The sequence below is a fragment of the Aptenodytes patagonicus genome, chromosome 7 (assembly GCF_965638725.1).
Source record: "Aptenodytes patagonicus chromosome 7, bAptPat1.pri.cur, whole genome shotgun sequence".
In the NCBI taxonomy this organism is placed as follows: domain Eukaryota; kingdom Metazoa; phylum Chordata; class Aves; order Sphenisciformes; family Spheniscidae; genus Aptenodytes; species Aptenodytes patagonicus.
The window spans coordinates 67,770,629-67,883,578 of NC_134955.1; the positions used below are offsets into that span (position 1 = coordinate 67,770,629).

A 112,950-nucleotide genomic window follows, 5' to 3' on the forward strand; every position below is an offset into this window, starting at 1 on the left:
TGGGAAGTCCATCCCCTTGCTCAGCTACACTAGGTTGAGGCTGGTTATGGTGGTTTATACCACCCGTAGCATGCTCTGATGCCAGTTAAAGGGAGTTTTCAGGGTGGTTTAGTGCCTGAATGGGCAGAAATGTGAAGCTCGTACCCACAGCCCAGCACAGCCATCATCCACAGGAGCCCTTCTGGCTGATGGGAGACGCGAGCTCACGTGGCACAGACCTTGCAGCAGCAGCAAGCGGTGACATGGACCAAATGACACCAGCTCTGCCACAAGCCAGAGGCCCCCAGACTGAACTACAGTGGCACAGCTGACCTGCAGCAACCCCCGGACCCCAGCTGTGCCGGCGCACGGGGGCAAAGGGTCGGCGTCCTGGGGGAGACAGACCTGATGCAACTGGTCTGCGCTGTTGCCCGAAAAGGGATTGCTCCCGCAAACCCCATTGCATCACCTGGCAGGGAGGGAGCGGGGAGAGGGCGGCATCTGGCAGCTGCGAAGGATGGAGAAATCGTGGCAGAGCATTAAAGGCAGCACCTGTTGGCCCGGGGGCTGTTTACAGGTATCTCACTGCTGGCCCTGTCCCCAGGGACACACAGCCGGGCAGGGCTGCTTGGGGAAAACACCCTGTGGAGGAGATTTTAAGGAAAGGCTTCAGCATTTTGGGAACCGGAGTGGGCCGGGGGTGCTGCAGAGGCACCAGCTCACCCTGGGGCGGGAACCTGGAGCTGAGATGACTTTTGTCATTTTGGTATGAAAGCGCTTGGGATAAGCGTGGTCGGGACCCAGATCTCACCTCCAGCAGCGTAAATCAGGAGTGCATCCACTGCCATCCGCAGGGGCGCGGGAGCAGAGCAAGGCCATGACGCTTGTCCAGAGCTGATGAGAGGCAGGGAAGATGTTTTTCTGTACATCGGTTTGACGAACATGGTGTTGTGGTTAGGAGATGCCTAGGAGAGCCCTGCGAGGGGAAGGAAGAGAACACGCAGGATTTCCCGTTTATCAGCTGTAACCACCTCCTCCATCTCCGTTGTCAGACAAGAAAGAGTTTGCAGGAAGGCGCTGTGGTCTGGACAGGAAAGGGATTTCGTCCCTATCACACCACACTGCGGCTCATCAGGCCCCGCTGATGGTCTGCCTGGATCAGACATGCTTTGCCCGGATCAGGCTTGCAGCCATGTGCGTTTAATTGCAGCAGCGTCGCAGCTGTGCAGGTTACCCAACACGCTCACCAGCTGGATATCGAACCTGTAGTCAAAACCAAAAAGTCCACAAATACAGAGCCTCTCGCCACACTCCGGCTTGGCTCCGCTCCCCAACTGGGTTCATTCCTCCAGAGACAAAAGGCTCAAGCCCTGTGGCCATTTACTTTATAGAAATAGGATCAAGACCTAAAAGTAGCCATTAACCCCCCCCCCAAAAGTCCCCACGGATTAATTTTTGTTGCTAAATGCTCTCTCCCCCTGCTCCCCTTTCCTCCCAGCATCCTGCTGCATGGAGAGCTCTAGCACAAAAAAATGCACAGCTGAAAATGAAGCGTCCCCCAGAGAAAACAAGGAAACCAACCCAGTAGTGAGCCCTCCCCTTCACTGCCCCATGTGCTAAATCCATTGGAGATGAGCAGTGCAGACCAAGAAACCCCAGGACATCCCACTCTCTCACTCTTTCATGATTACACGTCCCCGCTACAAGAAGGTAATAAAATCCTGCAGCCGCATCAACAAAATTAGATCAATTCCATGGCTACACATCCACATTTAAACCTGATCAAATAACTCCTCATAAGGAACCTGGGGAATAGCTCGTTATAGGAAAAGCATGAAAGGAGACAGAATCGAATTAAAGATTCATTCAAATTAAAAGGTTCAATTTTAAAAGAGGCAGGGCCAAGCGAGAAGGAGCCGGGGAACATATTTCTTAATGAGCTCGGTGGCAGGAGTGTCTTTAATAATAGATCCGATGGGGGAACCATGTAACCCAGCAGTGCACGAGGCATTTCCCTCTGCACTGCAATAAAACAAACGGCATGTGTCCCCCGCGCACAGGTGGTTGGTTGTTAACGCTCCGTCTGAGCCTGAGATTAAATTTTGGTGACCAGAACAAAAATGTGGCGTTGGTATTATGGACAGGCCTGATGATGCTGAGCCAATAGCACGGGGGAGAAAGTGCCCTAAAAAAAGGGAAGATAATGAATAGTTATGAAAGAAAACTAATAATTCTACAGTAGGATGAGACCCCCGGTAACTCGGCTGTGCCCCTGCCTGGTCCTGATTTGAAAACAAACACAGCGGGAGAAATGCTGCCTTCTTCAAAGTACGGATGAGGATTAAAAAAAGGGAAGGTTTTTCCCCAGGCTCTGGCCTTAACTGCTGGGGCAACCTGAAGGCAGCCACTTACAGCATGGACAGCACTTCTCCGTATAAATAGTACAAGATACAAAGGTGCTTGTTGTGATGAATCCCCAGAGCATTAAAAACACATCTGTACCGCTTAGACACATCATTTCCCCAAAGTTTCATTTTCAAAATGGGATTTCTCTAACTTTTTCTAGGTGGGGGAGCAGAAAATAAAAGGTAGTTGGCAGCTATTAGCCTTTTTTTTTTACGCAAAAAATGCTTCCATTGCAAGGAAAACACAAGTTTTGAATAAAAAATTTAGTTTAAGCCCCTGGTGAGGGGGCTCTGAGCTGGCAGCCTGGGCTGGGGGGAGATACCTCTCCCTTTCCCATTTTGGGAACCAGCACCCCAGCAGCCTGGCGGCCCCTCTGCCGGCTGCGAGCCCTCGCACGCATCAATACCCCTCCTTGTCCGGCTGTCGAGAGCAGGCGACGCCGTGTCACACAGAAAGGCAAGGCAGGCAAATAGCTCCTGAGGAGGGGGGGGGGGGGGGGGGGAAATCAAACCACTTGTTTCTAACCCACGCAGGAAGCAGGGTCCAGTTTTAAAGAGCTTCGGAGTATTTCTCCGTGGCCCCAAGCCTGCCCAGAGGATGCTTCCCAGCACCCAGCATCTCTGCTGGGGCCCTTTGCCGAAGGCAGTCCCTGCTGCGGATGGGGCAGGGGGGTTGCAGGTGCTCACAGTTTTATTATGGTTATTACAGGCAACTTCACCTCCATCATTGCAGCTCAGTCCTGCAGCTCTCCGGGCTTTTTTCAGTCAATAGCATCAAAACTTACTGTCCGATATTGCATCCCGAAACAGCGAGAGCTGCAGCCCGGCTGATTGCCGTCTCCCTTTCCGGGCCGGTGGGGGAGCACGGGAGGGGGCAGCGAGAGGAGACAGGCGCTCTCTGTGAGCAGGAGGCGAGATTTATGTGAACAGTTGTGGGAGGGAGGAAAGGGAGGGCTTTGGGGCTCAAGAAAATCTGCAACTGTTTTTTTTCCACGGCCGGCTCCCTCGCCGGCGGCGCTGCTTTGCGGGCAGCCGGCTGCCAGCAGCATCGTCAAACTCATCACTCTCCTGCCGCGGCCGCGCAGAGGCTTTGCAGGAGGTTCCCGGGCACCGGAGAAGTGCAACAGGCTGTGGGAAAGCAAATTGGCAGCAAGAATGGGCAAGAGCTTGGCCAGGCAGACAAACAGGTAGGGAAGCAGGAGAAAAACAAAGAGAAAAACAATTTGTGCCCCAACATCTCCAGCTGCAGATCAGCCCTTTTTTTTTTCCTCTTTAATTTTCTTAGTTGACTTCAGTATCCTTCTCTCTTTTCTCAGCAGAGTCTGGCTCGTTCTTCCCTCCCAGGGGAGAGATGGACTGCCCATGTCAGCAGCTGCCTGCAGGCAGACTGATTGCAATGTATAACACACACACATACATATATGTATATATGCATTTATATGTGTATCTATATATAGGTGGTGCCCTGAGACTCCCTAAGACATGGGTATCCAAGGGCATGGTCCCACATCACCCCCCACTTCAAACTTCTCCCTCCCTTGCCCCGAATTGGAAGGCATTTCAAAGTCAGGTTTAAGGTCTTAAATTGCTCCGCTGCCTTGGAAGACTTCCCCGCTTGCTGGAAGCGGGGTCTCTGCTGCGGCACCGCAGACCCGGCGTTCGCAAGCCCCACTCACCCCAACAGAGGATTTTGGTACAAGCGTTTTACAGCGAACAATGTGGCAACCCATTTATGAATGGGCGGGGTTTGGAAAGAGGCCCGGCCTGGAGCACTGGGGTTTTGACGTTACTTTATGAATAGTAGCAAAATTGGAGCCCAGCATCTCTGTCCTGGGAATGGGGAAGTTCTGCCATGGATATGGATAGGTGAATTAAGCTAAGAAAAACCTTAGAGAGAGACTGCACCATGCTAAACCCCGATATTTTAAAATTTTAAAACCTGGGATAGCATTGGAGTAAAGGGCTCAGGACATACACAAAACCCTTCAAAACTAAGTGGCTTAGGTGCCACCATGCCCTAATGAAGTGCCCCGACCTGGGACCATATCGTCACCGCGTCCCACCAGCCGCTGGCCACAAAGAACATCCTGAGTTAGTTGGTGCCGTCAAAAATGTCACGGTATTTAGTCACTGTATTTAGCACAGCTCTAAAGCATCGCCTGCAGGTCTCAGATCACACCACACCAGCTCCCGTTAACAAAATAGAGCAAGTCTTTGGCTCATGATTGTGGGGTGAAAACCACTGGAAGCACGTTAGCCCCTAGACCTGCAGTGCCAGAAACAAACGAGAAGCACAAGCAATCCCATCCTTACATAGGGATTTTCTTATCCCGGCCTTCCACATTTTTTTCAGTTGTTGTTTCTGGGGTGGTGATACCCTATTTCTTGCTTGTTTTACGACATATGAGACCTAGAAGGTCACCAAGGAGCAAGTGTTGCAATGTCTTTAGGATCCGCCAGGATGGGGACTGAGCGCACGGGAAGAATCCCGCAGGATGGCTGGGTCTCCAAAATGCCGACGTCCAACTAAAACATCAAGGAGCAACTTTCCCCACTGACGCTTCACTTTCCCAGCATGACCATCCACTGAGTCCTTGAGCTAAAGGGGATTTTTGCACTTAAGACTTTTTTGTCCTCAGCAAAGCACCATTCAGGGCTCCCTGGCAGGGAATAGGCAATTCCCATGAGCTGGAATAGCCCATTCCCATGTGCTGAAATTGTTGCACTCTAAAACAAACATTTTTAAAAGTTTTGGCTGCTGTACGGCAAATGCCCTCGATCCCCACTCGGGGTAGGTCCCTTGGAAAGCAATTTCTGATGAGATTTGTTTTTTAATTAGAATGTGGCTGCATAAAAAGTTATAAAGAGGCTGCTGTTAAACTATACTTTTTACAGCTGCGCCATGGGGAAAAAGCCCTTGCTTTAAACCACGGGGAGGAATCAAGCGGGTAAGAAAGGTGATAGCTTCCCCAGCACTCTCGTGATGAACTCAGAGCAGCTGAGCCTGGGGGAAGTGCCAAAACAGGCAGCTCGGCTCCATCATTCTTGCCTTCACCCGCCGCAAAACACCACCGTGCCCCCGCCACAGCCATGCAGCCCCCACCTTCCCTCTTGCAAAGGATCTGCTGCACGTTGACTTCCACTCAAGGATGGCTTCCAAAGGCTCAATTTAGCAACAGATGCAGGCACACGATCAATCGCGCCGTCACCTCCGGTTGTGCACCCAACGGTTTCGCTTTCTCTTGCCGGCCCGCGTTTGCCAAGAGCAAAGTGAAGAGTTACAAAGAAAAGTAATGGAAATCTTTTATTCCCATTCTGCAAAGGATCTGAGGGGGTTCAGGAACCTCCGTGCAGGTATGGCTGCACTGCCGCTGATACCAGCCTGACTGAAGATAGGCTTTGCCAGAAGTTAACCACTGGTGAAAGCTTCAGCAGAGCAGCCCAAGCGCATTTTTCCATCGCTGGTCACAGATGCATCATCGGAGGTTCTGTGAAATTTCTCCCAGCGTTTTTATTTTCTTTTTTTATAGCCTTATAACCACTTAAAAACACTTCTTTTGGAGGATCAGGGGTCTCTTTCTTTCAGAAAAGAGGAGTGGATTGGCAGAGGACAAGGTGAGGACAACCCATTTCAAATGTCTCCCCATGAACCAAGCAAAGTGCCTGGATCTACAGCACGACGGAGGCAGAAGTCTTTCTTTGCTGGCTCTCTTTGGAGAAATAAACACAATAAATATGATGTGTACGGCAGCTCACACGCTTAACAAAAGGCAGGCAACAGTTCAGCAGTTTCCCTGCTCCTGAAGGTGGGAAATCTGTTTGGTTACACTCGCCCCCTTCCCAAGTTGTTGGCATATCTCAAGGAGAGCGTGATATTCCCGTGTTTCATGGGAGCAGCATAATATGACAGAGAGACTTAGAAATCAAGGACCAGCACAAAAGCAATAAATACCAACCACAGCGCTGAGCCGATTAGCGAAACAAAAGAAAACCAGTTCAGCCTTGGGTTTTCACTTAAAGGTAGCGACGCCTCTGCTGCAGCCTGGGAAGTTCGGAGGCATTGGCAGCTCTGTAAATTCACCTCGTGTAAACTCAGCAGAAAGATGAAAAATACGTTCCTGCTCCAGGCAAAGCTGCCGAGAAGCTGCAAAGTGGCTGAAAGAGGAGTCTGCAGGCAGATTAATGTGGGGATCGAGGAAATAGCCAGAGCAGCCAAATGAACTCAGCTGGACATGTGAGCGGATCGATAGGGATACGTGAGCAGCCCCCAGCCCGGCCAGTTAGCGAGAGCTTTGGAAACGACGGACCGCCTGGGTGAAAAGCAGCACTTAGAAAACACGGCCAGAAAACGGGGCTGGAATCAAGGCTGATCTTATCTCCTTGCTGCACAAGGAGAAACCCAACACAAAAATCAAAGCACCCAAATCACCATGGTACATGGAGGGCACCTGCATGGCGGAGAGCAGAGAGAGCACCACAATATCCTACAAAAGACATACACGAAAGCACGAACAGAGGCTTTTGTGCCACCCCTGATGGAGGGATGTCTTCCAAATTGGGACTTTAGTTCAATTCCTGAGCTTCTACACAGGGAAGTCAATGTCTGATGCCCCAAGCAGCAGCTCTGTTTTGCCTTTATTAACTCGTAACCAAATAAAAGGTTTTAAATCAGCTTTTACACAAAGCTCCTGTATCACTGCTTTTTGGCTGCAGGAGCCATGGCTCTTCTGAAATCCTCTTTACAAAAAGAAGGCACCAGGAACAGGGTCTGCTCCTGCATGAAGCTCCCCTACTCCAGAAGCTCATGAGAAACCTCTCCTCTCAGTGGGAGCATCAAGCCCAGCTAGCAAAAAATAAGTTATTTTAATCCATATAGACATTTTGGCATCGCAGCCAGTCTTCATCAGTAAGAGCAAACGTAATACTGGTGACTTCAATGCACCTTGCTGAAGGACAGGCTTTGAAACTCCTCCTGATGCTGCTGTCCGTGTGCCCATCACCCTCGAAAACGGGGATATTTGAGATTTAAAGGAGGCTGTGCTGCACGGGGTAACTGCAGCCCCAGTCTGCGGAGGAAAGAGCAGCCCAACCTGACCTGAGGGGATGCAGAAGCACGAAACCCCGAGCCAGCGTGAAGGAAGGCTCAGGCCTTCCTTGGGGTCTGAGCACCCCAACGCTGGGCAAAGGGCCTGGGGAGCACCAGCACGGGAAGGCAGAGGCGACAGCGAGCGGCAGTAAAACGGGCTGAGCTGGTCACCTAACCACGGCCTTGTGAGAGCCAGTATTTATCACTCCACAGGTATCCGGGACAGCAGGTAATGGCAACACAGTGCTGGCTTCAGCACTCAATAAAGCACAGTCTGCAGGAGATGCCTAATTCTCCGGCTGGCGGGGAAATTTTCACATCTGGGGACCTGCTCTGTTTCAAGCTCTCCTAATGGTCCCCTCTGACCCTTTTCACAGCCAGCTGCCCTCTCACCTGCAGCAGGGAAAGGAGCAGGGCCTCGGGGCTGCCTCGCCTTTCCCACGCTGGCTCTGCCAGGCTGCCAGCATCAGCAGCCGCCTGCCTGTCCTTGGCCTCTCCCAGCTGAAATCAATAGAGCGGCTTCGCTTTTCAACCCCTCCTCTTGGAAACTCCGGGCCACACCCCAGCCGAGAGCTGGCGTCATCCCCAGATAGCCATCAGCTCCCGCAGCCGCGGTACCTCTCGACGGGATGCCGGTGGCTCATCCAGGAGCTGTTCTGCCGACCTGATCCATCACGTCTCCGGTATCTTCAATCAGGAGCTCTGAAATTTAGAATACTATTTTTAAAAGTTGTTTTCAAATGGAGGACAACATTCCCGCTGGGGCTCGGAGCCAGGCTGGCCACCGGCTCTGCCGTGCAGGGCGATACGTGGTAGCACGGACCCGTGCGGTGCTGGTCCAGGGGGCAACGGGGGAGCCATGGGTGCATTGGGCAGGAAATTAGATGGTTTGCTCCATCCTCTGACAAACCACAAACCCAGGGATTTTCAATCGTTCCCCATTACCTCCGGTGATGCCTGAAGGATGCAGGGAAGGACCAGACGATGCCGGCAGGGAGACGGGAGAAGGAGGTCCTTTCGCAGCCATTTCTCAGCCCGGCTGGAGCGGATGGTGGTGGGGCTTTGGCACGTTCATCCTCCGGACATCGCCCGTGAGGGGTGCACCGCAAATGGAGCACACCTCCCTCCTCATCCCCGAGCACAGAGCGCTCTCACCCGCCGCCGCCATCTGGAGCAAATCCCTCGGCCGGGACAGCAGCAGAGGACAGGGAGCAGCAGGAGAAATTATTTTATTTCATCTCCGCTGCGAGCATCAGGAATCCGTGCGTAAAGTGGCTTTGCAGAAACAGCACCTCTAAAGAAGTATTTCCTGGCTGAGCGAGAAAGCTCTCTCTTAAATAATAGACTTAATGAAAGACAGCTTAAAAACTGTCCATTTCTGATTGAACAACCCAAATTCCCAATTTCTGCATACGGTTACTGCCCTGAGACACAGCATGTAATACATCTACGCATACCGGCATGCGGTCTGAGAGCTGAAATACTATACCCATCAGTTTGTCTGAGGGAGGAAGAGTTATCAGATTAAAGATCAGCAAGATTTAAGATCTGGTAGAGGATTTATCACAGTGGTTTTTGCACTCATCTGCTTTATGTACTCAACTGGGATTTACTCAGAGTTGTCACTATTTGGGCTCTGAGGAGGAAGTACGCGGAGTCCTTCTACGTTTCTCATTCAGTGAGACATCTGAGCCTATGCCTAAATTTACCCAAGAGAAGAGTCTCACTGAAGCCGGTACAAGTATTCCTATGCTTAGATGTAGGCATATGTTTTAAATATCTTGTGAAACTGAGGCTTGGGTGCAGTAATCCAAAATACTTCCACGTTTCTAAGCTTGTCCCCGGCCCTGCTCCTTTCAGAGCTTCTGTCAAGTTGCTCAAAACCTTTGCACGTTAATATTTTCCATTTTGTGTGGATACTGTGTCAATTTTACTAGCAGCAGCCCAAACAATTCAAATACTCCCAGGGACAAAGTCACGGTAAAACAGCATTCGATCAGGTACTTGGGCTCCATCAGAAATGTATGCGTTACCTTCATTCTTATTTATTCCCTGCTGCAAGAGTTCAGCTTTGCACCCCTTAAACTATGCAATTTCTGGGCACTGTTTTCTTCAGATGTTTCATTTGCCATGCAAAAGTTAAGTATCACAGCTAAAAATTCCCATTACACCAAACACCTTTTGAAAAAACAACCCCACAACAACCTTTTCCCTAACAAAGATACCTAGCAAGATACAGAAATAGCTGTAAAAATAACAGATGAAGCGCAACGGCAGCAGTGCATCCATCTAATTTTGTGTTGTGTTTCTGGTGGCGGCCGCCAGCAGATGTTCACAGCGCAGGAAAAATAAAATCTGTGACAACTATCTCACATTTGCTGAAAACGATCTGAATTTCCAGCTAATTACCGCATGTGAGAACTGGCCGCCTTAGCCATCTCGCAGCTTACGAAATGCTCTTGCAGACAGGAACGGGAAGGAACATCTGAACGCCAGTAAAGCTTTTGCAAGAGGACCGTGCTTCCCCGCGACGCAGCACCCTGCCTAGAAACCCAGATCAGTTTTTCTCTGCTTCTGTTTAAGAGCAGCGTTCCCAGGCTACATTTCCAAGAGGTTTTTGGTTTTACAGCTGTCATGACAGTAATTTTCTCAGCTTTGCGAGGTTCCCTCATATCCTGTTTGAACCGGCTTATCTCTGTTTAGAAGCGATGTTCCTATACGGCCTTCTTCAGGAACAGATGTTCCAGCTGATCCCACATCGCAGCGCCCAACCTATTATACGGCCCCATTTTGAAACAATTAGCCTGTCACCGTTGAAAGAAACCTAATGGTTGGCTACTTGTTCACTTTTGAAATAACAAAAAAAAAAAGAAATCAGAAGTAACCTATGATTTATATACTTTTTCCAATTATGCTAAGATGCTCTAAATTTACAGTTCATTAAAACGGCAGCGTGTCCTGGTTCAGCTGCTCGTCCCAAGATTTGTTATCTGGAGAAACAAATCTCTGGGCAAAGCCGCCGGCAAAGAGCTTCCCCAGCCCCACAAGCGACAAAAAAAAGAAGTAATGAGAATCTTTATTTACACAAATTAAAAGCTAATGAACTAGTGAGGAATGTTTAGAGCAGTGGCGTCCGTAGCTTTTAGACCACAGACTGCTGTCAACACAAAATTTATTGTGGAATACAAGGCAGTCGAATTAGTAAGTTTTTAACGGAAGATGGTCTGGAGAAGATTGCAAACACCAACTGAGGGCCATGTACCCGTGGTTGTGACTCCAGTTGTCTGCAGACAACAGCTTGGGAACCGTCCGTGCAGGGTGCTAACGCAGACCCAGTAAATCACAAGACGCGGTAAATGGCTGTAGTGCCATAAAAGTCACTGGAGCTACATGCAGATTTGTATCAGCTAAGAATTTGATCCCCTACATTAAGCAGCAATAACGCCCACAAAAAAGGAACTTGCAGGCCGCTGTAATAAAATTACCTCCCTTTGATCTCATCAAGATTCCTCCAGCCTAGTTCCACTCGGAGAAATTGATCTCATGGTCATACAGATCCAGACCAAAACGAGTGAGCACCCAGCACAGAGCCCATCTGCTGCCAACACCCCCCCCCCACACTTGTCCCTATCTGCTTTGCACCTTCCTCGGTCTGATTTGTAACCCTGCTTCTTGCGGTCTCCCTTTTTCCCTGTGTCTCCCCTTCTCTTCAGGGTGCACGCATACAGCGACGCGGGCGATTGAACAAAGCCCGAGCTGGCAGCCCTGTGGCTGACGTTTCCTGGCCAGCACGGGGTGCAGTAACAAGGAAGAAGGCAACAACCGAGTTTCCAGCACGGAGCAGCTGCCAGGCCGCGTGTCCCTGCTGACACGCAGCCTGGCAAGGACAGGTCCAGTCTGCCAGGACCAGGCTGAGCAGGAACAGCATCTCCAGGAGCCGGCTAAGAGCCCAGGCAGGAACAGCAATCTCCAGTAACAGCTCCATAGCAGCAGACGGAGGTAGGAGACGCGCTGAGGGTCAGGAGAGAGCTTGCAACAACCACGAGCTTCAATTAACTGAAAACAGCAGAGGCTGCCTGAAATAAAGCTCCTTCTCATGTCAGCTGACACTCAAGGCAACTGCATATTTGACCATCAAAGCAAAACCGAAAAGCTTTGCTCTCTGCAATTGCTCACAGACCTTAGCTGGGAAGTAATCCTGCCACTCGAAATTTTAGCGAGAGAAATGCTTTCTCAGGCTCCTGGAAGGACCACACAGCACAGACGTGCCAGAGACATTCCCAGGTATTATACATGCGTTTCAGATGCGAAACTCTTTTCATAAGTACGTTTTATTCTCAAGCAGACAGCCCTTAAAATAAGAGTAGCTGAACTGAAGGGTGGGAGCGGAACAGTGAAACGTTTGCAGGGACCCATCCAGGTCACTGCGAACTCCAAATACACATTTAGCAGCCAGCGCTCCTCAAAGAAAGGTTAGAAGATGACGTCTGCTCACTTGGAGGCTCTCAGGCCAACGGTGCTATTGGAAAATGACCCTTAGGGTGGGTTCATCTCTACCACCCCCTGATCTCTGCCATCCAGGGACGCTGAAGGGAAAGACCCGCCTTATCCCAAAGGAGGTGTCTCCAAGAGCAGAGATGACTCGCCTCCTAGAGGGCCTGTTCCAAAAACCATAAGGAGGTGCAGAGGGCTAGCAGAGATGTGGACATCTTCATTGCCCAGCAAACTGAACCCCACCCTCAGCAGAGACACGGCGACGGGACCTCTGCATAGGCTTACCTTTTGCATACACAGAAATAGTTGTTTTGTAATGAAAGGCAAAGCACGGACCCAGCACTTATTCCCCCTGGAATATTCCTACGAGGTTCATCACTGATTAAAGTGATTTTGCCTCCCCACCCCCAGACTGGCCTTTCTGCCTCTGGGTCCTTGCACATACCCGGGAGTGCAGGACTCAGGGACTGAATCACCAGGGTTATAATTCTTGGCTGTGTACTTCTAACTATAGTGAGGCATTGGCAGAGCTCAGCGCACTAATTCACCTCCGTGTAAACATGATTATTTTAAATGAACTCCAGACGAGGTTTAACTGTAAAAACATCTCCAGTTTTTGTAGCATTTTTAAGTGTTCAGCTCGGAGTTGTTTTCGTTACAGCAAGAACTTACCCTTTCTTCAGTTTACAAAGAATATTTTCAGAACTAATGATGTCCCAACATCCCCCGAACTATAACACGACGCTTGAACGAAAGTCACAAGTCTGAAAATTAAGCTGCAGCAGGATTTCACGGTCAGGATTTTCCCTTTCTTAGCCGGCTGTTCCTTTCCTTACAAGCAGGAATGCTTTCTGGTTTCAAAGCCAATTTGAAGAAGAGAAGTGAAAACAGTAAGAGGTATTCACTTGGCCACATTTCTTTCAATGTTTTTGGCGTAGGGTTCCCATTATAGCTTGCAAGGAGAAGTGGCAGAAGAACATTGTGTATACATTGTAGTGGTTGTACTTTCTCTGAACAGACACGCTTCCAGGAGGCGGCAGATTAAAGAACTGGTGTTACTTCAGACAGAGAAAAATAACATCTTGCCAGTTGTGTTTATTTGTAGGGACCCATGATTTATGCTTTGCCATTTGTAGAGGGGTTGAGAGAAATGGATCACGTGGGCTCTGTTTAGATAATCCCTGAGGAAATTCAGACTCCATCAGGCGGGGAGAGATAGGGTTTGTTCTCGTGATGAGAGAGGCTGGGAAATGGTAGGGAGACGCGAGATTTCCTCAAGATCCTGGAATGAAGTTCAAGGCTCCGATTTTCTGAAAAGATTGAGTGTGGGTTGTGAGAATGAAGCAATTAAGATAACAACAAAAATAGTCCAGGTAGGCAGGGATGAGCAGTTCTTTGTTGTTATTTATTGGCCCAGCGCAGAGAAAAAACTGTTCCTCCCTAAAGGATCTTCACCTGCCAAACAGTACAAGAAGAAGATGCAAAGCTGTTCCTACAAGCACAAAAGAGGGATCTGTCACTCTCCGACCAACACTCCTGCTCTTTGTTTTCCATAAGGATGCCTCTTTGTGGTGTGGTCCCCATCTCATCCCTCTGCACCCTCCTGGTTCTAGCAGGACTTGCAGAAACCAGCCGCTATTGTCCCTATAAAGGTCTATAAGAACCTAAACAAAACCACTGGCATCCCCTGCCCTGAACAACTTCCTTATCGAAATTAGAGGAGGCAAGAGTGGGACTGCTTTTAAAAAGAAAACACTTATTGCAAAGATGGCTTTAGTTAATTGACCTGGGGAAACAAAACAAAGCGAAACAAAATCAGCTGTTCAAAGTTTGGCATCGAAAGAGGCAATGGCACAGCAGCCCAAGCACAGAATGGGAAATCCTCCGCAGTCTCGAGCTGCAAAGCTTATCGGCCAGAGGAATCCCTTACTCTACAGCACCTGGCACCGTACCGCATAGAAAGCTGCATTAAACAATCAGCATTAACAGACCTAAGTGCTATTTAAGCAGATGCTGGGTTTCACAGCAAGTACCAGGTTTGATCCGTGGCTAGGTGCCCGCTGCTTTGCCATAGGTGCCGATTAAGGAAACGCAGCAGGGGAGGAGCCACGACTCTGCAGCACGGAAAGGAAGACGGTATTTATGTGACAGATGCAGGATGCTGAATGCCCTTCTCCAAGGGCACATCACGCAGGAAGAGCGCAATTCCAAGACTGTCAGAATAAAAAGAAGGGGGAAAAAAATGACAGGATGCCACTCACCCAGGAAAATCCCCAGCCACTGCCAGAAGCGTCTCGCAGAACCCATTAGAAATAAGCTTTAAGTCATCATTTCAGTGGCAAGATTTTTACATGGTGATCAGTCAGCTATCCAGGTGGCAACAGGCTGCAGGGTAAGTACAACTGCACATATATGAAGGAACAGGGACCAACCAGGGGAGATTTTTTCAGCTGACAGTAAGAAATCGGTGTGCTGAGACAGTAGAGCAGGGAACGACCCCACCGATACAACCGCAGCATGTCCCTCCACAGGGGCCTCTGCCTGCAGCCAGTTCAAGGCAAAATGAGACGTTAGCAACCCTAATTTGCAGGGCTGGGCACTCCTGCCAGGAAAAGACAGAGCCGAGAGAGGGCCTGAAGAGTCAGAGCTGCTGCCTTGCCTGCCCCGGGGCGGGCAGGATGAAGACCGGCACTGCTGGGAGTGCCCTGCCTGCTGCCGGCAGTGGTCACTGCCTTCCTCCCGAACCTCCCTCCCGGCAGCCGCCCGGGCTTCCAGCTCATCGGCAAAGTAGACAGCAATAGCAGGATTGCTACTTTCAAGTTGGTTTTAGTTTTTTGAGTTTTAGTAAAGTTCTTTGCCGAGCACTCACTCAACTCTTCAGATGACTTTCGCATCTCTCTTTTTCCCAACTATTTTTCTGAGAACTGCCCTAGACCTGCAATGGGAACTACACGGGCAAGAACCCCATTGGCTTTTAGTTCAAGCCATTTCAGGGGCTTCATGTACCCCTTCAAGGGACTCAACAGCTTCAGTGCAGGACCCGTCAGCCTGGAAGACCTACGGGCCTTGGGGGTGAAGTCTGATCAGAACGACGATGCTTCTCTGCCCCAAGCAAGTTCTACAGAGGGGTGAAAAAGTACCTCTTCCCAAAACAGCCCTTTCTTGGACTGGAAATAGTGGGGGATGACCTCCTCCAAGAACAAGGTGCCTCACAGGCTCCTGATTACACTTCTGATTTGACTTTTCTCTTACCTTGTGGTTTCTAACCTAAATATGAAGCAATGTATAAGGAAGAAAAATAACCCCTGAACTATAAGAGTTCTCTTTCTGCACTCACCTCTCAAGGCAGAGAATGAGAGCAAAAGGCAAAAGCAGGTTTCACCTTCTACCCAAAATATAACAAAAGCTCTAGACCTGGGCACAGGATTGTGGGTCTGTATTATTGCCATCACAGGAGCAGGGCCCAGGGCATTATCTGCTCAGCTGGCCACATCACCACAGTGAGATTTCGATATTTTTTTTGAGATTTCTGGAAAAAGCTTCTGTTGCAGTTCCCTCACCTGGCTCAAGGACACCAAAACATCAAGATTTGGATAAATGATCTGGCCACATTTGCAGGATCAAAGAAGCAAAATCACATCCAAGTCCTGGAAGGCTGGGGGAGGCATCAACACACAATCACAATAATGAATATTTTAGAGACAACTTTTAAAGACAAGTATCTAAATCAGGAGTGCAGCAGCAGAAGGGGAGGAAAAAAAAAAGAGAGCTCCATAGGAACATGCCTGCCAACCAGTACAAATCTCACAATGCTTATACAATAGCTTTCAGTCCCACACACAAAACACTGTTGGACACCTACAGAAAGGATGAACTTCTCATGTCGTATCCATCCCGTAGGATGCAATCCTCTTGGCTTTCTGTCTTAAACTCTTCTGTTGAGTGTTAACAGCGAGCTGTTAAACAGCTGCAGGGTTCCAGCTCTTAAATGGCTACACTTCAGACTGGGATCCAGCAAATTTTTGCACACGTGTAATTTTAAACATCTGAGTACTCAATTCACAGGGAGGAGGTTGGCACATACATCTTTACCCAGTCAGGACAGAAACGTTATCCTGTAGTGATTTGTAAAGCACCTTGGAATGTTAGCGTATGTTTTTAGCAGCTAATTTTGACAACTTCCATCTCTGAGCTATGAAGGTGAAGAGGAATAACAAAAACCTCACTTTATCCAATTTCCCACAATTTAGATGAGATTAAGTGTGCACATGAAATTTTCCGCTTCCTGTACTGAAAACCAAGATAACTGAGCTCAACAGGGCAAGGGTGACACTGGCTTCAGACAAATTACCTACCAGCTTATGGCTGCAGTCCCGTCCCAAGAGCCTGTGCCAGGAGTTGCATGATGTCCCCACAGATTCACCCACTCTCTTTATTGCTACCACCCTCACCATACAGCATCTCTCTTTTTTCTTCAGGGAGGGGGAGAGGAGGAAAAAAAAAAACCCTGGATTTTGAGCACCTCACTTCCAAACGGCCAGATTTTACTTACCAAAGTCAGAGAAAGATGCTCTGCAAATATAAACACTTCTGACATTTCAGTTTTGCACTTTCATGTACTGCAAGTCCAATCCATGAACAAATACCCTCGTTCTAGTGCTTTCCTGATGTAAGACACGAGCAAGCTTCACCAGGAATTCACTCGAACCAAAAAATAAAGCCAGGGTTTTGGCTTCCACACTATAATCCTGAAATCCAGTAACACCCCTCTCCCCCCCCCACCTCTCTGCTGCTGAGAATTAACTGAAAAATATAGCTGTACAGGGGTGGTTTTTTAATACTTTTCCTGGATGGAATTCTATTTGATGCTGTTAAGCTTTGATGACATACCCCAATGACTTGCTTGGAAGAAATCCATTTAGCAAGCTTGCAAATCATGCTGTTTCAGTTCTGTGAGTGCCCATGAGAAATGTGCATTTTCAATCATAAAAGCTGTAGAAACAAAATGGAACTTGGAGACGCAGACAGACAAATTCCTTATCACGGCTTGGCTGTGTTCATAGAACATGTGCTTACCATTTCAAACTCCGGAAAACTATTTACAGGAATCTGAAATACAAGACTGAATCCAAAAGTAAGATAAATTTCTAGAAGATACTTTTTTTTTTTTTTTTCCCATTTCAAAGGAAAAATGGAGACTCTGATTAAAACCAAAGCAAAAAACCCCACCCAGCCTTTAGCTTTTCTTAGGAATATAAATACTTGTAATACGATCCATGCACCGGGTGCCAGATTTACAGAGGTCCCCTTATGTTTATGTGGCGGGATACTTTGTTTTGGGGGAGCTTTGGGCAAGGAAAAGCAAATAGCTTGCACTTTCTTCACCTCTCCAAAATTCTCTCTGAATAGGAACAGCGGAGGTTGCAGTGGGGATGAGCAATTAGCACATCCCACTGCCACAGTGTAATCCCCACCAGCAGCAGATCTCCGAAACGCAGTGCCAGGCATCCAGAAGCTTCCAAAAAGATCAGTCAGTCACGTCAAGTTGGGAGACAACATAACTCGGGGGGGGAATTTTCAAAACTGATTGAAAATGGTCTTCACTGGGCATTTTTGGACATATTTTCCTAAAAAACACAGCTCGTTTCTACCGGATTCAGTCAATGACAATGACAACACCTTTTATTTTTCTCTTCTTGGGAACAAATGCATTTAAATCAGAAAATCAGAGCAAAATGTGTGATGCTCAGCACTGCAGACAGTAAAACCCGACGCAGTTATTTTGCTGGTACGATGAGACGACTGCCTCTCCCACTGGCCAGGGCTGTCTCATCCGTTCCTGTGTACTCTCCTTGCCTGTGTATCCATCTGCTGTCTCCTGTCTCATCCGTAGTTTGTCAGCTGCCTGCATGTTCTCGATTCGATTGCTGTACTTTGTTTAGCAAAGCGCCCTCCTGATCCAGGCCTACAGCTCCGGGCGCAAGAACAGTACAGCTCGTTTGCTTTTTACACTGCAACAAAGGGGACCTAAATTATATATTAGCATCCTTATAAACCTAGCAGTTTGACAGAGCACCTGGAAAATAGTTTCATGACGGTTTTCTCTTGCAGGAAAGGTGGTTTAAGAAGCTCTTGCCCTCCCCACTGCATTCATTATCCTGCTGTCAGTTGTTCTGGTGCAACCACTCGATGCCCTGCTGTAGCAACCTGCTGCAGGGTAAAAGAACATCCCCACCTTCCCAAAAAAGGCTGCTGCTTTTTAAAGCACTGATCGTGTCAATAGTCTGATCTATAGCACAGTTCCACAGACAGCAGCATCAGCACAACCTCGCAGATGCTCTCCTCTGCTCCTGGTGGTTTGTCACAGTGTAAGAACGCCTCGAAGCAGCTTTACCACTGGAGACAATGTTCGTGGCACCGTGTGCTGAAAACCAGCTCCCGGTAAAGCTGTCTCATTTGTACCTTTTCTTTTTTTGAAGTGACGTTGCATTTTGCGTGAAGCCTGCCACGCTTTTACCCCTCACCCAAATCTGCTATTTACATGTCTGTCAAGACAGACAAGAAATCAACTCTGTAACATGCTAAAGAGACTCCCTTTAAAGTTGAATCCTCTGGAGATTACCGACCTTGAACGGTCGAAGCTCTCTCTTTTTCCATTTAACCTTGCAGATTCTGCAGCAAATCAACTGAACCTTGTGGTCAATGAGATCAACATAAAACCAAGAGGAACTTCTAGTCTTTCTCTATTATGGAGAGATGAAATCAGTGCAGGCTCCATAAAATAAGAGTAATGGGAACTGTTCACGGTGATGAGTATCTGCAACAACAAAGTGCCTTTCATTAACTGATGCAGTGAAGCTGTGCAGATGAAGTTATATGCTCCAGTGTCACAACAAGGTACAAGTCAACCCAAAAGGAGTATTTTTTTCCTAGCTTTTCAGAGACACCTTCGTGCCCCATGTCTTTGAGAGTCCTATAGTATCTCCTCTTTTCCACAGATATCCCACAAAAAGCTCAGACTGGATGAGGAACAGAGCAAAAGCTGTGTTTGCCCTGCTTGGAGAAGAGCTTCTTTCCTAGTTTTCCTACTGGCACGTGTCTGAATTCCTCTTTTTTATTTTGCTTGGATGCTGCTTGGGGCAGACAATCCTACCTTCCTCCCCAGTCACTGCTGGATTGACCACGTTGTCCTGACTGAGGCAATAAATAATGGAGCAGTCCCTGGGAGGGTGGCAAAACGTTCATGCACTCCTGCTGTTAGTCATTACTGTGGTATTTCTGACTAGAGATTATCAGGCTTCTGAAGGGCTGAGACAGCAGCAACTAGCTCTGTCTCATGAGAGGGAGAAATTTACATTAAAAATGTAAACAAATAACCTTACCCACACAACCTCTCATTCAGACATGTTTCAAGATGGGAAAAAATCTTTAGGGAAACAAACATCAAAATGCTGAAAAATTCTTGTAATTCTAAAAAAAGAAATTCCTTATAATAAGAATACAAACTCTAATGGTCTCTTTTACATACAATTTTGAATTACTGTCTTGTGATAGCAGTCTTCTAAGGATGAACAAGCTCTGAAGATATCTAAGAACACAATTTTCTTGCAAACTTTGGTTTCAAATATATTTTCCTCTGGCTCCACATTTCGACAGTAGTGATGTTATATTGAGCCAAGCATTTTTTTCCATCAGCGAGGCAGACTTTTGCCATGGATTTTAATACCAATCACTTCCACGTTCATCTGTACATACAGTAAATAGTTAAATGGCCTTCACCTTTATTGACTTAAACTCACAACGATTCTGAAAGAATTGCATTTTATTTGCTTAAAAATACTTGATATATTCACAGAGTCATTGCCTAAATTTATAATCATAACAAAATTCTAAGAAAAATAGTAGAAAATAAACAGTACTGAAAGACCGGTATTTTGATGAAACATGTGAAACATCCAGACTATCACATTAGGCAGACAAATGCACCAATGACAAAATCTTCAGACAGCTACTGTCATAAAAAGCCGTAAGTTTTAAAACGTATCTGTCCCTGAAGAATCTGAATCGCCACATACACTACTCATACTTTGTGTTTGCTTATCTATGTTCATGGAAGGCAGCTTCACTGACACCTTTGCTGCAGAAACATGTGGATTTAAACGTGGGGCAGCATCCTCTCCTAAAAAAAAAAATAAAAAAAGCAGAACAAAACACATTATTTGCTGTCTATGACAAACAACTAAACTGTACTGAAGTCATCTCCATATTGCATCACCCCATGGGAATACAAAGACACAGACACCCTTAGTGTCCACAGTTTTGAGGCATTTCAAAGAGTGCTGTTTTAGCCATCAGAGTTCTCTTTATCAGGTAACAAAGGGATGAATTTCTGTGCATATATAGACCGGGTTGTATTTACATACAGATACACCATACATACACACACACTCACTTACATATATAATCTCCAGTAGGCCCAGAATAATTTCAAATACGTATACAGGTGTTTTCCACAGAAATGAAATGAGGTACTAACAGTATTTCTAAATTCCACCTATATGTGTACGTCTGTCTGCATCAAACCCTTAGAAAATATTCAGGTTGTTCAAGACCACATATCTATATACAATCATAAAAAGCAAAGCAATCCAAGTTGAAGCCATTGGCTACAAGTCCTATGGAGAAAAACACCCTATCAATGCTTCAGCTGCCCAAAACCCAAGTGAGAAGTTGTTTTAGCTCTTCCCTATCTCCAACCCATTTCCCTGACTCATTAAGGGTCCTTCTTGCTATTCCTTTGTGGTTTATCTCCCTTCTTTCATCCTCTGACAGACTCCAGAGAAAATGTACACAGCCTCCCCCCTGGAGATGTGGCTTGCAGGACTTTACAAGCCACGTTCATCTTCCAGCAAGTCCGAGAGGGCACCTTGCCGCTTCCCATTCTTGTGATCTGACCCTGCAAAATGTGAGACATCCTGGGAGAGGGACGAGCCCCCGCGCAGCCCAGCCACCGCCGCACCAGCAGCCCCTGCAAGGGCAGGGGACACGTCCCACAGAGTTTCCAGCAGCACTGGCTGCTGAGCAGCTGTGAAAGATCACTGCAGTGCTGAAAAGTCCCCCCATCTGGGAACCAGTGGAAAGGTAGAAAACAACCTGTAGCCAGACACCAGAGATGGGAAGGGAGAAGGGTCATGGGCAAGAGTTACACTATTTAGCCAGAGGAAGGAGACAAGACGAATCAATTCACGGAGCAGGGGGAGGAAGACATGAATCAGGCTACAGACACAGAACGAAGGACAGGAGAAATGGCATTGGATGAATGGTACAACACTCACAAAACTACAGAAAGAGCATTTTGAGATTTCAGCTGTCCTTGGGACACTTATTTTAAGGGCAGCAGCTACAAGCAAAACAAACATGTATGAGTCTGCATACAACAGCAAAGGGTCTCTTGTAGTTTGTTCTTATTCCAATAAGCTATAACAATTCTCCCTTCCTCTGTGATAGACTAGGTAATTAAAACACTGTTTTCCCAATAAAACCAAGAAGTTAGGCTTTCTTTCACCCCAGTTAATTATCTGCTATGTCACTGTAGTAGTAATCCGCTTTCATCTGACTTGTAGCAAAGCACGCTTCAAATGGCTAATTAAAACAACAAAAATCCACTGCTAAAATAAAATTTCATCCGGTGTTTTTGATGCTAGAACAGCTGCCAACAGCCTAGGAAGTCAAACACGAACGAGGCCAAAGACAGTAAAGCCAGTACATGTAGCAACGTGTGCCAGCCAAGCCTCCTGCCCCTCAGGAAGGCAGGGCTCTGGAGAGGGAGCAAGAGCACAAGAGCGTTTTTTGTGTCCCCAGGGAATCAACACGTCACCCGCCTGCCACAGCCGCTTACGCACTTCGCAAGAAGCAATGTCCATAGTTTCACTAGACTGTCCCCACTAGTTGGGCAGCCTTCGCCACCCCCAGCCCGAATCCCTCGACAAAGCACAGCTGCCAAAGTTTGGGTTGGCATGGGCCTGAGCAAACCTAGCACACGAGCAGTAAGAAGACATGAGAAATGCTACGCCTTCTGAACAGGATTCAAAAGCACATTTATGGTAACACCACAAAGATGTGCAAGCAACATATGTGTTTTGCTTTTCCAGAAGTACGTCCACGAGCTTAGTCTGTAGCCATGTTTGCGTGATAAAAATAGGCTCTTCAGAAGGGGAACTGAAGAAAAGCAAAGTGTTTATTTGGTTAGATGTGAAGCTAACACACAGTAAATACGTGACTGTGTAATGCCCGAGGAAACTTTGTAAATCATCCTAGATGCTAAAGCAACTCTCCAATACTGTATGTAGTTTGATGCTTTCAAAGCTTGACTTTGTTAATAATTTCCACAGTCATGTCTCATTCCATTATGTCATTGTTTCAACAGCTGTTTTCAGGTTTGTTAAAAAAAAAAAAAAAGAGAAAATGGAGGTAAAAAAAAAGCATATTCCCTTATCCCAAGGCTCTGTAGTAACCGCCCAAGTATTTGATTCTGGGGTGCTGAAAGAAAGTATCATATCAGTCTACAGTCTTCCTAACACATACTCTAATATATTTTACAGATATACTATAGTTCAATTTTATGATAGATTTAAAAATGCTAGAAGGACAGAAAAATTAAAAGAATAATTCCATCTGCTTGCTCAACAGAAAAGTTACCAGGTCTTGAGTTATCTAAATATCCTTAAAGATAACCTTAAAAATACCCAAAGTAAACATTTCCCTTTTTTTAAAGACAGAAATCTGAAGTCTTTGACTTTGTTAGATGCACGCAGAAAATACAGAACCTGGATTTTCAGCATTTTAACTGTAAAAAACTATGGATATCCTATTTCAGCTACATGGGAGATTCTGCTCCATGACGGTAACTTTCCAGGATAGAAAGCTGCTGGTCCTGAAACTCTGTGTTGGCCCAAAGATAAAAATACTAAGGTACTCTCACATGTGCTTTATCATTATTACCTTTTGCTTAATCTAACCTCGTGCATAAAACACATTCATGTATACATATAGGGATGGGTGTGTGAATAAATACGCAAATACAAGCACACAGGTTTAGATGCTTGTATTCCTGCTCACATATATGTTATTTACTGATGTCTGCATCCGCCTTTTGCCGTACACCAGTGATAGGGCTTGTGTAGTCCCTGGCCAGCTCCTTCTTTAACAATGTGATATTCCATTTTATTTCTTCCCCCCCCATCAGAGAACAGCTCATAACCAATACTAAGATGGTTTCCTCTTAAACATTGAGCTCTCCACTGCCACAAACATGCAAATTGCGATGGTGCTTATAATCTTCTGATATGCCATAAAAATGGAATGGAAAATTCCTCCATTTACAAAGCAGCGCAGGGCAGGCAGGCAGGTAATCTTCACAGCTTTTTTCCCTCTTTAGAGGCTCTGGAAGTACTCAGTACAATTTTGTAATCATGTACTTAGATGTATTTATAAAATTTTTCCTTGTTAAAAATCCAATAAATGGAACGTGTGACCTGAGGTGACCTCCAGTTCTCCAAATTCATTGTCACCGTCTAATAGAATACATTCATATAAACTGTGAAAACTGACACTCTTAATAAGTGTGTAAGGGTCCTTGACTGGCAGAAACTCAACAGTGACCGAAAACATCTTGGTGACCCAGTGATGGAAAAGGTCAGATTTCAGATCAGAGATTTTTCCCGTTCTTGGCAATCTATAACGAATTCATGTACAGTACTAAATTTCCAGATCTTTGTTTAACAGAAACATAAAAATTAATGGTGTGTCAACCATCCGGTGACCTGTGAAGGGAGTTTTTCTCTAAGAGGTACTGTCACACACAGAGTATGCTATATACAAGTGTACCGTGAATGTATGCCAAATGGAAAAGGAATTAAACACACTGAGGGGAGGTTTGGTTACTAATACCATATGGCAACAATAAGAACAAAGAAAAATGTTTAAATCTTTCTTTTTAAATTTTTCTATTTGGCAAAATAAAAGGCTAAACAAGTCTGACTTTTAAGCCAAATAAAAACCATGTGCTTTAACTCCTTCAAGTCAGTGTCCATACATTAAATAAAACTTCTATTTTTAAGCTATCCGGAGGTAAACCAGACCCATATCTTACAAGTGAAAAGGGCGATCTTCAAGACAATAAATAGGGAGGGGTTTGAAGGATCAGGACCCAGGTTATTGTTTCAGTATAAAACCAGAACCATAATTACTGTAATTACCTACATATTACTTCCTAAAATTTAAAAATAACCATCAGCCCCCAGCAACCCTCCCTCTACTCTCTAACATAACACTGAAGAAGCTAACTTCTAGAGCAAGAATAAACTTCCAAGCATATGTAGAAACAACTCCAGTGCAGCGCTGTCATTCCTTTAGTAGCACGGGTTGATATGAATGGCTTGTTTCTTCTTCTGCCAGATTCCAGCTGCTTCACTTTGTTTATTACTGACTTCAAAGTTTAAAACACTGTCCTGTCCCAACAAATAACTTCCTCCAGATGGCATTATCTCAAGTGTTCAGAGCACTGGGGACAGCACAGCACCTGCAGATCTGTAACTCAGCATCTTAAAATCTTCAGTGAAAGTGCTTTTTTTTTTTTTCCTCTTCTTTCTGTGTCATTCCCCCATTTTGCTTTTTCCCTACAAAAAAGATTTACATCTGGGACACAGTTACAAAGGCTGTTAGCAGGGAAACAGAGTTGTCACAAATTCTTTACGGTAACGACTGTAAAGTAAAGAGGAAGAATACCTACAAGCCCGAAGATAACAGAACCACTATCAGTAGAAACACTTTATCTGTTCCTCTTACCTGTAAGTAAAGATCTGAGATATGTATTTGTGCCAATGTGTGTCCGATCCATGTCTCCATGGATATCTGTAGGATACCAAAGAAAAATTCAGTCATTTTCATACGTGGTTGTACAGGCAAGTTACCAAGTATAGCAACCCAAGAAGCAGCATTTTTGGCAAAATTAAAATTATTCCAGACTTGCTGGGCTAACATATACTGATAAGAAACATCCATATTTTGATGTAAGCAATTCTGAAGGCTACACTGAAAGGAGAAAATACACCGCAATGTCGGCCATGTTACTAATTATAATTACATACAGTATTTCCAGTTCAGACTCATGTCCAGCTACACCCTGCATATCGGCTACATAATTCAATGCTTCTGGAATTTAATGGCTTACACAGTTGAAAGTGGGTATGGTAAGGAACTAGTCACACGGCCTCAAGATGGTAAAGAATACAACATTCTCAGGAATAAGCAGAACCATCAACGGTTTCTCAAATAATCCAATCGTTTGGACAAAATTATTCTCCATTCATTAGAAATGATAGCTCGTCCACTTCTCTAGCCCTGGCCACCTTGAATCCATATGCATATTTATGTTATTGTGGAGGAGGTGTCCTTTCTCAGCTCTGCCAGAAATGAAGCAAAAATGCTTAAGCATGTGTGCTTATTAGGGCAAGGACTCTCTTCTCATTGTGTAAATGCTTTGCTAAGCATAGGGCCCCTGGCTGCAGGTCAGACCGCTGCCTTCCACTAGGACAGAAATACAGAAAGCAAGAACAAGATGCTTTGCAAATGCATGCAGTTTCGTAACTCAAAAACAGGCTGCCCCTAACTTGGCCGGTTTCGTGACAAACAGAAAAGACTCTACGCAAACTTAGGCCAAATTTCTAGGGCTGAGTCACATGAAAGGGACAGATTTACAATTAAAACACTTCAGTTGTTTTACAGAAATGGACTGACATCTGTAGGACTTGAGCCAAAAATGTCTGGATTTACAAGCGTGAGTCTACTGCTGGAGCTGAAAAAACACAGTTTCATTCTCAAAGGCTTCAGCCAACTCATAAACCTCCATAAGTGGGCCACAGACACCAGCGGAGACAGAAAACTATATAGTATGAGTTCAGTTCAAGTTTTGACCTAAACTTGGCAAATTCCACCTTCCCATGGTGTAATGTACTTACAGAAACTCTGCGTACAAGCACACAGAAAATAAACATGCATACACACACGCGCTTTTCTCTTTTTGTTTGTTTGTTTAATCCCGAATGTATATCCTAGCTATAAATATTTCTGAAAAGAAAATAAATTCAGATTCCGAGTCAGTAAAGGAGGGTGGGACACAGGCTAAGCAGCTAACAATTTTTTCAAAGCAGAATATTTGAAAACGATTTTTCTTCCTCTCAAGTCTGAGTTCAAGGTTCAGTGGTTTTCCAAAACATGCTATATTCCCACCAATAGCAACACTAAACAGAACAAAAACTAGAAATACATAAAATAAACTAGAACCAGATTTTTCAAGAACCGAACACAGAGACCGGTAGGGAAGGGCAGACAGAAAACGGCTCCAAAAACTTCTAGGAATGAGATTGCAGAGTTTACTAAATAAATATTTCCTTTTGGTGCCTAAAATCTACTCTTGTTCTTTAGATCTAGCATATTTTGCTCTGTAGAATATCTCATTGCTTAACAAGTTCGTTCCCTGGCCACAGCTCTTGCTGTTGTTTCCCAGCAAATCACTTCCAGAAGACGTGTAATGATCTTTCCAAATAACTACAATAATTATTAATACTAAGAAGAAATATTAAAAGTCAGTTTGATTGTTCCGTACAGATGCCTGTGATTTTTGCATGTGCAATTAGCTAGAAACAAATAGTCTTTTCTTAACTTTTACGCACTGCTGTTTCTTGACTGCAACCATTTTCTTGAGGAGAACTGAGATGCGGGGGTCTGCGGTAAACCTTGAAGCAGCAGCTTTTATTTCAAAGCAAAAAAGACAAAGGAGTTGGTTTGTTACTGGTCCAGAGTCTTTGAAAAACACTAGGAAAATGTGTATCTTGTGCAAGGGCTGGGGGGAGGAGTAATCTCTAAATCCACAAGAGACAACCTAGGTAAACAGCTGGTGGAATCAGGAGAATCTGACAAGTGCTAATTAAAAACCTGCATATCTAATTGTATAATTAATATTTCATTTACTCAGTAGAACTAAATATCACCTACATACCAATCTTTTTCTCATTTTCTGCCAAATCTAACAGGCAAGTGGGCAGGAAGGTAATTTTAAAAGTATGCTTTTATAGTATCTTCAGCTCTGTTATTCACACCTTCATGTTTGGGGATCCAAAAGACATTTTAATGCCAGCATCTGAAGCAAAATAAAGAAGCTGAAAAAGAAAATGGACTCGAATGATCGATAGCGGGAATTCACACTAAATTCTAAGATAAAGTTATGCAGACTTCCCTCAGGATGCAGAATCATTCACTGCAATCCTAGCAGTAGGACTGGCTCCACTGAGACCTTGTATCTTAACAATATTAATTGCAGCAATACTGCCTCCAGCTTATCTACATCGTACCACAGTGCTAGACATAATAGCATTCATAGCCTACATGGGGAGTGGCAAGTAAAAAAAAAAAAAAAATCAAAGCATCTTTTTAATTCTTAAAAGTTACGTGGTCTGTTTTTATTTAAAAATAATTAAAAAATAATTTACACAAGTAATTACAGTTGAATGAACAAAGTAAATGATGTTTCATCATAAATTAGGGTTGCAGTGGGTTTGAAAATGAACATCTTTCCAGTTCACATTTAAAATGAAGATGGGTGTCCCAGTGAGGGGATCCCCTAAGCAAATGATGTTCTTTTGTAAGTTAGCGTACTGGCCAGGGTACATACTGGGTTACTCAAGAGTCCCTTACTGCCTCACAGGTTTTGTTCAGATCAGTTTGGCCCACACAGTTAAATTACCAACAATTACTCCAACACGCTGCTCTTACGCAGTCTTTGATGTGTGGTTGTCCATATCACTTGGGATGCACATAATTCGGGGCAAATGACAATCTCTACTTATCAGACAGGTTCAGTATGTTGCAGGTCAAGACTGAGCATGTTTTCTGCAGTGATGCTTGCACTGCATATGCTTACTAAGCATTGCACGCTATCCAGCCCTATTAACTCCTCAGCTACGTGACTATTAAAAAACTTGTTAGGAATGTAAGAGGACAACGTTCAGTCAATCAGTGTGAGAAGTCACAAGCTACTTTCTGTCACTTAAAAGTGTGACTGGAGACCTTGACCAGCTCTCCCTCAAACAGCCAAGAGGACTTCCTGGGCAAAGAGGTTTCACCCCCTCCAGCCATGGCAGCAACCGGCACGCAGATTTGAATGAAGGCTAGGGGATGGGCATCGTCAGGAAGAAAACAGAAACCTTTGTGTACCGCACGGCTCTTCAGGCGGTGCTGCAAGGCAGAATTTTCCCATTGCAAGTCACTCTTCACATATAATGAAGTCACTAAAAGCATTCTTATAATAAAAATTCATGTAAGATATACTAAAAATAAAAAACTGTTCAAATAGCAGGTGTTTTTCTCGATGACCACCAACAAAATAGGTATATTTCTCTACTATGAATACTTCTAAATATTCACATGACCCTATGCATTTGTTTTGATGATTTTCACTTACAAAGTCATGGGACTCTCCATATGGAAACAGTTTGCCAAGACTCCTATTACTGTACTACCTTTACAAAGATCTGGCATATTAAAATGCTTATACCTACAGCACAATTATTCAATTTTCGTAATTACACCTTTTAAAAAGGAGATTGTGAATGTTTTCCCCAGGAAAAAAAAAACAAGACAGAACAAAAACAGCCCCTATACAGTTAGCATTTTCCAGTGATACGTTCTAATAAATACTAGGACGTTTCTAGGCACATTTCTAGCATACAAGCCGACAAACTTGTTAAAAAGACCTCCTTTCAAGCCATTTGTTTAAAAGCAGAAGATGGCCACTAAAGGTCTTACCATTTGTTCATATCAATTAACTTTGAAAAATGTATTAGGAATAAGCAATTCTAGGAAGTTTAGAGAGGCAAGCAATTTTTCTATTAGCTCAGAAAGAATACTGTTGTAATCTACATAAGTAAGCACATGTTAAAATAAGGAAAACATTAAATGCCTTTACTGGAAGATCTGCTGGGAGACAGCCATTATGGAAGTGTCCAGACCCCATTCTGCCAAAGCCCGTCTAAACCTTCTCTTGACATGAGTACCCAGTGTGATGACAAGTAGCACTGCCTCTACAATTTAATGCCTGGGACCAGAGACTTGGAAAGGTCTGAGAGTAAATATATGTTTTTATCCCGTGCTATTTTAAAGTTTGTTAAAATCTAAAATGTTTAAACTTTGTGCAATACAGATAAGCATTCCTCCTTGTAAAAAGAAAAAACAATCCAAGAACCTTGGCCTGTTACATGGGAAAGAGTAAAAACAAAATTCCTTTGCAATACTCAGGTGAATCTGAGCTCTAAATGAGTAGAATAAATGAACTGCAGAAACTTATTGCTCTACATCTATGCTACATATTCAGCACACTACACCACCTTCTTAACTCTCTCTTACGCACACCGCTACTGATTTTAATATGACACACACCTTCATCTCTGCTAATTGCTATAAAATGCAGCGAAAACGCTGCAGACTGCTCCCAGCAATACTGTGCCTCTTGAAGATTGCACTACCGACCAATGGTTCCCTAGCAGCAACAGTGAAACCAACGACTGTTGTTAGCAACCCAGGAGCTGCTCTGCACAAATCTTCAAGCAGCAGTCAAGCAATGCCTTCTGAGACACTGAACATACTCGTTTACATTGGGTTCTCATTTGAGCAGATGTTCTTTACCTCTGAAGCTGCACATACACAGGCAAGTTGAAACATTGAAGATGCTGGCTGCATTAACTGATGGTGACAATTCCTTCTGGTACCTAGTGCCAACTTATTTTAGGAAGCATTGCAGCACTTGGACATTCACTCTTCCCAGTTCAAATTGTTGGTGCCAAACCTGGTTGCACTCAGTTCATCAATAGCTTTCTTCATTGCTCTGGGCCACAAGCATGATTAATATAGCTTGTAAGCAGCCTGAATGAAATTCATTTATCAGTTGTCCGGGTTTAAATATTCCTGGCTACAGTACAGGGAAATCTGCACTGGAAAGGAACGTGTACAGAAATCCAGCCGGCATGTGTGGGAGCAGCTTCCTTGCGGAGGTGTGGGCTACTGCATGCTGATGGGACACGACTTGTGCAGGTGAACGGCACAGACGCCCGTGTCTGTTAACCGCTCTAGAGCACACACTGCAACTCCTGAATTTATATAGGGTTCATAGGAAGAGCAATTATGGAAAGCTCCTTAATAAAGCAGCTTTTGCAAACCCTCCATATGCCTGACAATGACATAAACCCAATTATTTAGCACAATCCTAATCTGCCACAATGACACCCGGTGTGTACCAGTATGAAAAGCACAAAAGCAAAAAAATCTTCTCTCATGTGTCTCATGGAATTTAACGGCTCCCCAGTATTTTACCTGAAGCAAATTCATGCACATTATATACACACACATGCACTCCCAAGTTCAGGAACACTTACTCTGCAAGTATTAGATAAATCAATCTGCTTTCTAGCAGTTTCTTGCACACGCTCACAGTATACCAGAAATTTTAAATGCATTATCCATTATTTTCTTTCTCTCCCTCTCTTAAATATCATGAGAGAACTGAGTCCACAATATACTTAAAATTCAACACATATACAAGTTGGGGAATATGATTCCCCTCATCATTACTCTGTCACTGAGTTACATGGCTACACGGCCTACACAAAGGCGGAAGAGAACAAATGCTTAAAGATCATCTTTCTACAAGACAACATTTGAATGTCACTGTTATTTGATGCAATGTTGTTTGGTTTTCTTTTTAAATCTTGGAGGGAGAGAACGGCACATGTCGCAAGGTCTGTCTCAGAACAGGACTGTCTCCTACCACGTAGGAAGCCTGGCAGAAAGGGGCCTGGATCATGCCTGGGGCCTCTCAGCGATTCTGCAATGCAAACCATAATACAGTTTTACTGCCCAGGTTACAGAGTTATCCAATCCTTCCCTATTCCTTCAGAGGAGAAATAAACAGGTTAATGCCGACTCATTGTCCATTGCTCTGTATTTTTAGATAGCTACTTGGAAAGCGAGTAACGTAGTAACCAAGGTGTAGCATTATTCACACAACCTATGCTTATCATGCACAGAAAGTTTCCTGGAAATGTATTCTAAATCTGATAAGAAAAATCCTCATTAAGAATCATTTGCTTGTTTAATTTTCACTTATTGAGCTTTAATGTACCATAAAAGTAAGTAATAACAACAGTACCTTAAATAAATACTGCTTGTCTTGTACTCATTAATGTTTTAGAAGAACACAAAACTGCCTCTAGATACAGGAAGCTGCTGGAAAATAAAAACTAACCAATCATATAAACTAAAATGAGAGCTTTAAAGAATTTTTTGTTGAACACGGAGTTCAACAAAAATGTATTCTGTTCACTGTACACACGACACCAATGGGAATAAGAGCCAGTTCAAGTTCTAAGTTACCATTACTTGGGTAATAGTTTCAAGCTGCAAGGCACAGCTGTATGGGCCCAGCCAGACAGGCTATCACAGCAATGCTTTGATAGCATGGGGCCCTTAAGTGTCAGGATATAGAAAAGGCAGCAGTTGTTGGCTGTGAAAACAGTCTGATACAAACCAGATGGGGACTTACTTGATGGGCAACACAAAGGAAAACAATTGGCTCATTCAACAAAGTCAGGCCACTGCCCCAGAGAATTAACAGAAGACAATAACAGTCAACCAGAGTCGATGCAAACAAGAAACAGCCATGTGGTTACGGTTTAAGGAATTGTTTCTCCTCAGACTAAACATAAAGTTTTGATTTCTAATTCTTATATTCATTAATTTCAGTCTCGTTTACAAGCCCCCTCCTCTTCCTCCAAAGTCTTCCATATAATTAATTTATGTAGCACCAGCCTTCACACACCTACTTAAACAAGAAAAAAAATTACATGACAAAGGCAGCTATATTAATCTAATGTTTCCTGAAGAATGCCAAGACCACAGACAACTTTCTGAACCGTGTCAGGACAACATTACAGATAGACAGCACAGTGTGTTATTAGACACATTTGCATGCATATGGCAGTATATTTACGGATTATTTTTGATTTGAAATGCATAAAGCCCAGTAGGTCACATGCTGGGTTACCGGAGTACAGATGTCTTCAAGTTTTTTTGAAGAGTTCTTCTGGTTTCTTACTTAACTTTTTTCAAAAGTAAACCTCAGATCAATTATATTACCACATAACAGTTTTGTTTGTCAGGCTACAGTTAAAAATCTATTAAAATAGCTACTACCAAACCTTTTTTGAAGCAATCAAAATTTAAAAATTGGCTATTTCAGCCATAACTCAAAAAAATCCCCAACCCATTCATTTTTAGAAGCTTGTAGAAGATTATGGTCCAAAATCTTAATTGCTCTTGCTCTTTTATTACAGGAAATATAAAAGTGACATGTGCAAAGGTATTTTGATTACAAATTACTTACAGAGATTGCACAATAAGTCAGACCTCTAAGGGCCTTCTGCAATTTCACTCTCAGACTAAAAACATCTGAACTTTCTTTCAATATACTTCAAAACATTCCCTCTGGCAGGCTCTGCACTGCAGTGCTCTACACGAGTGTGAACGGTTGGATGGCACATTCTGAAAGACAGGCACATACTCGGGACGCCCAAGCAAGTATGTCTACAAAATGCAGTGACACGCCGATGTCCTGGATGCCTCATGAAATCCCATCATCCTGGGACCCATCAGCTACAGCACACCACCACACATCCCCTGAGCTTCACCACTTCTGGAGATTGCTTGATGGCTAGTTCACAGATTTCCGAGCTAGCCGTGTTGCATGATGTAAACAGCTCCTAAACGCATCACTCGGACCTATGACGGGTATGCATGAAGTCTACTCTTCTTTCTAAGTGCTTCACTTTCCATGCGGACTTGCAAAAAGCAGCTGGGTTAAAGAACTGAATGCATGGTTCTCATTTAACAGCCCACACTGGACAGACAGAGCAAGGGAGTTTGTCCTTAAAGAAAGTTAAAAAAAAAAGTACTGAATTAATGAAGTATAGAGTCAGGCCCTAATTGTCATCTTAAGTGGTTCTAGCTTTTAGCTGCTGTGGTTCTCAAGCCTGTGAGCATAGTTTTACTTCCAAAAAAAAAAAAAAAAAAAGACTAAAACACAGCCTTGGCTGCATTCAAAACAACCACCACATATTGTAGGTAGAAAAGTAAGGTTTTTACCGCAGTTTCCTGCCATAAGCACAGAGCCAGCACTCCAACAAAGCCGTTGTGTGCTGGGCTCTGTCTGAGCTAAAACATCTCTCCGGCAGAATCATGAGGCTTATTTCCAAAAGCACAGCCAAATTCTTGAAACCTCCAATGAAGGGGTGGGTTGTCACATCGTAGCAGAGAAGATTTTGCCTGCAGTGCTGCTATTATTCATTTTTCACATCATATATATCGAGGTCAGAACACATTTTTTACATACAGCTGAAGTTTTGGGTTGAGTCTCTTCATTAGGCCGTTTCTACTTAGGAACAGACCAGCCTTTATCAAGCCTTAACCTTAGAGATACTGGCTGTCGTAGCTTCGCATTTAAAAGCAGACGGGCGAGGAGCAAAAATCTCTTTAAATCCCAGGTCTGCCTGTAGAGGCAAACCCCAAATGCTCTTGTAAAAATGGTTTTGGACATCGTTCGTCAGAGAACGCCTCCACAAAGGACGGCATGTAAAGGCCAGCTGGAGCAGGGGGCGGCACGACTGCCCGGCCTCCGTTACAGCGAGGACTCCAACAGGAAACTGCTCCCCCCTTTCTTTTCTCTTTTTTTTTTTTTTTTAAATCAGGAAGGAAGCTTCATCTTCAGAAACAAGCATTCCCTGTGTAATCTCCCTGCTTGCCTGTCTCCAAGAGCGGGTCCAATTATGGACATAAGCAACATGCACTTTTAAGAAGTTAATTGTGTATTTACACCGTAACTCCAACTAGTAAATATTTCCGATTTTATTTTGATTTACCTAACAGGGCACAATGGCAGCTGTTAAGTAAATAAAACAATTTTCTCAAGATCTGTAATTATGGTCTTAGGATTATAAAAACAAACTAAAAAAACCCAGAAATTAAGCAACTGCCAGCAAATTCCATGCTTTTTACTTCTACTGAAGATACAATGGCCCGACAAGGACAGAAACTGCAGCTGTTACACTGTCCTTAAACAAACATAGCTCTGCCCAAGTCTTGCAGAATGTACAGTGCATAAAACAAGGCCGTGATATTCAAACCTGAGATTATTACTTTACTGTAACAACCTGAGTTAGGATGGAGGTCTGCAGGTCGACCCATATTAAGTCTAACCTGCTTTGATTGCATAGTTTTGAGCCAAAACATAAATGTAATTCTACCAGACCCAGAAAATGTGAGATACATATTTTCATTGTTCACTTATGGTTGATGCTTTATTATTTTGTATTAAAACTACGTGCCTATCTGTCATTAGGAAAGGAGTTAAAGAAAGTCAAAGTTGTGCCATACACAAAAAGAAACAGTCACCTCCCTGCAGTCAAAGCACTGGGGAAAAAAAATGCATTTTACAGAACTGCTACATATTTTGTGTCACACTCAACAACTTTCACTCAGGTTGTTTAGAGCTGTGCTGAAAAACAGTTCTTCCTTCTTTAAAAGGAAAACATAAGTTTTAGATTAGAGAAGAATGACAACACAGATACAAAGGTTCTAAATCTAAATTAAGTTTTTCTAGGTGTAGGGATTTTTTTCCTCGAATGACAGCATTCATGATAAAAACCAGAACACAGTAGTCCACAGACAAAATTTAACCCATCTCCATCATCTACTACTGTTCCTTGCAAATGCAGTCACCAAAAGCACATTTGCAACCGATATTTCATAGATGAGGACTTGTTGTATTTTACTTTCAAAATTAGTTTTATGGAAGATGAAAAGTGTTTTAACCAAGTTTTACATTTGCACGTGTTATTCAACACTATTACAAAATGCAGTCCCATATGCAACCTCAGCAGTGAGCAACAGGTCACGCATGACAACTTTAATCTTCACTCACCAGTCCTCACCCTATTTTTAAGAAGAAAGTTACTTTGGCAGACTGCATTTCTCAAAATCAGCATATTAAAGAGTAGCATTACCATTTTTTATATAGTATTCTTCATTTGGAAGACATCCTAGATAACATTTACTCCATGCTGTTGCCTTATTTGAAAGTTTCCTGGGCTCCTAGTCTTAAGAAATCAATCACATGGGCACTGGAAACATATATTTATATTTAATTATAGGCAGTCTTTGTATCACTGTATTGAGAAGCTGGTACTGAAAAAACCTGGCCTCTCTTCAGGGCATAAAGTAGAAGGTCTGTTTACTCCCAAAGTATCTAGAAAAAAAAGCAAATAAAGTACTTAGGTAACGAGACTGTTCAAGAGCGTGAAAACTGCCGGTAGGTCAAGCCCTCTCACAATATAATAAGCAGTAAAATTAAAAAAATAACATTACAATTTGAATTCAATTTGACACCAATCATCTAAAAACCTGTCTTTATTGGCCACTTAGGTTCTATTAATAACTTTATAGCTATGCCTCGCCTCTGCTAGCAGTGCAAAAATTTACAAAGCATTAAAAAAGAAAAAGAAAAAAGTTTAATGGCTGAGAATGACAGCTTTTGTACATCCCCCATCTCCTTTATAAAAGAGGTTTGGAGGCAGACAGTCAGAATCTGTGGGTTATTGATCACTCACATTAAGGTACCTCCGCTCGGCACATACACTCTTGTCCTAGTAATTTCTCTTCTACCCAGCCACTCCCCACACAAACAGCTGGCTCCTTCCAGTTTTTATGTAGTGCTTTAAAAAGCTGAATTGAGACCTTTTGATAACAGGTAAAGCTGAAGGATGTCCAGCTGCCTCTGCCCAAGGATCACAGAAACCAACACAGTGGGGAAAGCAGAAGCTGTTCCTTCTGTTGCGTTGCTCTCAGAGATACACAAGTCGCTGAATTATAAAGGGCAACACCTGCCATCCCCGCCAATCAGAAAATATAAAACAAACCCAGCACATACTGAAGACAGAAAGCCTACGTTTCTCCTATCACGGTGCTATAAACGTTTCTCCAAGTTGAAATATGTGTTTGTAATACTCCTTGTCTTCACCTGTCACCATACAGTATCCATGCAATGTGTTGCCAGCACTCAAAAGGCATCAAGACTTCCTGGTCTGATACTGATGCCTTTTATAAAAGATAGGCAACTTTCACACTAAAAAAGAAATGTGAGATAAGAGGCCTACTTAAATGACGCTTAATCCAAGAAAGGATGATCATCCTAAAAGATCCTGTAGTGCATCTGCCAACTGAACTAACAGAGTGTCGGCAGCAGGTCTACCTGAGACAGCTGGAATGGTTCCTGACTCCAGCTCAGCTGGCATTGAGGTACCAGGCTGAAAACGATAGGGACTGAGGAGTGGAAATAACATCTTATTCAGGAAATTGTCTTTGCAGGCTGTACTCTCTGGCAGAGGCTGTAGCATACTCCTGGAGGTAGTAACTCCAACCAAATGCTCTGCTGAATAAGAAAAAGACAATGCTATTTCTTACAACACAACTTGTTATAGTGACATACTGAGGCACATTGTTTAGAACAACTAGGAATCTCAATTTAAATTCATTTGCCATCACTGCTAATGAATAGGCATGTGAATTAAAGTAGTACAAGACCATAAAAATCGAATGCCTCTTTACAACGTTATGACAGAAGATGTGTAAAGGGACTTCAGGCTCAATTATATGTATATAAATGAGTAGCAGGTTCAGGAGAGACTATTCTGATTATTTTCCATGACCTACCACAACACACAGGCCACAGAAGAGCTAAGCACGCTTACTTTCTAGACACACATCGGTTCTTTCTTACTAAACCATGGGCTCAGAGCTGTGGAACCACTAATTTGTGAGAAACTTCTCCCTCCAGAGAAGAGCTAACTGGAAACAGCCTTCGGGCTGATGTAAACATTAAGTACATGGGGAGTCTCTGTCCTTAGGTGGCTTGCCCAAGCCCATTAATTTTTGTGTGCGTCCCCCCATTTATATAAGCAATGTTTGCATGAAAGGGGAAAGCAGGTCAGCCTAGTCAGTTTGCCACCATCTGCTTTTATTCAGTTACTCAAGATCAGTGCCAGTGGGATCAGTGCCCATTAAGGGGGTTTACTGTGTGTGTTTATTTTTTGCTCTTTACAATGAAGGCAACAGCAATTACTGTAAGTTTGTAAAAGTGCATACAAATCATAATACACAATACAAAGCTGCTTCAGTCAGATCCTAGCGTGTTTACGAATCCTACACAGGCTGTGAGAAAGGCTGCTTTGGCACAACAATTTGGATAGACTGGCGAGAAGTGTGTTAGTGTCCAGGAGATCTGAGACTGTATTTAATACTTGCTATCAAGACCATACCCTGCTTGCAATGCACAGCGACTCCAGCTGATTCACCATCCCATGAGAACCTTACACAAAAGAAAAAGCATCACGTTCTAGCTTGGCCCCCGGACGGGCAGACAATAGATCGATTTATACAACTGGAAAACAGAACTGGTGAAAGGTCAAAGATAGACCGCCAAAGTGGAAATAGCAATTTAGGGGTCTCGGCTTGTACATTCCAACTCTTAAGAGTGGATATGCAGCAGCAAGAGGTACTCTCCTCTTAATGAGAATTCTGCTTAGAATATGCCTGGCTACTAGAGTCACAAGCTACAAAAAAACCCACAATCCCAAACCCAACCAACACCCCCCCCCCCCCCCCCAAACCTGCAAATAAGGAAAAAATGGAAAAAAATGGAGAAATATGGAGCGTAGAAAGGCCCTACAGAGGGATCTGGAGAGGCTGGATCAATGGACCGAGGCCAACTGTATGAGGTTCAGCAAGGCTGAGTGTCAGGTCCTGCACTTGGGTCACAACAACCCCATGCAACGCTACAGGCTTGGGGAAGAGTGCCTGGAAAGCTGCCCGGTGGAAAGGACCTGGGGGTGTTGGTCGACAGCTGGCTGCATATGAGCCGGCAGTGTGCCCAGGCGGCCAAGAAGGCCAATGGCATCCTGGCCTGTATCAGAACCAGTGTGGCCAGCAGGACGAGGGAAGTGATTGTCCCTTTGTACTCAGCACTGGTGAGGCCGCACCTCGAACACTGTGTTTAGTGTTTTTGGGCCCCTCACTACAGGAAAGACACGGAGGTGCTGGAGCGTGTCCAGAGAAGGGCAACGAAGCTGGTGAAGGGTCTAGAGCACAAGTCTTCTGAGGAGCGGCTGAGGGAACTGGGGTTGTTTAGCCTGGAGAAGAGGAGGCTGAGGGGAGACCTTATCGCTCTCTACAACTACCGGAAAGGAGGTTGTGGCGAGGTGGGTGCCGGACTCTTGTCCCAAGTAACAAGCGATAGGACGAGAGGAAACGGCCTCAAGTTGTGCCAGGGGAGGTTTAGATTGGATATTAGGAAAAATTTCTTCACCGCAAGGGTTGTCAAGCATTGAAACGGGCTGCCCAGGGACGCGGTTGAGTCCCCATCCCTGGAGGTATTTAAAAGACATGTAGATGTGGTGCTTAGGGACATGGTTTAGTGGTGGGCTTGGCAGTGTTAGGTTAATGGTTGGACTCGGTGATCTTAAGGGTCTTTTCCAACCTAAACGGTTCTATGATGCTATGAAATCTGCATTGCAGGGATGAGGCAGTGGTGCAGCATGCAGCTTAGCAGAACTGCCTGGCAGTCTGGACTGCTTTGGTTCCAGCAGATAGTCACAAGTGTTTGAAAAGCAAATGCAATTATGAATTGAAATTTTTAAAAGAAATTCTAATAAACTTGGAAGTAAAATCCTTTACATTATTAAGATAACAACAGAAGATCCTCAGAAGCCTCTGGTGCCTGTGTGATGCAATACAGACAGCTGATGCTCAGCAGGCACCCATACGGGGCACCATATGATATTTTGAGGCAAAAAGGACATACAAACTCCAGAATGTACCTTGGATGCTTTATGCAGCAGTACCACAGGTTTTCAGTTTACCAGTATGAAAAAGGGACTGGTCCCTCATTATTTGCACATTACAACCCCCATGTACGAGTGAAATACCAGGCTTAATTTTGTCATTGCCCTGAACTTTAGTTTATGATAAAATGCACTTTGAGGGATGCCACAGGTCACTGGATTAGATCACCTGCCATCCTTTAAAATCTAGGCTTGAAGAGGGCATCAGATGAGATTTCTGGATATTTACCTCAAACCTCAGTAAATCTGAAAAAAGACAAGTAAAAATCCAAGTATTTGACAGTTTCCATAGGAAGCAATCCTTTAAGTACTGATCATGTCAGTTTGAATAAGTTTTTCTTTCCCTTTCCACAGAAAAAACGCAACTGGTGCTGGAATTCAGTGAAAATCCCTGTCGCTGTGTACAGACCAGAGGAAGGATTTGGTACAGGAATACACCCTGAACCTCAGCAAAGTAAGTGTACTTTAAATGCAAAGATCTGATCAAAAGGGAGAAAGGGGCAACTGTAACTGCTTTCACCTCCTTAAGTAATGGGGCTATATATGCCAGCCTCACCTCCTGAACTCAAAACTTCTGAGCAGAAACACTTCTTAGCCCACATTGGAAGGTTTCCTGCTTTATTCTTTTTACTGTATCAAAAGTGCAAAATACCTTCCCTCCAAAGATTAGCCATACCCACATCCAGCACGGAGCAGTCGTTGATTCTCATGAGGACTGTACAAGGGAAACTTGAAGATATACAAAGCTGTGCAGATTTCACGATGGGTGTAAAGCATCATCTGTATAGGCACCAAGGGAAGACTAAAAAGGGAAGTTTTCTGCCTTTGCACATACCTCCCACAGCAAAAGCCTCAGCACAAGGTCAGAGAAATGTCTTGACAATACTGCAGCAGCGAGAGAGCACTGTATCCCTCTGTGCCATTTAAGGAGGCATGCAGTAAGAGGAGAACTAACACTCATCCTCTTAGAAGTTGAAGAAAATTGCCAAGTGAACAAAAACCTAATGCATGTAGATCCGTAAGAAAAGGGCCAGGTGATAATGTGGTGCGGAACTGGACTCCAGAGGAGAATGACTTCTACCCGAGCATGCCAGTCAGTAGGAAATCCTCAGACTGCAAGGCAATATGAGCTGGCTTAGTACAGTTTTCTTTAAGTATAAACTGGGGTTTTTTTGTTTTTCCATTTCTCCATCTGATTACTTGGATTTCAATTCATTTAGATGCCTCAAAAAATCAAATGACATTCTAGGAGTCTAAAAAACGTACCAGGGAGATTCGTGCTTCACCTGCTAGAAGTTCCTGTTGTTCATGCCTTTTGCACAAATAAGTGAGGGGAAGAAATGAGAGGTCTAGGAGACCGGAGGATCATTTCCCAGGAAGAGATCTTTTGGGAATGGGTGCAAGGATGTGCACAGTCACATGAAAACTACAGCAGTTCCTGGCGCTTGGTTTCCCAGGACCCTAACTTGAAGCAGCAGAACACACCCACAGCAGGAGGACATCATGGTCTACAATAAAATTTCTACACAAGACTTTGCTTTAAGCTATGAAAGATCAAACTTCTGTTTTAAAATTTTGTCTGAAAAACAACTGAAGTAACTCAGTGGGAAAAGAAGCAACCATAGATATAAATGGCACTTCTTAACAGATAAATAATATTTACAAAAGCCAAGAAATTCAAAACTCCTGTTCCAAATGTACTGTAACACAGCTAAATATTGACTTACAGTAATTCAAACTAGAAACTCTCAGGTGTGGCTACTGAGGACTTTATGCAGGGATAACACGCAAAATGCATTATTACTCAGATGCATGTTTTCTAATGCATGGGCTATCATGTGCTGCTATGGTCACGTGCAGAAAAAGCAAATGAGAACTCTGAGAACTGGTGTTCTAAACCACTTGGAACAGCTAAAAGCTAATGACTACTTATAGAAAAGACAGAGTTTCTGTGGGAAACTCAGCTTTGCCTTTCCTGACTTGCCCGAATGTAAAATATATTAACTGAATTATGTCAATGAGCCATCTGATAGCACGGGGAAGTAACTGTATAGGAAAACCAGAGTCAAAATAGACCAGAAATAAGAGTTCTGAAGAAGCACTGAAAAACTTATATAAACCTCTAACAGGACATTTGCTTGAAAAATGCCATAATTACAGCTAACTGATTTCAGGACTTCAATTTCCAAGATCTTCTCTCAGAAATTAGTCAAATTCAAGGAGCAATGTAGGCTACGCAAACTATTCCCACCTCTCAGGTTGTGGTGGTACTGACTACAGCGTGAAAGAACAGCTCCATTTTGCTTCACTAGCTGCTATTTTCAGGGTGGTATGGATGGTCTTTAACAAAAGCCTCTAGTGAAATTCAGTCCAAAAAAAGAAACAGCAGGATATTAAGGAGAAAGTAAACTTTCAGTAGAATAGTTTTTAAGCGTTTAACCAAAACAGTTCCAGTTCCAAGAAAAAAATAAAGACCTTTAGCCTTATCCTAATCTTCTTCCTTCCTTGAAGCATCTGTTAGAGATTTGCCTCATGCCACAATAAGTTTTAAGAAAAAAATAACCCAAAATCTAACTCAAAGCAACGTCTGGCTGAAGAAGAGAGGCAAAAGAAGTATTTAGTTATATCCGTATTTTCAACATTACAGTTTTCAATACAGCATAATGTCAATGTTAGCACAGAACTAGCCCATTTTCAACACCGAACAGGGACTCTGGAAGCTTTATTTTTTTATAGAGATTGTTTTAAGGGCTTCTTGCCCTCTTATTCATTTATTGCACAGATCATCTCCTCCCACAAGCAATTGTGCAATCTCTCTGTGGCAACAAAGCCAATTGCTTAGTGTCCCGATATTACTTTCCCATGTACTTAGGACTGCCTGAATATAATTCACTAGCCGGAGATAAAAAGGAATTACTATCATTAAGTTATGCTCTCTAGGTCACATTTTGAGAGTCTGTGCTGTAGAAGAATAATTAAGTGAAGATACATCTATCTCTTGGTTCTGAGCTGCTCATATTAAAGTTTAAAAACGCTCTGCAGTCAAGCATTGCCACCTGTTCTTTCATTTTAATTTAAAAATTCTGAATCATGTTAATGTAAGCCTGAAAACGCTTGTATTCTGGAAATATGTGCATTCACCAACCACAACAATTATTATCCTATTAAATTTATGAAGATATATGAAAGAATGGTACAAAGATTAAAGGGTATTATAAAGCCAAAAATATATGTGCATGTATATTATATACTACAAATATATGTTTTCAAACCACTGTCTCCACTATGTCTAGAGAAGGCACACATTTCAATCAATAATACATTCAGGCTTTATTTTCAGTTGTAACTTTCAGGAGACGTTACCCTTTCAGGCATGATATTGTAACAGTCCTACTGAACTTCAACTTTCATTAGAAGACATCAATCAACTTACTTTCAGTAAAAACACATGTTCGCTGTAGACCACAAAAATTTTTTAAACAACAAAAGAAAGCTCTATCGTATATATATTTATGACCATAGACAAAAGATGAATCAAATCTTGTCATGTATTTATCAATTAAATAAAAAAGGCTTTTTTTACATCCAACTCTAATTTCCCTTTTCTCCCAACATCCTGAATTCACACTTCATTTCAGGGCTCCGGATTTTCTAAGCTGTAATAGTGACACAACCACTTACCCTTTAAACTCTGAAAAAAATACCTAAATGGTCCTGCCTCTGAAATGTTTCTCCATTTTCAGGCAAATACTCATTGTCCCTTGCTATCTCAGTAAAGGCAACCGTTTGACATGAAGTTTTTATAAACAGGGTGCTTTCAACTTACAGTAACAGATGTGCTTAATTTTAAAATGTTGTATTTACTTAAACCCATGTATACTTATCATGTTGCAAGTTTTCATTTTTCTTTCAAACGATTCTTATTAATTTTTACCCTCAACTTTTTGACTGATTAAGTTGCTGTGGCGAAGCTTATAAAGACAAGACCTTCTGGTTAAAACTGACAGACAGTTGTTTCCATTTGCAAATCCTCTAGATTTTTATTGGCTCATTAAATATGTATACTTTGAATGAGATTTAAATTATCCCAGTATAGAAATCTTTTTTTTGGTTCCTCTCAAAAAAAATTGACTACTGCCATCTCGTGGTCAAACATTTTCATTTGACGCACAGACATAGACTGTGCCCAAATACCTTGTATTACAGTACAGGTAAATTATTTTTTTTTTAAAGACAAATATTCCAGAAAACAAGACATTTGATAAAAAATATTTTCCTCCATTTCCAGCCCTCTCTAACACCCTACTCAATGATACAGGCTGGAAGTGGTGTCTTGTTAACACTTTGAGACAAAGTTGAGGTGTAAAATCATGAAGTACAGTGTTAGGAAGACTATCCCCCCTGTCCTCCTCCTCTCTGATGCTTAATAGCAAGTGTTAGGAAGAAGAAGAAAAGGAAGATTCCTATAATCGCTATTAAGGAAAACTGCTTTTAAAGTTGGGAACGGGTCAATCCTGCAAGGCAGACCTGCCATATAATTTCCTTTTTGGCGATTTAGGCGTCATACTCAACTTCCTGGAAATCCACTTTCCTTAGGCAATTTGGATTTTCTGAACACCAGAGGAAAAATACAGTTCTTCCTATCAGAAAAAGTAATTGCAATATTTTCCACCAATGTCAAATAAAAGTTAACCCCCATTTTTTAATAAATTAGGTCTTTATTTATCCACTTTAAAAACACATGTTGATAAATGTCCCTACAACAAAACATATACATGCACTACAGTGTGCCACTTCAGTTCTGTAAGCTTTTCCACGAATTGTCCATAGAAGCTAATTTTTACATTATTCATAACTTTCTTCATATGTAAACCATGGTTTTGAAATTAGGTTCCAAGTCCGGTGACCAATAACATTGGCCTAGGGCTTTTCTTACCACTTATAAATATTGGAAGCAAAATAATTCCATCACAATTATAATTCGATTAGATGTTTTAAAAAAGTTAAATGGAAGAAGTTCAAATAATTATTTTAAAAAGAGCTTGAAGGAAGAATTTGTCTATACTAGGGTGGAGCAATTATAATGGCATATAGTGTAGACATGCAGGTTTTTAGACTCCTGTTCTTAGCATGCAAGATTAAAACTGCTACATATCTCACTCTACCACCTCCACAAACGTATTATCTGCTAAAACAATTAAATATGGCAATAATACGCACAGTCTATATTATTCCAACACTGACTTGAACTACAAGAAACAAAAAATATTCTCTCTCTCTCATGCAACATCCTTAATGCTTTTAACAAACACTGGTAAGTAACCTCAAAAAATAGCATGGTTATGCACAGATAATACATAGTGTCCTTCACAAAAGAAAATCACTATCTGCTACACACTAGCTTGAAGCCCATCTCAAACCAGGCCATTTTAACATTGAAAATCTCTATTTTTTTTTCACATCTACATGATCTTAACTTTGTATTATCTTTCAGTTCTCCCCTAGTACCCCTGCATTTTCTCATGCGTATGAACCACTGCCATCTATCACAACGTTATGAATATTTTGTTTGCTGAACAGCATTCTATAAAGCAATTAAGATTCAGTTGACTACATAATATGCACATTGTAATGCTCTTGGCAAATAAAAATTTAGATAAATACTTATTTGCAAAGATTCTGATGACTTACATACAGATAAATTTCCAATCCTTTCAGTGCACCCCATCAATACCATAACTATGTACACAGATATATACACACGATATATAAATGTTTGGGAATTTTGGGAATTTGATAGTAATGAAAACCAATTTAAAAAATCAGAACTTTATTACACATCAGTATACAACAACATTTAAAAGTGATATGCTTAACCAAAAGAACTATGTTTGCTTATTGACATTGATTTACCTTCTTGTTGCATCTCTTCAGACTTCCTTCTCACATGAATAACTCGGGGTCTCACAGTCTCAACCTGTGCAGCTCCTTGGCTTTCCTCCTATATATCATATATTAAAATTGTATTATAAATCTGACTTTTGATGTAAAAGCACAGTAAAATTATGCGGAGTGTCAAGAAGCATCCAAAGAGGTTTTTAAAGATTCATTAAAGGATATGCACTTGTTCTCCTTCCTTTCGGCTTCAAAAGAATTCAGATCTGAGTGAGCCTATTGCAATGCTATTTCCTCTAGATGAACGCCCTGGGAGCAGTAGGTATGGCAAAGAGCCATTTAGACCTGAAGACACAGGAGAGCCTCAATTTCTACCCAAAGCATGCGGTGGAAAGAACATAAGATTTCTCTGCCTTTCTTCAATACCCAGGACTTCTCCCTAGGTATTATCCTCCTGAGAAAAAAGAGAAAGTTGAAAGGGAAAAGAAAAATAAAAATTTCAGCACGCAGGTTGGAAAACCCATGCCAAGTATAAAATTTACTTCCTTGACCATGTTTTTAAAACCATTTTCCACTCTTCCTGAAATGCTCTTCAGGACCTAGATCTGCAACAATGCCTATAGGAAAACAGTTTCTTAGAAGCAACAAATGCTCTGCGTGTTAAAAAGGAAGACATCATATTTGTCAAGTACGCTTGTTATCTTATGTGTTAACTGGAACAGGAATTGTAGCCCAAGGACATTCCACTACGTGTAGACAGGAAACATGAGAAGTCCAAAACAGAGAGTCACAGAGTCCTAGAAGAATTAAGCATTCTCTAAGACAGACAAATTTGATTTCATCAGTTATTCTGTTAATTCCACAGATGAATATAAGTTTTTTAATGAAGATTCTTAAAGAAGGAGGAACACAAGAAAGATCATAAATGTTTGCATATCACACAGCATTTGTAGTCTACGGACAGAATTGCTGTATGACTTCTGGGAAAATTATGTGCCCTGAGAAGCAATGGCACGGGTATTCTCTTGAAGACCTGATGACAAAGTACCAGTGGTATTTTGCTCCCCAAAAGCTAAAAAGGAAGTAAAGGAAAGTATGCTTCAGTTCTGTAAGAGAAACCCTCCACTATTGTGGAGGCCACAAGTGAAACAAACAGCCAAAAAAATAGATGAAAAGAAGAAAATTTTTATGCCTGGCAAACGATAAGCACGGTGCCAACTACGCCATCAGGGCTTCCCATTTCTTTCAGCTAACAACTGTCTCCAATGATAACAGGAATGTCAACAGTAATGATATTGCTTCTCATGTACTTAATGATCATTTAAGCCAGTGTTGCAAAAATCAGGAGGAACAAAAAGACAAGCCGTTCAGTCATTGTCTTTTCCTCAATGGCTGCATGGACTTGTTTACACTCCCCAGTAAACAAAGCGTAGAGAGGGCTACACTAGTAGATAGCATGTCATCTCTAACAAGCACCAACACAACCTCACCAGCACAGCGACGAGCATAAGCTGACAAAAGTGAATATACATGCACCTGAGATCAAGCTAGCTTCTCCACAAGGCACTATGTGCATGGATAGACCAGTTAGGATTGGCACTAACTTGGGCACCTCTACACACCACGATGTTGACTGACTCTCTTCATCATTTAAAGCTGACAAGATAAGAAAGAGTTGAGATGATTTTCTGAAAGCAGGAAGGTCTCATGAAAATGTGATCAAAGGCCACCACTGTTATAGAACATTAATGGTTGGACTTGATGATCTTAAAAGCCTTTTCCAACCTAAACAATTCTATGATTAAACGTAAGCAGCATAACAGTATACTCATAAGTCCATATGAATTGTTTTTTGTTTTGCATTTTTAATAAGACAAACCAAAAACCAGTTTAAACTGAACTGAGGTGCAAACAGAAGTTGAGAGATAACACATAGATTCATAACCTACAATTATGCATTCCTGAAGATTAAAAAAAACGTCTTTTGAAATACTAAAAATGAAGGCTAATGAGAATACCAAAGTCACAATCCCACTTAAAAAATGTTGATTGTATAAAAACATTCATACTTATATAAGAACATTATGAAAATATTTTGCAACTAACTGATTTTCTAAGATTTTAACAATGCATTTGGGACTTCAAATGATTTAGATTTACCATCTTTGAAATGTTTAGCCACACAAATATGACCTCAGTGTTAATGTCCCGCCCATGATCAAAATGATTTACCTAGAATAGGAAGAGCCCAGCTTCCTTCTAGTCATTCTCTTGCTTCTTAGGGCTAAGAGCACAGGGGCAAAGTGGCCGCAAATAACAGTCAATTCCTGTATCGTTGCACAAGAATGGACAGAAGGGGTCAAACCAGAGATGCATTTCGTCTGGCATTCTGTCTAACAGTGGCTAAAAGCATATATAAATCTCAAAAAATCCAATGCCAGAAATGGAGGAGCAGCCAAGGAATTTGGATAGATAAGAAAATTCCTGTACGACTTAAGCTATTTGTTTTGGAGTGACCACACAGACTTCACTCTTCATGACTAAAAGGCATTTGCCCTGCCCTACGTGAAAAAACAATGCTCCTTCTGTTGGTCAAAACCTGATCTACACACCTGTGCCAGGGAGCAAACAAGTGGTACATATATGGCAGCTCCACATCACTGTCCACAACCTTCCTGAAACGAGGATCCTGTTCAGACAGATTATAGAAACCACCCAAGCTCTGCCATAACAAACCCTAACATCCCGGAGGATCATTCCCAGTTAAATCAGAACAAAGCTCTACCAAACCCAAGGCCCAGCTGGACACCGTCTGACATAAAGTGTATTTTCTCAGGTCTCTCAGCAAACACCATGAAAAGCCTAGTTTTGCTCCTAAATAGGTTCGTCTTCTTGCTTTGTACGTAGCTGATACAGTTTCATTTCAATGAAGGCAAACACTGCCTAGAGATGAAAAACAAGATGTGAAACAACTGATGTCAGTCAGTGACTAACTTGGGAGAAAATCTTTTAAGAAGTTTAAAGTGATTATCGCCTTCAACAGTGCATAGAATGAATCATTTTGGAAGCCTGAGTATCTCTTGCTCTCTTAGCTGATATTATGTTACCAGAAAATCTGTTTCCTACAGGCAGGTGACTAAGCCGATCCAGCCGTCGATCTGAATACAGATGCCATCCCTAACTGAAACTAGGGGAACGGTTCATCATTGTTACACAGTAGATAGATGCTGTCAAAACAAGCTTTCAAATCAAGTCTGGTACAGGGTTTGTTGTTTTCTTTTTTTGTTTTTGTTTTGTTTTTTTCAGAGAAGGATGTACAGATCTAGTAGAGGATCTTCTGGAGTGTGGCTTTGCCACGTCTTGGACAGACATTTACAGTGGTTATCGCTTATAGGCACCATCATGTCATAGAAAAGCAAAAAATTTAGCTGTGAGAAACAGTGATTTAGAGTCTTATGTCAGGAGCACCCACATCCAGGAAGAGATAATTTTGTTTGGGGGAAAAAAACAAAATTAACAAAACCACACACACAAAGTTCAGGGGTTTGGTTGGTTTGGAGGGAGGGTGAGTTTTACATGCCAGCAGGCAAAAACCCCACACTAAGGGTTCTGATGCAAGAAAAAGTTTCTAAAGATAACATATTTTGTTTGCCTGTACCCCTGTACCCAGGCAAACAAAAATCAATCCTAACCCCATCAAGCTAATTCTCCAGAGCATGAGATGCAGGTATCACTGGGTTATCACAGCTAATGGTGATAAAAGAAGGAACCATGTTTTACCCTCTCTGTCCCTTTTACTTTTGGCTAGTGAAACGATAACAAGGCTATGAGCTTCACCCCAACAGACACAGCAGTTTAACAGAATCCAGTCTTGCCTGTGAACAATCATTCCAAGAAATAGTATGTTCTGGTGATCTGAAAGTGAAAGAGGTGTAACATTTAAAATCCTCTTTGAAGATGCAACACATCACTGCAGATGACATATTTAAGAACTGCTCAGACACCAATGGCACGATACACATCAAGGCTCAAAAACATAAAACAAAAGACAGGTCAATATAAGGTACTTCAGGTCATTTTTAATATAGAACATCAGGAAATAGGTTATTTTTAATATAGAACATCTTCTGCATTTGAAGCACTGTGCCCCTAAAATATTGGAATGCCCCATCTGAACTGAGTATGTATAGTAGTAGATCCTGCGAGACCAGTGGAGTTGTGAGGAAGTGCAAAAAAGGTAAAAGAGAAAGTCTGAGCCTAACAGAAAGCATATTGTAAGGATTCCGTCACAGTAAACGCAATCATTTTTATTACACACCTGTACTTTTGATTTCAGTTTCTCAGCTGAATGGGTCACTTCAAATGCATCAGTTCTGTGATGTCAGTCACCACAGCAAAACGGGAAAATTTATTTTCCTGTGTTTCAGTTTGCACTTTCTGACTAGTCATAGAAAAGATCCTTTTGAGTTTACCTGGGACAGATCCTCTGAGAGAGATGTCACTCCGCAGCTTGGTTGGGCTGCTTGCAGAACAGGATTTGAAACTGGTTGTGATTCCAGTTCGGCCAGAAGCATTGGACCATGACTTGTATCTGCATCTCCAAGAATTTCTGCTGAGAGAGAAAGATAAAGAGAAAAAAATTCCTTGATGAGCTGGAGCAATAATCTCCGCATCAACTCATGTGGCAGGATGTGGAGCCTTTCAAGATTCAACAATAGGACATGCAATGTTAAAGAGAATTATTTCCTCCTTACATGGCTCATTCTATATCCCTTAAATTGTTCTTGTGGGGAAAAAAGAAATAAGAAACACACGTCTGTGGAAATTGAAAAAAATAAATCAGTTTTATCATCTGTAGATTTCTAACACGGCAAGCATTGATGATAGCTTCAAAGCTGTGTAGTTCATCATACCATTATATGCTTAATGAGCTTTATCACACGTATTGGAAAGAGATTGGAAAGGTTTCTTCACAAAAATATTCCACTGTTGTGTGAATGAAAAGAAACCTGTATATAGTCTTTTTTAAAGGGATAATTTGCTATATAATCCAGCATTTATCATGCTTTTGCAGCCTGCAAGCATGTAAAGCATCTTTATGAAAGATGTACTGACAGCTCATGAACTAACTTTAGCCTTCTGCTATCATACAGAGCCAAAGAATGAATTTTAAGCCTAATTAACTATAATTATTGCTTAATTAACTGTAATTATTGTTCTCTTTAAGACTACATGTGCCACATTTCATTTGCATGTTGGTTTTTATATCTGTGACTTTAAGCACTGAAAACAAGGATTTATAAATGAAAGACTGATCATCAAGATGCTGTTACATACCTACATAAGCAATACCTTCTCCGTCCTACAAACAGAGATCATGTTTCCATAATGCAGATAAAAACTTGTCACAAAACTGAAGATACCCATAGACACATGATCCCCAGAATTCTTACAGATATGTCTGAGTGACTCATTCTGACAGAGAAATTGAGTATCTGCTGCAAAGTTATAAGTACAGAGATATACACCTTGAAATATAAGAACTTTTACACCCATTAGTGTAACAATTATTTAATTTTATCCCTAAAAATAATTCTGTAATAAAATGATGGACCTGCATCGTAATTGTTGTGGCTATCAGGAAATAGCACTTCGTCCTGACTTGCAACAGACTGAAGGACATGCAATCTCACATACCAGTGGAGGGATACAACAGATTTAGAAGAAAAGTGGAAACAATCACAGATCATTCCTTCCCCCCTTCCACCTCCCCCCAAGAACAGATTGTTTCCTCTTCAGTGTTGACTTGGCTATCAAAAGGACTTGGAAACAAGATTTTGTGTTCCTCCCTGATATCAAAACACTCTTGTCTTGAAAGTAGATCCTAGCTGTTATACAATGTTGTTTCCTTAGCAATGTCAGTGAATACTGTGCTGTGTGTTCAGAGGTGGGGAGGGAGGGAAGCTAATTTAAAAATCATCAGAATGCAGCAAAACTCAGTCTGGGATTAGTACAGATTATGTAAAAGCACAGGGCATTCCCCTATGGTAGTGTGTTCAGGTCCCTTGCCTCCTTTAAAAAAATACTACAACAGAAACAATACTACAAGATTTAGAGAGATGAACATAAAAAGTTACTAGAGAAACACACTGCTTCTAGATTACCATCACACACAGGAGCTGCTTTTGAAAAGTGTTAGACATTTACAGGACAGACAAAGGGCATCCTAAATGAAATTAAATAGATTTAAAAAATAGAGAGAGAAGAGATACAAACATGTTATGCCCGATACAGCTATGGACAGTCTGGGTAAGAAAGAAATATCCCTTAGTAGACAGGTCCTCCCATTAATTTGCATCTTCTAACTCTCTATATGGTCCTGAGCACTATCAGGGACTTAGAGCAGATTGATCTAGATCACTAATTTCTTCCACATCACAGTGTTCTTAATGCTGACTGTACTCTAACAACACAGTGTTAAACAAGTGACTTTGAGAAAGGGATAGTAGCATTACCTAATCCTTTGCCAGGAAGCCTAACGCAACAAATCTCCAAACAACATTCAACAAACTACTCTCAAGTAAAAGTTTGATAATATGTAATGTACCAGAATGTATTTTCAAGGCTGACAGTGGTGTAGCTGGGCCAAAACGTTAGGTAACAGCTACCTTAAAAAGCCTACTCTCTGTATAACCAGTTCAAATGTGAATCAGTTCAAAACTAAACAAATACTCCTATTTCTCTGAGATAATTTTTGCCACACGTTGAACACATCCAATTTCAATCCACTTCCTACTGGTCAAGGGCTGATAATGTGAGATATGCTTCTCTTGTCAAATTCATAAATGTGAAAATTAAAAGGACAGAAAAACAGCTGTTTGATCACTTTAGTTTACACAACTTCTGATGATTCAGTGCAACCACATTGGTGTTGTAACAGCTTAATAATTATTTCAGTTTAGCTTAATCATATTTAAAACCACACTCAACAAAACTAAGAGTTTCTACGAGCTTGCAGCAGTTTAATTAAGCAAGTATAGAAGTACATTTTCAGATAACAATAGAGAAACTGGGATAAAAAGATAAGGGAGAGGAAGGATGGGCCAGTGGTTACAGCACTAGTTTCAACTGAAAAGAAATAAGTTAAATACCCTGCTTTACCACAGCAGCATATTCCTACACTACTTTGTACAAGCCACTATGTGTGTGCCTCAGCTACCCATTTGGGAAAAAAAGAATTTCCATATTGTTACAGGAATATATGAAGCTAAAATATATTACCCATTATGAGACACTGCAGTATCACCTTGATGGAGTGATAAAAACAATGAGGAGGAGTGTTGTGTAAGGGGACAGAGAGAAGTAGCTTGAACCGCTGTTGTTAATACCTGTCCTATGGAAACCGACTTCAAGAATGGTCAAACTAAGTGTTTTTGAGAACTGAATTTGACTAAAAGAATAAAATACATACTTTACAATCAGCTTTTCTATAGGCAAGTGGCACAATTGGTACTTGGCACGATTTTTGTTCAAACTGTAGAATATTACAGACAAAGAAGAGTGAAGACACAGCTTGAATTAAATCCAGTTCTCAGAATAGGAATACTAATCATTTCATTGCAGCAATTGCCCGTAAATATTTAATACTGGATTTCAAATGTAATCTCTGAAATTATTTTAGATATTGTTATAGAAGAAACTCAGAATCCACATAAACATCACAGAGAAGAAGTTAACACTCTAATTGTACCTCCAATTTGGGCAAGCTGCCCTGGCGATGGAGAACGGAAACCCTGGCGTGGTCTGTTCTCAGAAGTCCGAGCAGTTGGATGGTCCATAGAAACTGAATGTCCCATTAGGATTCTCTCTGCTGCTCTGGTCAGCCTCGGTCTTTGACCTTCACTGAGCTCCCCAACACTATCATCAGAATCCTACATAGAACAGCAACATCAGAACAGCAGGTATAAAAAACCCCAATGTATTTCTTCCAAAACCAGGCATTGTTATCTAATTACATTAACCCTTACAGCATACATAAACTTAAGTCTATACTATTAGCATTGAATAAAGAAAATTGAAACTGAAGAGATATCATCTAACTGGGTTTGAAAGCAAGATCTACATTTATCAGTGCTGGACAGAAAAGAATCACTTACAGCCAAAGAATATCACTTATTTTGTTAGTGGTATCCCAACATGATCAGATCCTAAGTTATATTTTTAGCATGAAGTCTTTAATGTTACACATATGGCCACTGTTGACTGCCTGACCCTGCAACACTGGAAGCATCTAAAAAGCTATTGACTCTCTGTTGTATAGCATGTCAGATAAAAAGCTCAATTTTTAAGTAGATTTGGATGGCACTTAAAATAGGGATGGTTCTCTGGATTCTGACTTTCACAGTTGCAGAGAAAAAACAGCTTGCTTCTATATGCAGGAAAACAGGTCGAATACACATACACACATGTGCACATGTATCATTCCAAGGCAATACTAATAACATCTAGGAGAATATTCTTTCTCTTATAAATGAGAAGGTATGCTTGCACACACCTTGCCAGAATCTGGTGGAGGGGGAGTTTATTAGTGTCTTTTATGGACAGACTGAGCGGTCCGTGACTATGGGAAAGGGAAAAAGCAAATGAGAGATGCATTTGTAACTGGCAGTGCTGATGAGAAAATGTCACTACAGTCAGACTCAGCGCTGACACTGTAGAAAGCTTTTCACTAAGTCCATCTACCAGAGCTCATTAAGTAAAATAAAGACAGACAAAGGAACAGTTAAGGAGGTGAGTAAAATTAGTAATTATTTAGACTAAACTGACCAAGCCAGAAGGAAGAAACTGCATATGCATCAATAAAATCACAAAAAGCAAGATCTGCCATAAAGGTGTCCATGAACCCTATTGCAGTATTCACAGCTCACGTCCTTTAAACGCTCCTCCAGCTATGTCAGTTAGAATAGACGCCCAGTCCAAACTACTATTTTCCGCATAGAAAATACTTAGATGTGTGACAAAAAATTACTTTTGTCCTTTGTGATGCAGATAGTTGTATTTTTCTGTTAGTCTGTTTTTTCTGCCAACTGAATATGAATATTTTGAGCTTTTGTTCCAAGATCAGTATCAACAGCAAGTGCAAAAGTGCATGTAAACATTTGCTGAGTTATTCTTCATACCTCCCTAAAACACTCCTATGGCTGTTAAGTGCAATGAACTTGTATTGCTAAACATACCACCTATATTGCTGAAGTGACAGAAAACCTCCCTGGTGTTCAAAATGACAGGACAAATCTGATACACTGGAACAGTCACATACACACCTTGAAAACTAGGTACGTCTGATACTACGTACAGCTAACTTGTTTATAACAACGCTTAACCTTCAGTGTTTTTAAAAAGTTTTACACCAGAACATAGCCAACAGAAGTGGGATCACTTCCAGCACGGAATGAAGTGTATGAACCTGTTCTATAGCCAACAGGAAGGATAAGCTTGAAATACTTCATCTACTTTTGAGTAAGAAAGTATCACTTTAAAACTACTGTATTGGAAGGAAAAGGACTGTAAGTTACCTCCAAATGGTACATTCCTTCTTGTGCAGCAAGAGGTGCTTGATTTAATTTGGCTAAGAGAGTCAGGACAGGATCCCTGTGATAGCCTTTATCTGGTCTTCTCACCACTTGCCCTTCACTGGGAGGATCATAATCCTAAAACAGAGAAACAAAATCCACATAATACATGATCCAAAACTGTTTTTTTTGTAGGAACTTGAATCATTCTTACTTTAGTTCACAATTAAGCTTTTTTCTTTTATAGTAAGTTGTTACAGTTTCCACACTGAGAACTTGTGTCATGAAAATCCAGGCATTTAAAAATAAGCAAACTGACGACATACTGCTTTTCTCCTTTTACCCACAGACACGCAGTGTTTATTTGATACGTAAGACTGCAATACTTAGAGAAGAACAAGGTCCTTTAGGCCTCCAAAGTTCAGGGAAACAGTTAAATCATCACACATACTGGTTGCTAGCAACGATCTGACTGCAAAGCTGCTCTCACCAGCACGGACTTCGCTTCCTCAACCAGAGAGCCTAGTTTGAGGATGGAGGACTATTGGAAGGAGTTACGATCCAGCTGACAAAGAGAGGGAAGAACATCTTAGCAAGCAAGCTTTGTAACCTGATGAAGAGAACTTCAATTTAGGTTGACCTGATAACAGAGTCTTAAGCCCAGAGTCTAAGAGAGGAAGTGTGGCAGACAGAGGAGGCATCTAAAGGGAAGCCCACAAAAGGAACTTTCACAATCTTGATCAAGAGGGAGGGCATTCTCCTCAGGTGCCTATACACTCACATGGCAAAGTCTGGACAACAGACAGAAAGATCTGCAAGTTCAGGGCACAGTCTCACGACTATGACATGAATGAAATCATGGATATTAGATGGGAAAATACGCACTGGTGAAGTATGGCCATGTATGGGTAGAAATGTTTACGAAGGACAGGCAGGGAGAAGAAAAGTGGACTCCTACTCTAGGACATTTAAACTTTGCATTATTGAGGTTGGAAGGGACCTCTGGAGATTGTCTAGCCCAACCCAACTGCTCAAGGCAGCACCTCTTCCAGTGTTTGGCCACCCCCACAGTAAAAACATTTCCTGTTTAAAAGGAATTTCCTAAACTTCAATTTGTGTCCACTGCCTCCTGTCTTTCACTGGGTACCACTCAGAATAGTCTGGCTCTGTCTTCCATACTTCTTTCCACCAGGTATTTATACACATTGGTAAGATCCCCCCACAGCTTTCTCTTCTCCAGGCTAAATGATCCAAGCTCTCTCAGTATGACAGATGCATCAATCCCTTAATCATTTTTGTAGTCCTTTGCTGGACTCACTCCACTAAAACCTTCGTTCTTGTACTGGATAGCCCATAACTGGACACAATACTCCAAATGCTATCTCACCAGTACTGATTAAAGGGGAAGGACCACCTCCCTTGACCTGCTGGCAGTGCTCTTCCCAATGCAGCAAAGGATGACGGTGGCCTTCTTTGCCACAAGGGCATATTGCTGGTCCATGTTCAACTTGTCCACCAGGATCCCCAGGTTCTTTTCTGCAATGCTGCTTTCCAGCTGGTCAGCCCCCAGCATGTACTAGTGCATGGAGTTGTTCCTCCTTGGGTGCAGGACATAGCATTTACCCTTGTTGAACTTAATAAGATTCCTGTCAGCCCATTTCTCCAGCCCAGTGAGGTCCCTCTGAATGGTGGCACAACCCTCTGGTGTATGAATCAGTTCTGTATCATCTGCAAACTTGCTGATGATGCAGTCTGTCCCATCATCTAGGTCATTACTGAATATGTTAAACAGCACTGGCGCTAGTATTGACCCCTGGCATACACCACTAGTGACTGGTCTCCAGTTGGACTTTGTGCCACCGACCACAACCCTGTCAGCCCAGTAGCTCAGCCACTTTTCAATCCCAGGTCAAATCATTCCTTGAATTCACAGACCTCCATGTGCCTATTGATGGTCTGAGTCAGGATGAGAGGGGAAAGGAACACTGGGGATGTTGTGGGCAGGGTCTGCTTCAGAGCACCTGACCAACAGAAAGCAAGAGGAGGCTTTCTACAATACATTAACAGGGGCCTGATGATTGCAGGTCTTCATCCTCATGGCAGATTTCAACTATCTGGACATCTTCCAGAAGAGCCATACAGCATTGCAGAGGCAGCCCAGGAAGATTTCAGAAATCCCTCTGGAGGTCCCTTCCAACCAATACTATTACAATTTCACTATCAATTTTTTTATTCTTTCATAAAGAAAACAGTTTGGTTTAAGCACAGTATTACTCTACCTGATACTATCGTTTATATGACAGCTATGTCCTACCAAGAGGCATTACACAAAGTCAGAGAGGGAAAGTCCAGGCATTTGAGGAAAAGTGTTAAAAGAGAAAGGGAATGGAGAATACCTTGACTTGGGAGACTTCCAGGACAATGGACTAAAGTAGATGTCAGATAAAAAACTATACTGAAGTTCTAAGCAGCTTTAACTAGCTCCAGCCTCAGCTAACCTACTTTAATAATTTAAGTACACAAGCAATTAAAAGATGGCTCAAAGCTGAAACAGCTCAGAGCATAACAATGTTCTAATCTGTTTAAGATGTCTTAAAACTAAAAACAATAAAGAGATGAAAATGCATATTAGCTATCTCTGACCTACAGAAGTATATAAATCATTCAATTTTTTTTTAATATAAATTAGTTTGTATAATGTGCTCTTTTTCTTTGGAGCTCTGAAATTCTAACATTCTTTGTAAGTGTACAGTTTAAAAGCATAAATTTAAAAAGTTTATAAGTTAAAATGCTTAAAGCACATCCAATTTTTCAAGATGCTCAAGGTAGAATACCACACTAACTCCATATCCTTGTGAAGTATTTCCTTACCATTTCGTTGGCATCTCGTAAAGTACTTGTTAAGCTCTCAGCGAGGTTTGGAAGTGACAGTCCTCCTTCTGCTAATGCTGAAAAATATTTTAAGTTACAAATACTAAAAAACATGCAAGTTATATGAAAGAAAGCCAAGGCCACATTCTTTAATAATTGCAACACAGTGCTTTAGTAAAGTTGGAAATTCCTACTACTGGATGTGTATTATAAAGACATATTTTCAGCTTCCAAGAAAATCGCTCTTATCCTTTGCTTTCAACAAAAACTTCATACGACATGGTACTTGTGCAAGACAGTCCCAATGATATTATGACAAAAGAGCAGATTTAATCTTTTTTCATTAGTAAGCAGAAGCATTTTGCTCAGAAACAAGAAAAAGAGCAATAAGGTCTCTTAAATCCAAAACCATACACAGAAAGTTAGAGACCAGGTTAATGCTTGCAATTTTATCAGAAAATATATGAAATGTAACTTCAGTAGACTGGAATAGAATTTTATAAAGAAAAACAAATTAATCCAAATTCTGATTTCCACTAATTTGTCTAGTTAGTTACCTCTTGCAGCCAGCATCTGTCCATAGCTGAAGAGTACCTCCCCTTCTGAGATGGGTCTGTCTGCAGTTTCTGTTTCTGTTTCTGTGAGGGTAAGGCTGCTCTCCTGCGTGGACTGCCCAGAACTAACTGTAGGCACAGGGGATGGAACCTGTGGATTGCAAGGAAGCGATTCGAAGGGCCTTGCTGACGACTGCTGAGATGGTAAAATCAAGGCCTCTGGCTCCTCATCATTAGCCACTGACATCTCACTAAAATGTAAGAATATGCGTTGTGAATACAACAAAATGCATTGAACAACATAGACTAAAGTCTTAAATGAATACTGAAAAGAAATTAATTTGCAAGTATTTTTTCAAATGAAAGAGCACAGCATTTTACAGGACAGTCCAAGAATCAACACGGTTAAATAACATTATTAATGAATTTCTGGTTATAACTAAAAATTACCTCGTGTATTCCCACTGAGGTAATAGAAAAAATAAAACGCTAATAATACAATATTTCATTGTCGCTACATTCATTACTGGCAGGGGTAACAATACCAGTTTACTAAGTACAATGTTCAAGAGGACAATGAATAAGGACCAATAAATTCTGACAAAGGTCCTGATTTCCCATTTTTCTCCAAAATATAAGTCAAGCAATTCAAAAAAAGAATCCTGGCTTATCTCAATGCCTCCTTATATACACATTAATAATTTCTCTACTGACTTTTTGAGGATATATGTAGAAATAATATATTCATTTTTTTTAAGAAATGAGAAAAACGTGCAGCCTGTTCAACTCACACAGCCTTGGGACGGACTGGTTCTTCAGTTAAAGGACTGGGTTTCTCTTCTTCCAGAGGAAGTTCTGCATCATCCCATGGGTTTGGAGGCTTTGGACTTTCCATTTTTGCAGCTTCGGAGACCCATTCTGAGGCAGGAGGGCTTGGTGTGGTTGTTTTAGGAGGCGTATTGACAGGGGTAACCACAGGTGTGCCAACACGACTAGTGGCAGCTGGAATCTCAACTCCTGCGTGTGTGAAGCCAAATTTCAGATCAGAAAGGAAAGCAGGAAGTAAATCTCAGACAGAGAGTTAGTTAGTTCCACTAAGCCCTTGTAATGCTTGTGACACCTTTTGATAGTTATGGAGACAAGACTAGATTAAGACGAGTTTCTTTTAAGCACAGCGTTGGCATCTGAAGGAGCTAGAATAAAACCTCAGTTGCTTATTTCCCTTAATAAGGGAGACTGCTCTGCATTTTAAAAACTAAGCTGCTTTACTTGGAGAGTGTAAATTTGGTTTAATTAACATTAGAAACACAGGAAGGAGCAAAAGACAGCTGTTTTTCTGATGTGAAAAAGTGTGGAGGGGCTGGGCGGGGTAGAAATCACACAGACCATAAAAATGTGCATTAAGTTTGAAAACAGAACTGTTATCAAATAGAAGATGTTTGCTTTTTATATGAATTAGCCCATAATTTTTGTACTACATGAGTTCCCACTTGAATTATAGCCTCGAGAATATTTATCCTGAGAGATAACGTGACTTTGAAGAAGAAAATTAAAGGCAGTAGATTAAAGCATATTTGCTACTTCTAAACTTCAATTATTATTTTCACTACCTGTTTCTTTAATTTTTTCATGTTCGCGAACATCCCCACTCATTTCTGTAAGAGATAGGGAAGACTCTGGAGTTTTGACCGGAGGCAATTCTTTTTCTGAAGGTGGTGTTTGTGGTGGTGTGGCCTGGGGTGTTGGCAATGGAGTAGGCACAAGAGGCTCCTGAGGGGAAAAAAAACGTAACCACAGTTATTATCTCAATGCAAAATTCCTATCTCCCAAGTATCCCCGGAGTTAGTTAAGGAAGAGAGAGAAAGGCAGTTTATCACAGAACAGGAACAGTTGTTGCTTAGATACGTGCTTCATGGATCTAACTCCTCCCTCTAAACATAGAGTTGCACCAGGCTAAATGGTATGCCTGGACAAAATATATTTAAAAACAGTAAATTACGCATTAGAATTATTACATTTGGAAATCATTATGTATAGAATAGAATAATTTCACTTGGAAGAGACCTACAACGATCACCTAGTCCAACTGCCTGACCCATTCAGGGCTGACTGAAAGTTAAAGCATGGTATTAAGGGCATTGGCCAAATGCCTCTTAAACACTGACAGGCTTGGGGCATCGACCACCTCTCTAGGAAGCCTGTTCCAGTGTTTGACCACCCTCTTGGTAAAGAAATGCTTCCTAATGTCCAGTGTAAATATGAATTATGTCATTATGTGAATTTTAATAAAGCATTTGATACAATGTTAAGCAAGAAAATGTTTCATGACATGGGTAAAACTGAGTCAGTATGATAATTTTATGGTAAGAGAGTCAGCTAAAGAGAAGATTACAAACAAAGTGATAGCCAAGACAGTAAAGCACTGAAATAAGCACACAGTTGTGATGTTCCTCAAAAAATGACAGCGATGGAGATAAATCTGACAAGCAAGTATGATGGTTGTCATTCAGCCTGCTATGGAGGAATATGATGGACCTTTCCAGGTATTTTCCAGCCCTATTCTCTGACATTTATAAGGAAAACAAGATGATGGGGCTAAAGGAAGGCTTCTAGGCTAGTTTCTGAAGAATAAATCCTCAGACTGATAATTTTTATTAATAACTCTTAGAGGAAGTGGCACACGCTAACACATTTGGCACATACAACTGCGTGACATCATGAACAGCAAAGAACTCAGTAACTGGGCAGCTGAAGTTCTAGATAGGAAACTTCACAGTAAGAAGGGGTAGATCAAGAACGCATAAACTACATATTCAAGAACTTCTGCTGTATGCTGAGCAGAAAAGGAAAAAGGAGAAGAAAAAAATGTACCAAGTTATCCAAAGGATAACTAATAGCCACAAATGTGCAAAGACTTTTAAAAAACCCAGTTGGCTACCTGAGATTCCAATAAAGGCTGGAGAGTGTCACTACTATTGCACAAGACACTGAGGAAGCCCCATTTACATACTACATTATTATTAAAAATGTGTATTAGCATATTAGTGTTACCTGTGGCCAAGACCAATCTGAACTGGAAAACATAAAAGCGCTGCCCATCAGTAAGAGTCGAAAAATGGTATGCGTAGGTATGATTGCTTTATTTAGCCTAATCAAAAAAAAGTCCGAAAAGGACAAAACTAATCTCTAGAAGTGCGCAAATGAATATATATAGTAAGGAGAAAACAACCATTTCAGCCTAAGGACATTTCAGTTTCAGTTGGTACAGAAACAAGAAGGCTTAAGAGGGCCATTAGTAAATGTAGAATGGTTATCAGAAGAGGTTTCCAAGTATCAGAAGAACAAGCTACAAAGAACAGTCCTCTTTAACATCATACCCTCCTTAATCTGTAATGGAGCGGGGAAGAGCTCTTTAGATGCAGGATGGCGGTATTTAAGCCCACAGCAGTGAAATGATTACTTTTGACTATAGAATAATCTGTTGGTCACTTACAGCAGGCACTAGCTGGTAGTTCAGTCTATGTGCACTGTAGCAAAATAGAATAGTTTGCCTCACTTTCAAGAAAGCTTTGCATAGTTAGATTTCTAAGCGCAACCGTTTCCACATTCATCCCAAAGACATTATACAACACCAGATTGTAGCACAGCCATGTTGTTATCAAAATAAGAGCCAGCTGTCATTTGATTATCAAAGGGAACAGAGAAAATTATCCCGTATTACAGGAAGTTCTACTAATCATTTAAGCATTTACTGAAAACCAGTGAATTCAAAACTTAGAAAGAATTAATACTCATTTTTACAGATATTAAAGAATGGCTACAAGCCCATAAGACAAAAAATAATATCATTTCTTCACAAGAAAGCAGCATAGCTATTTTTGTTGAAATTAACACGAGCTATCTTTTGACAACATGAAATTAAGTACCAGGTCTTTCCCTTAGAAATCAGTTTTGTCTCAGCCTTAAAGTAAATAAATAAATACAGCATGTTGCATGCAGCACAAAGGAATTTTTTTTTTCTTTTCAATTTTTTTTTTTTTTAAGTGAAATAGGTTTAATCTTGTTGCTTGCTGGGGTATAATAAGGAATAATCAAAAAATGCAAATCATGCACATTCAGTTCATCAGTCTTTTTCTGTCATCTTTGTCTTGCACATAGTTGAACCATCATGCCACGAAGAAATTATCCCTTAGAACTCCAGTAGGAAAGCTTAAATGAAATGGACTCTTACCATCATAATTGTTGTACTTGGAAGAACATTTATAGTAGGAACTGCTTTCTGAGCCTGCTTGTTACCCAGCATGGTTGCAATTGTCTCGCTGAGAGCTTCATTTACGAAATGACTTATCATTTCTGAGTCCACAGGCACGCCAGCATTGATAAAGAGTTGAAACCCTCCACCACCTGCAACTTCAACTGAAAAAAGAAGAAACACAAAGCACACATCCAGGTCTTACCTCTCAAAATGCACGTAGTGTACTGCTGCCACTCATTTTATTTTCCATGAACTTTTAAACATTTCTTTGCAAAAAGTGATTTTTTTATTTTACAGGTAAAGAAACGACAGTAGAGAAGCAATTCAGAATCATAAAAGAAGGCAGCAGCGAAGGGCAGTGACATCACAGGAGAAATGCATTTGTCTCCCATTCTCACACATTTATAAGGGAGATAATTTTTGACATACCTATTAACAGAAGAAAGGCAAACAAACATTACAGGCTTAGCAAAATGCCAGATCTGATTTAGATGGCCAATAACAGAAGTTGCTTTGTACAGTGATATCTTTTATGTGTTCTTTTTCTTTTAATAGATAATTTATTTCCATGGCCTTACAATGCTTGCTCTGTCTCAACATAAATTAAAGCATCCACTTTTGCATTTTATACTTTCACTGGTTCAGCATTATCCACTCTTAGGCTCAGGCAGCAGTACCTACACAGTTTGTTAAAATGAGCCAAAAATTGATATAATCTATCTGCTGAGAACAACAACTCCTACTTACCAATGTCAGGCGTTACAGTCTCACTGTCTTCACTCCCTGAGGTGCTAACACTGGGCACTGTTTCTTTCTGAACTGGGTACATCCCACTGATAATTTTTGCCATTATTTCTTGTTCCACCCTAGCAGAATAAAACCCATTTAACTATCAGTAAATACCAAGACACCTAAAAGTATACAAAAGAGCATTCTTGACATAAAATGCAAGGCAGCTCAAAGGGAAGGGAAGGGAAGGGAAGGGAAGGGAAGGGAAGGGAAGGGAAGGGAAGGGAAGGGAAGGGAAGGGAAGGGAAGGGAAGGGAAGGGAAGGGAAGGGAAGGGAAGGGAAGGGAAGGGAAGGGAAGGGAAGGGAAGGGAAGGGAAGGGAAGGGAAGGGAAGGGAAGGGAAGGGAAGGGAAGGGAAGGGAAGGGAAGGGAAGGGAAGGGAAGGGAAGGGAAGGGAAGGGAAGGGAAGGGAAGGGAAGGGAAGGGAAGGGAAGGGAAGGTATTCTTATGGAGTCATTCCTTCTTCCACATATATTCTCTCGCCACTTTGTTATATTGCAACTCACCAATTTATCAACCTGTTTTCTATAGTTTCTCTCCTTTGAATCAGTTCATCCAAAACATCAGAAGACTGCTGAGGAGCAGAAGCCACTGGAGGAAACAAAGGACCATTGTATTTTGGCGAGGCAACTTTGAACTGTCCATTAAGCTCCAGAAGAGGCTCAAAGAATTCTGGAATTTCATCCCCCTCCTCTTCCTGATCCTAATAAATAAGTAGTAAATTAAGTTATGGTGCATTTCTGGAAGGCAATGTCATCAAGGTAACCGACAGATTTTTTTCTTTGAGAAACATTTGTAGACTTGTCACAGCACACAGACCACATTCTCCCTTCTTAGTATGTTGCAGTTAATTGGTACAATTCTAAACTTAGCAAATCATAAATCTGTATAAGTATAAGGCTATAAGAACTGCTAAGTAAAACGTGATTTGGCTCGTATTTCCTGCCTCTGCTGCACAGGGCAGGGAGCCAATGGTAATGCTAATCCTTGAGGAACTTACTTGTGACATAAGTCAGGTTTCTTTAATACATGCTCCAGAAATGCTCCTCCTTTAAACAAAAAAGTTTAGGAAACTTTCTACAGTCACTTGTTGGGTTAGTTTTTTTGGTTTGGTTTTTGTTTGTTTGTTTGGGTTTTTTTTTTAGAAATTAAACTTTTACTTTGAAGTCTCCTGTCTGAAAAGATACATTCCCAAAAGTTAACGAGCACGCAGTCAGTCAAAACTCTAATAAAGTTGCCAGCACTGAACACTAGACATTAATAGTTTACACATATGTTACATGTATGCCTACACTTTCACTAACTTCAGCTGCTGAAAGTTCAAAGGTATTTCTGGGTAATCAATTCGTAAGATCCTCACAGACACTTTGAATTTAACCTTAATGTGCTATTTCTAAAAGTTATGGAAGTTACTCAGTGTGTGTTACAATGTTGGACTGTTTCCAAAGATGCCACCCTGCTTTTCCCCCCTGAGCACATACACAGCATTAAGTCCCCAAAAGCAGTCACCAACCCATCATATCGTAATGTAACACTTCAGAAATGTCTCCTGATGGATGAGAACCTGCATCCTTCACTCATAATATTAAAAACAAATGTCTCTAATAGTAATATGATTCTCTAGGAAGAAAATTTGGCATGCCAGAAAGAGATGAAGAGCTGAGCCCTAAATTACCAGTGAGAAGTATGTGATGCTGCGTAAAAGAGCTCACTGTAAACCTACATTTATTAAGATTAATCTCCAACACAGTGAAAGGAGAAAAAAGTCTTCTCTTCCGTTATATAAATTAAATTTACTTTTAACCCGTAAAATAAAAAAAACCACTATATATTTTCTATGAATAAAAGAAAAAAAATCACTAAACCCAGAAAGAAGAAAGAAGGAAAAAAAAAGACAGTAACATTTTCCTGTCTCCTTCCCCAACCCAGCATTAATACTTCCCTCCTACCTTAATATACTTTAAAACTGGAAAGTCAGATAGGTCCACGACGGGTATTACAACAAAGAGCTATTGGGGAGCGGGATCTTTCTGGATCTTTAAATAGTAATAATTCTTCAAAGAAAAGCTGTAACTTACAAAGCAGGCAAAACAGAGTATGTATATTTGGGTGACAAAGATAGATCTCTCAACCATTCTAGGCATAGAAATAAGGCAATAAAGTTAAACTCAGAATGGCACTGGATGCCTTGCAAGCTGATAAGCAGTTCATTCTGTTAGGATATAGGTATTCATAACCGTAATTCATTCTGACAGCAAATGTAAAGATGTCTTTGTCCAGTGTTTCATTATGCATTTTCTTCTGACCGTATTACTCCATAAATTTTCTTTGATGTTGCCTATTTAATATAATCTTTTCTGAAAGTATGCAAAATACAAACATCTGGATTAAATAAACCAAGTACGTACAATAAATCTTACATATATTTAGTAACTTCTGACAAACTTTTGCAGTTCTCCTGCATTTCTAAACTATGTGCAAAAGTATTTTATATTTAATAGTGCACAAATCCAAAAGAAAACTATATTCCTTTTGGGGTGATATATTATGTCTGCTGAAATAAAAAAATAATATAATAGTCAGTATTTAATTATACAGATTGAACTTGCACATATATCACCTTGTAGACCAATCCTGAATAATCTGCACTTACGTCTGCATTTTACCTCCCTGGAGACTGTTGAAAATATCTATCATGACTCCCAATCAAAATACGGCATAAATCAGAAAGTCTTTCAGATATGATTGGCATATTAATCACTGTACTTTATAATAAAGTATCAAGCCAAAATTCTATTTCCCAAATTACATTCAGATAATTAAAAAAATGTTTGAAATTATTTGGTGGTATAGATTAATTTTGTTCCATTACCAAACATGTATTTGCACAGTCTTTTATTAAAGCCATCCGAAACTTAGTCATGGATTTCTTCTTGACAGATTTCTAAAGCAATTTTCACAAGCAAGGTCAGGCTGCGTTGCAGGTGCCACCTGTGATCTTTTGTCTGAAGAGTTATACATGTAAAAAAATCACTGCCCCAAAGAGCATCTACAGGAAACCAGGGTTGAGGAAAATACGTTTACTCTGATCTCTGCAGGTTATGTATTTTGCAGTGGCGTTCAAAATGGAAGCAAAAATTCTGAGAAACAAGTCCCCACCGTGCAATTAGGACATGTTCAGAGAGAGCAAAAAGCGTCTCTAATTTTAAATCCTAGTAAGCTTGCTAAAGGTACTGCAGGATGTGGCTGCTCATAAGAGTCGGAGAGTAGACTCAATAAATCTGAGAGTCCATTCTGGGCTCTTGTTAGCTGAGCAAGTTTCTCACTCTGGAATAAGGCAGGGTCCATGCAAGGGCTGGCCTTACGAAACCTCTTCTGTGCAGAAAGTCTGAACCTACTTTGTTGTAGGGTCAACCACCAATCAAAAATAAAGAAGTGTATAAATCAAAGCTGTAACAGCTTCTTCTGCTTTATTCCGCACATGAATTTTCTTATTGTGAAATAAGAGCACCTAATTCAACTATTTTGGAAGATGGAGCTCTGGGTCTTTAAACACTAGACAGCAAGGTTGCAATGGGAGAACAAGGCACACCACCTCTTCCTATGGCAGGGCTTGCATTTTACGAGTTGGGACATGTTGCATTAGTCCACAAAACTGTTAAAACAAATTACTGTTAGGTTTTGTAATAAAAGGTTTGTCTCCACTCACACAAAGGAGCAGAGAGGAGCGACGACAGGTGGGAGAACCCAGATAACCTAATATGACAACCGAGCACCCCAACCCAGCTACTCCCAAGGCTATCACAGGAGAGGGCTCAGCCCCGGTGTCCACGAGTGAAACCCAGCAAGATGAGCCCATGGAAAGACTCTCCATAGCACCTTTCTTAAGGTTGGGCAGGTGCATTTGGACGAGGTGATGACACGATGACTTATTATGGGATGCAGGGAAGAGTATTTTGGGATGGTACAAGACTTTTTATGTGGTGTTTACGGGGAGGAACCAAAGGCCTGGAAAGGGAAGGACCAAGGTGGTTTGGAGAGGTACAGGTGTGGGAAAATAGTGGGACAGAAGTGGCTGGCTGCATGTAAACAAGCGGCTGGTCAGCATGCTTGCCTGGCCTTGCCCTATGCCTGATCAGCACAGTCTGTCCTGTCTTCTCACTAAATGCCATTTCCAGCTATTTTCCTGAGCAAGGGGCTTTCAGGGGACTGCACGTCCAGGTGCCAGAGCAGGGGAGGGCAAGGACCCAGGGCCAGCTACTGGGCAGACTGCGTGTCTAACGCCAGGTATTGGAGGGAACTACACTGCGCGTGTGTATGCCTGTGTACATACATCTATACACACACACATATGTACATACACACAAGCACACGTATATCCCAGACCTCCATCCTGAACTGCCAGAGAGGGGAACAGGATCAGCACCTTGGTACTGTTTGAGTGCTGATCTGTGCAGCCACTCGTGTACGCATACGTATATGTGCATTGTATACGTGTGTTTGTGTGTGCGCCCATTGGCGGTACGTGCTCAGCCTCAGTACTGGCTGGACCTGGGAGCAGGCAGCTGCGGCAGCCTTGCCTTTATCAGGCTACCAATGCTAACAACTAGCATTTCAACTCCTAAGTATCTCAAATAAGCATGTTCTAGTAGAAAAGTGTGCTGGTTTTCGCTGGGATAGAGTTAATTTTCTTCATAGTAGCTAGTACAGGGCTGTGTTTTGGATTTGTGCTGGAAACAGCGATGATAACACAGGGATGTTTTTGTTACTGCTGAGCAGTGCTGACACAGAGTCAAGGCCTTTTCTGCCTCTCACCCCACCCCACCAGCGAGCAGGCTGGGGGGGCACAAGATGTTGGGAGGGGACACAGCCAGGACAGCTGACCCAAACTGACCAAAGGGATATTCCACACCATACGACGTCATGCTCAGCATATAAAGCTGGGGGAAGAAGGAGGAAGGGGGGACATTTGGAGTGATGGCGTTTGTCTTCCCAAGTCACCATTACACATGATGGAGCCCTGCTTTCCTGGAGATGGCTGAACACCTGCCTGCCCATGGGAAGCAGCGAATGAATTCCTTGTTTTGCTTTGCTTGTGTGCGTGGCTTTTGCTTTACCTATTAAACTGTCTTTATCTCAACCCATGAGTTTTCTCACTTTTACTCTTCCGATTCTCTCCCCCATCCCACCAGGGGGGAGTGAGCGAGCAGCTGTGTGGGGCTTAGTTGCCGGCTGGTGTTAAACCACGACAAAACGGTAAAACAAATCTTAGGAAAAGGAAATGCCTGGGACAGCGTCCTGAGGCCTTTTTGCAATATCTACTGTGGAAGAGAAAAACAGAAAAAAAAGAAAAGAAAAAAAAAAAAAAGGATATTTCACACAAATACTTATCGTCTTCAGTTCTAACAGAATTAATTTTTCATAATAAAAGGGGTGTGCGGGGAAGACAACAATAAGCTATTTTCCTGTACAGCGTTTTATACACATCTTTTCATGAATCTGAAGCCTCTTTTATAGCAATAACTTTGCTTTCTTTTCATATCTTAAATACCCCTGCCATTCCAGAGGTTGATTTTATGCTTTCACATTGTGTTTGCCTTGCACATTTTTAAGAACATTGTCTGTGTGGTCATAGGCCAAACATATGTTTCACTTAGAACATTTTTTGGTATTGTGGTTAAAATATATCCCATTGCCAAAAATAAAAGATAAAAGCAATCCAGGAGAAAAATGAAAAAAAGATTAATAACTATTATTCACATATAAAAATGTAACATTGCAGCATTTTTTTATTAGTTCATAAACTGATTTCTTAAATAGCTCTCCTATTTACTTTTATAAAATAAAGCTTTTTTGTGCAAACAGAAGAAAGTTGTCCAAATGGGTTTAACTCCTCCTCTCCAATAACATAAGGTAATTTTGAAACTAGAAATGAATAAAGCATTTCCCCACTTTTGATAGGTAAACCACCCCTTTAGGACTGTTTTAACTAACTGGTAATGCTAAATGATGAATTCATTTTAAAAATAAATCTACCATACCGACCTGCAGGCTTACAGAGTTAATATTTGATGCACACACTCTAATCCTGGGATCAGGAGCACACAGAACAGGTAAAAAGAATACATTTTTGGGTAGATTTTGATATGCACACAGCAAGTCTAGCTCACTGGAAAGAAGCTTGAGGAAAAAGCACTTCAAGAGAAATACTAGCCAGCAACAGGAATTTCAAGCTCCTGGTATTTACTGAGTCCTAAATGCAGCAGGAGGTGGAAGCTGCCATCTTCCACAGAGGCAAGATACTCCACAACAGCTGAGTGGCAGCATCTCGCTTCCTTCAGAGGCAGCCTTTCCCAGCTACCATTGAGTTTCTGCTTCTGCTCTTAATCTGGAAAAGTGAAATACGGGCTGGTTCACCAACCTTGAGCGTTTGTCAGCCCCCACTGACTGACAGGAGGTCAGCAAACTAAAAAAAAAGGACTTGCTACCTAAAAAAATTAAACTGTAAAAGAATATCTCAAACCCATGTTATCATAATCCAGAAACAACAATATTGTTAAACGTGCACAGACATACTAACAAGGCATCCAGAAAAACAAAAAATTTGTAAACTCATAATGAGATCCATGAGATGAGTAGTACATGTTGTACGCGTATACTCACACACGCTGCTTGCCTTTTAAAGTTACATAATGTTTGACTGAAATGAGATATTATGCTAAAGCATTTTAGGACCTCAAAAGCACATGCAAATTGCTCTATACTGAAATTCTCTGAAAGGGAACCCTCAGAAAATACTTTAACATTTGAAAATATTGGTCACCTTACTTAAAATCTGTGAGAGCATCTTATATATGCATCACATTTAGAGCTTGAAATTGTGAAAACTTAAGTGCTATGATCACTGCTGATTTTAGAGGACTACTTTTATTTCTAGCGGATTCTAACACATCCAAATAAAAGCTAATTTTAGGTTTCTATTGTAATTCTTCAAAGGTCCTTTACTTACTAACACACAGTAATTTCTAATATTGTTTATAGCACTGTAAACAGTTCAGTATTGCTCACAATGTGTATTTTTAAAGTTGCTAGTAAACCAATTTTCTACATTGTGCTTTCAGTTATGACAGAATAATATAAACAAATATAAAAACATTTAAAAGGAAAGGACACCTTTGCAATATAATTACCTGCATGACATCAGTAACATCAATGAAATTAGTTCCCGGAAACTTTGTATCTTCCTCTTCGCTATGTATATCTTCTGGAGTCTTATAAAGACAGATTGAAATTGTTAGGTATTTCATATTGGGGGGGAAAAAATGCATTAGCAGAAAAACTTCATGACAAGAATGCAATTAAATCACCACTCACTGTCAACAGCCTGAATCCAGAAAAAATGCTTTACCCACCTTAAAAGTTAGGAGGAATTTCTTTGCATAGCATAAAGACAGATTGTTAGAACTTTTTCTTGTACGCTGACAACTAAAACCTGCTGTTACCAAATCTGATGGAATATCTCAACATCAAAAGTTCTAGGGCAATACCTGTAACTCTTATTAAAAAAACCAGTAAGACAAAATATTGTAAAACATAGCACACAAGAGTCTAGAAGTGTCTTAAGCAATTTACTTATGTGCTATTTCTACAGTGTTATTTAATAATATCATTTTTAAATAATAATCACTATTTTAGTCCACGGTCTCTGTCTTATTCAGTGAATACCTTGACCACAGGGGTCTGGAGAACCTAAGTCCTTAAGTCAGAATAGCAGCTAACACACAGGGAAAACAGAAGGTACAATAACTATACAAAAATTATCACTGCATCACCGTGGCTTCACACTGTCCAGTCTGTGCAATACACGAGACAGAAGTCCACTGGAAGAAACAATATGCTATCCTGTAAACATGTGCCCTAGTTTACAACCTTGTCATTCAGCATGCAGCAGTTAACCTTTTAGTTGCACAAAAACCTTCATCACTGCTTAGATTAGATTAAAAACACTTCTGAAAAGTTATATGGAAAGAGAATAGAGTAGACAGGCCAGCTCCACACACCACAGGCTACCAGTGAACAGGCTACGCATACATGGCACTAACCACTCAAGTACAGCCAAGGAGCAGGCGGAGGAATGGAGAACATACTCAGTCTTCATGCCAGAACACTGAAGCCAGTATAAATAAGACAGACGTGGGCCAATAAGGGATTACAACTCTTAACAGGACAAAGAAATGCTGTTTTTCAAAGAGTTTTGCTATGGCAATTATTTAATCTTGGAAAAACAGTGTATTGCTGCAATTTTTCATTTTCTTAAACAAATACCTCATATTCTGAATTCTTCAGAATAATTACTCCATTTTTCCTGGAACTGTCTAATTTCTCTAACTCAAACAAGATAATGAGATAACTTTGTAGTAATCTAACATATTTTCTTTTTCAACAAATTTGAATTCTCAGACATTTAGACCAATCAATACCTGTATTACAGCATCGACAGGAGGAAGTGCAGGTTCGGAGCCTGGAAGAACATGGTTTACACTCACACTGTCACTTGAAACACTGTCAATATCTACATTTGGTAACACCTAGGACAGAAAAAAAGCACCAATCTGAAAATCTATGCATTAGCTCAGCTACTATCGTCGAACTTTTTAGATTCTCTCTTCCACTTGCTACTGAGCCACTAAACTTCAGTGACCTCCTTTTCTCATACCTGTATCTGATAATAACTTGGTTCTGAAAAATAAAATACTGTAATGTACAAAAACTAACCCCAGAAATATTCACCTCTTTTCTTGCACTACCTGATTTCTCCTGTTCTCTAATTCCCTGATAATTTGGCTTGCATGTGACAAAAGGTGAGTATACTTGTAACTATTTGTATAGCAGATGTGTGTTTGCCTTGCAGTTTGTTTACAGTACGTTGGCCTACAAGCCACTGTGTAGGCTGGTTATTGGCTTCACCTTGTCATGTATCTGGTATAGTAAAATAAAAGGATAATTGTATTACAGTATAGTTTGTAATAAAGGCATGTCCCTTACAGCATCAAAACGAGTTGGGAGGGGGTTTTAAGAACAAAGATTTGAACGCTTGCTTAATTCTTTTTTTGGGGAAAAAAAAATCACCTTAAACATTTAAGAACTGGGTGAAATAACAGCAAAGTGCATGTGGGTGGAATACAGCGATACACCAAGGGAACAAACCACATACTACTCTACCTGTATTTAACTTTGAGTTCCGTGAATCATTTGTATCTGAAAGGTGTGTGTAGGAGTGTGTATATTCTCAACAACTTGAATCCAAAAGAACGAACATGTAAGAAACATTAACTTCCTTGACAACAGACTCATGTAAAAAAAAAAATTAAAAAAAAAAACCAACCAAACAAAAAACCCCAACCCACTAGGTAAGGACTGCAATGCTTGATTAATCAGGAGTGAAATCCTTGGGTTGACTATCATGCTTGAAACAGAAATCTTAAAGGCCAAAGCAGTCATCCAAGAAAACTGACATTTATATTAATACTTTTTTTTATTCCAAGTTTGTTCTGACTCAAAAATCTCATTTGGAAAAAAAAAAAAGAAAATGTGACATAGAACTATTTTACAAACACCCTGCATAGATGTCTTACAGAAAAAATAGTTTTCTATTTTGGTCAAATAATAAAGGTAATTGTTAAAATATGAATAAAGATATTAGCATAGCACGACAACTTCCCGGTCCCTCCATTCTGTATGTTTCTAATGCTAACTGAAAACCATCTACTGATGTCAAAGTAAGTTACTGATGGATGAGACTGTCTTTAGTTAGCATTTATTAAAAGAAACAAACAAATAATCACCACTCTTGATATGTACCTGCACAGACAGTTGAGGTGGATCCTTTTTCTCTGATCTCATCTCTATTACAGCTATGTTTGGTTTTTTTATCTCAACCGGTGGTTTTGGTGGCACTTGCGGAAGAGAGGTTGTAACTGTAACAGGGTGTGGTTTACCTATAACTACTCCAGCAGGCTGCAGCGAGACGTCGCTAATTTGGGTTTGACCTAAGGACAGTTTAAAAATAATTAAAGACATATAAATCTCCAAAGTCAGTAAATTAATAAATTAATTAAAATTAAATTCTGGGTGTCTGTGTTTCACATAAGGCAGACTGAGATCTCGTGTGCAATTACAGAGCAATTAAAAAGTCCCTTATTAACACTAGCTAAAGTATAGTGCTTCACCAGGTAATTTTAAGGCTTTCCCAGCAGAAGCTGTAAAATCAACACTGCCATTTTTTTAAATTATTCACTTTTCTTGACTACGGTGACACCTACTGCTGAAAACGAGAATAACTACATTGTGTTTGCCGTTCCAAAATTACATACCATGCTTCCCCCACCTCATTTTTTCTTAATCATATTCAAATACTATTACACTTAGTATAGCATCCCACAAATTTTTGTTTGAGACACCCTTTTTTTTTTAATAATGATCTTCTTTAAATGCCAATATAATACTAACCCTTCCTGAAACAAGGCCTATATAAAGGTTCTATTGAAGGTCCAAAAATACAGAAGCCATGACAACGAATTTAGTGTTTTTGACACAATCCTCCTGAAATCGTTGGGCTGAAGTCATCGTAAATGTTGAATCCAAGGGCCAATGATTCAGTTCCTGCTTACACCAATACCAAACTTAAAGCCAGAACAAGAACCCTAGAAATGTAAAGTGTACCAAAGAAGGTATGTAACAGCTAAGCAAATAATAGCTCTGTCAGGGTGTCGCCAGACATCCAGCACGAAGAATGAGGAGAACCAGAACATTTTAAACTCCTCCCCCATGCAGATTTCCCATGAGAAGGGCAGCTGCAAATCTCATGGGCCAGGGCAAGTCACTGACTTAGGAAGACGTAAGTCGTATTTCCATGAAGTGGCAGTAATTAACCTTCACACATCCCTTCTACAGGTTATTTGCTCCTACCTAGTGGAATAGCCATAGGAATTAGGTGACCTTCAAGTGGACCACAGACTGCTGGTACATCTCGACTTGGACTAAAGAGATACTGATTTTCTTGGGTAAGTGCATATAAAGCATGCTGCTTCCTAGGGCTGGTTACTACCTTCTGTGCGCGAGAAGTCTGTGTTCTTGCTGACTTTACCTTTGTACCTGAAACAAGAGCAGATAAACCACGCGTCATCAATGCATGTACAAACAGAATAATATCACACACTACTAATTTAAGCCCTTCAACCGGAACAGTTATAACTTTTTGCTGTGGGATGGAGGGAGCACGGGAGCGAGACAGGAAGGGTGGAATCTAAAAGTGCTAAGTTAGATGTTGCAGTATTGACAGCAACGAAGGAATTAAAATTACAATTTTTGAACATCTGAGTCTAGCAAATAAAGGCACAGAAATGTGAAGAAAAGGACACAAAGATGGTAGTAGGTTGGAATGAAACGTGCGATTTAGCAGGTGAGAAGAAACCCATGATTTAGGTTTGAAATACAGCATTAGAACAGTATGCAATCCTGGCATAAAAAAGAGACAGGATACAGAATATAGCCAAACTGATCTCCCGTTCATCTGATTAATTGCCTCAATTTTATAAACATGCAGTTTGTCTCCAGCCACAATATTGACAGGTACTCAAAGGAACAGGTATAATCTACAAATTCCTGGTTTAATAACTCACTGCTACTGGAAAATAAAGCCATAACGAATACCTGTAAGTCTTGACTTGCAACATCGAGGAAGCACTGATTTTTTGGTCCAGTTTTGAAAACGTGTTGTTAAATAGCCAACCAGAAGTAATTTGTATGTAACAATGTCTATAGCTATAGACTATAATGTCTATAGCAGAGGAGAACGTTTATTGCACCGTTGCATTTCTCACTACACAGTCATGCAAGGTCTTACTCAACCTGTATTCTTTGCAAACAATGGATACTATTAGCAAAATTATTAACTTTTATCTAAATGGGTAAAAACTGCCCAAAACATCCCCCAAAAGGGGTCAGCAATCATGAATCAAACATAAATGCTTCTACTGCTATTTTGTAGGCATTAGGAAAATGAACCTGGAAATAATCATATTGGTAACCAACTCTGTATCTTCACTACAGCTGAAAAATGTCATCTTGCTCCTCTGTTGTTTCTAATCATCACCCTTCCTGTATTAATGGCCAGTTAACACATGGCAACAAGCACTTTCTAGCTCTGCTCACATTTAATAGCTTCCTAATTAACTGAAGAATAAAAGTCAATGATTATAAAATTTAGGGATAACAAAGATTGATAATGTGACTTTTAACAAATGCAGACAAGCAAGTAAAGCAATTCACTCAAGAAGTGGTATTTTTATACACACAAATTATGGGTTGTAAGCCTAGAAACAAGAACGGCAAGTCATAACTCTTCAACGAGAAAATACAGGTCAGAAAGAAGTGTCTCTGGAAAAGGCTTTAAGGTCATGTTGGATAGGCAATGCAATGAGAAATTACAATACAATACTATGGTCAAAGGCATAAATGTAATCCTCGGGTGTCTCAACAGGATGTCAGTGAGGTGGAGCAGGAGAAGGCTTCCATATATGATAATACTGCATTCAGTTCTAATTCTGTATCTCTGTAAATATTAAAATAGATTGGACGTTAAAAGGCCTTTTTCATGTTTTAAGGAGAATCACCTGGAAACTGAAGTAGCTGTAAACTGAAGCCAAAAACTCACTATAAATCCGATACCAAATTTGAAGTGTCCCATTTACTTTTGAACCGTAAGGTATCTAGCCATGGGAAGAAGTAATTAAGGGCAGAATTTCTGATGTCTTTAAATGATGAGCATGTGCCTTTCTGCAAAGCATAGGTTAGCCAGAAAAACTGTTCTTTAGTCAAAGACAAATTACTGGACTCAGTAACATAAATAGATACAGTTCAGTGGCTTGTGATTTAGAAGAGGTCATACTACGTGATCTAACAGTCCCCCCCGGCCTTGAACTTTTGAGTAAAAGCAGAAATTGGCAACATATCTGTAATACCACCAACTTGTAAAAACAAGGTTCTCACAGTAAGAATGATTAAGTACTATATACACACAGCACCTCACTTTAATTGCTTTCAACTTTTCATTTCCCCCTGAAAAGTTTATTTGCACTGGGCAGAAACTAGACATTTAATTAAACTTAGCTTTAAAAACACAGTGTTTAACATGTATTTATCAGTACAAATTATGCAAGAAAACAACTCCAACCTTTTTTTAGAAATGCTCTCTTACTCATAAAAGTGTTAGTTGGATTTTTTCCTAACTTCCCATAAGAAACCAAGCATTAGTCACTACAGTTTATTTGCAACGAAAATGGTTGAGAGAGTTATAAAATGACTGAAAAGAGACTCTCCAGATGGCCATTTCAGTCTTAAATAAACATCCTTATTCTAACGCTAATTTAAAACAAGCTCAGTGGACTGCTCTAACAAAATAGAGTCATTTAATAAGTCTGGATTTTCCAGCCAATCAAACCCAAGGCCAACGACTTCCAATAATTTTTAAGCCTTTATCACCTGATACATCAAGGCCAGGAAGGGAATCTGTGGGTGCAGATCCGTGAAGGAAAAGAACTAACCATGCCTAATGCGAGCAAGATTTCTTTCCTTCTTTTTTTAAGAACCTGGTGCTTTAAAGTGCTCATTCAACTTTGTTTCATTTTATTTACACTCCTACTATAGAGGAGTACAGATCTGGTTTTAATTTTATTATTTATACTTTCCTGCCACAACAGCATCTTTCAGAAGAGCAGCCCTCAAAAAAATTTAACTGTTTTGTCTTCATGAGACCCATGTGAAACACAGAAGTATTACTTTTCCATTTTATTGGCAAGGTGTAGGAAAGCACAAAAATTAAGCAGCTTGACCAACTGTCTTATAAGAAGAGTCAAAGACAAGTAATGCCAGTATCAAACAAAGGCTGACCTCAGTCTAAAGCCATTAAAATCAGAAAACTTGGAAATAGGACACACATTAATTGGAGTGCTATTCTTCTAAGTGACGTGCAAAAAAGTCTGTATTCTTCCTTTCTTCCCTCAGATAAGAATACAAGGGGGTGTCTTATTTTACTTAGTGTCAAGATAGAGACAAAAACATAACTTTCTGTAACCGCAGTCTGATGTGAAACAGAGAAAAGAATTTTATGGCGGCTTTATTATTGCAAACACACACATTGCTGTACTGCTGTGGTATGACTTAATGACTTGGAAGAAAACCACTTTGTGTAAAGGCTATCCAGAGTTCATTCTGTTTTCAGGCAAATAGCTTTTAAACAGTATTTGTCACGTGCAGGAGTTCTGGAAGATTGAATGCAGCATGGATCCAGTACACAGTTTTCTCTTTCATTTCTATTTGCCTCCAACAGAAAACAAGCTAAAGCGCAGGAGCAGCTTATTACAACTGCATGCAACCTGTACCTTTACATTTCACTGACACTACTGAATTAAACACATTAATGGTAGAAAACAGTTAGTATCAAATGACCTACTTATTATGATTAGATTGGGGGGGCACTTTTTCTGCCTCTTTACAAGGTGTTGTTTCTGGAATGATGAAATCGGCCTCCCTGGAAAGGTTGTGACCTTCTACAAAGGACAAGAGCCCATTAAATACAGAAGAAAAATGTCATTTAGGACTCAGCAAAAGCAGAACTGCTGATTAACTATTTTTAAAGAAGTGTCTGTTCTCAATCCAAGTCTTAGAGGTCACTGTATCATTGTTATTGCTACACTAAGTGCTTACTAGCACACATTTTATTCAAAAAAATCCATATAGAATAAACTAAATTACAGGTGTGCAGCATAGCCAGTAGTCTAAGAGAGTGCTGTATCATGCTGGTCCTTCAAATGAGTATACCAGCATTTTTCACAAAAAAAGAAGTGTTTCAAGAGAGGTCAAATAAAATATGAGCAACAAGATTAGCAGTTTTCGTATACCAAGTTCTCACCTTTTGAAAAATAAAGTAAGTATTGAAAAGTCTTCGAGATTTTTGCCAGGACTATAACCCACATTTTCCAGGAGGGTTATGAGAATTGCAAATGCTTTCCACCAACACCACTTTTTCTTCATGGATCACAACTGGGCTCCAGAGCACAGGTAAGAAAAGTGCCAGGCAATGGCATAAAGACTATGCTAAGCGTAACAATAGATTCTTGTACTATTTTGAGGATTTGCCACTGTGGATGTACATCATAGTGTCAAAAAAAAAGACAAAAAACAAAAAAAAACCCAAAAACCAGCAGTGCTTTTCTTCAAAGACATATATATGTTTTATACCGTATATTTTAATGGCCTAAAAACACGGTCTCATCAAGTGACTGCCTTCTCATGTTATTCTCTTATATTTCATACAGAATACAATATTTTGACAGTTATAATAAAAACTCGGACACCATTTTTTAAACATGACAGTTAAGATTGCATCAAGTATATTTTCTCTGCATGGGTAACAACAGCGTAAGTGCAAGAAGCGTAGAGGGAAGCCAACTAATATTTTTCCATTTGATGTCCATCCTATTAACTCAATTGTGCCCACTATCACTTTAGCTGCCTCTTACACTTAACACACTCTTTCTCTCCATCATTATCTTTTATCACGTCATTTGCTCACTCTCTCCCGCAGTGGGAAGATGATACACATCAGTTTTTCTAACATATCAGTTAAAGATTAATCTTAGTTTCTGTATTAAGGATCAGTTGAGTTTTGAAAAGATAACTAGGAAATAAAACAGATCCAATTAAAACATTACTTTCTACTAACTCAAGATAAAGTTTATCTACACTTACCTATGTCAGGTATCATATAGTTTCACTTTTTTATTATTTTTACACATTTTTAATAGGTTTGAAAATTAGAATCTTTTGTAGGCAAAGTGTTAGGATCAGAACTAATGAATGGAACTCATTATTAATCAACTAATAACCTTTATCAATCAAATAACCTTAACAAGCTAGTACAAGAGTTATACCCCACTTTTAACGCTGACTTGACTAACAAAAGAAGTTACTTGCATTTAGCGAACTTAACTGATGCTTCCGATTAACGTCTTTCAGTATTTTTGAGTTAATAGATGTCATCTTCACACCCATAAATTTAAATTTTTCTATTTCAATTCATGTATTACAGATGGGAAATGGAATATCAGGCTTCCTTAATTTTTCAAATCTCAGTAGATTTCTTAACTCTGAATGAATCAATCATTTAAATGACATGACGGGATAAACCTGACATGAAGAATACATCTCTTGGTAACCTTTATCAAAAGTTGAGTTACTCTTTCAACACACTCAGCTTTCAGGTGCTTATGTCATTACTTCTAGCAATTCAGCTGTTTAAGACTTGGGCAACAATAATATTGTTTTATTTATATAAATAATATTTAAATTTATATAAATAATATTTAATAAACATATCAATATGTTTATTAAATTTAGAAATAAGTATTAATTTGACAATCTAAAATAGGTGAGATACACACTAAGCAAATCTGAAAACCTACTGGTATTTTTTAGTTTTGAAAAGAGCATCTTTTAGAATAGAATAGAATAGTTCAGTTGGAAGGGACCTACAACGATCGTCTAGTCCAACTGCCTGACCACTTCAGGGCTGACCAAAAGTTAAAGCATGGTATTAAGGGCATTTTCCAAATGCCTCTTAAACACTGGCAAGCTTGGGGCATCGACCACTTCTCCAGGAAGCCTACTGCAGTTGCTTAAGCTTTAAATTGAAGCGCAGGTGAACTACGATTAAATAGCTTCATTTATACAAGGAATTCCTAATAGAAAAACTGGGAAGGAAGACCTTGTTCACATCAAGGAATTACTTACCTCTAATACACTCTATCACCTTGGGTCTTTGAAGTTTAGATTTGGGAGACGCAGAGTTGAATCTCAGATATGGTGCTTTTTTAAGCGTGCTACGATGGCCCTGGTAAATTGGTTTCCCATAAACTTGACAGAGATAGTCTTCATTTTGTACCATTGCACTTCCATTCACAGGTCCCTGTGCACACCAAAAAAAAAAAAGTAGGTTACAATTCTTCATGTATGAAAATTTGAAGACATCAGTAGTGTTGCAAAAATCTAGAGGAAAAAATGTAAGAAGTTCCGCAACAAACAGTATAAATTGCAAGCACACATGAAAACTTATGCATGCAGAATACGTACAAGAAGCTTACTAACAGCTGAATAAAATAGCAGGTGCTGGGTAAGACAAATTCATAACAGGACAATGAATTCTACGTTAATACACACAGCTTAGGCTTCTACAACACATGAAAACAAGGACAATTCTGACAACAGAAATCCACAGGACAGGGCAATCGCTTTCATTTAAAATTATTACAGTTACACATACAAACAATTTTTCATGTGAATACTGCAATCTAAAGCACAGCAGTCATTACCAAAAAAGAAGCCAACTACTTGGGAACTCACAGCTGCCCTTTTTTCTTTCCTCTGCAAACTTTCAGAAGAAAAGTAAGTTCTAAACCTCTGTTTGCTTGTGTTATCTTCTGCTTGCTTCTGCAATGGCTTAGCTGCAGATAGAGGCTTCTTTGTTGAGCATCCTTGGATTTTTTGAGTTTTTCCTTTAATTTCTTTATTGGTCTTCATAGCCTTGATGTTTTGGGCTGTCTTGCTCCATGGGACCTTTTGATCATATTTCACTTGTTCCGAATCATTTCTTGCCATTTCAGCCTGAAGATAAAACATAAACATAATAAAAGGAGATTTTATCTTCATGGCTATCAGAAAAGTCTGTGGATAACTTTGAAGTTCTGAGAAATGGCCTCTTTTTCATGTTAGCCAGCAACTGTGACCAGTGATTTTCACTAAGCAATGCAAGTTTAAAAATAGAGGTAAATGTTTTATTATAGCATACTACATGCTAGTAATAAGAAGCAGTTTTCTCACGTTTTCAAGTTGTGAGTGAATCATGTCTAACTATTGACGTGAAAGAACAATGTAAGGTGCAAAGATATAATGCAAAAACCTGAACTCATTTTTTCCAGCCATACCTGGATTTCTACACTGATTGCCTTAATCCACTCATCCACAGTCTTTCTGATACGCATCTCTTCCGATACATCTCTGAAATAGAAGAACGAACTATTTTAGGTCAGTGCTTCTTAAATTGCACAGATTTGTCCCTGGGAAACTAGTGACCTATAAACATTATAAAAAGAGAAACCCAGAACACAGAGACAGTAAGATTATGTACCCCTACAGTCTCCAAAAGGCACTAAGCACACCCTATCCGAGTTTCCCAAACCTAAATCTGTTCTTACATAACGCCACCTGCAAACCCCAGCCCCCGCTTGTATATACTATCATTATTACAAACATCTATGAATAAGTGGCAGCCATGTGTCAGTTCCTATTCTGATCAAAAACTGAAAAAACAAGGCAACAAAAACATTCCAACTTAAAAGACAAAAAGCAGATGACAAAAATTACTACTTCCTCTAAAAGATAATGATAGCAGATATGATGCCTGGAAAAATATCTTTACATGATGAGAACAGTTACCTTCCTCAGGAAAACACAAGATTAAGGAGCATTTTAATAGGAAAACTTTCATTACAATTCAAGCAGGAGTATTTAACACAGCTAACTAAGCAAAAGTTCTAAAGCCAAAGATCTGCTCTAGGATGACTAATTCTGTAACATTTACAGCTGAATGAAGCCTCTTCTGTTTAGAATTATGAAATTACTGCTTAATTTTCCTATTAATGCAAGTTTGTCTACAAAAAGCTAAATACCCCCTTGTCATGACAGCAGAGCAGTTTGTCCAGACGACAGAGTCTCAGAATTCAGATTTAAGTTCTGGAGCATAGATCGTACCAAGAAGTAACAGGGATCTCTCAAAAAATTCAATTCACATCAGGAGGGTCAAAAAACATTTGACATTCAAGAGAATCATCTCCTGATTGCAGAGAAGAATCAATAAATACTTTTTTCAGGGAACTGCACTAGTTCTCCAATGCACGGAATTAAAAAAATTGAAAGAGTGTTGATAAAAGGTGAGCACATACAATGAGTAGTCACACAAAGCACTGAATAATAAGGTCTAACCTGTTTGTAGTCAGGGCGTTAATAAAAGTATACATGACATCCCCATCTTTTGCACGAATAACAGCTTCCAAATTCTCTTCAAGAACTTTTTTATTGTTTTGAACTCCTCTCAAAATCCTTTCAGCATCCCTCAGTATAGATTTTGGCACTTTAACATTTTGAAGGATGGATGGTTTATTGAGCTGATGATGTTCAGGAAGATCAGATGCAACAGTAGGTTTTTTTGACTAAAATTGAAACAGAACCGCTAGCTTTTAATCAGAGATTGTAATTTCAATTTTCTACACGCTGATCAGAATTCCTATTAATCTATTATCGAATCAATGCCCATCACATGAAATACCATCCACATGTACTATCATCAACTTCAATTACTCAAGAACATTCAGTATGTTGCAAATGTATTTAAAAGTTAAGCAAATGGAAAGACATCCAAAAGCTCTCAAATGCTAAATGATGTAATGTATGAGAAGCAATGCTAATGAAGCAAATAAGCATGTGAAAAGATAGCAATTAGATACATGAAGTATTACATCCAAATCTCTCCGTGTAACAGTATTTAAGTATAATTAAAAGCATAATAAAACCCAAAGTCCTCTAAATATATGCATTCATTTGGCATCACTCTATCCCAAGAAACACCAGGCAATACACATAAGCTTTAACAACAACAAAATAAATCCCTCAACAGCACCACAATCCTCACCCCCTTTCGCTGATTTTTACTTTTTATAAGAAACAATGAAGCAACTATTAGTCTTTTACTTTGCAGAACCCTTTTGCAGAGATAAAAATCAAGCGTATATTAGCTGCTAAATACAAAAGGAAGGGACACAAGTACATGGGAAACCAGGAGCCATACAGCTATAGTTCTCACATTCATTCTCACACTCCTGATGCAACGCAGAGGGCCCCAAATAGAGTGCTTCATTTTCCAGAAAGGAAGCGAAAAAATTTAAAAAGTGATAAATGTACGTAAAGAAAAAGAAACCCCAAACCAAAAACAAAATACCCAAACTTGAGTAGACTCTGAAAGCATTAACTGAATGAACAGAAAAAAATCTCACAGATTAAAAATCAGTTTTGGCTTTAAGGCTACTTTTTTATCAAATCAGAATTAAACAGAAGTTTATGTTCTAACATGTGTACTGCCAAAGCACAACAGACACAACAAAATACAAATCAACACACTGATCCCATGATTTTGGTTTTGCCTGGTGAGAAAAGGACAATATACCAAATTATTTACCAATTTTATATAGGTTTTCATTTTAAAATGAAACTTTTTGACAAATACTAGCTCCATAAGACAGGTGAAATTTGCGAGAAAATGTAAGAAATACATATACATGTTCAACTGTAAAATGATGTAGACTTGCCAATTAGACTCAGATCATGAAATGGTAGTTGTATTAGCAGTCCACACTGTGCCCATTTTGAGGTGGCAGCTTTCTGCCAGACATTTGTATTATTCCCTCAAGTTAGCTCACTAAGATTGAATAAGACAAGTTAAAGAACGAGTTAAATCTTACTTTGAGTAATGTAATCTGTACATAATGGCAACTTTTTCAAAAAAATACAGGTATGCAATAGTTATTGTAGTGTTCTCTCATTGCAAGCATATTCAAAACTGTTTCAGTATTACAGTATTTAAAAAAAAAAAAACAAAACATAAAAATTCAAGGTATACCTTAATAAGATCATTCATGTCTGATTTCCATGAATTTGCTTCCTAAAAAGACAGAAGAAGAGCTGTTGAAACTTACCTAGAGACAGATCTGTCAAGGTAAAATCTAGAGTAGATATTTGATCAATTTAAACGAGCACAATGAATTCCTTGTGAACTACTAAATCTCACTGCACGCTTCTTTTGGATTAGAGCACCACCTTCTGTTCCATCTCAACCTATCCCAGTTAATTCAGGCCTTTCATTTGCTTGTATGACAAAGCTAGCGGTCATTTATCCCAAGCATTTATTTTCTCACTCTACATATCTCTCAATGATGAGAAGTCAATAGCTCAGTATCCAATTGACTCAACTCCACACTTGCTGAAGTCATCATCTCTGTCTTCTTATTGACCTTTTTGATAAGAAAGAAGATATTTGAATCCATTTATGTCAACTGTCTCTTTCTCACCTGCCATTCCTTCTCCCATCTTGTCCTGTTCTGCCTACACTAAGGTATGTTATTCAATGTAAGTTTTTAGCAATAGTGGTAAGCAAATATTTGCAACATAAATGGGGCACATGGCATCGGTTCTCTTACTAGTAGGAACAGTTAAATGTGCAATCCATTAGTATCTTACAAAATCTATGAAACAATGCATCAGCTATACTGTAAGATATGACAGATGAAGCTATGATTTCTAAAGATACAGTAACAAATAACTGGCAGGTAATACACAGTAGTTTTAGGGAAAAATGCAAGCTGAAACCTTCAACCACAGAAACAAACCAATAGAATCAAATGGAATCAAACCTATTGTGTTCCAAGCCAATTCACAAACCTGTGGATATTGAAGCCTTTCTTTTTTCCCACCGCTTACGTTTACAAGAACAGAGAGGACCACAGCAGACAGGTTAAATGATCAGGTATACCTTGCTTCCACATGCAACCAGTTTAACAAACAGATAAAAGCCTCAATTTTCAAAAGCCAGACACAAGTTACATGTTTGCCAGCACAGAACCATTCTAGCACCAAAGGTATGAAATCATTAGCATGAGAAACAACACAATGATGTATGCCAGGCAATTCTTTGGAAACAGCACTCTTTACTAAAAGAAATGGCAAAATGAGAAAGGAAGGAGCTTAACTCATCCCTAAAGTTGACTGCAGATAAATAGAACATTGTTCTTTCCCAAATGGGAATGTTACATCAACTCTGTAGCTCTAGTATCACAGGAAGAGAGCAAGCAGAAAACAGGCACTGAAAATATCTGAAACCTTAAAACCAACAACTAAATAAAACACCTTTTTTTTTAACCTGTTTTGTTTGGTAGAATGGCAGTGAGCCTCTACAGTCTAGTCCATTGCAAACTCACTGGGATATTACTCAGGCTCAAAGCCCTTCCACATACAAAGACTGCAATATTTCAAGTAATTGTAAACAAATGTCAGTCTTTTTACAGAGGTAGAAGCAAGGGCAACTCTTTTACTGATACCAGACCTCTAAGTTTTTCCTCTACATTTTTTATTCCCCTTATTCAAACTCTTGGTCATTCCGATAACATGGACTTTACCTGTAGCATGTCATGCATTTCTCTTCTCAACTGGCCAAGATCTTGAAGTAAATCATCTGCTTTTTTCACCGTTTTCTCAACTGAACTGCAATTTTGGAAGGAGCTTTCAAAAGCGGGGGATGAGTCTGTACGCAAAGCAGTATGCCTGATGGGAGAAACACTCCTGATTAAGTCTCATGGCTCCTCATGTGGCCCAAGAAAGTAGCCAACTTTGAAACTGAGCATGAATTTAAAGTGCAAGAATGCCAAACCTTTATCTAAAATGGAATTTGCTTTTTCATCTGAGGTTATTGGGTTTTCTCTGTTTACCACTTAACACCTTGAGCTGGATCCTTGTATTTTGAACAGTGAGACTACATCTAAAATTCAGATCTAATAGAGCAACATTTAAACTTTGGATACCCTTCCATTTGAAGCAATTAATATTTTTGTCTATACTATCATATAGTATAGTATAGACAGTATCTATGTAGCTGTTTCTCATTATGTTAGTGAAATGATGACATCAAACTATGGCCTGGGGAAAATATGTTTCAGACTGGATGGCTAAAAAAATTTCCTAACTCACTCTAAAGCTTAGAAACTGGTAGGCTGCTGCTGCTGCTTCCCAACAAAGCGTTCACATACAGCTCCCGTAAGCAGGCAGCTTGGAGTCTCACTGACAAGGGCAATTCCACTTTAACACCACACCTGTATAGCTGGCTTCCTGACACTACTCCACAAGCTGCTGCAACAGAAGAAATATACTCAGAAGACAGAAAAGCACTCCAAGTGATGCCCACTGACCTCTGAGAAAGGTGTTACAAACTATCCTTAGCACCGAGCTGTCATATACCTTCAGTACGACAGGAAGTGCAGAAGTAGCATAGAAATACCGCTGCTCCGGTGTTTTACTTCAAGCACAGCTTTGTCAGACTCAAGGACCACACCAGTGACTCTATTACACCATCAATATCTAATACACCTTTCTTGATTTCATTAAAACAAACAAAAAATCTTCCTCAATTTTGGATTGTTATGTTTACCTGTCTCTCTCAGAATGCCAGCTCATTTTATTACTGTTTAATGTTGCCTTCTCAGAAAACTCCATTTGCCTCGGTGGCATTTCTTGAGAATTCAGAATATGCTCAAGAAGTCTCCCTTCACCTAAGGCAGAAAAAAAAGAAAGTTACACTTACTGTTAAGTTTGTTCAAATGTATTAAATACCTTCTTTTCTTTTCCAGATATTTCACCATTATATAATAATCACCAAGGACAGTAAAAATATTTTTTTAAATTTTAAAATACAGATTTACTTCAGATAAGACAAGTCACATAAAACCACTCGCACTAATCTATCTCACTATGACTGCTTTACAATAGCAAAGTCAGAAAACACATGAATGAAACTGTGACGGCAATTAACTGAGTCACAGAGAAACATTCTGTCCATAATGCCACAGATTTGTTCGTCTTCCTTTGTCTTGTTTCATTTATTCCTGGACCCAAGAAACAATAGGAATACGTGACAGCTTTGTAAAAGAGAGATAGAAGCAGCAGTCTAAGAAGGATCTGATAAAGACACGAACAGGCATTTTGTCCATGATGTTAGAGTACAATGGCTGGATCTTTTAAATGTTCTTCCTCAATCTTAGATCCTCAAACAATTTTAAACACAACCAACTAAAAAAAGATGCTTTATTTTTTGATGAAATGTTAAAAACTGAGTTTCATGCCACTAAACTGATCAAAGGCAGTAAAAAAAAATTACTTCACATTTGCTTTACTCGTGCTGTTTTCATTACGATAGCCCAGAGACCCTGTGGTATCCATGTTTTTGGGAAAAAAATTTCAATTCAACTGTCGTGGTTTAACCTCAGCTGGCAACTGAGCAGCACACAGCTGCTCGCTCACTCTCCCCACCCCCAGTGGGATGGGGGAGAGAATCAGAAGAGTAAAAGTCAGAAAACTTGTGGATTGAGATAAGAACAGTTTAATAATTGAAATAAAATAAAATAATAATAACAACGACAACAACAGTAATGATAATAGAATAATACACAAAGCAAGTGATGCACAATGCAATTGCTCACCACCCGCCGACTGATGCCCAGCCAGTCCCCGAGCAGCGGCCCCCCCGGCCAGCTTTCCCCAGTTTATGTACTGAGCATGACGTCCCATGGTATGGAATGTCCCTGTGGCCAGTTTGGCTGTGCCCCCTCCCAGCTTCTTGTGCACCTCCAGCCTTCTCAGTCGGTAGAGCACGGGCAGCTGAAAAGTCCTTGGCTAGTGTAAGCACTACCTAGCAACAACTAAAACATCGGTGCCTTAACAACTTTGTTCTCACGCTAAATCCAAAACACAGCCCTGTACCAGCTACTAGGAAGGAAATTAACTCTATCCCTGCTGAAACCAGGACATCAACCAATGATATTGACAAAGTTATTGAGTAGCTCCCAAGTTTTACATTATTCTATATAATCTTCCTTAAACCTGACAATGAATGGTCATTTGATTTTTCATCTGAGAAAATATTTCAGTGAGAAATTCTGTCCAGAAGCTATAGGTTAGATCAGTACTGTCATTAAGTCTTTAGTTACTTGAGTGGCTTATGCACAAAATTAACCCTCCCCAAACGTACTTTCAAATGTTCTGAATATATGTATTTAAGTGCCAGCAACCCAACAGCTCAAAACAGGTGAGGACCACACAAAGTAAACCCCAGGCCATGCTATTCCTACTAGTGGAGGACAGGAGTGTCTTACTCACAATACCTTCACATGTGGATTTGTAAACATTTTCCTTTTCTGTTGCAGGGTTTTCTTTCTTTGAGATTTTCACATTTTTTGACACAGGTTCTGGAGCATATCTCCGAGGAACTGGTGTCTTTAGAGGAGATTTTTGTGTATGAATGCCACGACTTTGAAATTGGCTTGAATATGCTTCAGGGGGGAAAAACAAATTAACGTTATTTAAATGTTAACAGTTTTCCTCATAGGAAAACAAATCTAGAGGAAAAAAAAAACCATGCCAACATTACGAATTTTTCACAAAAATGCAAAACATTACAGAACTAATTAAAAAAGTAAACAGGAAGAAAATTTCATACTTCCAAGTGCTATTATAAAGGGATCAAAAAAAAAATCCAGCCATTGTATGAGCTAGTTCATTACGAGCTTCCACATAGATTATTTTTCAGTAAGATTATTTTAGGTTAAGCGTAGACCTCTTTTGGTACAGACTAAGCACTTAGCAAATACCAAACTCTCACTTTAATTTAAACTGGAACATTTTCAGAGTAAGTGGTATACGTTATATAGTATACCAGGCAATAAAATCAATTATACAGAAGAAATGTTTACTACTCATTACTGATGTGATGCACATTCCACTATTAATGGAAACAAAATGAATGCAAAACTAACACTGGAAGTAAGATATTAAGAATTTGCCTTCACCTTGGGCAGATGGACCGCTGGTAGGAAATAAACCCCTCTGACATGAAGACACTTCGTTAGTAAGTAATCGCTGTTCTGGCTTCTCAGATTGTTTTGTCATGAGGCTGGAGGAAGGTACGTGAATTTGCTGTAAGCCACCCGTGTTGACTGCAGAGCTAATGAGATGAGACTAAGAGACAGAATTACAAAGTATTTCTGATATACGCATTAGTTTCCCAAATAAAACTCTAAACATGAATACTTGCCATGTAATCATATTAATCAGATTTTTACATGCTCTCTGACAGAAAAGTCATTTACAACAACCTCGGAACACAGACGTGCTTGGACATTATTCTGCCTTTCAAAAAAGCACAGAGGACTCTCCAAAGAAACAATTTCTAACTCTTCTTAGCTGTTGTGTCTGACTGGCTACTTATTAAATGAAAGTTTCTTCCATTAACAAAGGTCTAAACAATCTCTTATTGGGAATGAGAACACTTCACAACTTTTGCATTTATTTTCCACAGACACAAAAATTACAGGGGGGAGGGGAACAGATATCTGGGACAGAACCAGAAATAAAGCTTTTCCCTTTTGGGAAAAGCTCATGTGCTGGCCACAGATCTTTCTTTCTTTCTAATACTAAGATATAATCCAAATTATTATAACATTGAGATACAGAAGAAATGATTAAGCGAAAGCTTCTGCATTGTTACTTAGATACCTGAATATTCATTTGTTGCTCCTGTAACTTTTCCAAATGCTGAATCCGTTGCACCATGAAAGCATTCATTTGTTTTTCAAGCTCACTGACTCTTTCGTGACAGTGGGGCTTCTCATGTTGAGTCTTTGTATTTGTTTGTTGTTCAGCAACACGCTGCAGTTGTCTGTCTGTCTCCTGTAGTTTATGAAGTAATGCTGAAACTGAGTTAACTTTTGCTTCCAATTCATTTTGAACCTGGGAGAAAAAAAAAAAAAAAAGGAAAAAAAAACCTTACTGCAGAAGAGGTGCAAGCATGAAGAGAACAAAACATCCCTCCCATCATCATGGAATGATTTGCTTCCCAAAAGAAACAAATAAAATCCTAGCTAGCCTTAACGTTTGGTGGTTTAGCAATACTATGAAATTCTTCTAAAAGATAAATCAAATGGTCTCTGTCCATTTTCCCATTTAGCCAAATCCAAATTAGTTCTCTCTGGTATATTGGTCAGTAAGTCTGAAATCACCGACGCAAAGAAAACAGTAAGCAGACACATTCAGTCTCTCTGGCTCTACTACCAACAATTTCAACACGTACTGTTCTAAGTGGATAAAGAAATACTATTACCACAAGCTACTTACTTTAAGAAGCGGAGCTGTAGTAGCAACGGCAGCAGCAGTTGCTGCTGCAATGGTTGTTGCAGAATCAACTTCCCTGTGTGTTGACCTGATGTCTTGACCAACACTTTCCTTTTTTTCTGTGGAGGCATTCCCCAAGAGCTGTACCTTCACCTCCTTAAGTACAGGAGTATTTTGAGTTCTATCAAAATAAACAAGTGCCCGTAAATAGCATTGTTTTCTCCATATGCCCTCCAAGCAAATTATTTCCCCCATGTAGCATTGATATCACTACTTATATAAGCAGTTCTCCTTGAAGCTCTTGACACCTAAGAAACAATTTTATTCTCGTCTTTTAGCATGACACAAGAAATTTCTCAGGATTATGTTATAGATTCTAATATAAAAGGCATTTCCCTGTGATGACTGCAACCTCAACAAAGAATATGTTTACAGGTGGTATTTTGCAAAGTTCAATGTACTAGTAGCAAAGTCCAACTAAATTTCTGATCTTCAAGATTTTCAGCCTATGGATAAACAGCACGTGTCCTTATATGTCTTTAAAAATATTATATGGTTTTGGCATGAAATGAATCATCTATCAGAGCAGACCTTGCCTGACTCTTGTTATCATGAAATCATTAATTCAAATAGTCTAAAGGCATTACCAAAAATATGCAAAATAAACAAGATACTCCAGTGAGCTCTGAATGGTAAAATAAACTGAAAACACCTTCATAGACAGAAAGAGAATACTAACAGAGAACAATAAAGAATACTTTTTCCTTACCAGCTATGCATTCTGGCAGAAACTGAAGAAGTACAGTATTATATCTGCACAGAAACCGAACAGCTGAGACACTAACAACAACAGATACTTACTTTTGCTTTAACACTGCTCTCAAAGCCTCTTTCTGGCCAGTAGCATATTGAGAAATAAAAACATCGTCTGTGGGGAAGGACATAAAATATACTTTGTCGGGTTAACTGACACAAAATGTCTATTTTAGAGGTAGACAAAGCATTATTTCAACATGTACAAATTTGCTGTGAAGAATCTGTTGCCTGCACAAACCACATTATCTATTGCCATAACAAATTGTTTCCCTTCACTAAGTAGCAGACTTAAATCATGATGAGAGTAAGGGTAGGCTTCATTTAACACAATTTTATCTAGTGTTGAATGTTGGTATCAATAAAATCTATTTTGGTATGCTGTGAAAATGACAATACCTTACCTTCATATAATCTGGGGGAAAGAGCTATACGAATGGTAACTTGAGCTCAGACAACCCATTCAATAAAACCCTGCAAATTCTAACTTGAAAAAAATTTAACTAAAAAAAAAAATAGAACGGTGATATGAATATTTCCCCACAGCCATCATAAATTCCAACAAACTTTCACAATAGCTTTAAGTTATGCTAAAAGGACTGCAGGCTCTCCTTCACCCACTGTTTGCTGGGCAGAAGTAACAACCCAAGTTGTGGCAGGTTCGGTGTTTCTCTACTGCTGACTACACACAGCTAGTACACACATGCTGATATGCCAGCCAGCTGCTGCCTCTGTGAGCGTAAAAGAGGAAACTAAAGCATTTATTTTTGGCCTTAAGTGGGGGTATTGATTTGTGTTTCTTTCCTCTACACAGCCACAGATATCCATGAAACCTGCAGAAGTGTATTTTCTTTAAAAAGTCTTCACTTCCCCAAATCTGATTGAAACTGACTGGCAGATTCAGAAGTTAAAGGAAAAGGCATCAACAATGTGATTTCTTAGATTCTTAAGGATTAAAAATATACTTTTTATGGTGTAGGTTGCTTGCAGAAAAATATGCATTTGTAATACAATTACTCACAACAGGAAAATGCATCCAAACAAGGTGTGCCCCCAAATTCTCTATTCAGAGACGCGAATAGTTCAATTAGCAAAAGGAATCTCAACATGCTGGTGCACTGGTAGAAGCCCCTCTCAGTTCATCATAAGAGCTACATAAGCCAGTGTAATGCCAGCAAGACTGAAGTAAAATTTGCAAAATTTAAAAATGTAAATTACAATTATCATCTTTTTATCAAAGAAACCTTTGGATATTTTCACTCTAAAGTTTCTATATTGAAGAAAAGTACCTAAGATAAAATTAAAGCTCCCTTTTCCTCTAATTAATCAGTTTTCTTACAAAAAGGGGCTGTAGCAGTACATCGATGTGTCTTACCTTTAGGTCTTCTGCTGTCTTCCAGTAGCAGTGAAGGATCTTCTTGTACTGCAGCTTCTCTAGGATAATCCTTCAGAAGAAGAAGAGCAGAAAAACATACATCAAAGCCTCTGGTATCAGTGGCCAAAACTTTAGGAGCGGATGGAATTACTGAATACACAAATGTAAGCATCTCCACACACTAACACAAGGTCTTGGAAAAAAACATGTTAAGATCTCTACTGCAGAATCATCTGGACTTCGTAGTCAAGAACTCACATGACATTTTAGGGACAAAACCCCTAGAAACACAATTCAAATTAAAAGTATGTATTCTAAGTGCTGATTAAGCGTATTCTCCTCATTTATGGCCAAAGAAGTAGTAGTGAAACTACACGTGTTTAAGTTTATACAGGTTGCTAATCTCAAACAATTCAGGATTACCCATACACACAGAATTAAGCACGCATAACACTGACTGTGGAACTGAAGGGACAGAGCTGAATTTTCTTGAAGTGGAATCCATGAATAATCAAAGTCTACGAGGAGTCGTAAAGGCAAGTTAGGAAGGCAAAAATCTCTTACTTAACCTTATTTGACGGTGGAGTACTCCACCGTGCTTTTGAGACTTTTGTTCAGCTCACTAGGTCTACTTTGGGCCGTGCGGAGACATTGCTGCAATCCTTTCACAGCACAGGTTAATTTTATCCTCGTGCACGCTTATCATGGCATATGGACGCCCTACGTAGTTTCCACTCTATGTAAGGCACAACAAACAAATCAAAAGGAAATAAGCCTTTTAATTGTAAGTATTAGAGGTCCATATAAACTAATGTCCATTTCATTATCTATGATATGAAGAGAAAAAAAAAATATCTACAAGAAGTTTTTGGGTTTTTAACAAATATTGTGCCACGTGTAACCGCCTTTTCAAAAGAAGAATTACACTAAAATTTAAAAACAAGCCTTGGTATTAATTATGCAACAGGTAGCAGTACAGTAAACAAAGCCCCTCCAAACACTTCAGCATTAGTATCACATTAGCAGCAACTCAAAGAGGAAAGCAGCTGCACAGTTACTGTGCAGAAGCTGAGCCAAAGATTTGCTATGCTTTTACAGAAGCCACAACTTTTTGAGAAAAATGCTGTTCTCTTAGTTCGGGATTGCAGGAAGCAACAGTAATTTTTCTTACCATTTGTGATAAACACATGGGCTCTGTAGAACTTTCTACTGAAAGCAGACGTTCTGAACATCCTTTAGTACTCAGGTCTCCTAAAATAAAAGCAGTTTTACTGTGGTCATAATGATTTGTTACGCATTTTCAGTACACCTCAACTAACCCAAATCTCAACATTTCCTCTGCCTTGTATCTTTGGATATCTAAACATAATGACTTCCATAACACAAATGACCGCAGCCGTCAAGCTGAAGCTTACAAACGTGATGAATTCTGTGAGCATGGATTATAGACTTGTTTTACAATATATGAAAGTCTCTGAAAATCGGAGTGTTAAAAGAATTGACAATGTGTAGCTCAAATTCAAGTCTAAAGATCATAGGAACATAGAAAGCTACTTGTCTAGAAAGACAATTATATGACAACATATCTTACAGAAAAAGGAGGACGGTACACATTTTAGTTATGTCAGAGACTAATACGTCTTCCTAACACTATAAAAATAACATCTCTTGAAGCTGTTTGAACCTTGACCCCAAAAAGACTAAAACCCCTTCCCCAAACTCCAAAGACTGTAACTGATAAGTTTTTTAAAGAAACAAAATGAATATTCTATCTGACTAGACAAGTAGCACAGATCGTGTCAGTTTTGAATTTGAAGAGTACATGGTACATCACTAGTCTCATTCTATTAAAGACTGAAAATTATTTACTTTGTACTACTACAAATAGGTTTTTTTTTTAAAAGTTACAGAAAAGGATGCCATTTTTTTTTCATTTTCTTTACTCATCTATGTGAGCTTCATTGGTACAGGCAGTTGACCAGTATATGTTGTTTGTGTCAAGCAGGTGGGGTTCAGGAGGGGTAGGGTTGGTTGGTTTGTTTTCCAAGACTACAAGGGAAGAAAAATAACTTCAACAAGTAAAATATAAAGTTATGGTAGATAGGAGGGAAACTTGTTTTTTTCCTAAGAGTTTTTTAATAGTTGTTTCACTGACCAGCTCTGAAACTCACATTGTGCCATAAAACCTGCAAAAACTCTGCAAATTAAAAAAGACTAGAGCTGAATGACTTTCTCAGAATGCCTACTTCCAACATTTAGTATTTTTTACCTTTCAAGTGTCCAATAAACAGTTCTTTAAAAAGGCAAGATTGTACAGCTATAGTTTGAACATCTACTAGCTCAAGCTCTCCAGAAAAAATCATCTTTAAAGAAGCAAAGAGAAGTGTTTAAAAGACTTTTGATCTTTCTTCCAGTATAAAACCACAAAATAATTCACAAAATTCCATGAAAACACAAAGACGACCCAAATATTGGGACTACTCAGAGCTGTCCGTTGGCAGGAGCAATATTCTGTTAGGCACGGATTTGCTTGCTGACTATACTTTGGGCATAAAATTGAAGAGATACGTACGGCGTCTACAAAGATGAGCTACAAACCGCATTAAAAACTGTGACAGACTGGAAAGCCATCGATCCTCTTAACTTTCTTCTTTAGGTCCCTGCCTGTGTACACCGTTTCATCCTCTGATGCTGCCTAAAACCTTCCTGCCTGGCATATTTCTGAAATGTCATGACGACAGTCATAATTTTTCTGATAAAGATGATAATTGCCTCATTTAATTGGACTGGGAATCTGGAGTCAAGACTGGAGTTCTGTTAACCGAGCTCTGACCACCTCACCCCGCACAAGTCGCTTTTCGTGTGCAAAACAAGAGTCTGGGAAAACAAACACACACACACACACACAACTTCGCGGCGATATCTGCAGCACCAGGATACAAAAGTTCCTTAACTGTAAAACTACTACATGGCTGAAAACACCACGCAGTGATTTCACCTCAAAAATCACGCACCTGGTGCCGCGCTGCGGGGGGTGCCGCGGGTTGCTCCCCCGCACGGGGCCCCGTTTGCTAACAAGGCTGGAGGAAGGCAGGGCGTTCCGTCTCCAGGCGAAGCCGGACCAGCCGCCTGGCAGGGAGAAACCACTTCGCGCAGCTTCTCGACAGCGATCGTCACTTTCTTCACACGGCCACCAGCTCCTGTCACAGCGTCAACAGGCTTCTCCCTGTGGACACCCGTGGAGCGAATGAGCACGTCGCCCGCCGTGAGGCTCGCCAGGGAGTCCTGGCTGAGGCTGGAGGTGCTTTCTGCTTCCATGAGGATCTCATCACGCAGCTCTGGAAGGGAGCCCCAAAAGCAACAACTCTGACCAAGAGGCCGACCCTGCGGGCCGGGCCCTACGGCGGCAGCCGCCCCCCCCCCCCGCCTGCCCCCATGCAGGGAAAGCGGCCTGAAGGCTCCGGGGAACGGTTCCCCCCCCCCCCGCGTCCCGGGCGTGCCTGCCCTCGCCGGCGGCCAGACGGACAGAGAGCCCCGCCGCGGGCCGGGCCGGGCCGCGCCGCTCCCCGCACCGGAAGCGCCCGCTGCCGTAGCAACGGCGCCCGCCGGCGCCCCCTCACGCCTGCGCGGGGTCCGCTCCTCAATAGCGTCCGGAAGGAAACCTGCTCCCGAGCCCCTCCCGCTTCCGGTAGGGCTGCGTGGGGGGCAGATAAGAGCGCTGCTCTTCGGGCGGGAGGGTAAAGCCGCCGGTGGGCCCGCGCTCGCTGATTCGCCGCGTGGCGAATCGGCGGGGCCGTTGCGCGCGCTGCGGCCGGGACTCCCTCTCCCGCGCGGTCTGGGCCCGTGGCGGTGCGGGTGAGTGCGCGGGCGGCGGCGCTCCTGAGGGGGCCGCCCTGGGCAGGGCAGGGCACGGCAGGGGAGGGGGGGGGGGTGGTGGGGACCGGGCAGCCCGGCGTGGACCCTCGGGGTCCTTCGGCCGCGCCCCACCCCGCCGCCTGGCGGCGGGCCCTGCGGCGGTGAGGTACGGCGTCGCGGGCCGCCGGGGCGGCAGGCCGGGGGTCAGCCTGTGCTGCGCTCGACAGGGGAGGCAGGGCAGGAGGGACGGCGAAGGCCCCGCGGACGAAGAAAAGCCCCGTCTCTCTTCGGGCGCTTTCCTGCGGCCCGGGCCTCTTTTCCTCGGCTCGGACGGAGAGAAAGGGGCGCGCTCGCGTACCCGCAGCGGCCCGGCGGGCGCGGGGCCTGGCGGGTTGGAGCTTGGTTTAGCGAGTATCTCCCTAGGCAGAGAAAGTCAAGGTGCCCTTGAAAGCAGGAACTGAAGGATGTGGTAAAAAAAACCCCAACCAAACAAAAAAACACCCCAAAATCAAGGTGAAATTGTTTTATCTGCAGCTTAGGAACCTTACTGGGTCACAGGTATCGGCCAGGCCTAATCTAACCTAAATAGGAGACCGCTTATGGAAAAATATGTATTTTCCAGGCACACAGCACCAGGAGTTCGGTGTTAAAGTGCCCTGAATTTTATGTGATTAGTTTAGCAGCCTACCTGGTTTCATAGGTATTTGTAGTTTGATTAGATTCAGTAAAAGAGCTATTTAAATCAATGAGGTTTTTTACTCTGATGTCAATCAAGCTCTAGCCTAGTAATTCTCGACTATAAAAAAAAAACCTTTCTCTACAAGCTGTAGGCGCTTTATCTTGACACATTTCTCTGACTTGATATTTTTATTCCTCTTTGTCCCTTTTATGCACATGCAGAAACACTTGCGTGGTGTTCTGTGTGTACAGTTGGAAGTGAAGGTTTAAAAAAAGAAATTGCAGCCTTGTATGTATAGAGTAGGTCGTACCTACACCTAATTCAGATTATTAATCAGGATAACAAGTGTGATGGATTTATGGTGTCTCCACAGACCCCTCCCCCAATAAAATGTAGCTCCTTGTGAAAAGGTTGGGGAAAAAAACCCACCAAAACACAGGGCTTGTTTAGCTTCCATGGGAAGGGGTCCTCCTGACTCAAGACTAGATAATAGACACTAATGTTGATTACATCAGTGGAAAAAAACCAAACTTCCTCACTGTAGTTTACAGTGCGTGTTTCACCTGTAAGAACTCCAGGCTGTGGAATGGAGGCAGGCTTTTCAGCCACCCAGCAGTACAGTAATAATAATCAAAAGCTCTGTTACTGTGCTCTGTTATTAGTGCTTAGGAGTTACGTTCATGAGCCCTCTGCTTCCAGAGGTCTGGAGATACAGCAGGGGAAGTTGTATTCCCACAGGTGAGAAGTTTTAGAAGAGTTCTGACCTCTGGTTCCTCCTGCCATGGAAACAGATAGATGATTGACCCAGGTTAGCTAGGAATCCTTAACCTAATCACTGTTTTTATTTAATAAACTAGCTTTACCTTTTTAAAAAAAGCTGTCACTCTGGTAATTTCATGTTTCCATGGCAATGGGAGTGGCAGCCGCAGCAGAAGCAAATATTGGAAGCATTTTCCAGTTTCTAAAACAGGGGTGGGAGCTGGGATGGATCTTGCATAGAGAATAGGTTTGAATAGGCTAAAACCTTTATTTTTGGAAAGAGGATGGAAAATCCATTATGAGAAACTATGGGAAATCAAAACCTCAAGTTATCCTTAACTGCTAATTTTGCTCAGGGAGGCTTATCTTAAAAGAATGTCTCTATAGAACAGCAAAATGTATTTGGAAGAGCTCCAGGGCCCTTCAAGAAGGGAGACATCCCAGCTGTTGCTACTTTTCTGGTGAACCAGCACATCCAGACCATGTGGCCCTCGTTGCAGAGGTTTATTCAGAAATATCTGCTTCCTTCAGTGTGATGTTAAGTGCAATGCTGAATTTCCAAATCACATTTAGCCCAGAGGATGGTAATCCAGGCTGCGTAGGCTTAAACCTGAAGCATGCCGGAGTTGTCTGAGCGGCTATGTAAGAAGCTGTGTGGTGTGTTAGTCAGGGTGCCAAGCCCTGTAACAGGTTCTTTCATCACTTTTTTTTTTGCTTGTTTCACAGGCTGGAGGGAAAGGGGGCAAACAACAAGCAAACTTGAAATGATACATTTAACATACTTTAAGAATAAACCAGATATGCACATTTCTGGGAACGTTCAGGTAGCGCGTTTTTAGATGTTAAGGCAACTGCCTGTAATTTATAGCTACTGAAGAGGTGCAGTAGAGCCATGTAATTTCACTGCCCGCTGTGTCGAAAGTGTAAAATACCTGTAGAGGGACAAGTGCTTCAGACACTTAAAATCGGATAGTGCCATTGTGCTGATTTAAAATCAGAGCTATTTCCCAAGGGCAAGTGTACAAGCTTTGTGGAACTGCAGTTCAGTAAAACTGTAATTTTAAGCTTGCCAAACTAGTTGGAGAAGAACAAAAAGATCAGGTTTGTTATCAACAAGCATAATGAAGCAATACTGAGTGTGAGAAAATGGCACGGACAGTTGAAGCCTTTAGCTTTCTGTGCTTGGGAGAAGACAGAAGTCTTTCCTGTTCTCTGTGGTTTTTAACTCTGTTTAATAATCTACTTAAACTGACTTTATAGAATTGTCACTGATTTTTCTCCTAACAGGCTGAGAAATGAGCGAGTGGAGTTGCTATCCATTTTTACTAGTTGTTGTCCCAGATGATAGTTATGTCCACCTCTCCTAAAACAAGTTAGAGGTTTACGTTAACCTGAGTAATGCCTTGTTTCTTCTGAGCAACTGTATCCTGTAGGTTCTCCTTAAGAGTAACCCGTGTGACCTATCTGCCCACGAGGAATTCTTGGTTGCGGGGGTATGCGTCTTAAATCCAAGAATCATATGTGCTCTTTACCTCCAATCCCTGAATGGACTTTCTGTGTAGTGATAAAGTGTAATGTTAAGAGGGAGATGTTATAATCACTCTGCTGCTGGGAGGGGGTGTAGGGAGAGTGCATGCTTGTGAGAGCTCCATAGTGTTATTTTTAGTTGCTTAGTTTTCTTTCTGTTGTAGAAATGATTACTAATGTCTTTTTGTTCTTGTTCAGAAGGCTTGCTTACCCTCTCCCTTCCCCCTGCCGAGAGACTGGAATAGTTTAAGCTTTCTAAAACATGAATGGCTTGCTCAAAGCTTGGCAAAGCGTAATACAAGATTAATTATAAGTGGCCCTTGCTAAAGGGCTAAATGAATTTTTTTCGCAAAGTGATTACACTTCAGTGCTAATTTTTCTTCCACAAGTTGATGTGAATTAAACTGAAGGATCTTGTTCTCATCGATGTGTAATATTAGCTTGTGTTATCATCTGTGATAGGTCTTAGATAAAATGTAAATTAAGGGAAAAGGAAGACTAGCTTTCAGTGTTCTTCTAGGAAACCTGCAGGGATGCTTTCAAGCCTTAACTTGTTTACCATGTTGGATTAGGAATGCCAGTCTTCCTTGGGGATGCTTGCTTAAATTCTTGGATCCATGGCTGTTCATTCTTCCCTTTTTCTTTGTCTGTTTCACTTCCTTTAAGGCCATTCTCATTCTTCTATGTTTTCTTGCATTTAATTCACTATATTCAATGACCAGAACACTTGCTCTAGTTTAAGTGTTTGGTGAGAATGCAGCTACATAGAAACCAGGTGTCTGCTTCTCTGATGCAAGCTGGCTTGTGCTGCATCTATTCAGGGTGGCTACCATTTCGTGCTTGCCTTTTTTCCTTACTGTTTTTACAGATATCTAGAGTCACTGAAACTATAAGGCCAGAAAATGTTACTGCTTGCTTCTCCCCCCACTCCTGCCCTAGTTTTACTTTGTGAGTTTGAAAGCATTTATAAAATACCTTCTTTTTTTTTTAAGTCACTTTAACTGTTTGAAATGCTTAAAGAGTGTTTAAAGGGCAGTGGTTAACAGGTGGATCTGGGAAGGTTTTATTCCTGGAATTATCTTGGATGTTCTTTTAACTGAATAAATTTCAAATAGGTAACTTTCCTTCAAGTGGACGGCTTGAAAGTTTGCTAGCAAAGTTGCATTTAAACACACTTCAAGGACGTATAAAATTCTGTTCTGTTGTAAAATGTTGCGTTTCATATGTATGCTTTTTGTGTGAAACTCGACTTTTATCTTCAGAATAGGTGAGTGAATCACAGGCGGTAGAATATGGCTGGACAAATATCGGAATCTGATCAGATCAAGCAGGTAAGATGCTGTACTCACGAGTGGTGGCTTTGAAGATCTTGTATTACTTTGTCACATAGAGTAAAAGGTGTAGGGCATGGAGAAGGACAGAAAGTTTAAGTTATCATCTGAGTTAAGTTCTGTAGCAACCAAAACTTAAACATTTCACCGTTGACAGGCACAGGATAGTATCTGATTTGAGTACTAGCAGCGTTTGGTGCTGAAATCTTCTGACTGATAGTAAATTTTTCTAGTGACTTGTCCTTTAAATGTTAGTGTCACCAGATGGCCCATGCAGCTGTGTGTAAGAAATTAATGTAGAATTTTTTTAATACTCATTGTCTGTTCAATTTTTATTTATAGTTCAAGGAGTTTCTTGGAACATACAATAAACTTACAGAAAACTGCTTCCTAGATTGCATAAAGGATTTCACTAGCAGAGAGGTTAAACCAGAAGAGGTAGGTAAATGTTTCCTATGCTTTTAATGACCCTTTGGTAGAATTGCCATGTAGCGTTCAAATTTCAGAAGCAACTTAAAGTTTTGATCTTTTCAACTAGCTAAAAAGCTAGTTAGCAGGCTTTAGTGGAATATAGGTGTCTGGCATGTAGCTTCCAAGTGAGAAAGGAAGTTAGTGGAAGGAAATGGCTTGTCTGTAGTTTTGCTTCTCCAAGTATGTCCAAAGGTGATGGCAAATACTACTTTGCACCCTAACAGTCTGTCCACAGAAAGAAACCAACCAACCAAAGCCAAGTGCTTTTGATGTTAGATCATCAGCTACAGAAAAACTATGGGCTAGGACCTCTTGAGGTTTTGTCATTGTCGTCTTTTCAGCATGTACACACAGAGGGAATCTCCCCAGTGTCGCTGTGAGTATTGGCTGCTTATTGCAATTTTGTGTATTTCATTCTCTGAGCTATCAGTGGAGGTTCTTGTGCCTCAACTTCTGACGGGTGGTATCTTTATGGACATGGAAGTTGCCCACCTACAGCCTGCATCTCGTTCTTTGAAGGTAGAATCCTATTGAAATACTTGTTTACCTACCCACGTTCCCTGCATTGTAGTGAGTCATAGAAACATAGGCCTCAAAGCTCTGGCTGTTAAATCCACTTCTCTGCATTGCGGGGAGCTCCATCACATCGTCATCTGCAAAAAAGATTAAGCTCTCGATAAGATTAGCTGCATGCTTTTTGCCTCTCCTCTCCTGTTGAGAGGCTGTTTCAGAATCTCATAATCTTGTTGGTTAAAAGTCTAATAACCTTTGCTTGACTCTGCTGGCAGGGAAAAAGAACTGAAGTTTTAAACTAACCATTGTTTTTGAGCATTTTCTGTCTCCCTGGAGTTTCACTCCTCAGTGCAGGCAAAAATCATGTCTCCTTTCAGCTTCTGTTTTGCTGCGCTAAACAAAGCTCTCTTAGCTTCCCAAGGCAGATTCCTTGTTTCCCTGATCTTCACTGCATCTGCTTTAGTGGAATTTTTATTGACTACAGGAGGTCAGAATTATTCTGGATAAGGTCTTGTTACTGTCTTTTACCAACTCATTTTGAATTGCTTGGACAATGCAAGGAATGTCAGTTAACAGAACTGACAGAAGTGTTAGTGGCACAACCTCTTCACCTTTCTAGGATGCTATTTGATTTCCAGTAGAGGATTATACTTCCTTTCTTCTGCTACCCAAAGTGTTACTAGAATTTCTTTAAAAATAATGGTTCATTATAGTCTTTCATTAAAGACCTGGGATCCAAAACCAAGGGGTGCTCATTGGAGGGAAATTAATCTTAAGATTATTTAGATACAAAAAATATTCTTGGATCCTGATCTGCTTTTTTTTTTTTGCTTCTGTGATCTGCAAAAGGGCCATGTCTGGCAGTACAGGAGCCATCTGTTAATGATGGAGGCTAGGAAGAAATTTTCTTACAGGAAGTTTTGTCCATAATTATCCACTATGGGGTTTCTTGCAGAGCACCTGGCTCTCGCCCCTGCTGGAAACAGGACACTGGTCTAGATGGACCACTGGTCTGATCTGGTGTGGAAACTCCTATGTTCCTATTTAAAGTCCTAGTTTCTTATTAAGTAATTAAGTTGAATACCTCCATGAATCTCCTTTGAGATTCTACATCTGAAAAAACAGCTTCTGACCTCTTTCCCTACAGCAAGTCTGCACTGCAAGTCTAGACTTCCCCAGGCACCATATCGCAAATACCACACCCTCTGGGAGAAGTGGCTTGGGGTAGTTCCAGAATTTGTTTCCTAGTCAGACTTAACTCCTGCTGCACAGGTTTTCCTGTAGCTGATGCCAGGTCAAGGAGAGAGAAGGGCGGGTGGTGGGTGGTGTGCATAGCTGCATGGGTGTTTTTTGTCTTGTTCATTTTCAGCCCCTCTGCTTTTCACATCCCTTTATACTGAGCAGAATCAAAGCAATTTCTGGTTTTCTAGTAATCATGCAAAGTGGCTGTCTTTCCTTTCAATCTAAACTTGTTAACTTTTACAGTGATAGCAAGGTTTAGAACCGTGATACAGAATATCCAATTGGTACAACTGTTGCTCAGAAATAATCTCATAACTTTCTCTACAGTTACACAAAGGAAAAAAAAAACCCCTCTAAATTTAGAAAATAATACCATGGGTGGAATAGACCCTGGTATTTATTCCCCTGTCCAGCCGACTGATAGAACTTCAGAGGGTGTTCTGGTTGCTTTTGTGAAGGCTAACCGAGCAAGTGCAAGAAGACTGATAGAGCTAATGGGAACAAGGTCAAAAAAAGGTTAAACTGAGCTAGCACACAGGAGACCATATTTGGCTGTCAAAACCACTATGTGTTTGTAAACAGAATTAAAAAAAGAAGATGCTAACTTAATAGATTTAGTATTTATTGCAAAATAATATGCTTTCTATACTTTGATTTCACAAGAGGAGCCCAAGGATGAAATGGTAATATCTCCTAGATCTGAGATGTTTTCCATGAAGACTTTCATATGAGAATGAATATTGAAAGATGTTTCGGACATCCCTCAAAAACTAAACTTCACATTTTTCCACTGCACAGAGAGGCTGTGCACAATTAGGCCCTCATCTTGAGGCTGAATACAGAATATGAGATGTAGTCACCTAATCATTTATCCCTGTATATGATTATATTTTGGGTCCTGTTTGGGGAAGTGTTTTAATTACTGTTTGAAGCCTTCTGTTTCCCTCTTCCTCTAGATGACTTGCTCAGACCACTGCCTACAGAAGTATTTAAAAATGACACAAAGGATCTCCATGAGATTTCAAGAGTACCATATTCAGCAGAACGAAGCTCTGGCAGCTAAAGCAGGACTGCTTGGCCAGCCTCGTTAGACAAGAGCACTCTGTTCAGACTTTACAAGCAGTGCCAGTGTTCACTGGGCAAGAAGACATTTTGGATTTTCTACTGTCAGGATGTATGTCCAGCAACTCAGAAGAGGGTTCTAGATGCTGGTCAGACAGTGGAAACCATGAAGGGTTAAACAAGAAGCTAGTCATGGTGGACTGGCAATGGAGTCTATTTCTGAGATCCTTTTCACTCTACAATGGAGTAATACTGATACAAACTTTTCCAGGGCCCACAGACTGGTATGTTTAAATTTCAAGGGGGGTGGGAGGGTTATACTTCCTTTCTGCTAGGACTGGTTCAGATGGAAAAAAAGTATAATATGGGAAATACACTTTATTCAATTTGAGTAAAATAAATGGGAACTGTACACTTGTATGTATGTTCTTTCCAAAGATACATTTTTAGGACACTGCGTGAGAGCAGTGTTTTGTTTGCTGTGGTCTCATTCCTCATCAGTTACTAGAGAGTTCTGTTCATTTATTGCTGCTTTAAGTTGCTGATAGAGAACAGAATTAGTGACTTTGTTTAAGCAGCTGGGGACTTGTGAATGTGTTATTTCTCTTTATTTGGGAAGAACTTCTGTTGAGCCACCCTCACAGAGACTTGTGATCATTCTGACTCTCCTGGAGTGCTGAGCGGTGATGATTAGAGCATCAAGCCGAGGGTGGTTACAAATGGCAGACAGCTGCTGTAACTAATGAGCTCAGGTAGGCAGGGATGCTCTGCCAGCTTATCCCTAGGTTATGTTTGCCTCATGCTTCACCAGGTCACTTACAAGGGACACGAGTGTGTCATTAGCAGCACCTGTGCCCAAGGCAACTTCTATGCACTCCTTGTTTCCCTCAGGGAGCCCCAGGGGTCCTCCAAACCCAGCTTCCTTGCCTGATGCATGTATGATGCGCTACAAGCATGGAGCTTGCTGGCAGTTTTCTCCTTTAATTGTGTGAATGCCAACAGAAAGTACAAGGTATGCACAAAATGGTGGGTTTTTTGCTGCTGGATGAATACAGAGAGAAGTTTGTGGAAGCTAGCTGTTCTGATGTTTTGGTTTAGAAAAAACACCAGTCCTTTGAAAGGATCTTGATAGCTGAAATCCTGCAGTCAGATTGTTAGTACAGTAGAATGGTAGCTAACAGGCACGTTTTACTTTAGTTCTAACTAATAAAATACAGTAACAAAAGGAACTGAACATCAGGATTACCATATTGATTTTGAGATTTCAAGCAATGAAGACTGAAACAAAACTATTTCATGTCAGCTACCAGGTTCTGCTGTTGGGTAGAAAGGCAACAATAAGGAACAGAAATGGCAGGAAGCCTGCCCATGTGCTTTTTTGTTGTTACCTTCTCTGTAGCTTTTTATTCCCAGCAGCAGTTTGAAAGAATGATTTCCTGCCTGTTTTCTTTTCGTTACTACTCAAACTCTCAGCTATCCAGGCTGTGGATTACTAGGCCCTGGCTGCAGCACAGCACACCTGCCACTTGCACTGGACACTGCTCTGTTTGCTGCTGTTTAAAGCTGGCCCAGCTCTCCACAGAAATCTGTTCATATGCCTTTCAAAGGTGAAAGAAACAAGTATGTTCATACAGTCTCATTTACATGTGTTTTGTACTAGCTGTATTGCAGCTCTTTCCTACATAGCCCATGCCTTGTTACCTTGGAGATGGCTAAGAGCTAACTCTAAAATAGTAAAGGCTAAAAAAGAGCCCAAATAAGGCAGCAAGTCTCCAATGTCCTGTTTTTTCAAAGGAATAACAGGCTAATAATGTCTAGATTGTTTGCTACAATTAGGCCACAAATGTTATGGCCAATTAGAAATAGTTCATCCATGGTAAAGATTTAAGGCTTTCTTTAAAGCAGTCTTTTTGTTAATTTCAATCATGCATTACTTTCAAACATTTATCCCATTTTCCATTGTATCTTAGTGTGCAAAGAGAACAGTTGCTCAGAAAAGTGCCTGAAGAGTTTAAGCGATGAGATTGGAGGATGTTCATGTCTTCTAGGCAAAGCTCCTTGGGGCTGAAGTGAGGGGGGATTAAAAAAAAAATAATCACTGTTTTCTCTCATGTTTCAGTGTTTGGGGATTTGGCTGTAGGAAGATGTTTAAATATTTAAGACAGATTTACTGTACAAAAGGTTAAGCAAGTGTTAGAGGGACTTAGTTAATAAATTACTCACTTTCAGGTTCCCCGGTTTCCTTTTACTGCAGTTCTAAAGCTGCCTTAACCCACTGTTATCCAGGGAAAACATGTATTCTTAAAAATCTAATTAGATGTCACATCCCCCTGCTTCTCCCCAGGCTCACTAAACAAATAGGTGGGATGAAGAGTGTCACTGGAAGCATGAGCATTGTGTTGATAGCTGCTACCCTGAAATGAAGCTGGCCAGGCAAAAACTCTTGACTTCCACAGGAGCAACGTGCTTATAGTGACTGTAGTTTGTTTTCGGATGTGCCCGTTAATTATGACTCTTTCAAAGCTGACTAGAGTGGAAAATAAGTTGCAATGCTGCTATGCAAAGATGTAGATAAGGATGGAGTCACTGGCTTGCTCTTTTGGATAACCAGTTTCATCCTAGCTCTATTTCACTCAAAAAATGTTGCCATCTTTCCACATCTTTCAATCCAGCTGACTGATTGAAGAAAGATGATACAAACACATTTTAGCATGGAAATAAAGTGCATCCATGTAACTAAAGCATCCAGGTGCTGCCGAAAGCAACAGTGAAGACTTTCTTAAAAGGTTAACTTGCTTTGCTGAGCTTTGACTTCCCTTTGCTTCCTTGGTGCGTTAGCATGTCCTGATGGCTGGCTCAAATCATGTTATTTAGAAAATAGCACCCTGTAAGATTTTTCTTAACAGGACTTGTAGGTTGAGAATGATTCATGACACAAAGTGTTTCGGTGCCTCTCACACAGGTTTTATCAGCATGTATTGTTAAAGTGTTGCAGCTGGTCTCTCCTCGTTGGAGCAAGATCTCCCAGCACCCAATTCTCAAATATTTAACTGCAAATGCAAGAATTGGTATTTCTACAGTGCCTGGATGGATGTCCGCTGTGAAGGCTGGGAATGTCTACAAAGGCAGGCCAGGCCACATGTTTTCTCTCCCAGCGGAGTGCTCTAACCTCCATGACGTAGCTTAACCTGGAGTGTTCTCCATCCCTCCTCTTGAATAGCTTCAAGTTCGTGTGGCATAATGAAATGCACAGCCAAAATCAGAATGAAGATGAGAACACAGCTCTCTGGATCCTAACTGAAAGGCAACAGTATTTAAGATAAGGTGTGTGGAGAGTAGGTGAATCACCTTGATGAGGCATACTAGGTTAGGTGCAGGAATGGAACCAATTCTGATGGGAGGAGGAGGAGCAAATGGTGAAAAATGGAGTGCTGCTGAAGAATGAGTACTGAGAAAGCTGTGGAAAAAAGTGAGCCAGAGTGGAGGTGGGAGGGGAGAGAAGGCAACAGCAGCGCAGCCTGACAAGAACTGGCGTGATGAGACTGGGCTAGTGAACAAACCACTCATTTGGAGGTGACATTCATTGCAGCAGAGACAGAAACAGATCCTTCCTGCTGAAATGAGTGCCTGAACCAAAAGGCTGGAAAAGCATGCAATTACTAGTCAGCCCGCAGTAAAAAGAACAATTTCAACAGGAAGGGTCAAATGAGAGCTTTGCTCCAGACTGCCCTGTACATCAGCGGTACTGGTAGAGTGATCAGATCAATTATCTAGAAGATTATAATAGAGGTTCCTTTAATTCTCTCAAGGATAGGAGCAAAGCCCTAATTTCCATAACCCCTGCTGAGAGCTTCAACTACAGAGCTCTCGTCTGGAAGGCAAGGAAAGGATGCGACTGCAATCTTCTGTAAGGAAAGCGTGGGTTAAATACCTAATGCCCAGAGATAGATTGTGGCTGTAACTTCAGTGCAAGGAGGCGTTCTTCTGTACTCTTAATTACCTAGCTCTGAGAAGTGGAGTTTAAGCAACAGCTCTTTTTTTCAGTATTTTCTGTTAGCTAGGTTAAGAAGTCGGCACACAGCATTTGAGGAATCTAGTTCAAGTCTTGGGAAGTCCATTAAGCTCAGCTCCAAAATTTCTTGAATGAGTCTGGCCCAAACTCTAAAACCTGTAAAAGCAGTTAGAGCTTGTGACACCTAAACTTGCATTATGCTTGCACCTTGAGTTTCAAGAAGACACCATTAAAAGAACTCTAAATAAAGGTACAATTCTGCTAAATACTGGATTTTTTTTAAATTATGTTTTACCTTAACTTCATGCTCCTTAGCATTTTGGTGTTAGGTTCTTTCTGTAAACACAACAGGGAGCATTCAACATTCAAGCTTTAGTAGTTCAGGACTGTAGGACTGTAAAATGATGGTCGTCTGTTTTCCCAGGATTTCTCACATACAGAAATAGATGTAACTGAAAGACATATGAAAGACCCTAAATCACTCTTTAAAAAAAAAAAAGTCTACACTTATACAATGCTTGAACAGACCACGGCTGGTTAAAATTCTTTATTCTGTAACTCGCTTTCCTCTAATCTGAGGGAAAGCAAGAGGACTGCTGAGGGAGCTGGGCTTACTGTGTAAATATTTAAGGTAGTGTACTTGACATATCACCATTTGTTTATGTAATGTAAAGGGGAGCTTATCTAAATTCCAAATAATCGAAGTAGAAATCCAGGCTATTTCTGTATTTCACAGATCCTGCCCTTACTAGGATATGGAATTAGGGACCCTCTTCCCCTCTCTTTCTGCCCAAGCCCGTGTTGAATTTCTGTGTGTGTGCTGCTGCCCCGGGGACCTGCCAGGAACTGTGTTTTGAGTCACAGCTGAGAGAAGAGGGTTTCAAGCCTCTTTTCCAGCAAGGCACGCTCTAACCACCTTATCGGTTGGAAAGGGGTGTTGGCTGCCTCTCCTGCCGTGTTTTTGCTGTGCAGAGAAAGTGCCTCTGCCCCATGGAGGACATGGATCCCCTGGGGACGGCAGCGGGGCCTGAGGAGAAGAGCTGTGGGACTTCAGCCCTGCTACCTCCTTTCCCCGGGGGCCTACCGGCTCTTCCAGCCCTTCGCGGGGATCCCGTCCACCGGCCACCCCGCGGAGGGCCCCTTCCCCTCAGTGGGGAGCGCGGCGGCCTGGCCTGGGGCGGTCGCTGAAGCGGCAGGTCGCAGCCCGCCGCCGCCTCCCCGCCGCAGCGGCGGGACCAGCGGGTTCTCCCGCCCCCCTCAGGGCACCGCGCTCCGGGCGGCCGCCGCCCCCCAGCTCCCGCCCTCCATTTGGCCGTTGAAACGCCGCCCGAGCAGGGGCTGTGGTGGTGGAGAGGCCGAGGGACGGGCTGGGGCCGTGCGGGCGGCGGGGGACCCCCGCCCCCTCCCCGGTAACTCGCCCCTCACGCGTGGGGACCCGAGCAGGGCTGCGGGCTGCTGTGAGCTCCCAGTGCCGGGCCGGGGGAGGGAGGGGCCCGAAGGCAATGTGGGTGGAGGTAAGAAAAAAAAACCCCACGGGTTTCTTACAGGTTTTTATTGCCTTCAGGACGGGTAGGGAGGATGTCTCCAAGAGGGAAGCGAAGTGCTGTGGCTGGCGTCGGGTGACAAAGGTGACGGGGTGCGGCTATGGAGGGAGAGGCGCCGCTTGGCTGTGGGGGCCCAGTGGTGGGAAGGCAGCAGAGCTGGAGCCACAGCCGTGACAGGCCGTGACAGGTCATAAACTGAAAGGAAAGAGGAAAAAGAATGAAGAGTGTAGAAAACAACAACTGTAGGAGACCCCACCTAACGCAGGCAATCGGGGACTTGACTATAAAAAGCAGTACTCCATGGAGAAGCTGCTGGGATGGCACACGGTAGTCACTCGCAGGGGGGGAAGCAGAGTGTAAGCAGAAGGAATCGAGGGTTTGGGGTTTTTTTCTTCTTTTTATTTTTAAATAGCTTTAAACCTTACCCATTCCTAAGGGAAGTAATCTGTGGGAAATGAATGAGCATCAGGAGGCACGGTTTTAAGCTGCGCAATACACGTAAACAAGTGGGTTGTTAAAAAAAAAAAACCACCCTGGTGCAATATAACAAAGTATTTCATACAAATTCCAAATCTTACCCCTCCTTACGTAACTGGAATAGCTGGCAGGATCATGGCAAATTAGGTCAAGCTGTACCCAGATGAGGGATTAGATGAGGAGTCGTTTAGAAATAGCTGAAGACACTGACAGGGCTGGAATGGAAATAATATTGGGTTACTCTGAAGAGCAGGGAGAGAGAGAGACGTCTCCAATAACACATAACTGCGTCCCTCACCAACAAGGCTCGGGGGGAGAGTTAAGCAAACACACTACTGATGAACAACCTTGCAGGTTTTCACAGCTGTAATGGAGCTCTAGTGCCGATTTTCTTTGCTGGCAAGGAATGAAACAGAGAAAGTAAGCGTCACAACACTTCCATGTTTTTTTCGTAGTGAGTTAGCTGTACTGGTGAATTAAAGCCAAGTGGCATAAAACACAGACACTTTTTTACCTTTGAAAACTGTTGGTATACGATAAGCAACAGCGTAACAGTACTAAGTAATATAAATAGCAGGTAGTTGCAGACCTGAAGCAGAACCAACCAGCCCTGCTCCGAAACAGAAAGAAGGGTTTCTCTGAAAACGGGAAGGAGCAGGAATAGCAACATAAATAGGGCTGAGATAATTCAAAACAAAGAGGAAGCCAGGAAAGTCCTTTTCTTAGAAAGGGTGAGAAACAGTCTGCTTTCACAGTTAGGATTGCCTTATCTTTTCGGTTTTCTTTAAATGACAATGCAGTGAGTATTTGTCATTGGGCTGTGACTAATCACAAAATCCACCACTCAACTGCATCAAAACAAACACGTCTTCAGGCCAGTAACACTGTAACTGAGAAATTGAATTTACATTTCCCTCCAAAGCAATGGATGAGACTAGTAAATGCTTGTGAATTTGGGGAATTCACAGATTTCCGAAACAAACAAAAATCCCCAATAAATACCAGCTACTTACTGTTACCTAATAACGTGAATAATTTTAAACTCTCCCAGAGACCTCTGAAAGAATCATCCTATTTGGTGGAAGATAATATGGTAGAATGACAGATTTTCTCAACATTTGAGGGCAAGAGCTTGATAAATAGCGTGAGCTAATTATAAAATGTCTTTTTCCTAAGCCCTGGAATTATGTATGCCAGTCTCTGGCAACATCCCCATTGGTTCCACTGCTTTGCTGTGTTCCTTACATCTCCTAATGGTAAACCTAAAGGTAGTCTTTATCCTGCACGTTGTAGCAAATAATAAAATCCCAAGTACAGAGAAGTAAAAATAACCAAGATTTTAGTGCACAATACCTGCAAAATGCGAGGGCACAGTGAAGTAAATGGCTCGACATACTTTTGTTAACACATTCATCTTTTGTTTCAGCTTGTAAATCTGTCTTCCGGCTCATCTGTCGGATTTGTTTCAAGCGACCAAACCAAACGTGCTCTTTTCTTAAAAAGAAAACAACAGCATTTCTCAGACTTACTGCTGCAAAAGAATTCCAGTAAATGCTGCCCAGAAAACCCATTTGGCTGCCTCAGCTATCCAAGAATATTTTTAATGGGGAAAAGAAGATCGTTTTATAAGAATATTCATTTTTTTAATGTGAAATTCCATCTGGTTGCCAAACCTGTCTGGAGAGAGAAGGCGCTCTCAAGAGTGGATAGTCTGACTGAGACACAGGAGCTGACAATCCTAAGATGCAGGTTCTCTTTCCAGTTCCCCATCAAAGCCATCCTGGGTCATTTTGGTAGCCATTACTATGTGGCTGCCTACAGGTAAAATGAGAATACATATCCATTTTAAAAATTTCTGCCTAATTATTGTAATACTGCACCTTTAAAAAAAATTAGATTCAAGTGGAACTTGTGCAAAATACCACAAAGAGTGAAGAAGTGATTTAATCACCTTTTCTCTTCTACTGCTGCCCTTCAATTAAAGGTCTTTGCTGCTCCCCGTGAAGGTCAGATACATTACGCTTCGTGAAGATACACACCTCTATTTGCCCTTGTTATGCTTTTCTTTCACTACTAATTACAACTGTAAATCTGTTTAACCTCTGTTGAAATAACACCTTGTTATTATTGTTCTGTCATCTTTGCTTCTCCTGCCTGATCTGTTCAAACTTCTTAAGCAGGAGAAGGTTTCTCAAACACAAGCAATCTGATGGAGGAGCCAGAAACAAGTGGAGATTTAACTGGGCGTTGCTAAACTTACACATTAGAGAGAAAATAAAAACTCATCAGTACGCATGTAGCTGGTATACTTTATGGAAAGAAAGTAAAAACTAAAACAAGTAGGGAAATGAACCTTTTCTTACCTCATGTCCTTGCATGCAAATGTTTCAAGTTTTTCCCAACTTTCAGATATATGCTAATAGAAAAATACTAAATCCGACAGTTCTTCCTATCAGTTGCAAGAGGTGGGGGGAGAGTCTGAATTCTTTTACAGCCCTGTTCTTTTTTTAACAGTTCTAACAGTGTTTGATCCCATAATCTTAATTTTTTTTTCCAACCTCCTAAGCTTGAAATTACATATATCATTTTGAGAAAAACTGTAAAAAATTAGAAGGCAGGAGAACAGCATGAAGCCTGCCAAGAGGGTGCTTTATTTTTGATTGCTCTTGCAAGCATGATACCTAATCTCTTATTAAAAAAAAGTCCCGATTCAGTACAATTGTAATGACTGCGTCCTCAACAGCATAAACTTTCATTCAAGGCATTGGAAGACACTTTGGCATTTATTTTACGTCAACAAAGCAAAAATGAGGGGATAATAGTAAAGTTAGAAATAAAAGACCTATTAGGGTTTCTTGTTGAAAGAAACTTCACCTTTAAGTACCGGATAGTCCCATATTATATAGTTAATCTTCTTTTCCCTACAGTATTTTTAAACGTCGTAAGAAACTCATTTAAACATCTACTGAATAATCCGGCTAACTGATAACGCTTCTTGCCAGAAAGATAAAACTAGGAAATCAGTAACATGCTAGAGGCTTTGCCAGTGGCTTGGCAGGAAAGTCATCCGCCTTTTCTTGCAGGTTATTTTTCTGCCAGAGTAGTAACGTTAGTTGTTACTGGGGGGGCGTGGGTGGGTGCGTGTCTGTCTGTCTGTCTGATGAGTACTGGTGCAAGGTAAGCAGGCGGAAAGAGGAAGTAAGGAAGCGCTTTCTCTATGTCAAGGAGCAACCAT

General features: G+C 41.0%; 2 protein-coding genes and 1 long non-coding RNA gene across 8 annotated transcripts; 1 reads left to right on the forward strand and 2 right to left on the reverse strand.

The window, feature by feature from the left end:
• Window positions 1-19,768: 19,768 nt before the first annotated feature.
• Window positions 19,769-95,619, reverse strand: KIAA0586 (KIAA0586 ortholog). Of its 2 annotated transcripts, none has more exons than XM_076345673.1 (32): window positions 95,258-95,619; window positions 93,415-93,494; window positions 92,244-92,313; window positions 90,917-90,983; window positions 90,059-90,236; window positions 89,441-89,674; window positions 88,735-88,903; window positions 88,051-88,218; window positions 86,322-86,442; window positions 85,297-85,441; window positions 83,745-83,786; window positions 82,055-82,281; window positions 80,998-81,070; window positions 80,417-80,677; window positions 79,808-79,982; window positions 73,925-74,110; window positions 72,818-73,005; window positions 71,437-71,544; window positions 70,147-70,227; window positions 63,463-63,659; window positions 62,915-63,033; window positions 62,144-62,328; window positions 59,523-59,682; window positions 58,704-58,929; window positions 57,916-58,163; window positions 57,359-57,435; window positions 54,491-54,625; window positions 52,666-52,846; window positions 49,388-49,524; window positions 44,934-45,021; window positions 24,811-24,876; window positions 19,769-20,143 (listed from the first exon to the last, which is right to left on the reverse strand). In XM_076345673.1, exons 1-32 carry the CDS (start codon window positions 95,559-95,561, stop codon window positions 19,998-20,000), a joined length of 4,842 nt encoding a protein of 1,613 aa, XP_076201788.1. In that variant the 5' UTR covers window positions 95,562-95,619; the 3' UTR covers window positions 19,769-19,997. The 2 variants fall into 2 exon arrangements, with proteins under 2 accessions (XP_076201788.1, XP_076201787.1); XM_076345672.1 differs by having other exon boundaries at window positions 49,388-49,527.
• A 394-nt stretch (window positions 95,620-96,013) lies between these two features.
• On the forward strand, window positions 96,014-104,097 carry TIMM9 (translocase of inner mitochondrial membrane 9). 5 transcript variants are annotated; one of them, XM_076345680.1, is made up of 4 exons: window positions 96,014-96,098; window positions 100,326-100,394; window positions 100,737-100,832; window positions 103,577-104,097. In XM_076345680.1, the coding sequence occupies exons 2-4, from the start codon at window positions 100,356-100,358 to the stop codon at window positions 103,709-103,711; spliced, it is 270 nt and encodes an 89-aa protein (XP_076201795.1). In that variant the 5' UTR covers window positions 96,014-96,098; window positions 100,326-100,355; the 3' UTR covers window positions 103,712-104,097. The 5 variants fall into 5 exon arrangements, with proteins under 5 accessions (XP_076201795.1, XP_076201790.1, XP_076201793.1 ...); XM_076345675.1 differs by lacking the exon at window positions 103,577-104,097 and adding an exon at window positions 101,090-101,321; XM_076345678.1 differs by lacking the exon at window positions 103,577-104,097 and adding an exon at window positions 101,090-101,321 and having other exon boundaries at window positions 100,331-100,394.
• On the reverse strand, window positions 101,432-110,207 carry LOC143163800 (uncharacterized). The gene is made up of 4 exons (XR_012995966.1): window positions 109,817-110,207; window positions 109,240-109,433; window positions 107,990-108,146; window positions 101,432-101,518 (listed from the first exon to the last, which is right to left on the reverse strand). It is a non-coding gene; the product is annotated as an uncharacterized LOC143163800 (long non-coding RNA).
• Window positions 110,208-112,950: the final 2,743 nt, after the last annotated feature.

Coding starts and splice junctions, on each gene's coding strand:
- KIAA0586 (XM_076345672.1), bottom strand. CDS start 95,561: ATGGAAGCAGAAAGCACCTCCAGCCTCAGCCAGGACTCCCTGGCGAGC. Junction 59,683..62,143: donor CAAGTACAACAATTATGATG/GTAAGAGTCCAT, acceptor TTTTCCCCTCAG/GAGCCTCTTGTGCCTACTCC. Junction 54,626..57,358: donor TACGAGATGCCAACGAAATG/GTAAGGAAATAC, acceptor TCTCTGTTTTAG/GATTATGATCCTCCCAGTGA.
- TIMM9 (XM_076345675.1), top strand. CDS start 100,356: ATGGCTGGACAAATATCGGAATCTGATCAGATCAAGCAG. Junction 100,395..100,736: donor AATCTGATCAGATCAAGCAG/GTAAGATGCTGT, acceptor TTTTATTTATAG/TTCAAGGAGTTTCTTGGAAC. Junction 100,833..101,089: donor GAGAGGTTAAACCAGAAGAG/GTAGGTAAATGT, acceptor GCACCCTAACAG/TCTGTCCACAGAAAGAAACC.